This window comes from Melitaea cinxia, chromosome 18, assembly GCF_905220565.1.
Source record: "Melitaea cinxia chromosome 18, ilMelCinx1.1, whole genome shotgun sequence".
Taxonomy (NCBI): Eukaryota; Metazoa; Arthropoda; class Insecta; order Lepidoptera; family Nymphalidae; genus Melitaea; species Melitaea cinxia.
In genome coordinates, this window is record NC_059411.1 from 15808400 (window position 1) to 15936228 (window position 127829).

At 35.4% G+C, this 127829-nt stretch overlaps 1 protein-coding gene and 1 long non-coding RNA gene across 2 annotated transcripts; both read left to right on the forward strand.

Annotated features, from left to right (window-relative positions):
• The first annotated feature begins 1078 nt into the window (after nucleotides 1–1078).
• Nucleotides 1079–64359, forward strand: LOC123661989. Its single transcript, XR_006744421.1, has 2 exons — nucleotides 1079–2089; nucleotides 64181–64359. It is a non-coding gene; the product is annotated as an uncharacterized LOC123661989 (long non-coding RNA).
• Nucleotides 64360–82351: 17992 nt separating this feature from the next.
• Nucleotides 82352–85936, forward strand: LOC123662159. The gene is made up of 2 exons (XM_045597043.1): nucleotides 82352–84671; nucleotides 85539–85936. Exons 1-2 carry the CDS (start codon nucleotides 82352–82354, stop codon nucleotides 85934–85936), a joined length of 2718 nt encoding a protein of 905 aa, XP_045452999.1.
• The last annotated feature ends 41893 nt before the right edge of the window (nucleotides 85937–127829 follow it).

Here is a 127829-nt window from a genome sequence, read left to right on the forward strand (position 1 = left end):
TTTTCATGTTAACCTTTACACCACTGGTAATTACCAAGTAAAATCTCGTTCTCATTGCTATGTACATAATGGAACACGCGTCCTTTACATAAAACACAATATTGTGACAGCTCGAAATACACACGACGTTCGTTATTCTATTGTAGTCACAAAATATAGGTATACATATTTAAGAATGCGAACAATTTCTGCCATTGTCTTCGCCGCCGAGAGAAGATACCGGCGCAGTTTGGAAACTGAGTCGTGCAAACGGCGAGATGCGAATCTATGAGAACTGTCCGATTAGAAGACCGAAGCGAGCCGCGCGGCCGCGTCTTTATTGTGCCGAGATATGCCCCGATAAACACACGCCACTTCCTACGTATCGCAGTCAGCTGTTTGACATTCGCGTCACAATAACCGGCGCACTGAGCCGCGCTCACCCGCGCCCCGCAGCTCGCGCACCGCTCGCCCGAGAGCCGCCATTTTTATCGACCGCTCGCACCCCGCCGGGTGGAGGAGGGGGAGGAGCCGGCGGCGCAGGCGCGCGGCCCGCTGCCACAGTCTCGCGCCTGCCGTCGACTAGCGCGCACGTCCGCGCGCCTCAGTTCGCACAATCAGCTGATCGGCGCGCGCCCCGCGGCGCACATGCCGTGAGGCCGCGCCCGCTACGATGACGGGCTACGCCCGCGGCGAGGCCGACTTCGCCGCCGCCGACCGCTTCGGACGGGACGCGCGGCCCGCCTCGCTCGCCCCCAAGGATTACTCGGTGCCTTTACACGTAGACTGCAGTATCGAATACGAGCTTCCCGACTGTGCCAAGCCACCGCAGGGCGTCAAGATCGAGCCACTGCTCATGATCCACCCGTCGCACTTCCGGAGGCTCGAGAGCCTCCGGCGGGTGCCGTTCGTGAACAACCTGCCGCGCGGCGACGCGGCCAGCGCATCGGCGGCGGCGCCGGACGCGCGCTCGCGCGGGCGCGCGCTGCGGCGCTGCTGCCGCGCGGCGCCCGCCCCGCCGGTGCCGCCGCCGCAGCCGGCCCAGGCGCAGCGCGCGCGGGCGCCCGAGGACGCGCGGCGCTACCGCTGCGAGTACCTGGCCGAGGGCGGCAAGCTGGCGGCGCGCGCGCGCCTCAAGCCGCACCCCTACCTGCCGGCCGAGGCGCTGGACTGTGATATAGCGCGCGCGCTGCCGCCCGCCGCCCACTACGAGCGCTTCGACAAGCGCGCGCTGCAGCAGCTGCCGATCTACATGTAGCCGGGGCCGGTCTCTGTGATGTTTTGTCGTGATTAGTTAGTGATAAGTGCCGCGCGGAGCGACCGCGCCGGGCCCGGGCCCGCCGCCGCCGTGCCGCGCACGAACCGAATACCAAATAATACCTATGTGCGTTGATATTGTTTGAACGTTGATTGTGTTTCCGTGCCGGACGATAGCGCGACCGACGCCGGCGCACGCTCGCCAACGAGAGTATTTATTGCGATCGCCGTAACCGATGCTTCATATAAATTATTGTACCGTCGCTGATTCGTTGCGTATTTCTGTATAAGATATCATATCGATAATAATTATATGTTCAAAAATTGTATTATATAAATATGTACCTATAGAGTAAAGAAAAAAAAAATGAAAGTGAGAAAAATATTACGAATAAAACTAGTAATAGTTATGTTTTCGAATAGGTGATGAGTTCTAGAACAGTCCTGAGTGCTAAACTAGAATCGTACTCTACTCTCATTTTGTAAGCAGTTATGTTTGTTAAAATTATATATAAAGAGTCCTCTGATGAATAGTCTGATTAACGAATATTCGGCATGTAAAAGTCTTTATAAAACGCTTACTTAGCATATCATAGTATTATATTGTGTCATAGTCCAATGCCAAAAATATAACTATCTTTTTACAAAAATCCCTAAAGCATCGTTTTATTTCCCTCCGTACGTACGTTCCAAGTGATCCGGTGGTCCGGTGAGGTGGCGGCTCCGATTCTACCAGTGCGTGCTGTGGAATGTGTTAGATCTGTTAAGAGTTGCGAGGCGCAGCCTCCCAGTGCTTGTTGTGTGCTCGGAAAGTATCTGAACGACTCGGATGTTGGATTACACTAACTGAGAAGTAAGTATGGCTTTCGACCATTGGATCTCAGTCAGGGACGCAATAGAGTTACGTTTGTGCAACTCGTTAACGAAATTCTAAGAAAAATCCTTTACAGAGTGTTGCTAATAGTCATATGTGCAAACTAGTCGCTAGTCAAACTATTGCATATGCAAACTTTTCGCCTTTCAAAGTATTGGTTTTGCATACCTAAGTCATTAACGTTGCTAAACTAATGACAGTGAATCTACTTTCTATAGAAAATGACATAGATACATGATCTGTAAAGAAAATTAGCCGTTAAATATATCCAAAATTACCGTGACAATTAGTGACTAAGCTAGCTAGTTTCCAACGTGACTATCATTTCAAAAATGACGTGGTCACTACCGTCATGTCTTATTCTTTATAGACGTTGGTAGATAATAATATTTAACGGTAACTAAATGAGACATTTCATACAATAAAAAAATACAATGAGCTATTTAAAATGTTGCTAAAGCGATATTCACATATAAGAACTTATTTCGAAAATTTAAAAGTGTAACCCCTAGCAATAGCTAATTAGACAAGTCTAGTATCTCAATCGTCTTATTTACACAAGTAACACATTTAAAACAAACTATTACAGACATTGTATTACCAATAAATATCAAAAGAAGTAATAATGATGAATGACAACATAAAACTCCCCGAGAGATAAATGAGTAAGCAGAATTCTTCTTAAGATAAACCAGTAACGACCGACGGTTTACTATTAAACAGACACGATGGAATAATTAACTTTCATGTCCATTAAAGTCATGATAATTTTAATAGCCAGGAATACTTCAATTAAATGTCTATTGTAATTTTTTTACGATGCCGTCGAAATAAAAATTAAACTCTTTATCTTTTGTCCGATTGCTCTCAAACGTACAATAGAGTAACAAGGCATTCTCTCGACATGAAAAGTACTCAAACACAATGAAACGATAATATTACGTCGAGAAAGAGATCGTTTTGAAAAAAACTTCAATACCTTCATTAAAATAAAACAGATTATAGCACAAGGAGAAGCGTCTACGCAATTAACCGTGGTCATTACTAATTAAGACGCATTCGGATAGCTTAGAGCGGTTTTAGTGGAAACGTGGTCACGAAGCAAGCGGCAAATCGACCATTAGCGAGGCACGCACGCTCCCCGAGACTTGAGACTTCCATTACCCGACGCAGAGATGCTAAATTAGCATCCACGCTATAAACACGAAATAAACATCGAGACTAATGGATAATAGCCCCCTTCTCTTCTGATGCGAGCTGTTTCACTCGCCTTTGTGCGAGAAAGAATTATATTTCGTCCTGCTGGGGGAGAATTAGAGCTATATTCATTTTTATCCGCACTGCTATCATAAAAAGTTTTATTGTAACTTTTTACGGCTCCGTTACTGCTTATCCAGATTCGTATTGTGCTCTTCGTATCTATACGGTTCTAAAGAAATAAAAAATACACGAGGCGATATTGGATTTATATAGATTTATATATTTTACCAATGATTGATACTCTCGCATGCTGTGAATTATACTTTGATTAAACCCAGTCGGGGCTTTCATTATTTGTCATTAACTGTAATGATTTTTATATTTTAGGGCGCGGTAACTCACAATTAATTCTGATGAAATCTTACGGTGAAAATAAATTACGAACCTTTTTAATGATAGCTGCATTCACTTTGTGGGTATGAAAGTAATTACCGGTATTTGCGAAGTAAGAACGACCTGCGATAAGTGAGGGTACTCGAACAAGGCAATGCAAGTATGAATGACGCTCGCAAAAATAAAATGGCCTCGTTGCGGTCTGATAACGTCGCTTAACGATCAAAGTAGCGATTCTGTAATTACCGACTTCCTCGCAGAGAGCCGCTTCAGCTAATTCCCACTGTAAGTAGGCGCATTTCGAATACGCCGCCCAGTTCGATTCCCAAAAGCGGTTATAAATCGTCGGTATTATCTCGTAAAAGGAATATCCAATTTATGTTCGCCCTCGGCCCCGCTCGCCGCCATAAAACATAATATTATCGACATCGCCCCCTCTCTAGGCGATCACGAAACTAAGCAAGCATCGGCCATTTTTAGTGCCAAACTTGACGGGTGGGAGTCCCGGCCGTCCGTCTCTGTCTAGACGCCGCGTCCTCCTGTGAGCGAGGAGGACGCGAATAGGGATCGGAACTCTTTCATGTTTCGTTCGAGGAACGTTTTGCTCGATTTCAGGTGCCTTGTAAATAAATATGTTGGATAAACAACTCTAAAGTAAACGCACACAGCAGCGTTATTTACATTTTCGAGTCTTATCTCTGAGCTATGAATAAGTAAACTGATGGTTTCAACAGTGGGTTGTCTGTAGGATTGAAACTAATAAATTACGTCCCCGTGGGTATTACAGCCTCCAGATTGTGCGGCACAGCTTTACACCGAAATATAGTTAAGAGTTATTGCTTAGCTTATCGGCTGGATAGTTCTATCGAAATCGAAGTCGGCATGTTTACGATGGCCTCTATATTTTAAGTAGGTGAGTTAGTGTAATCGAGTCTAGTTGTAGACCGTCGCAGCACTGCGCGGCGTATCGCACGTTTCCGTAATGTTTTGGCAGCGACGGCGCGCTGCGATCAGCTGATTGGCGTCGCGCCTGTGTGCGTGCGGGGGGCGCGCCTCTCGTACGCGCACCCACACACGCGCGCCGCACAGCTGATCCCGCTGATTGCACGTAATTAAGGCCCGCGCTACACTACTACACTCGTAGCGACGAGTGCGACTCGAGTGAACTTATAAATGCGAATGAAATATACATTCGTCGTAATTACCGCTATCGGAGGTAGCGATCGTAAAAAAAAATTAATCAAATTTCAAATAACTGCGTTATAAATATATATATTCTAAGAGATTTTTTTTTAATCTTTAGTGTTTTATTGTGTTGCACGCTACGTAGAAAGTCGTTGAAACATCTAAACGGTATATTATTAATAAACGACGGGATAATTAGAAAGAAAAATAATGTAATTGTATGTAGTTACTTATTGACAGACAATGGATATTTTAAAAGCGAACATTTAACTTTCGAAGACATATTATTATCTTTAATAACTCTGCCGTTTATTTATTTATAAAAAGTTAATGAGTATGTGGTTTCCTTTTCGTCGTTCTTCGTTTACTTTTAAATACTACTTCGGTGATTACAATCTCAATCAAATCTCAAATGGAGATCTCACGAGATTATGAATGAGATAGAATTTGATATGCTGTTTTGCGAATACGCTTATTTACATAGATAACTTATTAAGTCTTTAATACAAAAAACTGTTGCGGAAGAAATAGTAAATATAAGAACGAAAAATGTGAGGAATGAAATTAGTTTAAAATAAAAGTTACAAATGTATCTGTTTAATGTAAAATAAATAAGGTATAAGGCTACAGTTAATAAATATTTTATTTCTTTGCCAAATGATATTCACAAATAATGGAAATTAGTAACATTTTTATGATCTCATTTGGTTAATAATCTCGTAAGAACTCTGCTAAATCTAAAATCCTACTAATTGCATTTTCTAATTTACAGACGGATGGATTTTTATTTTTTATATTATAATAATTATGCAGCTAATAATTTCTTTATTTCTTATTTTTTTTAAATTAATTATACAAGCAAGAATGTACCGATGCTCTAATAACATAATTACGAAGTACCCACTCTCATTATGTTAGTATAATTACTTATATAAATATGTAATTATAACGAGCTACATATTTTCATAAAACACAGAGTAACTATTTTTATATTATTTAGAGAAAATCTTAATGAACTACATACATACATATTACGAAATATTTATTTTGTACATGATTTAAATGTGTACACTTTATTAAAATTTATTTCTGATTAGTTATGAAAAGTACTGAACCGATTTTAATTATCTCTTTGTCAATAGAAAACTATATTATGCTAAAGTTATGTAATATATAAAAGTCTCGTGTCGCGGTGTTTGCAGTTAAACTCCTCCGAAACGGCTTGACCGATTCTCATGAAATTTTGTGTGCATATCAGCTAGGTCTGAGAATCGAACATCTATTTTTCATACCCCTAAGTTGTGGGGGGGGGGGGGGTTAAGGGGTTAATAAGATATATGGCAAAACAACGTTGGCGGGGTCAGCTAGTTAGACATATAAAAAGTTATAAGACTTACGACTATTGTTGGTATTTTAAACCTTATAAGGCGATATGGTTATTACGTTACAGCCAATGTAGCGGAAATGTAGCTTTTGCTTCAAACTCATTTCTCAGTAAAAAAATATAAAAAAAAAAATACCTTTTTATTTATTAGCATTAATAAAAGATACCTACATAAGTATGATAAAATTGGTATTTTAATTAATAATTATTTAAATTTAATGATTGCACTTCCTCGCTTAAGTGTACATCATTATATATAACGACTACTGTCGGGTTAATTACCTTCATTATTAAATACATAATTATCTTTTATTAACATCTTTAATATTTTAAATAGATTTTTATCGAAATCTCAAAATATGTTACAAGTGTCACTTTGTATTCTGCGAATGTCACATAGTTACGATACTTATCACGAAAGCAAGTCGTTTCAACAACCTTTATGCTACCATGGACATGTTTTATCACTTGCTGATAAAGATATCTGGCGTATAACGATATCTTATAGATAAAAATTTATGAAATTGTTATATTTCACTATCAAATGCCACTATCTGTCATGTATTTATATATTCTATTCGAAATTCAAAAGGTGTAGTTTTTCTGGTTGAAAATAAAGTGTCTATTCCTCCTGATAAAACCTATTAGTAAGTAATAATAAAGCAGTAAGAAGGCTTTTACTGTAACAAAGTAGTTTTGTGTAATGGTACGAATATACACCTATTTATCTTTTATTGAAGTATAACTTTTTTACGCTCGCTTGACTTGGGGAGTAAGCTGGTGAATGTGTGACGAGAGCGTTACGAAAAGTGTGATCGGGCGAGGCGAACGGGGGAGATATAAGTTAGATAGAGCTAAAGAAGTTTTACTTCAGTCGTGTGGTCTAAAGCACACTCTTTTTTCTTTCATTAGATATAACAGACGACACTCGGTTTTGCTTGTTCGTTTAAATAACTTGTAGAGATTTTTTACGATATGTCAGTAAGCTCTGCCCGACTTCGCACTCTAGCAAATTGGGTTTTAAGTGGGAAGTAATGTTGACGTACCTTTTTTGTGTTAATATATAAATCATTGTATATGAAGCGTAATTTTGTAATTTGAATGTATTTACCTTTTTTATGTCACCTGTTTATGGTAAGTTAAAGTTTACAGCTAAAGGACGTACTTGGAAATTACAGCGGTCTGGAAAATGAGGAGTAAGATTGTTGTAGAATTTGCACGTGCGTGATTTGTTGGATCTGGAGGCACGTTGATTGGTCGGGATGTTAAGTATCCACTCCAGTGGGCGAGAGAGAATATCTCTATATTTTTGCACGCCTCATAAGCGAAGCGGGTGAGGTTGTGCTCTACACTTGCCTTACGAAAATCAAGCGATTTCTTGAACTAATGTCTTCTTTTTTTTCTATTGCACTTGTAGAATAATATTTACATATAAATGTAATGGAAAAACACTAGTTTTAACACTTACCTATGCCATTTTTAAAAGACCGTTATTCCGTGGACGTCCGGCTGTCAAATCTATACATATAATAAAATGGTAGGAAAGTCAAAACTGTACATTGAATATTTTTTTTAAAGAATACTTGGGGTGTGATCTAGTATCGATACCGAAGCCAAAAAAATAGTTTTTAGAATTTTTGTCTGTTTGTCTGTATGTATGTCCGGGATAAACTCAAAAAGTACTGCATGGATTTACTTTAAATTTGGCACGAATATTATTAAGAAGTCGGGTCAACATATAGGCTACATATTATCATGCTGTCACCTACCGGGAACGAGCAGTGAACCTTTATTTCTTCAACGCATTCTGTAACAACGTGTAATCTAACGACGTAAATTTGAATGTTGTTATTATGTTAATAACCATGCTATAAGCTAGCCTCATACTATAAATAAAGACATTCTGTAGTGTATTTATTATCAGCATTGCACCCGTGCGAAGCCGGAGCGGGTCACTAGTGTATATATATTATGTATAAAAACTAGCGTGGTCACAAAAACTGCTGAAAAACTTAACTGATCAAGTCCATTTATTTTTTATACGCTTAGTATTATTCAAAAGTCTTTTTGAAGATCACGGTCTAATTCAATCTAGTTTATTTATAATTAGCAATAAAATAAAATAAAAAATGAGATTATGAGGTGTGCACTTTTGGATTTTCCAATCTATGAATTATCTTTACTGCTAAAACAATCATTCACAGAATGTGTGGGCCTTTTTGAATATGGTTTAAACATCAAGCAATGATTTGAATCATAGCTAGTCATTGTGGAATGCTCGATTAACTAGGTGATATATTGAAAAGTGCCAACACAAAATCAATTTAAGAATACGTAGGTATTCTTAATTGGTTTATTTTAGGTACTGGTCTGGAGAAGTAAAAATCTCATGTGTTCTGGAGACAAGGTTTTCAAAGCCGATTTAAGATTTGCAATTAATTTGAAATTTATCCTTATATATTGAAACAAAATAAAAATAATGCCTGCTTTGATTTAAAAATTCTAACTAAAAACATCGGACTATAAAATATGCGGTAAATGATATAAAAATATTTCCAGGAGGACGAAATAATATTAGTAATAATAACTGGCGTCAGTGTGTCGATGTTTCGCCACGAACATGGTTAATACGGCATTGTTTACCAAACACTCGGCGGAAACGTTGCGATAGCCTCCACGGAAATCAATAACAACGCCGATAACTTTAATTAGTATTTTCAATCACATGCGAAGGTAGTTTATATTAGTAGATAAAGTAAAACTGGAGTATGAGACCAACTCTAAAAGGATAAAGTATAGAGAACTATTTAAGTATTACATTTTGCTGATGGTAGTGTTGAGCAATTCTCACGAAAGTATTTCAAATTAAAATGTTATCATTTAGACTATGAGTTCTGGGTACTTATATTCATTTACCTTGCAAAAGATTGCTTGAAAACCACAAAAGAACAAAAAGGTTGGGTTGATAACCAGATCCTCAGTTTTTTTCAGTTCAAGTTCCAAACCTAGAAGAAACGGCATAAAAATCTTTCCAGATAATCTAATTCTTGTCTTATCCATTTTAGTTTTATGGCAAATTTGTCATTAGTTTATTAGAAAATGTGGCAATAGAGCAAGGTCGGCGTCTCCAATGTCACGTAAGATTGAGACGACATGGATAAAATCGCTGCAGCTGATAACATTCTCGATATAGCATTGAGGACAAATGAAATATTCACAACTTTGTCGCTAAACCTTAAACTAGAACAACACAAACTCGTTCGATTAATGCTTTTGGAATTTTGTTATCTGTTTTATTTTCACATAAACGGTGTTTACGGTTACAAAATAAAAACTACTAAAGTGACAAATAGTTTGGAAAACTCAAAAAAAAAATATATCCGAAATATAAAATTTTTCGATATTGCCACGAGTCTTTAATTTAATCCTAGAGTTAAGCGTGACAATAATTGTAAAATGAATAATTAAATATTTTCAATTTAAGATCTCAAAGCTTTAATTCAAGAACATTTTTGTTAATTATAAATGTGTGAGTCGCTTCTGCACTGTTTTTAATATCCAATGTATTAATAAATAATTAATATCTTAAATAATCTTAAAGATTAGTTTAAAATTAGTTCTGAATACTAAGCCATTTATAAAACGTTTTATAATTCCAGTAACAAATTGTATTAAAACGCAATTATAGAAATCTGATATCCGACGGAAGCCATCTAAGCTGAGCGTCGGAACTAGTTCGCGGATGCACTGCTAGTAGTGACATACATTTTATAATTTCAATTATTCAATAAATTCCTGTAACGAAGTAACTACTTTGATTTAACAGTAAAGACAGACAAATCGACACGTAGAGTTACCCTAATTTATGACATGTATATATTTATAAATTGTACTTTGCACGATTGTCAGAACGACGCGTAAGTCTTGTGTAATTAAAAGATTTTATTTGATATGATTATATTTTTAATATATATTTTTAGAACGTAATATAAAGATTTGATTTTATGTTTAATAATCTAAAATACGTAGTCTGGGTGTTTGTGCAGTCCTTGTAAGTCTCCCCACTGTGCCTTAGAGAGCACGTTAAGCCGTCGGTCCCGGTTGTTATCATGTACACCTGATAGCGATCGTTACTCATAGTAGGGAATATATCCGCCGACCCGCATTGGAGCAGCGTAGTGGATTAAGCTCTGATCCTTCGACTACATGGGGAAAGAGGCCTATGCCCAGTAGTGGGATATTACAGGCTGAAGCGTAATTTAAAATACAATTTGTGTATTCCATAGTGGTATCGAAATGTTAGTCAAAGTAAAAAAAAGTATAGAGGGTAGATACCTGTATAATAAATTTTACAAACAAGCTGAAAACGTGAGCAAAAACAACTCTGGTCTTTATAAAAAGTATGATTTCAAATGTTTCTCAGGTCCTCGCAATAAGTTTCCATTAGCACCCTGTGGTCGCAGAACCCTAAAAAAAATTGATAAGTAAAAAAACGGTCAAGTGCGAGTCGGACTCGCGCACTAAGGGTTCCGTACCACTACTAGACTAGGTAAAATATTTAGACAAATTTTTTTGTCTAATATTTTTTATTTTAAATTTATTGTTAAAGTAAAAATACAACTGAGTATTTTGTGAATATTTCAAGTGCTTACCTATTTCCTTTATTGATGTCGTGTAAAACAGGGCAAAAAGATCGCGATTTTTGCATGGGAGCCCCCCTTAAATATTATTTTATTTTGTTTTTTGTATTTATTGTTATAGCGGCAACAGAAATACATAATTGGTGAAAATTTTAACTGTCTAGCTATCGCGGTTCGTGAGATACAGCCTGGTGACAGACGGACGGACGGACAGACAGTGAAGTCTTAGTAATAGGGTCCCGTTTTTACCCTTTGGGTTCGGAACCCTAAAAAACAATGATCACTACGTGACGTAGTTAATGGAACAGCCCCGAATCCTACAATGACGATCATTTATCTTTTTGTAATCATGGTTGAGAGGAAGCGAGGTGTAAAAACGTCAGTTTGTTTGCCGAAGATAGGTAATTGATTCGATTTGAAAGTATTCTTTGGACCCGAATCATTTTTCTACTCCACTGGTTCAAGAAATGAGCGCAGCGGACGGACGGTGATTACTTTTTTTCTCTATATTATCTAGTGTCGCCTGACTCATTGTTACAATGTAAAAGAATGTATTGTAAAATGTAACAATAGTACTGAACCCAATTACTTATGTAAGTATATTTATTTATTTATCAGTATACTTTTCTACTGTGCTAATTCAACAAAAGCAGTTCGTATAATTTCTACGAACCCCAGTACAATTATTCAATTATGAGCATATTTTCTGCTGTTGCCTACTTCAAAAGAAACTAATTTGTATTTTTTTCTTTCTACTTATTTAAGAAACTAAAAAAATTCGGATCTACGCCCCAGTAAAATATTAGTCAAAATATATATCAACTAAAACAATCTTGATTGTAATTATATTATGTGTTTACTTAATCTATACTAATATTATAAAACTGGAAAGTTTGTTTGTTTGAATGCGCTAATCTCAGCAACTACTGGTCCGATTTGAAAAATTCTTATGGTGTTAGATAGCACATTTATCGAGAAAGGCTATAGGCTAAATATCATAACGCTAAGACGCATAGGAGCGGAGCACCAATGAAGAATGTTTGAAAACCGGGATTTATTTTCCCTTTTGAGAGCTTCCGCTGCGTGTTCTGCGTAAACAGTAAAAGTTTTGCAAAAATCATGTATATCAGTATTGATCTATTTCACGCGGACGAAGTCGCCGGCAGAGGCTAGTTAAAATATAAAGAGGAAATGGTAACGTCCATCATTGACACTTTCAAATTAAAAATCAAAATGTACTTTATTGAAATAGGTTTTAAACACACATCATTTTCACTTAATTTCAGTCATCAGAATTATATTTTTTATTTCATTGACTTCAAACAAAGACTTCCATTATGTAGACAACTAATTAAAAAGATTCAATTAACTTTAACAGCATTAATACTAAAATGCAGGATATCCTTGTACTCATAAGAAAGAAAGTTGGTAAAGCGATTGCAAAATGTTTGGTCCAAATAGAGAATTAATTATTTATTCATCGTGGCGATGTAGCTACAAATATCTTGAGCTCCTATAACTACATATCCGTGTGAAGAGGCCAGTTTCATTGCTTGTGGTTAAGTTTATCCTGCATATAAGTTACGAATAGACAGTAGGTGGTAAAATAAGTCAATAAGACCTCTTTTACCTTGATTAAAAAATTACTAAATGTTGTTGTATTTCCTGCTAGACATGACGTCGTCGGAATTGTTCAGAGGTGAGCCGGACAATCCCCATGGAGGAGAAGTCTGGTCTTTTCGCCGAGGCCCGCCTGTCGCTTGAGGGATCCTGTTGCCTGCAGATCCGGGACCAATTAAAGCGGCTGAAGGCTCCCGCAGGGGTTTGGTCGGTATTGCACCCCCAAGTGCTGAAGCCGACATACGGTCTAGGAATGCCTACCCGGGCACCCTGGATATCACCCGTAAATGGGTTCCCCTGCGATAGCAAAAAATAAAAAATGTTGTTGTATTTAGATATTCACAATCGCGAATAAAAATACCATTCGATTGTGATGAAGAATAAGTACGTATGCTTTTATCTTTTGGTTACCGTTTTGTGTCAAATAGTGTAAACGGAAACCGGTGAGATTGGCCCTAAGTAAACGTAGGTAACTGTTCTGTGTTGTTTCGTATTTCTTAATCACGGACGTAAAATTAAAAGTAGATTAAAAGTAAAAGTAAGCAAACTTTTACTTTATAATTGAGATTATTTAAAGATCAATGTTACCCAATTTATTTTCATTTCACGCATATTAACTACCCAAGTTACAATTATTAAAAAAATATATAAAAAAACTATAAAAAAGTAAATACATAATTACCTTTATAAAAACTTGTTCAATTTTAAATCTACAAATATTTCTCATTCAACATATTTTAACCGTAAGTTAAAAACTGAGGCATTAGGTATTTAATTTTAATTTACAATATGTTACTTATAAAAAAAAAAACCTATTTCTTACAAAGTCTGTTAAATATTCTACCAAAACACTTCATGAAAGAGTAAATATCATGATGGAGTTTACATGTCATAATAATGTCTATTTTTTATATACTTGTAAAAAATGAAACATTTTATTTAAATGTATCCATTAAAGTGATATACAGTTCATCACAATTACAATTAGTTATTGTAAATAAAATACACAATTCATATGTAATAAGCTTCATTATAAGTTGACAGAAAGAAATTATGATACTCGTAATACTCGCTTCGCCTACCATTTAGTCATAGAAGTGACTAAGTTAGAAGTGAGATGGATGTTATACAACTAAATCTATATAAAGAAATTAATTTAAGTCTGTGGTAGCGTACGTTTCGGAAAATCACAGTTGTTTTTCCGTGACGCTACAGTAAATTACCCAGGTTTAACTGCAATATCTTTATGCTATATAAAGTTTATAAAGTTTTTAATAAATATTGATATTTATAAGAAGTAGGTACATATTTATACACAAGCGTTTTATGACGTGTTCTTGTGGGGAATCATAAAGATAGTCGTATTTTTCTCTGAAAATTAAAGATGTGGTAAATTTTGTTCCATGTTTATTGTGTGCAATTTATATTATTATTAATACTTTTATTCAATATGTTTTCTTATAATTATTTTTTTAAATTATATAATAATAATATAATATAATATTATAATAATATTACAATAAATATGAAAAAGACAAATAAAATATTTATATATATAAAAATAGTAGTTCTCCGGCGGCATTATTATTATTATTTATCATTACATGATACAGCATCGACGAAGTCGTTTGTAAGTCACAGTGAACTGTTAGCTTCACTCAATTGACAGTGTATGTAATAATACGCGTGATTGGCAAAATTAAACAAACGCTCGTAATAATAACATAATAAATAAAAGATTCATGACAAACGGAAAAGAGAAAATGATGATTTGCAATTGTTGTATAGAATCATCCCGACCGCAGTCACGTTCAGACTATTTGCTTTATTAGTGGTTTGTAACAATTTCGCAACAATCTCAAACCATATTTTTGCATTACACGGTTCAACCGCTTGTAATTCATAAGGTAATGACTGCAACTTTGATTACCTTCATTTTAGACGACTGGAAACCAGTATTTTTGTTATATATTTTGTTTATTTCCTTCGCCCAGAATACACGTCATAAAGTTAAAAGGGTATTTCAAGGGACGCCAAAATTATAATACAATAAGGTTGAAATAGAAATATTTCACAAAGCGCACAGCAAACGTTGCAGCACGCTGTTCTAAGTTATATTAATTATTCATTTGATTTCGAACCGCCCACTAGGTTTTAATACAAAAACTGTCACCCACTTGACATTTGTGAGTCCTATTTAACATTTTATCTTAAACTATGGAGGGGGCGCCACTGTCAATTTTAATTTCTGCCTTGTTTCAACTAGCTTAAATAACGGGATGTATTTTTTCATAAGTCTATTATATTTTATCTTTACAATTACCACTCTATTCTTACATGCCCTTTACCCAAAGGTTATCAAAGGTTAAAGATCATTTTTAGTACACTTATTTTTTAACTGAGGTAGGGCACAGCAGGAATTTCCTGCTCAAAATATGGAGCAGCCCGACTGGGGTAGTACCTCGACCTTACAGAAGATCACAGCAAAATAATACTGTTTTCAAGCAGTATTGTGTTCCAGTTGGTGAGTAAGGTGACAGAGCTCCTGGGGGATTGGGGATTGGGTCGGCAACGCGCTTGCGATGTTTCTGGTGTTGCAGGCGTCTATAAGCTACGGTAATCGCTTACCATCAGGTGAGCCGTACGCTTGTTTGCCGACCCAGTGACATAAAAAAAAACTTATTTTTTAAATATGTGTTTTTAGGTGTACAATAACTAATATTTTTATAAATATTAATATTTTAAAACATTTGATGGTGAGTTGTGGCTCTTTTATGACGCTATAATTTGATTGTTCTGTGTTATAGTGATGGTTTCGAAGGTATTTGTCAATTTAACATACCCACACTTCTTCACAGTCGTTACAAGTCATACATTATTTAGAGACTGTCACTGAGAGATTCTTGATGTCATTGTTTTTTGTTAACAGTCCTAAATGTCGGTCAATAGCCGATCGTTAAACTTAACTGTATGTGTGTGTGGTTAATACACATGTGTGTTTCCTTTTATTCAATGATTACGACGTTTTCTATGTACGAATATCTATGTGCTAGTGGTTTATGTGTGTGTGTAAGTTTTTAGCAGTAGTTCTTGATGTATGGTATGTAGGTATATATGTGTGTTGTGTGCTAACATGTACTGAGTGATTAACACGATTTTAAGTATGTGTGAATAGCGTGAGCCAGACATTAATAGATTATTCAATTTGTTTTAAAGTAAGGTATTTTGATAATGTTAGTTCAATTTAATGACCATTGTGTGGTATGTAATTGTATCTATGTATTGATTACAGTATAGTGAAGGTAATTATCGTAACTATAGAATAGTTACAATAATAGGGCTGCGACTGTTCTCATAATATCGGTACAGAATTTACTAGGTATATGAATAACACGCATTATTACTATTACCAATTCCATATAAAATTATATGCGTATGTGTGTATTTAACATTGATTGACACAAATCTTCTATAAGCGATATTATTAAAATACCAGCTTCATTTAAATCTTAATAAACACTTTAAAATTCAAGCCATAATCTTCCAATAAATAATTTAGGTGAATCCGATCAAAGGCCGAGATAAAAACGGGCATGCGCGCGCGCAGCCAGTTCGGGCGACGGCGATAGGGGTGCCAACAAACCGCTTCAAACGACTTCAAAAAAGGAGAAGGTTATTCAGTTCGACCTTATGTACATATATATTTTTTATGTATGTTCGGGGGTAACTTCGTCGTTTATGAACCGATTTCGATCATTCTTTTTTTGTTGAAAAGGGGATATCCCAAATGTGGTACCGTGATAAGGATACCAGGATCTGATGATGTAATTCCAGAGAAATCAAAGGAAACACTCGAAAATCGTAGTGACGACTTATTTTCGTCTACTTACGTTGTATTACTTATCGATGTAATTGAAGTCGTTTTTTTTTTGTTTGCGAGCAAATAAAATTATATAATTATGCAAGGAGTCAACGGTGTATTCATTTTGATTTTTATATTGATTTCACAATATTTAATTTTATATTCTAAACACAATCTTAAAAGTCTAAACTTTTAAAGTGGAGAGGACCTGGATATATTGACGCCTTATAACTTTAGTTATACTTAAAAACAGAATATTTTGTATTTCGCATCGTCACAGTTTGTTTTCGTAATTTATTCCACAGTATTAAACGTGTAGCTATTGCATATATCAGGCAATATATCATGTAAATAATGTAATATTAGTTGTATTGCGTGCCAGCCCTCACCGCCCAATTAACTATCCGGCCGATAAAAGCGACGTTTGACATGGGCCCAAACTACGACTATAAAACTTATATTATCACTTTTATTACGTTATTATAATCATTTTACACTTATTATATTTATAAAGTTGAATTTATTTTAAAATTTAAACTACTTTTTGTCAATTTTTTTTTCTTACGAATTACCTGCCATTAGATATGCTGAGGTAGGGCACAGCAGGAATTTCCTGCTCAAAATATGGAGCAGCCCGACTGGGGTAGCACCTCGACCTTACAGAAGATCACAGCAAAATAATACTGTTTTCAAGCAGTATTGTGTTCCTGTTGGTGAATAAGGTGACCAGAGCTCATGGGGGGATTGGGGATTGGGTCGGCAACGCGCTTGCGATGCTTCTGGTGTTGCAGGTGTCTATAAGCTACGATAATCGCTTACCATCAGGTGAGCCGTACGCTTGTTTGCCGACCTAGTGACATAAAAAAAAGGTTTTAAAAGGTATAATTCCAAAAACTTGTGAATGTATTTAAAGTAAGTTTACTTGTATTTTCAAATATTAATATTATACATAAGTAAATAAACAGTTAGTCTGTTATTTCATACAAATTATAAGTCTAATACTAAATCGCAGTGATCGAACACTTGACGTCTAATCACCAACAATGATAAGATCTTTGCACTCTGTTAAGCTTGTATGTTATATTATTCTTTCACGTACTTTTGTAGTAGTAAATAAACAAATTTATTTTCAACCGAATTCCAAAATGGAGGGGGCTCTCAATTCGATTGTAACTTTGGTCCCATTATCCCTGTCTAAATTTAATTTAGATCTAACAACTAGGTACTCTTCGAGCTATAACTAATATTGCGTATTTACTGGACTTTTTTTATTGTTGTCCAAACGTAATTATACCGCATAACTTTTCACTGATTACAGCGATTTTGTTCATTCTTCTAATCGAAAGCTGATAATTGTATCGTGGTCCCTTGTGATGACTAGTTTTCGAGTAATCCTTGATAATGCGTATTTACTTGACTATTTTTTTGTCTACTAACTGAAGTCGGTTTTATTTCGTTTGCGAGCAAAAACAATTATAAGTTCTCATGCCAATTAAATTTTAAGTTTAACTGCATCTACATAGTTTTTCCTCGAGATTCTGAAAAGGAAACAGGTCCATGATAGTGGCTTTAAAGTATTAATATATAGTTAATTAATGCGTAAATAAGGATGTACTCATCGACCGTGCAGTGCAAGCATAATATCTATTACCTCATTTAAGCAACCGCAAATCAGCTTCCAATTAACTGGACAAACACACAGAATAATAAATATTTGTTATACATAATAATATTGAAATATTTACGTCCCATTTAAATTAATTTTTCTTAACAAGTATTTGCTTAAATTGAGTACCTATTTATATTGGTAGACTACGACTTTACAGGAAATGGATGAGCAATCACAAGTGTTGTGCGATTATCGCTGTCAAGTAGCAATTCGATTTTATTTTCCTTGTTTGTATTCAAATTTATTTCTTTAAGTTCAAATTTACTTATTAAGTTGCACCAACAAGATAAACATCAATACAATAACAAAAAAAGAGCTTGAATATAAAATGTTGATTGTTGCGTGTCATCTCAATTACAGGTGCAAACTACAATACGAATTGGAGAATTCTTACTTCAATTGAAAATAACGAGAAAATACTAAGTAACTAACATTGAACTACAATTATTAGAATTACACTAATATTTGTATTTAATTCTAAACTTTAGCGGATATTGTTTTTGTGTATGTGTAAATTATTATGATCCTTATTGTAATTATTGTCACAGCCTTATAATAAATGCAGCGTTCGTTACAATTTTATTATTAGAACAGCAATTAGTCCCAAAACGATCCTACTAAGAAAAAAATGCGAAAGTTGGTGTAGATGGATGTGTTTGTACGTTTGTTACTCTTTTACACGAAAACTACTAGACCTATTTTAATGAAACTTGGTACGTAGATAGCTGGAGAACCAGAATGATACATAGGCTATCGGCAAAAACGCAGGTGAAACCGCGTGGCGCAGCTAGTCTACAGTAAAGTGTAACTGTTAGTCAGCTTTATATTTCAAACTAGCTGTACCCTGCGCGCGTTGCTACGCTTTTTTTTTTAAATGATCAAATGCATAGTTCACGATTCGATAAAGAACATACATTCATTTTTATATAAAAAAATAATAAAAACAACAGCTACGCGATAACTCCGCATTTAAAATGCAATCAATAAATTACCATATTAGTACTTGATATTTGTAATTATGTCTGTTGTACTAGTTTAAATAAACAAAGAAGCAATTCGCAAACGATAAGCAATTAGTACCTAGCGTTGGATACCCAATATGCTTACAATTAAAATACTGGGTATAATACTGGCTGAGGTAGGGCACAGCAGGAAATTTCCTGCTCAAAATATGGATCAGCCCGACTGGGATAGTACCTCGACCTTACCTTAGATCACAGCTAAATAGCACTGTTTTCAAGCAGGAACAACTGAAAACTGGAGATGGAAACTGGGGAACTGGGGATAGGGTCAATAACGCGGTTGCTATGCTTCCGGTATTGCAGAAGTCTATAAGCTAAGCGGTGAGCCGTACGCTTGTTCGCCAATCTAGTTACATAAAAAAAAATTGTTTTTTGTTTTAAATTAAAATCATATCAACCTTTACGTATTACTATTAAAATTTCCTTAAGGAAAAATAAATATTAATTTGATAGATCATAATTAATAATTCATATTTCTAAATAAGAGATCACGACCTTGTACTGTCAATTTTAATTAAATAATTATTAAAAAACTCACCTAGTCATATATATGCTAAGAAAGCTTGACCAGCCCGTTGGCACAGTTTGTAGTGACCTTGCTTTCTGAGGGTTGTGGGTTCGATTCCCGCCTCTAGCGTGGATGTGGTAAATATATTTATTTATATATAAGTATTATCTATATGTATTTATCGAAAAAAATGAAGTTACATCGGTCAGCTGTGGTGATGTGCAAAATTGGTCTTGATCTTGCAGTCTTGGTCTTGGTTTTGCTTTGCTCATCACTAGTTGGCTGTTACCTGTAACAATGCATAAGTTGCTTAACTTAGGAACAGACAACCGTGAGTGTATGTTATATGATGTTTATTTACAGGCCGCCACAGCAATTTGTCGTAAGTATTAAATCTAAATAGCTTATCAATATATATGTTTAAATATATTATTATTTGACTAGCCCGTTGGCGCAGTTTGTGGTGACCCTGCTATCTGCTCCGAGGGTTGTGGGTTCGATTTCCAGCCCGAGTCAGGGTGTAACATAAATATTTTTTTATATATTTATATATGTATTATTTATAAGTATGTTTATTGAAAAAAAAATGCAGGTATATACCAGTCGGCTGTTACCTATAACACAAGCATTGAGTTGCTTACTTTAGGAACAGACGACCGTGTGTGTATTGTTATATATTTATTTATAAGCTGGTAAGCTTACGAGGCATTGTTTTAAAATAGATATTCAATCTCATATGGTAATGAGACGTACTGACTTCATTCCTTATTCTCGAAGCACCCGTCAAACTACGCAGAGTAAAGTTGTGCCTATCTATAATTTGTCGTCGATCGAGATGTTCATGAATAAGCATTATAAAAAAAATCTATTTCTATTACGTTTGCCTTTTTTATTAAATTATTGAATGATTATTTGATTAAATTAAAAAAAAAACTATTAAAATAAAATGTCATTGACTGCAACTTTGAGAAATGCATTTGTATTTAGGTGGAAGAGATATAAAATTATTTTATTAATTATTATTGAAAGTTTGTACAGTATATACAAGTACAGGAGTATCTGTTGTTAGAGTTTGAACTGACAGTATAAATTGAACAACAAGGTATCCTCTTTTTAACATAAATTGTTATTTAAGTTTTCTTATGTTTATGCTAATTTCACTATGCGAATTTTTAGATGCGCGACGTGTGTTCTCCCATGACTCATGGTTACTGTAAAGTAGGTACCTATCCGAAACGTCGGGCGTCTAAAAAACTTAATAAACAAAAAAGTTGCTTAATTATAGCAATGTTTAAGCTTATCTTTCAGTGGATGAACCTACATACAACGAGATCTTTAGATAAGCGACGCTAATCAGTCTTAGATAACGCAAGTATAAAGTATCAGTTGACAGCCACTGCTGGTAATATTGAGATAAGATCTAAGATAAATGTTACTCGTAGGTCTAATCTGTGTCATGCTGTGTATGGGGTTAGAAACATACAAACACAGACAGCAACAAATACTTTTACGGTCTATACAAATTTATGTCCTAAGCTTGAGGTAACCCCCCAATAGTCCCTACACCAAATTAGTACCTATTCCAGCAAACTCAATTACGCGGGATTCCTTACCTACGGAATTCTTATACCTGCGTTCAAAAATGAACAGAAACTTTTTGGACTATAGTCCTACATTTGCATGGAGAGAACCCACTAGCAGATTGTTACTAAGTTCATTTAGTACAACTACTAGGTCGCTGACACGCCCGTGACCTAGAATGACGTCACATGTTTTGCAATTTTACACCTTTAAATTATTATTTATTAAATTAAAACATCAATTTCAACATTATTTCTATTTCATTTTAAATTACTATAAGATAAATTATATTTGAAATGTCATGTCACAGAATTTCGACGACGGAGGTAGTGGGACGTACGTGTAACGTAATTTATGGATGACCCCTACGGTAGCTCGAGGATTTTGCAAAATATTTATTTATTATAGTTAATTTATTATTTAATTATATTTAAAATGATTGTCAATGTGAAGCTACCGCCGATTTGGAATATTGATTCTGCTGAAAGGAATCGACAACTCAACGCTTACTCTTCAAAAATATCAACACATATGTATTTTCACAAATGTCATCGTCGTATCGTGTCTAGCGATCTCTTCCAGCCCTCTATCTTCTATATTCTATAATATTAATACGTGAAGAAAAACTTTCTAACCTTTTTTACGAAAATTGCGTGGATGGAGCAGTATGAAATGTCGCTCACTATTTTATTAATATTATCAATAAAAAAAATACATACATTACTATGTATTTGACACACGCACGCATATATAATTATATACTCTTTTATTTAACGTTGAAACTTATAATTTAAATAAATTATGGTCGAATTTCAACCACTAGGTGACCACTGGTTAACCATAAATAGGAAAGTTACTTTTTAAATAATTTAACAAATTATAGAGTAATAATTTTTATAAATGATTAAAGAAAATGTAAAAACGTATTTCTTTTTTTAAATTTATTTACCGATTTCGGAAATATATTTAAAAAATTACTGAGTTAATGTTTGAAGTAATTGTTAATATTTCACATTGAATTTATTTCTTGCGCAGAATTGTTGATAACAACGAGATATTACGTGAATAATTAAGGCGTTAGTGTAATTTATGTATCTGTTTAATGATATGAAAAAAATAATGTATTTAGTTCTGCAAAAGAAGTTCGTTAAAAATCTTTAAGTCATTTTTTACTGTTTTAATGAATGCGCATAACTTAAATTTATATGACTATCTATCAATGATTACGTTTTAGATTATTGATATTCGAATTCATTATATATTTAATAGCGTGATTGTAATAAAAAATGACAATCTTTTAATGAACATTCATATTGGTGGGGACATCGTTAAGTATATGCAAAGTGTTGGTTGACTGGTCTATCAATTAAGTTGAAAAACTGACAGTAGACATTTTTAATACCACAGAGTCTTAACCAAGCAAAACTGGATGGAAAAGCCAGTTCAACACTTACCGTATGCTGACGACAAGAAAGTATACATGAGCGTACGCATAGTTGATGGTAAGTGGTTACAATTAAGCAACTTATTTGATTACTATACTAAGACCAATATAAATGTTAGTATTCAGAAATGTTAATGAATTATTTTTGCTCATAAAAAAAATCCTATTGTGTCTAAATATAGTTTTAATGGCGTTGAAATTGGCGGAGCAAATATGGTCCGTGATGATTAGGTGTATACTTTGACGGCAAAATGTTGATGTCTTCTCATATTGACATAATTAGATCTAAAGCACAGATAATCTTGATTTTGTCATACAAACATGTAGTTTTTTAAAATATCCTCTAACCTTCAAAATAGTTTATTACGCATACGTCAGAAGCATCTTAGAATACGCTGCTCCTGGGGACCATTCCCCGCGGTACGATGTCTATATAAAACGGATCGAAAGTGTACAGAAAAAAATGTGTTCATCACCCTTAATTTAAGTGTAAAAAAGCTGACATAGGCGAAGAATACATAGACTGACGGAACGCAGTGAGGTGTTAGACACGGGGCTATTGTGTGATATAATTCGTGGCCGCCCTCGACTGTCCGGAGCTAGCTGAACGTATTTTGCTGAACAACCCTTCGCGGCGCCCAAGACACACTCCCTTATTGTATGTTCCGAACTGCTCCACCAACTGTACATAGTTTGAGGAATCTGTACTTACAAGATTACCTAACATCTACAATTTGAAATTTTAAGACGTAGATTAATAAATAAATAATTAAATAAATATCTTATAACATACACACACGGTCGTCTGTTCCTACAGTAAGCAACTTAATGCTTGTGTTTATAGGTAACAGCCGACTGATTTAGATGAATATTTTTTTTTGATAAATATACATAGAAATATTACACATATAAATATATAAATACAAATATTACACCCAGATAGGCGGGAATCGAACCCGCAACTCGCGGAGCAGAAGGCAGGGTCACTACAAACTGCGCCAACGAGCTAGTTATTTAAAATATATATTTGTATATATATTTATTTAATTTTCACTATTATTATTATCATTATTATATAATTAAATTATATTACCTTCCAAATATAAAGTAAGTTGTTTGTAATTTAAACTTCCCAAGGGTATTCATTAGTTTAATTTGAAAATAAGTTTGTTTTTTATTGTTGGGTTTTATCGTCTTGTTTGTTTTGTTGTTTTTCCTTTCCTTATTTGCACGTTTGTTAATTAAATTTTATTTAATTTAAAAGGATGGATGGTCGGAATTGGCCTTAATAATTATATTACATTCCTGTTTCTGTTATAACTTTTTCTGTGCGATGTACCGTCTCTATCATCATTACAGCCTATACAGTCCACTGCTGGACATAGGCCTCCACAAGTTTACGCCAAAAATAACGTGAACTCATGTGTGCCGCCCATAGTCACCACGCTGGGCAGGCGGGTTAGTGACCGCAGTACTGGCTTTGTCGCACCGAAGACGCTGCTGCCCGTCTTCGGCCTGTGTATTTCAAAGCCAGCAGTTGGATGGTTATCCCGCCATCGCTCGGCTTCTTAAGTTCCAAGGTGGTTGTGGAACCTTGTTATCCCTTAGTCGCCTCTTACGACACCCACGGGAAGAGAGGGGGTGGCTAAATTCTTTAGTGCCGTAGCCACACAGCACACCGTCTCTATATATAATATAAATATAAATGAAATTTCGTTTGTTTCGCCTTTATAGAATCGTAAACTATGCATTTGATTATGTCATGATCTTCAGCAGTGTTTTGCATGAGCCCATAAAAGTTTTTGAGTTGGTCCGACCGAAAAAAAAGCGTAAATAAATAAATAAATAAACGAATGGATAAACTATTAAGACAACACGCTCTTTCACTGTGTTGACGTCAAGTAAACGTAACCAGTATAATGTTATAAGATTACCAAAAATTAACATTATACCTATAAATTATACTACATAAAACAAGATTATTGTTTGCCATAATATTGGTGATACGTAATAATTCCGAGCGGCATTCGGAGAAACGGCACTTAAATGTTGTTGGAAAATTTTATTAAGTGTTAATTTTTTTTAACCATCATTATTTCCTCTTATAGACGAGTCATTATATTTTTATATTCTTGGTAGCCGTAAATACATTAAATAAATGTTAAATATTTTAATAGCTTTTAATTTTTTTGAGAATCACTTTTTTCTTTTAATAACTTAAGGTTCACTTTACTTCTAAAAACTTAAAATATTTCCACTGCTAACCTCTACGGAAGTTTCTCAGTTATATTCATTATTTTAATAATAACGTTAGTAATCACATAATAAAACGTTATTATGTTACTAGTTAATTATATATACTAGCGGTCGCCCTGCAGTCGAAATTCAACCATAATTAAAAATTTTAATAACAGAAAACCAAAAAATAATGAAAAATAAAAAACCTTTTTAAAAAAAAAATTCTATTTGACTACAGAGTGACAATCCAACGTGACAAATATACGTGTATCACAAAGACACGGTAGATGTGTGTAATGTTTTATATATTTGAATGCATATTGTTTTCTAATGTTTACGCGAATTTTACTCATTTAATGAAACAACTTTTTTCGGATTTTATCGCGGTTTATTATTAACTTTTAATTCCCGACGTTTGGATACTTTACAGCAACCATGGTCACGGGAGGACTGAGGTGTCAGATGTCCCAACGTTACAAAGTTATTCGAAACTACCCGACATACATCAATATCTTATATAGTCCTATCTACGCAGAATGTGCTAATTGAGTCTTTAATCTGTGGTAACCGTAAGTATCCGAAACGTCGGGAATCAAAAGTTAATAATAAACCGCGATAAAATCCGAAAAAAGTTGTTTCATTATTTGAATGCATAATTTAAAAAAAATATATTAGCATTCCTCTACTTATATAAACTTATAATTATATTTGTTCAAACTTATAATTTAAATTAGTTACGATCGAATTTCAACTAGTGAGTGACTACTAGTTATTTGTAAATATAAGATTATTTATATCAGTAAATCTATCTAAGAAATAGCGAAAGATTATTTCTATTTATGAGTCGAAATAAAAAAAAAATGACTCCACATTACACTCACATTTTTCTAGAAATAAGATGAAAAGTTATTCTATAAATTTCGCGGTATTGTATATTTTACTATATTCCCGGAACTGTGTTTAACGTAATTAGCATCACAATAACAACTATTTACTTAAATAATTCAAAGAAAACCAAAAACAAACTATTTATTCTGTTACAATAATTTAACGCAGGTTAATTTTAAGTATATAGCGTTCACGATGAAGTGAGTTTTCAGAACCAACGTATCTAACTATGCCATTCGTATATTAAGGTCGACTTTTTATTAAATTTATCTACTCCCATGCTTTAAATCCTCTATAAAATATTCTAAAACAGTTAGCTTATTGCCAACATTAAAACGCCCAACGTCCTAATAACCATTATTTTTATATTTATATAGGTAGTAAGCACCCCTTTCACCAACCCGCCTGCCCAGCGTGGTGACTATGGGCAAAACACATGAGTTCACGTTATTTTTGACGTAAACTTGTGGAGGCCTATGTCCAGCAGTGGACTGTATAGGCTGTAATGATGAGGTAGTAAGCAAAGAAGGGAGAGTCTCTAATTCAGTTCATTTAAACAAATAATAAAAATATCAAAATATAGTAACCAAATAGTAAATTAAATATATACTTGCATTTACCACAACTTTTAAAATATTGTATTTTTTACAGTATTATTATTACATTACTAGCGACCCGCCCCGGCTTCGTACGGGTGCAACGCTGATACTAAATATACTACAGAATGTCTTTATTTATAGTGTGACGCTAGCTTATAGCATGGTTAGTAACATAATAACAACAACATTCAAATATGCGTCGTTAGATTACACATTGTTACAGAATGCGTTGAAGAAATAAAGGTTCACTGCTCGTTTCCCGTAGGTGATAGCGTAATAATTTGTAGCCTATATGTTGACCCGACTTCTTAATAATATTTGTGCCAAATTTCAGTAAATCCATGCAGCACTTTTTGAGTTCATCCCGGACATACATACAGACAAACAGAAAAACAGACAAAAATTCTAAAAACTATATTTTTGGCTTCGGTATCGATTGTAGATCACACCCCAAGTATTCTTTTAAAAAAATATTCAATGTACAGTTTTGACTTTCCTACCATTTTATTATATGTATATAGATAATACCTACATTATTTATCATCACATCAACAGTTTTATAAACACATGACACACAATATGTATCGTGGGATTAGTGAATGACTCCATACATTTTAATCTACAGTAAAAGGTCTCCCATGAAATCGATAAATACATTTTGCACATACCGATGTTTTTATAAGTAAATACCACATACGGTATTATAATCATTATTTTGTATACAATAGCGTTCAAAGTTCCAAATAAGGTTTTGTAACACATACATAACACTCCTGAACCAAATAAGTTCTAACATTACATATATTTCACATATCTATATTAAGTTGTTGTTACATGTGTGTGTGTGTGTGTGCGTAAGACGCTTGCACGTGTTTTTACAAAGTATTTTTCCACTTTTCTGTTGTAATAAACGTGGGTATAATTTAATTACGAGACTCAATCAGACGTGACGATGGGGAAACGACGATAGTTATCTATACACATAATAATACTATGACTGATCTGTCTGTACATGTGAGAGAAATGTGCAAAAAAATTGATGAATGGTTTTCGTAGGGCTACAAGAAGTCAAAAATTTCATTTTTATATATTTTTTTGTGTGAATTGTCTGTTTGTAAATAAAATTAGTTGCCGTTTTCGCAGTTCTATTGCTGGAGTAGTAGACACTAGTACAAGTAGACACTTGTATGTATGTTCAATCTAAATACGCCGCTTATAGGATCCGAGCTAATTACAATAAAAAAATGTTCCATTGAAGTTGCGAGCACGACCAGCTGTTCATATCATGAATTTATGTTCCATATTGCCGTTGGTTAGCACTTTGTGTGTCAAAATGTTATCTATATTATAAGTAAAGACGCCATAAATTGAACGATTTGATAAAAGTTTTAGGGCATACTTTACCAGTTACTGATAAAACCGTCTGACGTATATCTAACATTATCTACAAGATAAATCTTTATAACACATTTTTCTTGTTTACCAATTAATTAACTATTGTATTCTTACCTAGTTAGCTGCAAGATATCTCTATCTAAAAGTTATGAGGCGAAATAGACCCCATAAGCCTGTTTTCCCTCCTGCTAGTAAAGTATGAGTAATTTATGTGCTAGATATACTTAACGAAACACTCTTACAAACAAAAACTCCACACGCACATTACTCAAAGAGGATGTTTGAATCACGACGTGTTTTAAACGTTTTGTCGATTTCAGATAAAAATTATCGACACTATTTTGGTTCCACAAAGTTATTTCTTCGAATGTATTAATGTCTTGCTTCAAGAGAATGTTTATGTTTTGTTAAGCATTTTAAGATTCATATCATCGCACTGCTGAATAACTACGTTAGTCACACAATTCATAAGATATTCAGCGTTGCGTCACATCTTGAATGGCGACACTCATTGTAATACTGTCGATTCACGAATTTACTTAAAAGAATAATACTAGGAAAAAAACATAACTAACAAAAATATGGACATATTATGTCTGAATTAAATTATTATTATTATTATATTATTATTAATGAAATGTGGACATTGTTTGGACGTCTTTGTATAATAACGTTGAACTCAATTGTACTCATATAATTTTTTTTAATCAAAAATAATTTTAACCACAATTTCAAGACATTAAAATGTAATGTACCGTGTACTGTGTAAAATAAAAAAATATATCTTTAAAATTTATTAAAAAAAGCAAATTTAAGAAACTCGACGTCTAGTAATTATCAATTAAATTAAAATGAACTACTTATAAATAACAAGAATGATATCCATCTCATGTGCATTTATAAGCACTGCGCTCTGCTGAATAACTTTTTAATTACAATTCTTTTGCTGTAATTATTAATTAATTAATATAAAAATTATACAATTTAATACGCTTTTGATATTATTAAAGTAATATAAATTTAAATTAGGTAATGAAAATACCCAAAAAATACTTAATTCTTGGTACTTAATAAGTAAATAATATATGTTTTTTTTTTTACTTCAATGTTATTTCCACATGGTAAAGTTTTTAAATATAATTTTTACCTTTTAGGAGCTGAAATTTAAATTCAATAATAATAAAAAATACTAATTAAAATTAATACCAAAAATGCCTTTTATAATATGCAATTTGTAATTATAATATTCTAAGAAAAAAGTTAAGTTTATTTTTTTATTCCAATTCCTCTCCGTTATAATTAAAATTAATTCTTCATAAAACTGATAACGCGTGCGTTATGCTTTTTAATCTTTACCGATGTACGCATTAGCAGATGGTGCAGACCATAAATATGTATGTTTATAACAAAATCAGGATATTTAAAAGTCACCGTTTCTTCATTTTGATAAATTCCAATTTGGGTTTTTATTTTATATTTTATTGACAAAGATAAGGAACTATATGTAGGTTATTTCGGTAATTAATTAATACAAATAAATATTCAACGATTTGTACATATTGTATTGGCAATATCTCCGATTTTTATAGTTTAAGTACTTATTTAATAATGACAAGCTGTGTCCCGCGATTTCGACCACCTTAATTTTAGGTTTTTTTTTTTTAAAATAAATGACGCCGCGTTTGCGCAACGGTCACAGCCATGGATTGTAACTGTTACGCTGGCGGTTGCGGGTTCGATCCCCGCACATGAGAAACATTTGTATTGGCCATACAGATGTATGCCGTGGTCTGGATGTTTGTGCAGTCCATGTGGGTCTCCCCACCGTGCCTCGGAGAGCACGTTAAGCCGTCGGTCCCGGTTGTTATCATGTACACCTGATAGCAATCGTTACTCATAGTAGGGAATATATCCGCCAACCCGCATTTAAGCAGCGTGGTGGATTAAGCTCTGATCCTTCTCCTACACGGAGAAAGCGGCCTATACCCCGCTGTGGGATATTACAGGCTAAAGCGAATAATTGAAGTTTTTTTTTTTCGTTTGCGAGCACACATGATTTGCTCTACCTCTATATGGATTATATATACATTTAACAAAGATGTACCTATTGGTATAGGTCGGCTGTTACCTAAAACACAGACTTTATATTGCCTACTTTAGAAACATACGACCGTGTATGCTAAACGCGGTAATCTCAGTGTTTCATTATTAGTAACGTTATAACTAAAATATATTTTGTTTAAATTATATAAAAGTATTATATATATCCTTCCTATCCTATGGAGAAAGATGCCCAGTAGTGGGATGTTACATTCTTTATCGTGAAGCGTATTCATAAATTAACATAAACAGCTAAATGTTATAAATACATTGCTTAAATTAAAGCGAGAAAGTGACGCTAATTATAATTGAGGCCAAACGACATATTCACGGTCACACAAACTGTTACATTGTACTGCTTACTTCCTCCTACATAATAATTACTAAAATTATAAATAAAAATTATAAAATAAGTGTTTATTTTTTTTTAATTACGAGTAAAGATACATCTAAACAATGATAGACTTACATACCATGTTTTGGCTAGATTTAAAGAAAAAATTTAGATTTTTGATAATTAATACGTACGATGAAAGGAAATATTAAATTCTAAAACGAACGAATTCTGGCTAAAGATAAACTGAACATGAATTGGTTTACAAAATTGAGTCCATTTAATAACAATTAAGGCATCTGCGTCAATTATTTATTCATTACAAAGGACATAGAACTGTTTCATTTTGAACTTAGGACTATGACAGTTATGTTCTGCTATATATTTATATTTAACAAAATAAATCATCAGTCTAATAATTCTTTTATCTTTTACATAATTTATAATACAATAAATATGTACTAATTGTGAGTGACTTGACTTTAACTGAGGTAGGGCACAGCAGGAATTTCCTGCTCAAAATCTGGAGCAGCCCGACTGGGGTAGTACCTCGACCTTACAGAAGATCACAGCTAAATAATACTGTTTTCAAGCAGTATTGTGTTCCTGTTGGTGAGTAAGGTGACCAGAGCTCCTGGGGGGATTGGGGATTGGGTCGGCAACGCGCTTGCGATGCTTCTGGTGTTGCAGGCGTCATAAGCTACGGTAATCTCTTACCATGAAGGTGAAGGTGAGCCGTACGCTTGTTTGTCGACCTAGTGGTATTAAAAAAAACCTTGATCATTCACCTTTTCATTCTACCTTCGATGGCACGTTAAAATTACAATAAATTGATCATCTTACCGTATCAACCTTAAAGCGCTAGGTTATTATAGCTTATGATCTTCTCCTATATTACTAGGATGGCAAACAAACGTAAGGATGCCAGCAACACCGCAAGGAAGAGCACCAGAAGTGCTTAGCGGACCGTACCATCGTTATCAGTAGACACAACTCACATAACAGTATTTGAGGGCAATGTTATTCAGCTGTAACCTTCTGTAAGGTTGAGGTACTCACTCAGGCGGGCTGCTTCAGATTTTGAGTAGGTAATAAGTATATGTTCTGATGTGCCCTAACTTTGTAAGTATACCTAGGTATAGCGAATTTAGTGTCACATTACTTAAATTAATAGATAGCAATTAAACAAATGATAGATATACATGAAAACTCTATAAATTTGCGTTTTTAACTTATATAAACCAAAATATACAAAAATATTCTCTACTACTATTTATTAATAAGAGCAATAATAATAATATTCCTGAATGTAGGTAAAATCGAGTTTACCAAACATGCACAAGCTCTTGTTATACTCATAGAAATACATTTAGCTCAGTTTTTAACCGACTTCCAAAAAAGGAGGAGGTTCTCAATTCGACTGTATTTTTTTTTTTTTTTTTTTTTTTTTTTTTTTTTTATGTATGTTACATCAGAACTTTTGACCGGGTAGACCGATTTCGACAAATTTTGTTTTAATCGAAAGGTTTTGTGTGCCAATTGGTCCCATTTAAATTTATTTGAGATCTAACAACTACTTTTTGAGCTATATCTAATAATGCGTTTTTACTTGACGCTTTTTTCGTCGACCTACGTTGTATTATACCACATAACTTTCTACTGGGTGTACCGATTTTGATAATTCTTTTTTTGTTGGAAAGGGGATATCCTTAGTTTGGTACCATGATAAGGAAACCAGGATCTGATGATGGGATCCTAGACAAATCGAGGGAAACTCTCGAAAATCCGCAATAACTTTTTACTGGGTGTACCGATTTTAATAATTTTTAATTTAATCGAAAGCTGATGTTTGTCATGTGGTTACATATAAATTTCATTGAGATCTGATAACTACTTTTTGAGTAATCTTTGATAACGCGCAGTTACTTGAGTATTTTTTGTCGATCTACGTTGTATAACTCGTCGATGTAATTGAAGTCGGTTTTTTTTTTCGTTTGCGAGCAAACACAATTATTAATTATCCCCAAACATGTTTGTAAAACCAACCATATGAGTGTATAATTAATACATGATTGTACCGAGTTAGTACTCGGTAATTATTTACGAAATACATACACTTGAACAACAGTCATACTGTAATTAAGTATATTTGTATCAGCAAGTTTCTGTTTCCTCTACCGACAGAAATAACATATGGTAGGCTACCTAGCATACATTATTTACTTAGGTGTATTTATGTATATTTCATATAGCACATCACATCAACACATTCTACATTCATAAAATATTTATTTATACAAGCATATCATTTAACACGAATTATCTAGAACACAGTTACCGCGCTTGATCAGTAATTTTTAACCGACTTCCAAAAAAGGAGGAGGTTCTCAATTCGACTGTATTTTTTTAACCGACTTCCAAAAAAGGAAGAGGTTCTCAATTCGACTGTATTTTTTTTTTTTTTTTTTTTTTTTTTTTTATGTATGTTACATCAGAACTTTTGACCGTGTGGACCGATTTCGACAAATTTTGTTTTAATCGAAAGGTGGTGTGTGCCAATTGGTCCCATTTAAATTTATTTGAGATCTAACAACTACTTTTCGAGTTATATCTAATAATGCGTTTTTACTTGACGCTTTTTTCGTCGACCTACGTTGTATTATACCGTATAACTTTCTACTGGATGTACCGATTTTGATAATTCTTTTTTTGTTGGAAAGAAGATATCCCTAGTTTAGTACCATGATAAGGAAACCAGGATCTGATGATGGGATCCCAGAGAAATCGAGGGAAACTCTTGAAAATCCGCAATAACTTTTTACTGGGTGTACCGATTTTGATAATTCTTTTTTTGTTGGAAAGAAGATATTTCTAGTTTAGTACCATGATAAGGAAACCAGAATCTGATGATGGGATCCCAGAGAAATCGAGGGAAACTCTTGGAAATCCGCAATAACTTTTTACTGGGTGTACCGATATTAATAATTTTTAATTTAATCGAAAGCTGATGTTTGTAATGTGGTCACATATAAATTTTATTGAGATCTGATAACTACTTTTTGAGTAATCTTTGATAACGCTTAGTTACTTGACTATTTTTTCGTCGATCTACGTTGTATTACTCGTCGATGTAATTGAAGTCGGTTTTTTTTTTCGTTTGCGAGCAAACACAATTATTTTTGTGTATGTTACATCAGAACTTTTGACCGCGTAGACCGATTTCGACAAATTTTGTTTTAATCGAAAGGTGGTGTGTGCCAATTGGTCCCATTTAAATTTATTTGAGATCTAACAACTACTTTTCGAGTTATATCTAATAATGCGTTTTTACTTGACGCTTTTTTCGCCGACCTACGTTGTATTATACCGCATAACTTTCTACTGGATGTACCGATTTTGATAATTCTTTTTTTGTTGGAAACCAGGATTTGATGATGGGATCCCAGATAAATCGAGGGAAACTCTCGAAAATCCGCAATAACTTTTTACTGGGTGTACCGATTTTGATAATTTTTAATTTAATCGAAAGCTGATGTTTATCATGTGGTCACATATAAATTTTATTGAGATCTGATAACTACTTTTTGAGTAATCTTTGATAACGCGTAGTTGCTTGACTATTTTTTCGTCGATCTACGTTGTATTACTTGTCGATGTAATTGAAGTCGGTTTTTTTTCGTTTGCGAGCAAACACAATTATGACAAGACACAGTGAATAGAAAGAAATAAACAAGTTTATTCAGGACATCACGCGAATCGCAGACAGTTTTTACACAAAAAGATTAAAAGTAAATACAATTAATTAGAAGAAAAAAAACTAGATAAGAAAATGACGTCAACAAACAGTAATTCAGACTCAAAAAAAAATCAACATCATCAAAAACATACATCAAAAAATAAATAAAATGTGAAATTTCTAAATATTCATTATAAAAAAAAATTAACAATAAATGTGAGAGTAATTAATTATTAGACGTAATTTGAGATGCAAAAGATTTTATTAAAAATTGTAAAATAAATGTTTAATAGCTAAATTTGTGACCCCGACGTGATATGAACGCGCAACTTTCTGTATTATATTATTATTACATCTCCACCACAATGTTGAAAACAACGATTATTAAAAATTATCGTGTTAATACATTACATGTTAAATCTTTGTAAATATAGCCTTGACGAAATATGCATCTCGTAAAGATTTAAGTGCCTAAATAAATTATTATTTCCTTGTAACACGTTATTCGTAAAACCGACCGACCTACATACTCGTATTATGTTAGTATAGGATGTTCATTTGTGATGATTCAGAAATTAGTACATTTAAACAAACAAAGAAACTTTTCGACTTTATTGTACCATATTTAGCGTATTAGACATTCTTCCTTTTGTAATCATATTGTTAAGTATTAAACTATAATCTTTTAAAATGATAATTAAGTGTGCGACTACCTCAAGAATGTTTACAAGTAATACAGAAGGTTGTTGAGAAACTTTATTGCCTTTTACTGAATCTGAAATTTTATTTAAATGACGGCGCGTTGGCAAAGCGGTCACAATACTGGCTGTTGAACTGGCGGTCGCGAGTTCGATCCCCGCTCATGACAGACATTTGTACTGGCCAAATAGATGTTTTCTCGTGATCTGGGCGTTTGTGCTTGTGTATTGTGTGTTACCCCTGATACAGGAGAAAATCGTACTGGGGTCCGTTGAGTGTGAAGCGTTATATTTATTGTTTTTTTCATTTTTGTCAGGGTTTCTGTCTATCACTGTGTTAATTCTTGTCGGTATTTTGACCACGCATTACGCCAAAACTACTGAATAGAAAAAAATTGCATGATGGGAGTCGACTACAATGGACATAGTTTATTATAGAATTCTCTATAGTTCTAAACAGAACGGTGTCTCTCCTTCCGCGCACATTTTTAAGCGATTCAAATGATTGGTGTAAATCGAATAATGTAAATGAATAGAATATTACTGAAATCCAAAATGATCTTGGAAAAAAAATGGAGTCAAAATGCGTAAATACAAAAGTACTCAGTAACCAGACACAGCTTGTTAGTTATTATACTTATATTATACAAGGTGTACACGACCATACGACAATAAATGAAAACACAGGTCGTATTGGTATATAGAAATATCATAAAACTATCAGAAAATATTTTGAACCGTTTTTGAAAAAATGAAATTTTCGAACAAACTTAATATCGTAAATTAATAAAATACATAGTACGCCATTTGTAATTTAGATTCACTGACCTCTGACTAAAGGCGGGCGGGCAGGTAGCCTCTCGCCGCTGTAACACAATACATCGCAATACTTTGACACTATTATTATTCAATTATTTGTTTTTGATTGTCAGAATAATTAACACATACAAAATACATTAAAAGATATTAAATTTTAAAATTCTCAATATGTCCACCATGAACTCGAACACACGAAATGTATCTACGTAAAATATTATTTCTCACTTTTGATAACAGGTCACCATTAACTGCCATACTTTTTAATTTATCAAAAGATCGTATTATACGATTTTTCAAGTCCTCCACATCAGTTACATCCGTGGCGTAAACATCATTTTTAACGTAACCCCATAAAAAAAAATCGAGTGGTGTGAGGTCTGGTGACCTCGGTGGCCACCTCGTGGGGCCATAACGGCCGATCCATCGCTCTCCAAACATCTCGGTTAAACGTGCTCTCGCAGAAGTCACCGAGTGTGCAGGTGCACCATCCAATTGGTACCACGTCTGTCGATATACATCGAGAGAAAGCTCTTCCATGTACTCTGAAACTGTTTCATTGAGTAATAATAAAAATTTCTCCGCATTTAAATTACCATCAATAAAAATGGGCCCAATTATTGTATTTCCGTGTATACCAGCCCACACATTGATGGCAAATCTGTACTGATGCGAGCTGTCTCTTGTCAGTTGCGGATTTTCAGTGCTCCAGTGCCTTAAGTTGTGACGGTTCCATAAACCGTTCTTGGTAAAAGTACTTTCATCCGTCCACATTACGTTGAAGAGGAAGTCGGGGATTTCTTCATTTTTTCGTAACATTGAGTTACAGAATTCTTCTCTGGTAGACATATCTCTTGTTAACAATGCCTGTACTTTTTTGTATTTAAAAGGCTTACGTTTGTCGAGTTTCAAAATTTTGTGCACACTTGAGTGGGGCACACGAAAATGGCGAGCTACTCTACGTAAGCTCGTAGTTGGATTTAAAGTAAAATGATTTAGAATCCGTTCATCCAAGTTCACTCTGACTTGCGGAGGAGCACAATCTGAGTGTGGGATTAAGGGTTGATTCTCCCGAAGCCTCTGGATAGCTTTGACAATAGTTCGACCATTTGTTGGACAAACACGGGTATGCCCATACCTCTCTTGATATGTACGAATCGCTAAAGCAGCGTTTGTGTCACATTCTCCATAAATTAATATCATATCGGTGTACTCTGAAGCCGTATAATTATAGCGAGGCATTTTTATTAAAAATATTACTATTTGCACACAAAATAAGCGTCTAATTTCGCACAGTTTACCTAATAAATATCCTAAATAATGTGTCTTCACTTAATCTCACTTAATTCAAGCGTCTAATATCTCACAGTAACAAAAAAATATACTTGAGTACTTATAAACAATGGCGTCACTAGATCGAATGTTGCGCGAGCGCTGAGGTATCAAATAGCTTAACACGTCACAGGCTAACGGCAGTCGGCGACACACTGACCTACTTACGATTACGAATTACGATGTGCGAAATATGAAAGAAATCGGTCGAAATATTTCAGAAAGAAAGCGCAAATCAATTATTACCTCTCCACATATTAATTCTAGTGTCTTATGAACAACGGTATAAGGTTTATTTTGCGTTAAATTGTAGCACGATTAGTGAAATTACATTATTTACAACTTTTATTTAAATTGTTTTAAATACGTAACTTGTGTCGGCCATGATGACAGCTTAATAACAGATATGGGGTGATGTTTTAGTTATAAAAAAAGAAAAGTGTTTTGTGACTAAACTATGAGATATTAGTTAATTTAATTTTTGCAGGCTAATTGAGAATGTTACTAGCTATACTCAGTATTAATTATTGTCGTATTGTCACGACCACCTTGTATACTTACTATACTATATTACTATTATAGTTAGTTTATATAGTTATATCAATCTAAAATAAAACAAAACTTGAAATACTATTTAAATGTATGCGAAAATTAATTAAATGTTATTGTGATAATGTCACCATCAATAACACACATACGGATAATTTACTTCCTCTCTGTGACGTCGGATAAACAATAACGTCTCTGTCCCTAGCAACCAAATATTTGTTCTTATCGAAGTGTCAGAGGTATTTGTTGGAAGTGTCGTTTGGAGATAAACGTGAGTACTTTACATAGGACAAGTAATTTTTAAGAAGACTAAAAATAAATTTATAAAGGTTTCTTACAAACGTTACGCTACTATACGCCACTATAAGTTTTTAGGGGTCAAATAAAACAGGATTTACCTAAAACCAATATTATTCACATTGAAAAAAATGGGTTATTATTATAGATTAATAACCTATGTTTTGATATGCACTTTGAATAAAAAATAATACGTACTTATCTTGATTAACAGAGCGTCTTTGAAAAGTGGCGCAGCTATTCCGGCTTTTACCCTACGTCACATTTGACGGGCAGGGATCGAATTCTCGTCTCCTTGAACAAAGCGCAGCTCACTGTCAACTGTTCTGACGGGTGTGTCAAATACATATACCTAATAAAATAATACTGTTTTCAAGCAGTATTGTGTTCCTGTTGGTGAGTAAGGTGACCAGAGCTCCTGGGAGGATTGGGGATTGGGTCGGCAACGCGCTTGCGATGCTTCTGGTGTTGCAGGTGTCTATAAGCTACGGTAATCGCTTACCATCAGGTGAGCCGTACGCTTGTTAGCCGACCTAGTGACATAAAAAAAACCTAAATTTAATCTAACTGGTTAAGCTAATTTTTAGACCCACTCTTGTAGTCACGTGTTATCTCCTATGAATCACATAACTTAACTTTATACAGCCTGTAACATGTGTGTAGCATTTCTTAAAGGTGTTGGGAATATAGAAGAAGTAAATTTATCACCAGTAGATCCTGAGATTATTACTAACAAACAAACACTTCCTATTTATTACACTAGTGATGAACGAAATCACAGTTACATTGACCGTTTCCAGGATGTAAGCACGGCGGACGCTGGCGCAGGAAGTGAACCTACTTTTTGTAATGTCGGATGCGCCTGCCTCTATATGACCGCACATGGACTATAGCAGCGCTTCTTTCACATTTTTTTGCCATAATTATTATGAGAGCATTACTTTTTTATAGTCAAAAGCTAAATCAGTATTGTAGCTCTTTCATGGATTTAACTATGGTACTAGAAGTTGGTATTAGTTACGTAACTATCCCCATTATTTGTAACTAAGAACAAAAAAAAAATCTAAGAAATTATGGTATTTATGAATGTCTATCCCATTCCTACAGTTGAGGTAAATCTAACTTTAAAACATTTAAAAACGTAAAATATAACTTCTTGAAACGATGATGAAGTTGTATTGTAAACCAATAATCAAAACTAGTGTCTTTTTGTACAACTAGGTCGGCAAGCAAGTGTACGGCTCACCTGATGGTAAAGCGATTACCGTAGCTTATAGACGCCTGCAACACCAGAAGTATCGCGTGGTTGACCCTTTTTTTACGAGGGGAAAATCCATCATGGATACCCTCCAGCGTGAGGGCGCCAGAGGGTTATGTCATACTCCTAATAATTAAAAAACCACCACGTGTGAGCAGTCGTCCGCCTGGGTGGGGCGAGATGGGATTGCGCTAGCATTCGCCACCTCACCCCGGGATTTGCTGACCCCAATCCACCCCAGGCGCTGTGGTCACTTTACTCACCACAGGAACACGACACTGCTTGAAAGCAGTATTATTTAGCTGTGATCTTCTGTAAGGTCGAGCTTCTTCCTCAGTTGGGATGCTTCAGATTTTGAGCAGGATAATTTCTACTGTGCCTTATCTCAGTTAATGTACGTACAAATATAAAAAATCTTATCTCGTTTTTAGCAATAATTAATTTTTAAGTCTAAATTTATTAATTTGTAGGTTTTAAATTAAATTACCATTTTGTTTTTTTCCCATGTATTGAAATAATATGTCTAACAGAGCATAAAATTCAAACTGTTGTGATAACAACATGAAAACTTCTTTTTATCAGACTGCCACTTGTTTTTCGCAAAATAGACAATTGTATCTGTGGTATAATATGTTATCCGAAATGTCATAATGTCATTAGTATCCACTGATTATTGCGTGTTGATCCGACAGGAAGTGGTCTTTATAATTCCACAGGAACTTGTCACCTTGTACCTGTACTTCTTACAGGTTTTTGGACCCAAGTTGAACTAGCTATATTAATTATTAAACATTATACATATTTACAATTCACAACTTAAGAACCAAATATTTACAGATAGTTTTGATATAAATCATGTCCGCGTGGAATTGTGCCAAGAATGCTGGCAGCATTTCCCCGTTGAATCGCTATGCCAATTCTCTGGGCAAAAAATGCACCAGCCCTCTTGTCGCCAGTGGAGGCAATAAGGCGAGGAGTTATCTCATTTAAAACATTTAAGCACTGCTACTCCAAGGTCCAAGTGTTTCGACTGCAGACGGCACAAAGATGTTATTTGGAATTAGTGACGAATATTTGTGCCGTTTAGTCGTTTCAGCTTTTTCCGCTGCGGCTCCCGCTATGTTATTTAATTTTAAATACAAAATTCGAACGCGAACGTATCAATCTCTTTCGCTTTGTGTCCATAATATCTACTGAACAACAAACAACTATATATCTATGTAAATTCTATTAATACCAGTAACCTTACCGAATCGTGGTAAATAAGAATTACAATCAGTGAGAGAGAGGTCAAAGACTCGCATTAAAATACAATGTCCAATACTATATCTCATTAATATAAATGATATTAGTTTTAAAGACAATTGTTATGATACGGACACAAAGTACGATCAAATTACTACATATAAAACTGTAAATACGTTCTGACACACATATGTCGTCTGCCCTTAATGTTGGGAACCTAATGCCTATCTTTCAGGTTATTAGGTTTCATTAGCTTGCTGATATAGAGATATCTATTTTTGTTCATAAATATAAATATTAATACATATACACATGGAAGATCGAGGTCAAAATAGATCCCATAACTTCCGGAGCAGGTTACTGTAAACTCTGCCAAATGGAACAATCACGTACCATGAGATGAATTGTGTAATTATTACTTTAATTAATATACCTAAAGAATTAAGTAAGAGAAATCTTAAGCTAATATAAAACGCTTAAAATTAAACATAATTATAGTATATGTGATGTCAGATGATACATATAATTTATAATCCACATTTAATCCCATTTGCGCAGAGCATAGCAGAATACAACTGCCCTACAAGTAAATCTAATTGATACTTCTATTACGTAAGTATTAATTTTTATTACCTACCTTCATGCTTTTTATGAAGTATTAGCTTTTACCCGCGACTTTGCTTGCATTGATTTTTTTAATAAAAATTATCCTATGTTACTTCTAATACCTCCAAATATATGTGTACAAAGTTTCATGATGATCGGTTAAGTAGTTTTCGCGTGAAAGCGTAACAAACAAACTTACATTCACATTTATAATATTAATATTAGGGATTAGAGAATAGAGATAAGCTTTAGTTTAATATTGTTTAAATGTAAGAAGAAAGCGTAAAAGTATTTTTAAGATAATTTTATTTCATTTATATATATTTTATGTGTGTTCGGGGATAACTTCGTCGTTTATGAGCCGATTTTGATAATTCTTTATTGTTGGAAAGGGAGATGTCCCAGGGGTGGTACCATGATAAGAAAATCCAGATAAATCGAGGGAAACCCTGGAAAATCGTAATGACGACTAGTGCGTTTGTTAATTTTTTTCGTCTACTTTGTGTTAATTAGCGATGTAATTGAAGTCGGTTTTTTTGCGAGCAAACACAATTATTGAAATAAATAAAATGAGTGTTGTGCTTTAGCCATGTTATCAGATACGCACAATTAGATTTAGAATTGTAGTATAAACATATCCCGTTGAAAAGTACCAAATAATTGTAGAAGGAAGTAACTAAGGAAGATCCATTGTTATAGCAACGTAGCTTATTTTGAATTCCTGTAGTTGAACTGTTCGAGGTGCTTGATCGATGTTGAACCCATGTGCCGGTACAATGGGCCAGTTCTTTGTACTTACCAACCGATATCCGCGCCCCTAATGGCACAAGACAAATTGCTCTTATCACTCCCACTTAAGGGTCTAAAATTGGGCGCGGCGAGCTCACGTAGCTACAAAGCTACAGAGAAATAACGCCTCAATGAGAAAGCAATAAAGTTTATTATCGTTTGGTGTCCTTAGTTGGGAATTCTCCATCGCGCTGTCCGATCAAGTCTATTTCAAATTGCTAAAGCGCAGTACCCTATATGAGTGGAAATTGCTTTGCGCTCCGCACGTCTCCACGGAGTTCCCGAGTCTCAAAGAAAATGGAAACATAATTAAGTTGCTGCGATAGGTCGGACTCGAGCTCGATCAGAAAATGTCTTTGTAACGTAACGCAACTGAGCTATGAGAGGAAATATGATCACCGGAATGTTGAAAGATTTCTTTGAAGTCGCTTATTACGGAACTGCAATATCTATTTTGTGCAGGATATTAATTATCGGTTCGGCTTAGGAATCTCATCGACTAAATAAATGTTCGTCATGTAATAACTATTTTACAAAAGAAAGTATTCGAAATTCAACGATTCTAATTTGAATTTTGTGTCGAAATAGCATAGTTACACGTAGCGTTTTCGTACGGGGCGATGGTTTCACGGCAACATTGTGAGCGCCTTATCTTACTTTATTTGGACCCCAACTCTGACAGCATTCTCGCACGATAACACCACGCCTCTGCCTCGTATCGTATTATCATTCGGCCGTAGGCGGCGCCCACGAGCCAGAGAGGGACGGCCGAGCAGTACTTCAAATAAATTACAGTGGCGAGCATAAGCGAAGCACGTAGCCCCTCTGTATTCCGAACTATTAGGTACGCAACTCATTCCCATATGCGCGCCGGAGCAAAAACCGACGAACAAAAACCACATTAGAGCGGCGTGCGTGCGACGACATAATGAGACGATCTACCAAATGGAGTTTTAACGGACCGCAGCTGACAGATGCGAGCCGAGGGAAATATGAAAATGGAGCTAAATTATCGTCGAGTGTCATCGAGTGAACGATAAGATAATCCGACGCCGCGTCGACGAAGTCCTCGTCGTCTGCGGCGAACGCGCTCCTACATTTTGTTTGTTCTGTTTAACGGCTGGTATCGGGTGCGTTATTACCATATCTGGAAGGCTCTCGAGAATGTCAATAGTGGCCGCTTTGTCGAAATAAGATTCTCGAAACGAATTTTATTGACGTTTTATGAGAGAGGTTTTTTTTTGCATTATTCATCTTGTAATCGGAGACCGAGTCACGGGGTAGTGTTTGAACGTGTGCGTGTGCTATTGTATGTCAGCGGTCGACGACCAGTTCGAGTGAAACCGCGTGATCAATGAAGTGTCAAAAGCCGTCTCAATCGAGTGCCAGCGCTGAGAGAATTTCGTTGCTGTATAATTATATCTAGTTGGAAGGACGTGTAGAAATTAATGGCGTGAATCAATATAAAAATATGACGATATTCCGAAAGCGCCGAGCATTTGTTAATTAAATCTTTATTGACATTGCTCTTTCAAGTCGAAGGAGAGGTATCCGGTGACTGCGTTCATTTCTTTTAATGTTAAGCGCGACAGCTCGACCTTCTCGGAACGCATTCATTTCGATTTCTATTTCATTTATTTAGGAGAACTATTTGAACGTTGTATTGTGTGTCCCTAATGCATTTCTTTCAAGAATATTACAAAATTCTTAAAAAAAAAGGTTTTTAAAGTGACCATTTTGCTGTTGTTGTTTTGTCCTATACAAACTTATTCTTATTTTCGTCAGACGTTTTATCTTCTGCTGAGTATTGGGTACATAAAGTAACACATTATGTTCTTGATGGAAGTTTCATACATATCCTGCTATGTACTTATACCTACGTGAACTCGACGATATAGAGACTTTGTTTACACGTGCATAGTATGCAACATATTATGTACATGACGACGCGTGGGCGCAGCGGTCATGGCTGTTACGCTGGCGGTCGTGGATTCAATTCCCGCTCACGACAGACAATTGTATCGGCCATATAGTATATTGGTCTTTGTGTTTTGGGCTTTGTGTTTGTGTATTGTGTGTGTTTCCGGACCCCCAACACAGGAGAAAATCTTATTGGGGGATTCGTTGAGTGTGAAGCGTTTATTATTGAACCATTATCCTGAAAGATGCAGATCGAAATGATTAAGTACCGCTTAAAAGCTATGAACGTGTTATCAACGAATCAATCTTGAATGCATAATCTCTTTAAGACAAATATTACAAATGTTAGTTATATACGCTATTCAGAACTTTTAAGTCGGTATAATTGTCTCTAACTTAATATACATATAACAAGGTTTCACTGTTCGCAACCACATCGCCCACAAATTATAGGTTGGTCAATGTTGGCTTTCATCAAAACGTGGCGGGAATTTTAATAACACAACTGTCAATGTTAACTTGTGAATTTTATCTCTTATTCGATTCTGCAAAAACGTAATGATTACTTCCCGGGAATCCATGTTTAATTAAGTTTTAACCCAATCCATGCAAAATATTCACAGCCATTCCCTCACAGCTGCATGTTTTCACCATGCCGCCATATTGCGAGCACACAGCTGACTCATGACACTTGACACTGTCAAGTTGACAGCACCCAAATATGCGTTCCATTTATGAAATTCGCCCACAACACCCACGGCGGTTTTTACGTTAGTGGGAAATTTCAGCAGTCGTGATCGATGGCGTTGTGAGCCTTAGGTGGAACGCGCTCAATTTGTCAGTTTCATATTAGAGTTTTGCTCACACAGTAGTTCACACACAGTATGCCCAGAAAAGGGAATGATCGAGGTCGAGTGTTACTAGTTGGTTTGACACTATTAAACTTGTAATTGCGTAAAAGGTTTAAAAGATAACAAAACATATTAAGAAAAATTTAAACGCAGATAATGATTATCCAATAATTTGTAGCAGCAAAACTCGTTGTTTTGTCTTTATAAGATTTATTTAGTTAAAATAACACGAGTTTCAATTGAAAAAAAAAAATTGACTTTGTGTTTGTTATGATTACTTGAACTGAATACGTGTTTAGTAAAATTACGAAAAAGATCGTGGATCTAATTAAAGACTGGTACATATAAAATTTCTTAAATTTCGTTATAAAATGAACTTCCAATAATAGTCGAAGTACGCGTCTAACTTTGCTCAACTTGAAGTAAACGAATGAAAGAAATCTCGTATGCACGGAGAAACTCTCGTTCGACGTAATTGGTTGAAATTATTGGACCTTTGAATGTTAACATTAATTTAATTAACTTCTTTAAGTTTAACTTTACAGTACGTACTTATCTGCTTGGAATTATTACCAGTTGCTATTGGAGAATATTATTAATTTAATCGAGTAAAATATAAAAGGCTAAATAAGAAATAGTCTAATTAAAAATAATATATTAGATTTGCAGTTCACTTACTTTATTTTACCTGCCTTAATACGTAACTTTCTAGAAAACAAAGAATAATTTAAAATTATCTAATAGATTCTGGGACAGCCGTTTTATGACATTACTATAAGAGTTGTCATTTGTATCTGTAAAACTTACTTAAACAACGACACAAAAGAAACACCAGACAATGACGTAAGCAGTGTTTACAAGCATCAGTAATGAGATGTGACCCGGTGACTGTTGTATAAAAACTAGCAGCTGTGATCACTGCACCAATCCATCGCCCACCACACACGCATTATAATTGGGGGTAAAATTAAAAGTATACATACTTAATGATTTTCACTAATTACTAGTAAAGCTATCTGTCACATAACAGTATCCAAAAGAGTAAGCTTTATGCTAATTTATTTATTTATTTTATTTTTCTTTTATTTTGTAAACAAACGGTATTACGGCAATATACATAAAGACAAACACAATAGGTATCAATCAGCCAAAATAGTTTCCAACATTAAAAAAGAACATATAACAAACTTAAGAAATAGTTCCTCATCAAATACTTATTATGGAAAAAAAAAGCTACAAAAAAAACGATTAAAAGTAAAACGAATTAAAAATCAAAATTACAATTAAAATCAAAATTAAAATTAAAATCAAAATTAATATAAAAAAAAATCAATTCTTATTCTCACATTTAAACTATCTTGAAACTATTAAAAAAAATTGGTTCTTAATTCGGTTGTATTTTTTAAGTGTTTTTTTAACTGATAACATTTTACTGACCGAACCGACTTTTATGGTTCCTTTTTTAATCGACAGGTAGTGCTCGTAGTGTGGTCCCCATTGAAAGTTGATCGACATCTGAGATGTGATTTTTGAACCTTTAATAATGCATTAAAAATTTATTGTTTTTTCGACTACTTACGTTGTAGTACATGACAGTGTAAGTTGAAGTCCGTTTTTATTTCTTGCAAGCTAAAATAGTTATCTTCCAGGTAAATTTTATCATCGACCGATGAACCAGACTCTTTGTATCCCGGAAACGAGCAAAGGGTAAGAACAGTCAGTAGCCATCGTTATCTTATCGATGTGCTCGGCTTGTCAACACGGTTAAGTTTAGGATGTATTATGAAAGTTGTTTAATCTTTATTCGGCGCGAACAGGAAACGAACGAGTTTCCAAGGAATATCCGTGAGAAGAGCGCGCGAACCGGACGTCGTATACCGGTTAAGTTGGCAATCATTTTTATTATGTTTGGCTACCGTCACGGGTTTGATTGCTCTCATTTTTGTCACTTGTCAAATTAATTGGCGTTTAAGGTTGACTGCGTATCTCTTACATGTCGTACACAATCTGTTTATTACACGAAGTAGTATTTTTTAATATCTTTAAATAAGCAAATAATGCTTGTGTTATATGTATATGCCAGACGAAATATACATATAAAAATATGTACCTACGTTAATCGAATCCACAAACCCCCGTGCAGAAAGAAGGGTCACTGCACACTACGCCAATGGGCTAGTAAACAATTTATAAAATAATAACAATACATTTTTACAAAAAATTACACGTACATGTAGTGTTCTTGAGTATATTATGAACATTTTAATTTCATATTTACTCCGTAGGTAACGCGCCCGCACTGGTTCGAGCTGTATCTCAGACGGTAGTTAAATCCGATGACACAGGTACAGCCTTAATAATGGCTTGCCAAAACACGTAATAGCACAACTTAATACTAGAAGACACCATTAGTTTAATTAGTAATTAGGTTTATTTGCTGTCTGTCGTGCCAGTAGCGCGCGGTCGATTTCGCCAATGTCACGTAGAACGGACACACGAAGGAGAATCGGTGCGATTGAGATAGCAAACTCGATTAAATATAACAGACGAAAGGGTAAATAGCTAGGCTTTTCGTTGTTAAACCACATCCTAGAACAACAGAAAAAACATTAAAATATTAAAATTATAAAGAGATTATTATTTTTAAAAGTGAAGCTACCACCGATTCGGAATGTAGATTCTGCAGAAATGAATTGGCAAGTAACTCCGTTATTTTTTTGAAAATAAACTGTAGTGACAAAAATTGAGAAAGGTATGCTCAGGTGGTTTAGCCATGTCGAGAGAATGAGTGAAGAACGATTGACGAAAAAAGTGTATAAGGCGAGTGTGAATGAAAGGGTTGGAAGGAGTAGACCTAGGCGGAAGTTTCCAGACCAAATAAGGGACGTCTTGAAAAAAGGCCAAGAGTACCCTAAACCGAAGAGCATGTATGAAGGGAATAATGAAAGTGGACGAAGCGAAAGAAGTATGTAAGGATCGTAGCAAGTGGAAAGAAGTGGGAAAGAGGCGTGATTATATGTATGTATCATCATTACAGCCTATACAGTCCACTGCTGGACATAGGCCTCCACAAATTTACGTCAAAAATAACGTGAACTCATGTGTTTTGCCCATAGTCACCACGCTGGGCAGGCGGGTTGGTGACCGCAGTACTGGCTTTGTCGCACCAAAGACGCTGCTGCCCGTCTTCGGCCTGTGTATTTCAAAGCCAGCAGTTGGATGGTTATCCCGCCATCGGTCGGCTTCTTAAGTTCCAAGATGGTTGTTGAACCTTGTTATCCCTTAGTCGCCTCTTACGACACCCACGGGAAGAGAGGGGGTGGCTAAATTCTTTAGTGCCGTAGCCACACAGTATGTATGTATGTATGTATGTAATTACAGTAGTAAGAAACACTTCCTGTGGTGGTTTGACTCACACTGGCAGCTTTTTGTTAGCAATGAGATAAAACGAGATAGTGTTGATTGATTGTTACATATTCAGGTTAATATTGTAGATTAGTTTTATAAAAATGTAATTTTATCAATTAAGAAATCTCTCTTATCAAATTTATTGATGTTTTAACACTCTCTAATCTAACAATCTCAACTTACTATCTAAACTGATGATGAAGATGTTTACTCTGGTTGAATTTTACTTAAATTTTTTTTTTCTCATTAAAGCTTTTATTTGTTTAAAAATAAAAAAAATACAATTATTGTATTATTGCATTTTTTTTTGGTTGGGCGTGTAGTATAGTAAGTTGTATACGTTCTAAGTATGTATTATAGGTATGTTGTATACCTTATAAGACTTATATTTAAATGTCAGTAATAAACATGCAGTTTTGCTATGAACACGTCTTTTTAAAGTAACACTCCTCAGTCCCATCCGTACAATTTATTTTATTTAGTTAATCGACTACTAAGTCATTGTGATTCCTTTAAAACAAACTGACTTCAATTACATTATTTCGCTCGCTTCTCATTTTTCATTCTCTCAGTCCACGTTGCTCTACTGCAGGTTGGCGGATATATTCCCTACTATGACTAACGATCGGTATCAGGTGTACACGATAACAACCGAGTCCGATAACTTAACGTGTTCTCTGAGGCACGGTTGGGACACCCACAAGGACTAACAACCAGACCGGAAATAAATACTTATACAAACAAAAATATCCACTCCGAGTTGGAATCGAACCTGCGATCGTCGGTATTTAGGCGCTTACGACATGACACACGTACTAATTCACCAGAACGGTCGTTGCGAATTTTATGATTTAATTACGTTACAAAGTAACAAAGTAGATAAAAAAATAGTCATGGAAATACGCATTATCAAAGGTTACGCTAAAAGTAGTCATCAGATCTTGATCAAATTAAATGGCACCACAAGACAAGCTTTCGATTAAAATAAGGATCATCGAAATCGGGGAATCTAATCCATCCAGTAAAAAGTTAATACACACATGAAAAAAATACGGTCGAAGAACATGCTCCATGCTCCATCCAACATTTGCGCATGCGTCGATAATTTAAAAGCGAGTATTGTTGTTACGTCTGAACAATAGTTCGTTTCTGTAACTACTTTAACCGACGCCGACGGCTGGTCGTTGGTCGGGCGCGGATGATTTCAAACAACATACCTACTAAGGAACTGAAAAAGGTGATATTTAGGTGAATATATTTTAATATATATTGAACTTCAAGATACTAATGTCTTTTATTCTTTAATACTTTAGTTACTTAGATAGAAGATACTTTCTAAGAAATTGATTAGGTGTACACGTTTCATTTAAGCGCTTCTCCTTAATTGTATCGAGCCAAAGAACTTCGAGCACGTGCTCAAAAGATAGTTTGATAAATAAAAACGTAATACATCCATTAGCGCTTCTCACGAATTTCTCAAAGCCCCGGGGTCCGCTGGCCAGGATGAATGACACGCAGATCGTGAGCCGTGTTCACATCAAAAGCACGAGCCTTCTACAGTGTGTATACAGCGCTATCGATTGCGGCGCGCTCGCTTCCTGCCCTCGTCTGCCGGATGCTGCCTTCCACTAACTATCATATCTCATACTACATATCCGTTTGGTACGTCATACAACGCTGCTCCACTTCGAAGCATACCATCCGTTTTGATCCAAAAACGTCAACGTATATGCATGTATGCGAAATGTCCGAAACGAACGCGTTGGTTCCGCATCTCCCCATCCTCTCGTCGCTGGGTCAGTCACCTCTAGCGATGTGTGATAGTGTGTCAGCTTACAACGCTGGCTGGGTACGGGAGGTCGGAGAGGGGCGGTGATGAACGAGCATTGTAAGCGGAGCAATGCGATATCGTGCGGTATCGTGCCGCGTCGTGTGAACACGGCGCCCCCCACGGAGCGCCTGATGTGGACTAATGGAACTCCAATGTGCCGTACTCGTGTGTGTGACGCGCAGACTTCAGATAAGACTCTTAATTAAACTTTGTACTAGTACTTTTTCTTGTTGTGTACTAGTTGTAGTTACAGCATCCCTTATCGATGGAGAGATAGCACGAGACATGTTCGTGTTTATTTCGATCGAATGCGACTTGTTGGTCTACACACCCGCACCATGGTGGTATTTTAATCTGTTAAACTGTATTTCGTGAATTCGTAAATTGTATTTGTATCTGTGTATTTTGACAAGTTATTTTTGAGGATAATTTAATGGGAAATAAACTATTATTTGTATGTTTGTTAGAAGTTTGACATATTTTTTAATTTAAATAATTGAAAATTCCAATTCATTTATCTAGCATCTAGATAAGATGACAATCAGTTACAAAAATCAATAATCTAAACATATCAAAAACACCCATTAGCAGAGACAAAATCATATCATTCTAGCGTCTGCGCCACCTCAGACATAGCAACAAATTCCAAGACCTAGGCTGTAGCTAAACCGCGCGCAGGCGGGACTCGACTCACCTACCACGCAGTTCTACGTACCGAGTGTTCGGACGAATGTTAGGAGTTCAACACTCTAAGTAATATACACACTAGCCCGTTGTCGCAGTTTGTGGTGGCCCTGCTTTCTGCTCCGGGGTTTCTGAGTTCTATTCCCGCCTGAGTCTGGGTATACAATTTGTATTTATATATATGTATATGTATTCTCTCTTTGTATATTAATTAAAATATATTTAACTATACCAATCGGCTGTTAACTATGAAACTAGCATTAAGTTGCATTCTTTAGGAACAGACGACCGCGTGTGTTATAATATCGATGGCTCCTAAGTATACTGAGTCAACTAACAACTTTTGACTATTTCATTTTTTTAAGATATTAATAACATTTACTTCATTTCCTATCTATCCATGTAACAAAAAAATAAAGTCATTAGAAGTAGAGTTGACTCAGTATACCCATCGATATGATATTATTATATTATTTATTATTACTTAGTTACCAGGTGTACCCTGCGCTCGTTGCCACACTTTTTTTAAATTTCTTAACAACTCAAAAACCTTTGTGGGCTCATGCACAACACTTTGCTGAAGATCATGACATGATCAAATGCATAGTTTACGATTCTATAAAGGACATACAGACACACATTCATTTTTTATACATACAGATAAAAAATAGGGTTGAAAATGATAAGTGCGATATTTTTTCACGGCTAACGGCTGGTTTTCAATAATCTATATATCCCTGGCTGTACTTACTAACGTCAAGTTTTCTACACAATTTGTATGGAGTATACGTCAAAATTCTATTTCTATTAAGTAAAATCAGAGAAAGATAGAATATTGAATCTGGCCGTGAATAGATTTCAATTACTGATTACTGAAGGTTGTACAAATAGCATTAATATGAAAGTTGCTGACTTAAATCTTACACGGATATAAAGAAATGTCTCGAGACTTGTCTCTATCGATCACGACATTAAAGATTATTTAGTAAATATATCAGCAAGTTTTCGGCGCGATAACTATGATATCTTTTGACCGAGTTCGAAAAAAAGTAGGTTTCAAAATCAAAAACTTTTTTATATACATATATATTTTAATAAATCATTTAAAAAAATTAAGTTGCTAAGATAATTTTGCAAAATAGTTTTATTTTTATTGATAAAAAAATTATGATAAAATATCCGAATAATTATTTTCTTTGTACCTCGAATAGAACTTGAAGTTAATAGTTTACAATAAGGAACTTCGTTCCTATCTGGAGTCCCACGACAGCACATAGTTTTTACTGGGTGTACCTTTTTTAACCTATTTCATTAAAAGAAGGAGATTCTTAATTCGACTGTATTTTTTTTAATGCATGTTACCTCAGAACTTTTTACTGGATGGACTGGTTTCGATGACTTTTTTTTCGGCGAAAGTTGATATGTGTCATGTGGTCCCATTTAAATTTAATTGAGATCTGACGAGAACTTTTTGAGTTGTCTTAAATAATACGTATTTAATTGACTATTTTTTGGACTACCCGTATGTAATTGAAATCTTTTTTTATTATTTTTTTTTGCCAGCAATTACGCAACGCAATTATTTATCATTTTGCTGTCCGTATCAATTACGAGTATCTATCTCTTTTTTTTTTTGCTTTTATTATCTTTCACTTCTGATAAAAAGTTAATATCTAAACCCCATCATTAATAAGCAAAATCAGAGAGACAGAGATTTTTAAAGGCCTTTATCTGACAACGCTAGAGACGTCGTAATGAATTCGTTGGTAATTTCATTAGCTACGTTTTGATCTGATTTGTACCGTTCGCCTGATCGCTCCAGTCGCATCGCGGCTAATGAAGTCTCTGACACTAAACGACGCCATTCATACCAATACTAGCTGATGCCCGCGGTCTTGGTTGCAGTAAACTAAGTTTTTTTTATACAACTACGTCGGCAAACAAGACTACGGTTCATCTGATGGTACGCGATTACCGTAGCTTATAGTCGCCTGCAACGCCTAAAGCATCACTAACGTATTGCCGAACCCCGATCCTACCCAGGTGCTCTGATAATCTTACTCACCAACAGGAGTACAACACTGTTTGTAAGTATTATTAAGCTGTGATCTTCTGTAAGGTCGAGGCACTTCCACGTCCGGGCTGCTCCAGGTTCTGAGCAGTATATTACCTGCTGTGCTCTACCTCAGTAGAAAGTATTATCTAACACTTCACTCTCACACTCAACGGCTCTCACAAGGATATTTTAAGAGTAACGGCGGAGTTTCTTGCCGATTATTCCGTGCAGAAACACATTACAACAACTACAATTAATTAATTAAAACAAATATATTTTTAATTTGTAGCATAACGATTCAAATGTGCTTTGTGCGTCTTGGCACTGTGGCAGTTACACCGCTGTCTGTTCCAGAGTTTTTTTATTTTGTTTTTATACATTATCTTACGAACAGACAAGCGTTTCTGTATGTTACACATAAAAAATATCCATACACAGGTCCTATGAATATAAATGCTGTCCGCTCTCTACACGTGTACGTCAAGATACGTAATCTCCGTCCGTGACGACTTAATTATTGAATTTTTAATACTCTTTAAAGCTATCATTTATAATCGATCTAATTAATTAGCATTTAAAGAGACGTGAGGGAACTTGTGTAATGTGTTCTTATATTGATAAGACAATTAATTTATATGTTTAATGTGATAACCAAGGAGGACGTATTTAATTATTTGTTTTTATATGATAAACTTTTAATATACAGGTTACTTTTTCTTTTTAATATCAGGTAGTACACATTTAACAAAAAATACAAAATAATAATAAAACATTTAATTTAGAGGACCTTACACGAATTTGAAATACCTATCTCTCGATGAAATCTACATATATTATTTTACTATAAAAGACATTTATGACGGTACAAAAAATACATATTTAAATACGAAAATTATTAGTACCTTACTAAATTTGAATCGCTTTTTTACATAACTTGGTCTGCAAACAAGCGTACGGCTCACCTGATGGTAAGCGATTACCGTAGCTTATTATACGTCTGCAACACCAGAAGCATCGCAAGCGCGTTGCCGACGGTATCCCGAATAACGCGCAGGACTTCTGGTCACCTTACTCACCAACAGGAACACAACACTGCTTGAAAACAGTATTATTTAGCTATGATGTTCTGTAAGATCGAGGTACTACCCCAGTCGGCTGCTCCAGGGGCAGGAAATTCCCTGGTGTATCCTAACTCAGTTACTTAATTAATAATGTCTACGTAACTTAATATACTATGCTACTAAGGATATCATGTATGATTTTAAAAAGAAAATACCCATATATACATATCCATTATACATACCTATATAATCCCATAAAAAAACAAAAGCAGGTGAATCCGTAATGACACGTAATGAAACACGAAACGACACTTGTGTCATTCATGATTCACGGAGTTTACAAAGCACAGGATACGGGTTCGAAGTCGGACCGGACACGGCCTCTGTTAATTACTGCTTGTTTGTGCGATGAGTCGGTTTTGATAGGTATTTAGAGAATTTAATGATATTTTATTATTATTAATTTGTTATGTTTCTGTAAATTGAGAAATGTGGAAAGCAGTTTTGTTGTTGTGTGTTGTTATTCTTTTTTTTATATATTGATGAATCCATTTTTTATGCGTACCGACTTCTACGACCTGTGAAACTGTTATACAGGGACGATGACATTTGATTCAATGTACCTAATTCTTAAACTTTATTTGATATTAATAGATTACTTCTATTTTATTGTATTATCTGATGCAATCATAATTTGTGTAAGTATCTATAAGCTTACCAAGGTTTTTTCACATTTATGATATACGACGAGTGATCTTGGAAAAAGTCATCTTCAAAGTAGGCCATATTAAAGCATGTGAAAGCAAATAAAGTATATCTGATATTCAATATCTCAAACAACAGTTCTTCCTGTCAGATTTAACAGAAGTGGAGCTATAAATTAGAAATAATAAATTATTAAAAAATAATCTCAAAAAATTAATAATAAGAAATTACAAAATACATAGTAATTTACATTTGCTAATAGTATGTTTATAATTCAAACTCTAACTTCGAAATTAAGTAAATACAAAAATGAAATAACATTTATACAACATCCATGCATATAAACATTACTTCACCCGACCCTCATTCTTTTGAAAAAAGTCGATCAAAATACACAGAATTGTCAAACGCAAGTAAAACCACGTTACAAGACTAGTGTATACGTAGTAATTAAGCTCGGATGTTCGTTTTCATCAAATATTGTAATTCGTTGTAATTTAGCAGCGCAGGACCACCCGCAGCCAACACAAAACTTTATGCAATTATAGTTCTTCCTGCATGAAGATACAACTCAAAATCGTATACTTAATATGAAAACAACTGTACATAATTTGAATGAACAACTTAAAAAGTTTAATAATTATCGACGTGCATTATAAAATGTTATGACGTAGTCCTTAAAGGTTTTTATACAGAAATATTTTTAATGCGAATGTAATAAGTAAGGGGGCATGCAATAATTACGTGAACTATTTTTCGATTAGTTTAGACCCCGCCAGGTGAGTCTTAGTGAGATTTGCCTAGCCCCCCCCCCCCCGCCATTTACGTGCGATTGATGCTGAATATGATAGAGCCATGAGATTTATTTTAGCGGCAAAATGAACACTCAAAATAATTTTTGTTAATATCTGTAGTATTTTATATGTTTTGAAGTTGACGTGAGATTTTCGATTATCCCCCCTCGGCTTAAATGAGATTCGGTGAGATTTCATTGGACCCCTCCCCCCCATTCTTAGCTCACGTAATTTTTGGATGTCCCCTAACAATCATATTTTTAAACAAATACTGCGCTATAGCTAAATGCCTTAACATAATGCTACGAAATTGCTCAAGTAATCTAGCAATTATACACATTTTTAACCGACTTCCAAAAAAGGAGGAGGTTCTCAATTCGACTGTATTTTTTTTTTTTATTTTTATTTTTTTTTTTTTTATGTATGTTACATCAGAACTTTTGACCGGGTAGAGCGATTTCGACAAATTTTGTTTTAATCGAAAGGTGGTGTGTGCCAATTGGTCCCATTTAAATTTATTTGAGATCTAACAACTACTTTTCGAGCTATATCTAATAATGCGTTTTTACTTGACGTTTTTTTCGTCGACCTACGTTGTATTATACCGCATAGCTTTCTACTGGATGTACCGATTTTGATAATTCTTTTTTTGTTGGAAAGAGGATATCCCTAGTTTAGTACCATGATAAGGTAAACCAGGATCTGATGATGGGATCCCAGAGAAATCTACTGGGTTTACCGATTTGATGATTTTTAATTTATACGAAAGCTGATGTTTGTCATGTGGTCACATATAGATTTTATTAAGATCTGATAACTACTTTTTGAGTAATCTTTGATAACGCGTAGTTACTTGAATATTTTTTCGTCGATCTAAGTTGTATTACTTGTCGATGTAATTGAAGTCGGTTTTTTTTTCGTTTGCGAGCAAACACAATTATTTTAATTCATTTGCATACCTGACTTAGAGCACAGCAGATTAACTGAGGTAGGGCACAGCAGGAAATATCCTGCTCGAAATCTGGAGAACCTGGGACTTCGACCTTACAGAAGATCACAGGTAAATAATACTGCTATCAAGCAGTGTTGTGTTCCTGTTGGTGAGTAAGGTGACCAGAGCTCCTGGTAGGGGGGGGGGATTGGGGGTAGGGTTAGCAACACGCTCGCGATGCTTCTGGTGTTACAGGCGTTTATAAGCTATGGTAATCGGTTACCAACTGGTGCCAAAAGCAACTACTACTTTAGTCGATTTCCTATAATATTTCTTGGAGGTCGATATATATAATTCTACAGTATGTTTGTTCATGATACTTACCTACCTACCAAACCTACCAAAAAACTTCTACAAATTATGTAGGTATATAATAAAAATATACATAATGCAACAACTTCAATCAACACGAACTATTTACACGAATATAAATAAACACAACGAATTCTACTTATGTATTACTATCGTGCCACGAACGCGTAAACATACAAAACGTAATAATACAACTTTTTACGAGGGGATCATGTGCTTGTTACACGGCTTCAAGTCGAATAAATTCATATTATTGCCTTCAGCGAACTTTATTATTAGTATTCTATATGTATTATTATTATGGAGTAAATACTCGTATGTATTATATTATATCTATGTGCGTTATACTTATATTAGTTACACAAGGACTTTTATTGTTGGTATTGGTACATTGCAATACCAATAATAGTTTTGGATTCAAAGTAATCAAAGGCTGATAACATTCTTAAGAATTAAGGACGTCGACGCACATTGACTCATTGGTTATAGCAAATAGTTTTTACGATAGCAGTCAGTGTACAATAAAGATAATTAACATTTTTGAAGCGAAACTTTTTTAGGCGTATTAGGGTAAAATTTTTACGGATGAAACGGCAACGTTTTTGTCGATGGCACTGGAATGGAAATCTAAATCTTTAGAGTTGTATAAGCGAGACTTAAAAAATAGTATGCCAAAGAAGTTTGACTTCTGACATGTGTACTTTGTACGCACGCACTTTTCTTTGGTAAAAATTACACAAAATGTCATATTAAGGAAGACCGTTGAAGGTAAATGATTTATCGACGAGTTCATCTTAGTATTCGAGTCCCTAGATAGTGACCGAGTCCCTAGATAGTCGCCAAGAGTTCAAGACCCCATAGACAAGTTGTATCGTTAATTCCCTGGAAACAAGACCAACGTATCCCAAGCTCACGTTACAAGCCGACGCGGCGCCGCTTCCTGTTTACAAGCACTTAAGTCTTAAAACTCCGGACCTAAACAAACACTTCAAACTCGTCCCATCACCTGTCTTTGCTATATACTTAAATATTACATTAAAAAAAAATTTAAAGCACAAGTTCCCATTTCCGATATTTTTTGAGTTCTCCATGTTACGGTAAAATGTACTTTATAAAGTCAGTCATAGTGCAAACGTCTGTATCAGAATTTAAATTATGGTTGTGAGCCACCACTCAAAACTAAATTAAAAATTGTAAAAGACACTTGCCATTTCCAAAAGACTCTATTGATGTGTGGTTCTTATTCTATGAAATTAATTCCATCTTAATGATAAATACAATAAAAAAGAGCACAAATGGTTTCATTTATTTACACACCCAACGCTAATAATTTGAGACTACGTAAGTTTTAAAAGTATATAATGTAGCGACCAAAATAGTTAACGAAAAGTCTAATTAGGTCTTGAGATATTAAACATATCATATTGTGTACGAATAACGTTAAGTTTATTCAAATAAATAATATATGATAACGAACAGAAATGACTTGTGTAAAACACGACTGTAGAAACACTTATTTGTCACTCTAAATCTATATTTTGTTCATTCATAATACACATATTTAATTACATTGAGAAAGCTGTCACACTAATTACTTATACACCACTTATCGAGTAGCAACGTTAGCCGCACAATAATCAAATAATAGCTCCTCCTTCACTCACAAATTACCATATTTATAGGGCAACAATCCCGCCAATAGATTACAAAGATGATGACTAACTAATTAGAAAATTAGTAGTAATTATTCGAAAGACGGTGTGGCCATCTTTGTGCACTTCCTGTAATTACACAAATAATAATTACAGTAAGAATAATACAATCTTATATAATTATAGGAGCATAAATTTAAACAATAACAGTATTTATTGTGTAACTACCCTGCAAAACAGATAACAAAAATGGCGACTGACTAATCGGAAATGAATATTAACCATTCGGGAGACGGTGTCGCCATTTTTGTTCTGTTCCGGTATTAAACGAATAAACAATAAGAGTAGTATCGATACAAAATCCAATATTTTAATAATTGTTTGAATTAAAAATTTAAATGCTAACACTTCCCACGCTTATTAATAAACCGAAATAAGTAAAAAAAACGCTTTTGTGCGAAATCCCTGACAAAGTCTTGAGCCTCTATCTTGTTGGAAAGATTCTGTTGTCTTTCACGTGTTTACGATACTATTTTTAGGCTCTTGATCTTTTTGTATCTAATTGTATTTTTGATCTAATTGTAGGGCAATGTATAGCAGATTTAGAGAAGTTAACAGTACAATATAATTATTTATATTTAATGAAGAAAATATGTTTTGTTTTTAAGTTCCAACTTCTGTCCGTTTTAAGAATTGGTACAAATTGTTTGATCCATTAAATCGGCCACTATGCTCTGTTTCGCATGGCGGCCAATTTGTACATGTTCTTTGATCGATGTTAGTTCTTCTTCTTCTTTTATTTTTGGCATACGATTGCCATTAGCGACATTCTGCCTAGGAGTTAGTTCATTTTATTAGAAAAAGTAGGAATCAACAAATTTTGACTTTCGGTTTATTAACAAGCGTGGTCTTGTCATTATTGTAACTTTAGTATGAACGAGGAAAGACTTATATAAGTTATACATTGAGAATATTAAAATAGAATATACTCGTGGTAGGCTGTAACACCATATCTGTCACACACAGTTCTCAAAAGGGCCCGTGCAACTGTCACACCGGAAATGAGAATGACACCGTGAATGGTGTCATTATTATGTTCACATCGAAGCCACGGTACATTTTCGATATGAACCAGTGAAGTGTGTAACAAAACATCTGTGAACAGTGTTTTTGTTAGTTTTAAGTTAAATCATAGTAACGGTGACTTTATCTCGAAGTAAATTATTTACCAGACAGCGCAAATGTTACCTGATAATTGTGTTTGCTCGCAAGCGAGAAAAACCGACTTCAATTACATCGCCAACTAATACAACGTAAGTAGACGAAACAAATTAACAAACGCACTAGTTGTCATTACGATTTTCGAGGGTTTTCCTCGATTTCTCCGGGATTCCATCATGATTTCCTGGTTTCCTTATCATGGCACCACACTTAGGATATCTCCTTTCCGAAAAAAAAAGAATTATCAAAACTGGTTCATAAACGACGAATATACATTAATATATATATATATATATATATATATATATATATATATATATATATATATATATATATATATATATACTGTCGAATTAAGTAACCTCCTCCTTTTTTGAAGCCGATTAAAAATATTTTTTGTTTGACGAAAAATCAACCTCCCAAGTGAAGAACATAATATTGATTTAATTTGATGCTTATAATAACTATCCTAGTAATATTATAAATGCGAAAGTTGGTAAGGATGTATGTAATATGTATTTATGTAAATATGTATGTATATAAGTATGTATGTATGTAAGTATTTATGTATGTAAGTATGTGTGTATGTAAGTATGTATGATATGGTGATTTTGTTGAAACTTGGTACGTAGATAGTTGGATATCTATAACAACACATAGGCTACTTTTTACCCCGACACTCCTCCGGTATTGGGTGAAACCGCGTGACGCAACTATTATACATGTAAACCATCCATAAGTTCTGATAAAAATTAAATAATTATTTCAGTCCAGTCGTTGATTGGAAAAAAACTGTAGCAACGACTTATTAAGAAGTATTCCAAATGATTTAATTTTCAGTTTTATTCACTTGGATATTCCTTTTGCGATACAGAATAGTACTTTGCATAAACTAACCATAAATATGGATAATTAAACAGAAACTTCTATCAAAGTGTCTTTTTACAGTGAACATACATACATTAGTGATAAATTTATAAGAAATATAAACTGTATTTCTTTAATGAAATAAAAGTATAAATAAATAATTTTAAGCGTATAAATAGTAATTTATATAAACTATATAATATTTATTAAATCTTCGATAATATTTTCAATCGTAACAAATATTCAGAATTCGCTCGCGTGTAATTCTCATAAATCCATTTCAGTAAGCGCGTTTATTATAAGCAAATGAGTAAATAAGTAGCTATTAAAGTGGGTCGCTAATTATAGCGGAGTAAACGTCGGCCTAACGACCGGGAGCGAATTGAGAAAACTTCGATAATAATCAAGTCATTACGCGCTTCAGTGGTCCAAAAGTAGGCTAATGTGTAGTGTCAGTCGAGTGTGAGAGCGATTGACTTAAAATTATTAATAATATAATTTGACGATAGGTCACGATCGATTTTGCGTCGAACGGTTTGGCTGTTCCAAGAATTTGCAACTCACAAGAGACTCAGAAAAAAATTATAAACGAATATATCAGAATACAACGTTTGCGTTCACATCCTTGCTTTTCTTGGTAGTCTTAGGACTTAAGCATCCTCTCTATACAGGTAAAGTGGAATTCCTTAATCAACTTTAATTAAATCGGGCGGTAAACTTTGGATTTAAAATTTAATTGAATAATCTTATATCGTAGTATACCGCGGATTTGAAATGAGCTCTTCCTCGTGCGATTTTCATATTGATATTTATTTTGTCATTATAAAGGAACGATCTAGAAAGACTTCACCGCGTATGATCAAGAAACAAGAGGTCATTTTAAATTATTCTTGAACAGATAAAAAATATTACAGCGCTAGTAACATATTACAACATAAATCATAGTTACGATTCGGCTCTGAGTTGCCAATAACACTTCACAATCCTGTTTCGTGATGAACTGTATTGTAATGTATAAATGCTAACAAGATTATTGTGGTGAATATATTCTAATACTGTCACTGCGCAATAACTACACAGCGTATAGTTATTACGATATACACGGCGTCTCTTCCTTGTCGAATATAATTTATATACCTAACTTTTCTATTCTTGCAAAACGTTGTTTTTTTTTTTTTTTGATTCGATTTGTTTCGTTTGGGTTTGGTAATTTGTTTGTTGAATATGAGTCGCGTATATGTTTGTGATATAGACATACGAGGTATGGTGGAGTGGTGAGGCTGCGATTTGCGATTTGATACAGATGTCCCCCTCTCCGCGTTGGTTTACGTTTTTTTTTATTACAAAGCGGATCCCATAGGTTATGGATGCCAGAAGTACCAGGATTAGTGATAGCGTAGTGCCGACCTTATTCCCGATTTTCCCTAGGAGCTCTGGCTACATGTTACATGATTATATAGAGTTTTATTGTGGCGTAAGTTACGTAGCACTAGTTTTAGGATGTCTAATTTAATTCATAAATTAATATCGATTAACGACGATTTAAGAGCGCTTCCAAAGACTACTTAAATATACAAAAAATCATTGATATGTGTGATAAAATGTTTAATTGACAAATAAAAAAATTGTACCGATCGAATTTCGTATCTTGTATTAGATGAATCAGTTGTCCAAATCAACGATAGTTTCTGAATAACTAAAATATTTTGAAATACCAATTTAAAATATTTTTAAATATTCTACTTGAATGTAACACATTTCAATTTATTAACCGACTTCAAAAAAAGGAGGAGGAATATATATATATATATATATATTTATGTATATATATATATATATATATTTATGTATATATATGTATGTTATATATATGTATGTTCGGGGACAATTCCGTCGTTTATGAACCGATTTTGATAATTTTTTTTTTGTTGGAAAGGGGATATCTTTAGTTTGGTACCATAATAAGGAAACTAGGATTTGATGATGGGATCCCAGAGAAATCGAGGGAAACTCTCGAAAATCCGCATAACTTTTTACTGGGTGTACCGATTTTGATGATTTTTAATTTAATCGAAAGCCGATGCTTATCATGTGGTCACATTTAAATTTCATCGAGATCTGATCACAACTTTTGGAATAATCTTTGATAATGCGTATTTACTTGACTATTTTTTCGTCTACCTACGTTGTATTACTTGTCGATATAATTGAAGTCGGTTTTTCTTCGTTTGCCTGCAAACACAACTATTATATAAATGGCTAAAAAACGTTGTTCAATACAAAACAGTTGAACCCTAACATAACATACGTTATTAACATACAACTATGCTACGTTATTACGTCGTGCTTTGAAAAGTCTACCTTCTTAAATTACATTTTAATTTTTCAATCCTAAAATACAACGTCTAAACTGTGGTAATACCTCGTTATAGATAAAAGGGTCGGCAGTTCGCCTGTGACCAGCAGATGCACTCTAAGATCTTATCTCTCTCTCTTGGGAATCGTGTTTATATATCTTGTATTGAAGCTACTCTAATCACTTACTTTCAAGACCATATTGGAAGGTATGTTGTGTGTTTACAATTGTAAACTCTTATATGGCCTCTTTGGTGTTTGAAGTTATTTTATTAGCTATTTATAAGGAATACGTTTATTTACGTTTGTGTGTAAGTGTATTGGAATGTATTTGTGTTTGTGTGGCGTGTATTGTGAAGGAATAATGATCGTACATTGTATTACATACTTGCGATCGATCGACGGAGTAATTGATGTTTGACGTTTCAAATTGAAGTTATACAAGTCTCGTTCATGTCACATAAAAATAAAAGTAGGAAATTGCAGTTTGTGTAGCTCCTAGTTTGTGTATTTATCTAGTACTTGTATATATTTATGATTTTATTAAATGTATGTCATGATTGTGTGCCCTGTGTGGTCTGCACATTTTTTTTTTCTTTTTAATGTACACGTAACTGTGATATAAAGTATAAATAAATAAAAAATAACATGAACTCATGTATATTGCCCATAGTCACCACGCTAGGCGGGCGGGTTGGTGACCGCAGGCCTGGCTTTGTCGCACCTAAGACGCTGCGGCCCGTCTTCGGCTTGTGTATTTCAAAGCCAGAAGTTGGATGGTTATCCTGCCACCGGTCGGCTTTTTAAGTTACAAGGCGGTAGTGGAACTGTGTTATCCCTTAGTCGCCTCTTACGACATCCACACATGAGTTCACGTTATTTTTGGCGTAAACTTGTGGAGGCCTATGTCAAGCAGTGGACTCTATAGGCTTTAATGATGATGATAATGATGAAATAAAAAATAAATAAATAAATATACAAAGTCGGTATAGTAAGGAATAAAACTTTCGTGTACTAGGGTAACAGCTAGTTGTTGTCACTACTAAATCAATACGTTACCAAAATGTTATTAAAGAAGACCCAGAACTATAAAACAAAACGACAAAATGTGTTTTTCTTTTGACGTACCATTCCTATAAATCCGACAACGCGGGGTTAAATATTACAAAATCGCTTCTCATAAAGAGGAATCATCAAAATGGCATTGTAGTACATAATAAATGAAAAAGAAGTTTAATTACAAGCTACCATCAATCATTATCATTAATATCCATGATGACATGAACTAATGAAGACCTATATACTAAGCCGAAATGCCAACACCACTCTATTACGTCATATTGCGTTGGTAACTGCATTTTTGTCGAACAGTGCCTAGTGTAGGTAACCAATCACGCACATTAATGAAATTTTGCACGGTTTATTTTTCGTGACTTTTTAACATTAAAAACGCCAAGCTATTATTCTCAAACTACATTTACTTGAACGAATTCTTCCGCGTTTTTTCATGTAAGAGAAATAATGGATCTACAAACTGTTACAGACATGCAAAATACTTTAGAAGTAGAAGTGGTATTGCGGGACTTTATACCGTTTAAGTAAATGTACCTACTTATTTCAACGGCCCCTACTAGGCATTACTTCTCTGTCGGTGCCCGGAAACTCATACAGTACACAAGAACAAACGCCCAAACTGCGGCAAATATCTGCACGGTTGACTTAAATGTACTCGTATGTCGTGCGATGATCGAACCTATAACCACCAGCTCAGCATAAACTAGCGCTACGAACGTTGCACTATCGCTTCGTCAAATTTATCACTTATATCACGTCGTCCAATTTATCACTCAATCATGCAGTGCAACATGGTGACAGATGCAGTTCTCACTTCAGTGCGCGAGTGTCGCGCTCATGTCCTGTAACTTGCGGAGTTTCGACGCGCGTACGAATAATTATACGCTATTTTTATTTCAGTGCGAGGCGACCCCCACGTCACGATCGACAGCATTCTTCGCTGAACAATACATTGTCAACGAGTAACAATAGATGGAACAATCGCGAGCTGCGTCGTCGCGACGATTGTTCGGGTGTGCTTCAATGAGATTCGCTAAAAGTACACATTCATTGTATTTTATCAATAAAAAATTAAATCGGCTTGGTAACTGAATTTCCTCACTCACAGTTTATTATAAAGAACTACTATTTATTGCGTTCAAGGCGGAATAATCAAATTCTACTAAATGTGTTTTCACACTTGAAAATAAGTAAAAAACGAGTAAGTCAGGTTAGCAGATGACTGAAGACTTTCCATGTAATCTTAAATAAATACGGTACAACATGTAATAACGGTTACAGCCATGGATTGTACCTGTTGCGCTGGCGGTTGCGGGTTCGATCCCCGCACATGACAAACATTTGTATTGGCTATACAGATGTTTGCCGTGGTCTGGGTGTTTGTGTAGTCCTTATGGTTCTCCCCACCGCGCTTCGGAGAGCACGTTAAGCCGTCGGTCCCGGTTGTTATCATGTACACCTGATAGCGATCGTTACTCATAGTAAGGAATATATCCGCCAACCCGCATTGGAGCAGCGTGGTGGATTAAGCTCTGATCCTTCTCCTACATGGGGAAAGAGGCCTATGGCCAGTAGTGGGATATTACAGGCTGAAGCGACTTAAATAAATAAACGCTTCACACTCAACAGCCCCCAGTACAATTTTCTCCTGTGTCGGGGGTCCGGAAACACACAATACACAAGCACAAACGCACAGACCACAGCAAACATTTATTTATTTTATACTTTATTGTACACCACAAATATATTACAAACAAAGCTTAAAGATAGTTACAGACAGTGAAGTACAACGGGTTGGCTTATGGCTAATTAGCCATTTCGTCCAGACAACCCAGTCTATATGGCTAATAGAAATGTCTGTCAAGAAACATCGAATCCGCGAGCGCCAGCGCAACAGACTTACTTAGATTAGAATATCCTAGATTCATCATTACAGCCTATAAAGTCCACGGTTGGACATAGGCCTCCACAAGTTTACGCCAAAAATAACGTGAACTCATGTGTTTTGCCCATAGTCACCGCGCTGGGCAGGCGGGTTGGTGACCGCAGTACTTGACTTTGTCGCACCGAATACGCTGCTGCTATCCTAGATTGATTAGTAAAAAATACTGTCACAGTCATGACATCTCAACTCGTTGATATCGATACAAATATAAGTATTGACGTTTTCAAGATGAAGTGATAAAACTACCACGCGATACAAATTGATCCTAGTGTCACAGGCATATAATATTTATCACATAAGGCTTACTTAAAGAAAATATGTATGATACGGACAGTATACAGTTATTTAGCAAATTTATACTGATATTATGAAGTTGAAGAGTTTGTTTGTTTGCTTGAACGTGCTTATCTCACAAACCGGTCCGATTTGAAAAATTATTTCAGTGTTAGATAGCCCATATATCGAGGAAGGCTATAGGCTATATATCATCCCGCTAAGACCAATAGAAGCGGAGTACCAATGAAGAATGTTTCAAAATAACTATTCCACGTGGACGAAGTCGCGGACAGGAGCTAGAATATGTATATAAAACCACTTTGAAATATTTTGAATATTGATATCTGCAAATACATTTAACGAAAAGCTTCCTGGTTACCAGATTTTTTTTATCAATATGTATTATGTAAAAATTTGTCTTTATGAAGTGAAATTTCTTTGGAATCCCTGTGATTTGAAACTCAATGAAACGAAAATGTATCACGATAAAGAAACAAACACATAAATGTATCGGAGAGAATGAAATAGAATGATAACTATATATAGATAATAGATAACTTAGTATTTAATATTCTCGGTGGAAAAAATCTCTCATAGGCTACTTTTTAGAAGTTTCACTTCTGCCGCGTGTGAATTGCACACACACTTTTTTTTGGAATACTTGAAATTATAACACAAGTCCTTAAGATGCACTCATTTTATTTTAAGCTGAGAGTCAAACAGGCGATATGGATTAAGTATGTCACGTTGGTTTCTTCAAGATAAGGTTATCCACTCCGAAAATAAGCAGTGTCTCATAACAGCACTACGGTGCTCAAGGACAGCCGATATTTAATTTTATTATTTACTATTATTTATTTATATGTGCTTGACGTTGAGTTGGCTTTGATTTGAGTTAAACGACACTGAAAAATCTTACACGTGGATTAATAATAATAAAAAAAATAATCATCATTAGCTTTATTTCGATTTAGAAAGTGTCAGACAGACACTGTGTCGCCTAGGACACTCTTCAGGAAGACGCAGAGTTGCCTAAGCTCTGCGCCACCCTCTCGACTTCGCTGGATAGGCCCACAGGAACGACGAGTCGATACGTGTGGAGCCAGTTCGGCTGCAGGAGTCTTTCGCATTTTAGAGCTATGCCACGAATGCTTGACGGAGACCCCATCCTGGGTTTGAAATGAAGTTTTTCTTCTTCAGGACCGCGATAATTTTGAGGCAGGTTGATCCCTCGGTCGCCTTTTAACAACCCCTACGGGAAGAAAGGGGGTGGTGCTATTCTACTCGGCCCACACCACACACAAATAAGAATAATAATAATTAATTTCAGATTTTAAACCATAAAAATTGTTAGTAACATTTTAAAACTTAGAAACTAATGTTAGTACGTATATATTAAGACTGTCTTGAGTTCTTGGTCAACTATACGAAAAGTTCTGGTTCGTATTTTAAATTTACAGACCCTAATAAATGTTCAAAAACATAGTTTCATAGACTTTCATATACTTATAATCTGTAAAATGACGATTGAGTGCTTTTGAGTTTTGACGTACTTGGAGAAAAGAATAATAACCTTCTCGAATCAAGATTCTTTTGTTTAGATTTTTCATAATTGCTTGAAATGTGCGTGTCGTTTCAACATGAAATGAGAACTCGCCAGCGCCGACACAAACTGTGGTACATTATGCTAATAATATAGAAAGTATGACTTGTGCGTATTGAAATATTGAAGGAAATATTTTTTTGAATACATTATTTTACTATATGGGTGTTGCATGACAACGTTTTTTTTTAACAAAATAGCCAGTAAAGCAGATACAAATTCGTCATTTTTACTTATTTACCGATTCATTAATTCTGAAGTGGAGACCTCATCTTGGCAAACGCAGTGTGGGACGTCCTCCGGCCCTTTGGACCGACGATCTACGTAAGATTGCCGGTGTAGGCTGGATGAGGATCGCTAAAAACCGGGATGCCTGGTGCAAACTTGGGAAGGCCTATGCCTAGCTGTGGACTGTTATAGGCTGAACTGACTAAATAATTAGCAGTTGCTAGACTAAAACATTTTAATAACAAAAATTTACACCTGTATTTTCAGAATAGACAAACTACCAATACTTAATAACTGAGGATCCGGAGATCACTCAACTAAAACGATATGACGCAGCTGTTTTGCAATAAACATGGTAAACCTATCTCGAGTAGGCGTAATAACATCCAATAATACCACATCGGGGGAAGTTCAAATATATCAGGTAAAGTTTTCGAAGCTATTAATTACAGCTCATATATCCGTGAAGCGTCTGTTACTATAAATCAATAGCATTCGTCTAACGAGATAAGATTGGAATCGTGAACACCGCGCTACAGTCTAGCAGTTTGTGTTTAACATTTAATATTTAACTTACATATACTCGTTACTAAATTTACGACTTTATTTATAACTAACTGTGCCCGCGACATCGTCCGCGTGGAATTTAACAAAATTTTTTTTAGTTCAGTTCGCAGTTATAAAATAAATACATTTCTTAAATAAAAATAGCCTAAATTACTCCTTATTACATCAACTATCTGCCAGTGAAAGTCCCGTCAAAATCGGTCCAGCCGTTAATTAGCCGGAACAAACAGACAGACAGACAAAAATTGTAAAAAATGTTATTTTGGTATATGTACCGTGTACCGTGTACCGGACATCCATAGGTATTTAGTAAAAAGTGGTAATTTTAATATTACAAACAGACCCTTCAATTTTATTTATTTTTGTAGGTGTATAAATAGATTTGAAACTTATTTATTGGAGTGAACTCCCTAAGAGATGCTGATGTATAGTGACGTTTTACAGCGCTTCTAGCGCTTTTAGCTGTTTTTGTAAGATTTATATAACAGTATACGTACATTAACTGTACCAAAATTTTATTAACTTAATAGAACATTTTAATACATAAATATCAAGCAATATTTCTTAAAGATCAAAACTCCAGTTGCGATTCGGAGTAGACATACTTTTTTAGTATTTATTGGTAAATAAATGAAGATTAACACATGAAGTGAATTCAACAACGAAATTGTATAACAACCGCTCTGGTGTGGTGCGTGTAGTCGCCTAAAACACGAACGGTTTGCGGGTTCGACTCCCGCTTGGGAAGGATGTTTGTATTTGAACAAATATTTCTTACCAGCTTGGATGTCTGTCCTTGTTGGTCTCCCCACTGTGCCTCGGAGAGCACGTTAAGCCGTCGGTCCCGGTTTTTATTATAAATATAAGATAGCAATCGTTACTCATAGTTGGAACATATACGCCCACCCTCAGTGGAGCAGTATTACGCTCCAATCCTTCTCCTACGTGGAGAGCGTGTCAGATATGAGTTGCTATTTTCGAAATTTTGAGATACAACTTTTTTAAACATTATAACCACAAAAAAATAGATAAAAACATTATTTGAAACTTGAGCAACTTAACCAAAACTATTAAAATTTGAATAGTAATATGTAAAGTGTATATTTTAAAATTTTAATAGTCAATAATTTTTTAAGCGTACCTGATAAAAGGCTGTTGTTGACTTTTTTATATCACTAGGTCGGCAAACAAGCGTACGGCTCACCTGATGGTAAGCGATTACCGTAGCTTATAGACGCCTGCAACACCAGAAGCATCGCAAGCGCGTTGCCGACCCAATCCCCAATCCCCCCCAGGAGCTCTGGTCACCTTACTCACCAACAGGAACATAATACTGCTTGAAAACAGTATTATTTAGCTGTGATCTTCTGTAAGGTCGAGGTACTACCCCAGTCGGGCAGCTCCAGATTTTGAGCAGGAAATTCCTGCTGTGCCCTACCTCAGTTAAAACTTTATATAATATAATCTGACCATATATAGATATGTTTTTGCATATAAAGCATATATGTTAAACGAAAGAAAGATTGATACTAATAAAAATAAATAAATATTTTTTTACTACTTTTATTGACTTGTTTTATTTTAACAAATTACTCCTCTAAGATTTTTACAATGTTGTCGGCGTTTCGCAGCTAATATTGTTAATGGCTATCACCGCTAACGAGTCGTTGTCTGTTAATTAAATTCTGTTTCTATAACAGCGTGAAGTCATTCACAAAGTTATAAAATACTTCGAGTGGGATGCGGAAATATTTTAATTGATTAATTGATACATTTCTTTTTAAGTTATGTTATATTGTTATTAATAGTGTTTCTGTTTTGAAGTATTTAAATATTATTGTTAGATATCTCTAAGGTATATCGAATCTGAAATTGTATGTTAGTAATTAAACAAAATTTAGGAGTTTTCTTTTATTTTGGCTTAATACTACCTACACGATCGATCGATTCAGGATCGATACGAGAAGGATTGGAACTTCACCACGCTGTTCCAATACGAGATGGCGGATACACTGGTACACATTAGTAGCATTTGTCCCTTGAATCACAAGTTCGATTCTGGAAAAATAAACGAAACGTAATGACAAGTCATGACAAAAATAAATAATTTTAATTTGTGGAAAAAATAGCCCACAGCCTCCCTCGGTAAATGGATTCTCCAACACAAAGTGAATACGAACAAGTAGTTCTTGAGATTAGCGCTTTTTACCAATAAACAAACTTTTCAGCTTTATAATATAGATTAATTTATATATTTTTTTTTATTATATTAGATTTAATAAACCACAGATCCTCGCAAAAGAACACCGATTTCAACCAAGGATGATCCGTGAGGCTATTAAAATTAAAAAAGATCCAAATTTCAATAGAGAAGATGGCTGGCTATTACCACCTGCTTAGGATCCCGTTATTAATATAATTAAATCAAAAACCAAGCATAATATACCTACTAAGACCCAATTAGCACATTCTGCGTAGATAGGACTAAATAAAATATCGATGTACGTCGGGTAGTTTCGAATAACTTTGTAACGTTAGGACCTCTGACTCAGTCCTCCCGTGACCAGGTTTGCTGTAAAGTATTCGAAACGTCGGGAATCTCAAAAGTTAATAAACCGCGATAAAATCCGAAAAAGTCGTTTCATTTAAATAAAATTCGCATAAAAATTAGAAGACAATATAGATTAATTTATTAGAGGTTAGAAGGCGAAACGAAAAATCACTTCCATCTTAATATAATTACAACAGCTACAGCACTCATTCTTAGCACTAAATACATAACAGTGTTGTTACACGATCATTCACGAGAACAAACGAACAATACATTCACGATTCCATTCATCCGACTTCGCAAAAAGCGCTATAATGAACAATTAGTCAATCGATTAAGTTTTTTGATACCGTGCGCCGTTCAAAGCCTATTTCAAGCTGTAACTAATAATATTCCTTATGTTTTGTTAATAAGGGTTATTTCCGCGTTCTTGTTTCTGCGTTTGTGTTAGTTTGCCGTGTTGTACGCTGTGTATTGTGTAAAGTGGAACGAGCTTCGATTTGATTCTTATCATTACTTACTGCGTTCATCTCACTGTTCTCTCTTTGTTTGTGGTCTTCTTTGATTAAGTTTTCTTTTGTTTCTATCGTTTTTATGTTTTTCTTTCAATCCTTTTTATACGAGATTATAATGAATCCATGCAAAAGATACCGATTGAAAGACAGGGCACAGTTTTAAAAGATTTTTTATTTGTATAATTAACACCGAACGAGCCTGTTTCCACCGCTGAGTAACAACCTCCAAATTCTCATCATTATCATTATTATTACAGCCTATACAGTCCACTGTTGGACATAGGCCTCCACAAGTTTACGCCAAAAATAACGTGAACTCATGTGTGTTGCCCATAGTCACCACGCTGGGCAGGCGGGTTGGTGACCGCAGTTCTGGCTTTGTCGCACCGAAGACGCTGCTGCCCGTCTTCAGCTTGTGTATTTCAAAGCCAGCAGTTGGACGGCTATCCCGCCACCGGTCGGCTTTTTAAATTCCAAGGTGGTAGCGGTACTGTGTTATCCCTTAGTCGCCTCTTACGACACCCACCGGAAGAGAGGGGGTGGCTATATTTTTTAGTACCGTAGCCACACAGTACAAACTCTATTAAAACTATAAAGATTGGTAGATATTTCGCTACGCTGCTCCACTGAGAGTGGACGAGAGTCTCCAACAAAGCAAATGTAATGTTACCGATTAGAATTCCCTTTGGACGAAATATTCTTGCTATATTTTCATGACTATTCTTTAATTTTTCAAAGATTTTTGTCTTTAAATTACCAATGATTTGTATTGTCTACACAGATGTTTGTGTTTCTCATTAATCTGAAGTATATTAAGTGTTGGTGTTATTATTATTTATTTGTAATATTAGTAAAAAGAATCACATTTCTCAACACAAAAATTTCAAAATCACACCATCTGTAACTATCTTAAGATTGTTTTTATTGACATATTTGTGGTGTCCAGTAAAGAATCAAAAAATAAAATAAACAAAAGTTTAACACTATCTGTAACTAAACTAATTAAAATAATATTCGAATATTTAGACACCCATTAATATTTAATAACATCAAATTGGTCACTCCCATATAAGCTATAAAAAGTTTACTACAGTAGGTGGCAGGTGTGAACCTCGATGGAATATTTAAATAAAATAGTTTTAGACAGGCAATTCAAGTAATCTAGTCAAACAACCGCAGTTAAATATTTTAGTTTACTCGCCAACGAAGAAATATAGCTTCAATCAACATTACAGCTTACATACATATCATACACTAGTAAAAAGTTATGAGGTAACACACATAAAAAATAAAGTCAAACTGAGAACCTCTTTTTTTTTGAAGTGTGTTAAAATAATTTTAAGAACATTTGTGTTGTGAATTAAGGCTAATCGAATAAATAAAATGGAAGTACGCTAAAGATTTTAACGAATCCATTTTAGCCCGTTTTCATTTGACCCTCCGCGATGCAATTAAATAATAAATAATACACATAAAGAGGTGCTACAGACTGACGATTGTTACACGAACTCTTCATCTTGAGCAATAGGAGCAGCGCAGACTATAGACACTGACATTGATTTATTTTAAAGCTCCGACCCTTCTCTTATATAGAAAGGGACCTATGCCCAGCAGTGGGATGTTACAAGGCTGAATCAATCATTTATTTATTAGAAACAGATTTTATTTAATATTACGTATTCATTGATAGTTATTCGTACTACAATCGTACTCATTCCTACTACAATATTAAAGAATATAATACAACAACAATATTTACTATAATATTATTGTGAATTTCGTTAATGTATTTTTATAATATTATAAACATTATTTAAATCGCTTGAATGATTTCATGTTTAACGATTACAAACAAACAACAAAGAAAAAATCTTTTTACTAAGTTCATACCTGCTACTTCATTATAATTTTGTATGTGCTCAAAATTCTGGTTTTAATTTCAATTTTAAATATATTTAACACAAAAAATAATAATAATAATGCCAAGCATTTACCAACTTCAAAAAAGTACAAAAACATATTTAAATTAGTAAAGTAGGTAGCGACATTTTTGCGCCAGTCGCGCGTCTGTGTCGCCCCTCATCCGAGTATCACAAGTCGTAATAACGTAATGACCGGCCTCAGCGATCGAGCCATTACTGTAATTGAATCAGCGGTGTAACTATCGTTATTAAATACGTGTGAAATTTTAAATGGCTTTACGATAGACGTATGCTGGAGCACGATAGCGCAGACACGTAACAGTCTAACACAGCAGATAAGGTAACAGATAAACTGCTACTGACGTCTCACAAATGCTGGTTATATTAGCTGCAGCGTCCAGCAACTTCTGTACTTATTTAGTATTTCGGCATAGCTTAGTTTTAGTTGCTCGATATTCTTACAGAGTTACATTAAGTAGTTAACTAGTTAATTAATTGATTTCATTAATATCGTCGCCAAAAAAGTTAAAGCAACAATAAATCAACAAAACTATACAAAAAATAAAAAATATAGCACAAAGCCGTCATCACAATTACAAAAAAAAATAATAATAATAGTAAAGGTGTGGGGTCTATGGACCCCCGTTCGGGACGAAGTTCCTTTCGCTTTTTGATAGATATTTGCTGTACAGTCGCAATTTATATTGTAAAATATCAAGTAAACAAAGTTAAATTGAAATTTTTTTTATAAAATATATTAACTTCTGTATAATGATTTAATGTAAGGAGTAAAGGGTATATGTCAAAAGTACAAAGTTGTACATGGAATAAATAAACTAAAAAAGACAATTATAAAATATTTTAGTTACTAACAAATAAAAATTTAGAAACTGTATAAATTTTATTTTATTAATTATAATTTTTAATTTTAGAAATAAACACTGATTATTATTATAAAAATAAATTTTTGGCTACAACTTGTGGAGGCCTATGTCCAGTAGTGGAGTGCAATAGGCTGATGTGATGATGATGTGTGATGATAAAAATAAACAGAAGTTAAGATATATTTAATCATCATTGTCAATCACAGTAATAATTGGTTTGTGGTAACGAAAATATGTCAGGTATGTTTGATACCTATATTTGTATACTACAGCGAGAAGTGTCGAAAAAAGTTTCGTTACGCTTTTTTCGATATCGCTGCCAGCCGCTCAGCGCGTGCACCGTGCGATAAGGAACTTCGTTCCAAAAACAATTTTCAAATGCCTTACATTTTAATGTCAATTGGAATCGTTAAACTTTTTGCTTAGCAATTAAGTCTAGATGAACATTAATATTTGAATGATAAATGAAGCTAATTTAAAATCATATGTTACGAACATTTTAAAGTAATTGTATTGAATGGTAGTATTAAGAAGTTACAGTGTAAGCGTCTAGAACGGATGTGGTAATAGCATACCGTTTGTGGCAAAAGTCTGTTCAATCTACAATGTATGTAAAATTATGCTTCTTTGAGACATATTACCCTATATATAGCTATAAATTGATGTTGCAAGGAGTTATAAGTTGCTATTATGAGTAAGGTTCTAGGACGGTTAGGGACAAGGTAAGCATCACGCTTGAGTTGCTCCTGATGTCACTGGTATCCATAAGCCACGGTGATTGCTGACAATCAGGCTCGTTTGCTTTTGTTCTACCTTAAAAAAGAAATCGTGGTTTCTAACTAAATAAACAACATCAGACTGTAAATGAGGCGGTGGGATAGTATTTTAATGTGATAGACAAATTCTCTTCTGCTTATTTATTTATTTATTTATTTATTAATACTTTATTGCACAATACATTAAAGAACCGTACTTTATTGATTTTTGACTTGGTATAATTTGTTTGGTCACAATTGTTGGAACTAACATAGTTTAGGAAAAAATGTAACTAACAAAAATATGGACATGTCTGAAATAAATTATTATTATTATTATTTATTATTACAAAAGGCGGGCTTAATGCTAAAAGCATTCTCTACCAGCCAACTTTAGGACGTACAAGAGCAGACGTTTGCAGGTGTGCAAAATCGGGTATTAGTAAAAATTCAGATAAAGCTTACATAAGGACACTCGCATATATACACAAATTAAAGAAATAATACAAATTTTCATGCTTTTTTCTTTTCTTGCCACTCTTCAAAAACTACTGCACTGATTTTAATGAAAATTGGTACTTAAACAGCTGGAGATCTAGACTGACACATAGCCTACATTTTATCCCGAAGTTCTCACGGGATCGGAAATTACGCGGGTAAAACCACGTGGCGCAGCCAGTCCTCTTATAAATTCTAAATATAAACTACGCTATAGCATTCCAAGATGAGATTGATGGTATTCACGATCACATCCCATAACGAAAACCCGTTAAAGATAAAGATAATTTTAAAAACGATAAATAATAATTTATTATATTAATATATAATTCATCTAGGTCCGTCGGTGTGCGTGTCCGCAGCCATCGAACGATTTACGAGCGTATCCATTGACACATCTTGATTAATTGTGACGTCAGCAAATTCGTGTTGTCAGCTGTCCACGATAAATCTCATATCAATAACCTTCAACTGAAAATCGACTCTATCTTAATGATATAAAGTCTCAATCAGTTTGTGATGAAATTTTAAATGCATAATCTAGTATACATAGGGTCTCTTGTTCTGATTCTCATGGCGTGTGTAGCCAATGTGCCGTGATAAATTTTAATAATGGTACAGCATAACAGTCTTCCATAATTATTTTATGAAGCGGTAACAGGAAAACGTGATTTCATGCCTTTTAAGATGTACGTGCGAAAATATATTTAACGTTATAAAAATTATTTAATTGTTTTGAACGGAAATATCGCGTTTCGTGTTAAAAATATAAATTCGAGATAAAATCTTTAGCTTTAAATAGTTTAAAAATAAAATCCTATGCTGTATTGAAATGACTTTGTATAGATGGGTAATCGAAATGACCCAACGAACAGACACGTGAATCTCAAGAGAAGGTCACACGTACTAATCCGGGCTGGTATCATTGAGAAACTCAATTTATCAAGTTGTTTTGGGTTTATATTCTATCTCCATTCTCGGTAAAGTAAACTAGCTCGAGTATCGCCATTGGACGTAACAGCGTCTTGGCGCATCATTTTAGAAAATTTGTAGTCTTACGTGCGGTTATTACGTGTATCTTTTGATGACCTGCGAAACCTTGATCTGGAAACTTTGAAAAATATATACCCTGTTATTTTTCCTTCAAAGAGGTTTTGCTCATGTCCGATTCCTTTATTAAATTAATTTTGTTTGTTTTCCAACGAAAAAAATCGACTTCGAGTAGACATTGATACTTATTAGGGATGGCTCGAAAAATCAACAAGCACAAGCTTTCGCATATAAGGAATAATCAGAATTGGTACATCTAGTAAAAAGTTATGGGAATGTACACATAAAAAAGTGTGTGCTTTAGACCACACGACTGAAGTAAAACTTACAAAACGTAACTCTCTGTCTTTCTATCTTCACTAACTTATATCTCCCTCTCATCTTCCGTTCCCATCACTCGATCAACTTTTCGTAACGCTCTTGCATTCGCCAACTTAGGTACTCTTCAAGTCAAGCGTGCGTAAAGAGGTGTTACTTCAAAAATAGAATCGAATTGTGAACATCTTTTTTGAGGTCTATTAAAACAAGTTTCATTTTTCTCACGAATGGTTCAAATTCGAAATTGAACGGTTCGAACATCAAAACGAATGATTCTTTGAATATAGAAATCAATCTAGATTTCACAGATAACATTAATGGAAATAGATAAAATACAGAACCTACACGTATATCTTTTCAATATTCCCAGGTATAAGAAAATATATCTTTAGCATGTAGAGACGTCTACCATAATTATAGTCCCAAGTTCATTTCGTAACCTCCCATAAATCGAAGGATTGCACTGCCTTCACAATATTATGCGCTCAGCCGTGCGGGCCAATAGCGAATAATGAATTAACATAAGTTCAAGTGTCTATTATGATAATACAATACAAATCAATAGTTTATTGTATTTTTATTTTGTTTTTACTAAGAAATGATAAATGTAGTCATAATTATTGTGATGAGGTTGTGATTATAGGTGTCATGGAAATTAAGGAAATGTCTTCGCTAATCAATGACTATTTGTTTTTTTTAACCGACGTCAAAAAAAGAAGAGGTTCTCAATTCGAATGTTTTTTTTTGTGTGTTATCTTATAACTTTTAAATGGATGTAGCGATTTGGATGATGCTTTTTTTAATCGAAAGCTGGTGCTTTTCATGTGGTGTTTAAATTAGATTGAAATCTGACGATTATTTTCATTTGGTAATGAGTATTTAATTGATTGTTTTATCGACAATTTACATCGTATTATTTATCGATGTGATAGAAGTTGGTTTTTTTTTTCGTTTATGAGCTAAAATAAATTATATAAAAAATATCATCCTTCGATCTTATAAGTACTGTGTCACTGACGAGATATAAATGACTTAGAAAGGTTAATATTTGGAAATACCCGACACTAGAAATTTGAGTGTTTGCGTTATAATGTTTCTGGCATTTGGAAAAGCCAACACTTATTAGAAAAGGCTATAGGTATAAGATGCAAATAACAAATACTTAAAAGGAAAACTTTTAAAGAATTAAAAGTTTTGAGAGGGTTACGTCATTACGGAAGTAAGATTTAAGATTCATTTTAAGCAAATCGATGAGGAAACGCCGCAAGGTAAATCTCATGCCATTTGTATGTAATGATTGCTCTGCGGCTTGCAGAGTTATACGCGGTTCCTTGACAGTCATCAATACCATTTACCTTTTAGATATTCTTTGTTTAGGAACATATAAAGTTGATGCTAATAATTTGTTTACATTCTCTACGAGGTTCAAGACATTAATGGTAAAGATGTGTGGATTTAGTGGCGCTGTACATCAAGATATTACAAAATTTATAATAAAACATAGTTTTGGAAGTGAAACTTTTTTAAAATCGTTGTGATTTGAAGCTCGATGAAACGAAAACACGTCACGATATTGAAACAGATACATTAATGTATAGGATTAAGCCGGTGAGAGAAAGAGATAGTATACATTACACAGTATTTTATATTCTCGGTGAAAAAATTATCTCGTAGGCTACGTTTTAGAAGTTTTATTTCTGCTGTGTGTGAAACGTGCACACACACACACACACACACACACACACACACACACACACACACACACTTGTTTTTAAAAAGTGACTTTCTGGCCGATTCTTCTCTTCAAAATCTACATTCCGAATCGGTTGTAGCTCCACTTCTAAACATACAATGAACACATTAAAACGAATTTAATTTTAATTTATAAAACAACAATTCAAAAGTGCTTTTGTAGTCAACTTAAATAAAATAAATTTTTCTTTTGATTTACGAGCATCGAACTATTGAAACGTTTCTTTATACGTATTACAATTGTTACTTGAACACCTGTTCATACATTACAATAGGTAAAGGTAAAGTTACTTCACTTTTACTACGTATGAAGGAAATAATGTTTGAACACGCACACTGAAAAATTATTTTTAAATTCAAATAACTTTTTTTAGTAACTTTTATAGTTCATCGGTTACATCGGATCTGAGGACTATCAGTACACAGTGAAACTGGCCTCAAATCTGGCACACATTAAAAGTAGCAGTCAAATGTGAACTTGGTAGTTAGCTTCAGGATAAAAGTACCTTTAAATTTTGAGAACAAATGTGATATTTATAAAAATTTATTGAAATAATTTTTCTTACATATTTTATATTACTTTTAAATACTATATACACGATGTATCCACATTACAAGTTTCTCATCTTACATTTCGCTCGCTGTATCAAATGTAGACTGCGGGCGTAACATTTCAATAAAAGCATTGCTTTGCGATCTACCTTTTAAACTAAACTACACTATATTTACTTCGTACTAAAGTAGTTTTTCCCCTGTATTAAATTTGCATTGCCGGATATCCCGCAGGTGTTCTTCGTATTGAGAAAACATGAATTACTATTTCAATGGTTGCTCTGGTCTACTGACAGGCATTTATGTTATCCTGGTAGTAATAACTCTTTATACTTATAAATGATAAAGCAATTCTGATCAGATAGACGGTATCCGCTGTTCGGAGTATAATACATATTATCAGGTCTTGTATAAGCTAATGTTATCATGTTTATTTTTTATATGTACCAAATAACATTTTGTTAAAAATAACAGGAAATGAAAGAAAACAAAATAAATACTTTTAAATTTCATACCAACGGAATGATAATATTATGAAAATAACTAATTCTGAAATATGTCAAACAAACAATAAAAGATACTCTAAGATACAATATATCATGTTATGAACCAAATGTAGCAACACTAAACTATTATATTATCTATGACAGTTAGTATAGTTTACGAAATGGTTTTATCTATGAGCTGTCATTCGTCACCTTTGAATTTAAAAATTTGCATCGTTTTTCCGGTCTCCGTATAAAAGTTACGCTTTTGTTTGTACTTGTTCGTTCTCGCGAAAAATTATCGCCTTTTGTTGATCGAACCATCCTTTGTTGTTTGAAGTAATTTAATTGTTAATAGCAAAGTGTATTCCTTGTATTCCTTGTTGAATTATTGTGAAAAACGTGAGGGAACCACGCCGAACAACGGCCATTTTGATTGCTGGTTCCTGCTTCAGCCCGCCACTTCAGTTAAGTATAATTGATTAGCATTAGACGTAATGATTGGCCAATTATAGTTTGATGTTAATTAAGTTATACCTGGCGAGGCTTCACCGAACAGTATTCAGTGAAACTAAGGTAGGATTTTTATTTAAGACATTGAGTGTTAGCTCTGCGTACTGCAGACAATTGTTCGTCCCGTTCGTACCTGAGATCACGCTTCCACTCGTTTCAATATACTCCAGGTCGGACGTAACAAGTTTTGGTAGCAGAGCGTGGTTAACTTATTGTTGCTCAGTTTATTATATTGTATGAATAAGTTAGGTCACAATTTGTTTAATTCTTTCTTTATTAAAATATTATATTTAGATACTTAAGGTCTAATATTTGGATTTGAGTTAATAACAGCTGTTGTCTTATGCTTTATTGAAGGTTAATTTCTTATAAATACTCTTGTTTGTTAGTATAAGATTAGAAATAGCTGTTTAAATGGGTATTTATCAGTAAATTCATTAATTTGTTGAGTAAATTGTGTTATTGCTTTGAATCTAGTTTGTTGAAATATTAGATTAAAAAACTTAGTTTTAATTTTTTCTTGTATTATTACTGAAGTTATTTAAGATTTGATACTTGATTTCAATTCAGTGATAGCAGTTGTTTCATTGGAATTAATTTGATTATTGTTTGTTGTTACTGTTGTTATATCTGTGCCTTTGAAGATGACTTCGACCGCGGTCACCATGGTCCGTGAATCTTGTTCAGGAATCACAGCTCAACTGAGATGGTTCTGTTCAGCGGTCGCCTTGGTGAATAGGGAAGACCGCACGGAGGCCTTAATAGACAGGTACGAGAAATGCCCGGCTCGACTTGAACAGGTCGAGACTCTGTACCAGCGCCTCCTTCTGCACCTTGACGATGTGCCAATGGAGTCGCTTCCGAAGGAGCGACGGGAGCAAGTCCACGAGGACTACGTCCAAATTTTGGGCCTCGCCGATGAAATCTCCCAACGCGCCCGGGAGATCTTAGCCTCGCGCGCCGGAGTACCGCCTACAAGGGCCTCTTTGAAGACTCCCGTGGGCCTTTTGACCCGACTGCCTAACCTGGATCTCCCCCATTTCGATGGTCGACTCGACGCGTGGATGGGTTTCATCGGCCTGTTCGAAAGCCTTGTGGACTCTAGGGAGGATTTGAGCCTGTCCCAAAAGCTGGCCTACCTGCTCTCAGTGCTGGATGGAGAGGCAAGAGAATTGGTGCAGCACCTCCCGATTTGTGAAGGGAGCTATGCGGTCGCGCGGTCATTACTCACCAAGCGCTACCAAAACCAGCGCTGTCTGGCCGATGCTCATATCGACCAGATAATGGACATTCCTGTCGTGAGTAATACCGCCCAGTTGAGGACCAAGATGCTTAACCCCCTCGTTGCAGCTACCAATGCTCTTAGCCGCTTGGGCCTGCCGGTTGACCAGTCGTCATACTGGTTGGTGCGTATTATGCTCAAGCGGTTGCCGGTGTCCCTGAGAGCACGTTTTGAACAGGCGCACACTAGGGATGAGGCATCTCCTCTCCCTAGTTATGAGCAATTGTTGGCGTTCCTGGAGAATGAGTGTCGCATGGGCGACGTTATGGATGCGCCGGTGGGACTATCAAGCTCCGGACCCACCAACAAACGGCGCACTGCTCAAATGGCGCCAAAGGGAAGGGCGTCCCCCCGCTTTGCAGTCGCGCAGGCTGCGCGACCGGTCTGCCGGTTCTGTAAGTCCCGGGGGCACCGAACGATGCAGTGCCCGGACTTTGTAGCGTTGCATGTGGCCTCTCGTAGGCGGATTGCTAAGGCCCGAGGCTGGTGTTTCTCCTGCCTGGGGGACCACTTTCAGCGCGCTTGCCCCGACATGCACCCGTGTCCTGTTTGTGGAGGGCAACATTTAAAGGTGCTGTGCGCCAACGCAAATGGCCGCCGCGACCACCCGGGGTCGCCTTCGGGCGGGTATGAGAGCGGACACCGGGCTCAGTCCCGCAATTTGGAGTCCGGCTCACCTCCCCCCCGCCACGCAGATTGTGCTGCTGTGGATCGCCGACATGATTCGGCGCGCAGCCCCACGGGCGGGTATGGAAGGGGGCCTCGGGTTCAATCCCGCACCTTTGTGCCCCGTTCGCCCTCACCGCACCCTCGTGACCAATCACGGTCACCTCCAGTCATTTACCACGATTACCGTGACGCACGTCCGGTACGATTGCCGTCCCCCCCTCTGGCGGAGCGTCCCCGTTTGGAGCCGCGCAACCCTCAGTACGGACGCTCCCGGCGCTACGAACCGCCGACTATGACTCGTGGCAGTCGCCATCGAGAGGAGGGCGAGTTTAAACCACTCCCTCGTTTTGACGTGCCGTCCCGGGACAGCGGCGATAGATCGCCGCCACGCCAACATTAGGATGTTGGCGTCTGCCCCCGCTATGCACCACCCCCTTTTGAGACCGTCCTCTTGCCCACGGCCTATGTCCGGGTCTGGGGACGGACGGGCGCCTCGGTTGTAGTCCGAGCAATATTGGACACAGGCTCACAAGGGTGCATAGCCTCGTCTTGGTTGGTGGGGCAGACTGGCCTGAATATTAAAAAGTATTCAGATGTAATAAGAGGTGTCGGGAACGCCCCTGTAACCACGGTTGAGGGCCACGTTTCGTTTGAGTTCTCGCCCTCAAATTCTCCACGCCCGACGCTGAGATCGTCGGCCATTGTGATGGAGAACATCTTGGGCAGTCACCCGCAAGTTCGGTTGTCTGCGGATGCGGTAAAATTGACCGCCGATTTGGACTTGGCTGACCCTAAATTCGACCTACCTGGCACGGTCGATTTGTTGCTTGGCGCCGATGTACTGGGCAAAATATTACTCGGTAAGGATCGTGTTTTGCAGCCAGGTGGCTTAGTAGCCCTCCGGACCATATTTGGGTTCGCATTGATGGGGCCTGTATTGAGGGCTCCCCCTCCTGCTGAACCTGGAACGGCTTTGATGGTGGGCTCCGCCCTCTCTGACGCCGTGCAGAGATTTTGGGAAGTGGAAGAGCCACCACAAGCACCCCGCTCTGATCCGGAACACGAGGAGTGTGAACGGTTCTACAAGAGCAACACCAGTTATCTTCGTTCTGGCCGGATCATGACAAGATTGCCATTTCTTGCCGTACGACCGCCCCTTGGCGACTCGCGGCCTACTGCAGAGAAGCGTTTATTGGCAATGGAACGCCGCATGAGCAGGGACCCGCTACTTAAACAGAAGTACATTGACTTCATGCGGGAGTATGAGAATTTGGGACACATGTCTGTGTCAAAACTTGACTGGCGCTCGACGGAGCATTTTTTCCTCCCGCATCATGCTGTGATAAAGCCGTCAAGTGGCAAGCTGCGCACAGTATTTGATGGTTCTGCGCAGACCACATCGGGAGTGTCCTTGAACCAGTGTCTTCATTCTGGTCCCAAATTGCTTAAGGACCTTTGTGACGTCATCACGCGGTTTCGGCGTCACCAATTCGTTTTCGTAGCTGACATCAAGATGATGTTCAGGCAAACGGTAATCCACCCTGATGATCGTCGATACCAGCTGATATTGTGGCGGGAAAACCCGCAAGATCCCATACTTGTCTACGAACTCAACACGAACACATACGGGCTGCGGTCTAGCCCCTTTTTGGCCATACGTTCGCTTTGGGAGCTCGCAGATCGAGAGCGTATGTCGTTTCCTCGCGCAGCCGCTATTTTGAAGGAGGACCTATATGTTGATGACATATGCACTGGTGCGTCCACGGAGAGAGAGGCTCTCCTTTTGCGTGACGAATTGATTGGCATCCTAGCCTCCGCAGGATATGAATTGCGTAAATGGATCTCCAACTTACCTGCGCTCTTGGATGGGCTACCTCATGACCACCAGCAGGATCCTCACCTATTTGAGAACCGTGACAATCCTACCATGATGACAGTCCTTGGAATACAGTACAGACCAGTCCAGGACATCTTCACGTTCAACGTCGATTTGGATTCGCCTCGCACTTGGACGAAACGGCTGGTTCTGTCGACTGTCGCGAGAACGTTTGATCCTAATGGTTGGATATGCCCAGTCATATTCTGGGCCAAATGCTTCCTGCAGAGACTTTGGACTGCAGGTCTTGGATGGGACGAGCCACTCCGCGAAGCTATTTTGAAGGACTGGCTCCTGTTTGCTTCCTCATTGCCTGCTATCAATATGATATCGTTGCCCCGTGCTATGCTTCCACCAGGGAAGCATACAGCGTCCCTTCATGGGTTCTCGGACGCTTCGGAACGTGGGTACGCAGCAGCCGTATATTTGCGCACCGTGACCATGGATGGTCAAGTGAAGGTGTCATTGGTCATGGCGAAGAGCAAGGTCGCGCCTCTTCGAACTACCTTGACAATTCCCAAGCTAGAGTTGTCAGGGGCGGCCCTTCTTGCTCGCCTCTTGAATCACGTCATGTCAACGTTATGCCCGTCAGTTAACATTGCCACGGTCTATGCATGGACTGACAGTCAAATTGTTCTGTGTTGGCTGAAGACGTCAGTCCACACCTTAGAGGTGTTTGTTGCAAATCGGGTCTCTCAGATCCAAAAAACGGAAACCCCGTTAATCTGGAGGCATGTGCCTGGCGAAGTCAACCCTACTGATTGCGCATCACGGGGATGTATGGCCCCCTTTTTGGTTGAGCACTCCCTGTGGTGGGGACCTGAGTGGTTGACCAGGTCAGAATCTAATTGGCCGCGAACACCGGCCTTGGATACTGTCACATTGCCTGGGTTGCGAACCCTTGCGATTGAACGGCGGGACCATCCGTTCGACCCAGATTTCCTAATGAATCGCTACAGCTCATTAGACAAATTACTGGGGGTCACCGCTTGGATCAAGCGCTTCACCAGAAATTGTAGACACCCACAGAACAAATGCTTGGAGGCGTTCTTATCGCCACAAGAGCTCCAGGATGCTCTTCTTCATTGGGTTCGTTCTGTGCAAGAAGAGAACTTTGAAAATGAGATTGATATTTTGAGAAAAGGCAAATGTAAGCTGTCTGGAGCCATTTGCAAACTGAACCCCTTTTTGGACAGTGCGGGTCTTTTGCGAGTCGGAGGGCGTCTAAGGAACGCAAACCTCCCGTATGGAGCTCGTCATCCCCTCCTGTTGCCCAAAAGTGGCCACTTAGTGAGTTTGTTGGTGACTGATCGTCACATCAAGAACTCCCACGCCGGCTGTAATGCCTTATTGGCCATTTTACAACGAGAATTTTGGATTTTATCGGCCCGAAGGACGATCCGTAGTGTGGTCTTTCGCTGCATGTCTTGTTATAGACTCAAGGCCTCTACCATGCAGCCTATCATGGGTGACCTGCCGTCGGATCGGGTCACAGAGACAAGGCCCTTTGCTGGAGTTGGGACGGACTTTGCAGGTCCCTTTTCGGTTAAGACCTCGACCCTCAGGAACAGTAAAACGGTCAAGTCCTACCTGTGCGTCTTTGTTTGCCTGTCCACCAAGGCGGTACACTTAGAACTAGTCTCAGCCCTCTCGACAGAGGCCTTTGTTGCGACGTTAGATAGATTCGTGTCACGACGAGGACTACCGTCCTTGATTCGGTCGGATTGCGGCACCAACTTCAAAGGCACAAATAACTATTTAAAAGAGATATATGAATTTTTGGCGTCTAATGAGACTGAGATTGCGTCTAGACTAGCTAGTCGCAGAATAACTTGGAAGTTCAGTCCCGCGTCATGCCCCCACTGGGGAGGAATTTTTAAAAGTGTTGTAAAGGTTGCCAAAACACATTTGCGACGAGTAATTGGCGAGTCCGTATTAACATTTGAGGAGCTCGCAACTGTGTTTTGCAAAATTGAAGCCATGTTGAATTCACGCCCGTTGTGCCCGATCTCTTCAGACCCTAACGATTTGGAAGCCCTCACACCGGGCCATTTTTTGATTGGACGGCCGCTGAACGCCCTGCCGGAATACCCCTATGTTGATGTGAAACTCAATCGTCTCTCGCGGTTTGAATTGATCCAACAACTCACTCAGAGCTTTTGGAAACGTTGGAATTTGGAATATTTGCATATTCTCCAGCAGCGCGTTAAGTGGACTGACAAGACTGATCCACCGCATGTTGGTGACCTCGTTCTGGTTAAGGACGCTAACTCACCGCCACTGTGTTGGCGCAGAGGGCGCATTCTTAACCTCGTCTTTGGAGCAGATGGAGTGCCCCGTTTTGCTGAGGTTCGGGTGGACGGTTCTGTTCTGAAGAGAGCGGTATCAACCTTGTCACGACTGCCAATTGATTAGCGGCCAGGTAGTCCTGGCCGAGGCGGGTAGATGTTATGAACCAAATGTAGCAACACTAAACTATTATATTATCTATGACAGTTAGTATAGTTTACGAAATGGTTTTATCTATGAGCTGTCATTCGTCACCTTTGAATTTAAAAATTTGCATCGTTTTTCCGGTCTCCGTATAAAAGTTACGCTTTTGTTTGTACTTGTTCGTTCTCGCGAAAAATTATCGCCTTTTGTTGATCGAACCATCCTTTGTTGTTTGAAGTAATTTAATTGTTAATAGCAAAGTGTATTCCTTGTATTCCTTGTTGAATTATTGTGAAAAACGTGAGGGAACCACGCCGAACAACGGCCATTTTGATTGCTGGTTCCTGCTTCAGCCCGCCACTTCAGTTAAGTATAATTGATTAGCATTAGACGTAATGATTGGCCAATTATAGTTTGATGTTAATTAAGTTATACCTGGCGAGGCTTCACCGAACAGTATTCAGTGAAACTAAGGTAGGATTTTTATTTAAGACATTGAGTGTTAGCTCTGCGTACTGCAGACAATTGTTCGTCCCGTTCGTACCTGAGATCACGCTTCCACTCGTTTCAATATACTCCAGGTCGGACGTAACATATCATATAAGTACATTATAACATTTGACTGGTACGATGCGGCAAAAAATAACAAGAAAATAAAATGAAAAATTTAAAATGTCATACTATGGAAGTAACTAATTTTTAAACACGTCAAACAGACAAACAGACTTTAAACTGTAAAGCATAATAACATAAACCCAATTATGTAACCGTGGGTGTCGTAAGAGGCGACTAAGGGATAACACAGTTCCACTACCACCTTGGAACTTAAAAAGCCGACCGATGGCGGGATAAACATCCAACTGCTGGCTTTAGCAACACAGGCCGAAGACGGGCAGCAGCGTCTTCGGTGCGACAATGCCAGGCCTGCGGTCACCAACCCGTCTGCCCAGCGTGGTGACTATGGGCAACTCATATGAGTTCACGCCATTTTTGGCGCGAACTTGGGGAGGCCTATGTCCAGCAGTGCACTGCGATAGGCTGAAATGATAATGATGATGATGAATTATGTAATTGTTACATTTACTATTATGTAAATATACTTATGCACAAAAAACAATTACGAGAAATGAGGGAAAATAAAATTAATCCTTTTAAATTTATTACCTGTAGTCTGTATATAACTAATTTTGAAACATATTAAACAAAAAGACAGACTTCACAGCATAATATTATGTAAGAGTATTATTATAGTAACAGGGAACAGGTAGCGATGAGTTCTTTACCTGGATTTCAAACTGCATTTTTTATAATTTGTTGTATACTTCTTTTAATTTTGGCGTTGCTTTAAATTTGTTATTTTAATTACTACAGGATTTTAAGTACGAAGTTTTTAAAATATTAACATTATATATTCTGCTTTTAATTTTTACGTTGAATAAATTTGTCGTTATAAAGATCTGAGATCTTTTGTAAGATGTACTTATAATGATTTTTTATCTGCATTATTAATAAGAAGAATGAAGAATAAGAAAAATAATTTAATTTTTCGCCCTTTTCGGCAAAAAAAAAGTAAAGTAAAAAAGTTTTAATATAACATACCGTCTAACCCGACAAACTTTGTATCGCTATAGGGTTTAACTGAGGTGGAGCACAGCAGCAAATTTTGGAGCAAATTTTCTGCCCAAAATATGGAGCAGCCCGACTGGGGCAGTACCTCGACCTTACTGCACTGATCACTGCTAAATAATACAGCTTTCAAGCAGTGTCGCGTTCCTATGGTGAGTAAGGTGACCAGAGCTCCTAGGGGGATAGGGTCGGCAATGCGCTTGCGATGCTTCTGGTGTTGCAGATGTCTATAAGCTACGGTAATCGCTTACCATCAAGTGAGCCATACGCTTGTTTGCCGACATCGTTATATATATATATAAGGTATTTAATTTTTGAAAATAAATTGACATTTTTTTATTAATTTTCTTTTACTCAAACCTTATTTTTCAATAATATACACAACAAAAAAGAATTATAGAATTTGGCGCAGTCTTCAGGAAGTTATGTGATTCGTTTTTATTTATATTACAGATAATCTATCTATAATATATATAAAAGCGAAAGGTCACTCACTCATCACGAAATCTCCGAAACTATAACACCTACAAACTTGAAATTTGGCAAGTAGGTTCCTTATAAGACGTAAGCATCCGCTAAGAACGGATTTTACGAAACTCGCCCCCTAAGGGGGTAAAATGGGGGATGGAAGTTTGTATGAAAGTGCTATGTTTTTGAAGTAAGAGACTTGAAATTTGAAATGTAAGCTCTATAGATGGTGAAAAGGTGTCCAAATAACATATCTTTAGAAATCAACCCCCTTTTGGGGTTAAAACGGGGGATGGTACGCTGACTCACTCATCGCGAAATCTCCGAAACTATAATAGCTACAAACTCGAAATTTAGCAGGTAGGCTCCTTATAGGTTGTAAACATTCGCTAAGAACGGATTTTACGAAACTCGACCCCTAAAGGGGTAAAACGGGGGTTGGAAGTTTGTGTGAAAGTCCCATCTTTTTGAAGTAAGAGACTTGAAATTTAAAATGTATGCCTTATAGATGATGAGAAGGTGTCCAAATAATGTGTCTTTAGAAATCAACCCCCTTTTGGGGTTAAAACGGGGGATGGTAGGTTTACTCACTCATCACGAAATCTCCGAAACTATAACACTTACAAACTTGAAATTTGGCAGATAGGCTCCTTTTAGGGCGTAAACATTCGCTAAGAATGGGTTTTACGAAATTCGACCCCTAAGGGGGTAAAACGGGGGTTGGAAGTTTGTATGAAAGTCCTATGTTTTTGAAGTAAGAGACTTGAAATTTAAAATGTACGCTCTATAGATGGTAGAAAGGTGACCAAAATAATGTATCTATAGAAATCGACTCTCTTTTGGAGTTAAAACGAGGGATGGTAGGTTGACTCACTCATCACGAAACCTCCGAAACTATAACAGCTACAAACTTGAAATTTGGCAGGTAGTTTCCTTATGAGGTGTAAACATCTGCTAAGAACTAATTTTACGAAAATCGACCCCTAAGGGGATAGGGGGGGTCGGAAGTTTGAATGAAAGTCTTATGTTTTTGAAGTAAGCGACTTGAAATTTAAAATATATGCTCTATAGATGGTGAGGAGGTGTCCAAATAATGCATCGTAATCTATATATATAAAAGAGAAAGGTCAGTGATTCACACATCACGAGAACTCAAAAACCGCTGGATGGTCTATCCATCAAGGTTGGACAAAGATAAAGTTTGGCAGGGATGTATATATTATATAGTTAGCAGACGTCCGCTAAGAACGGATTTTACGATATTTCATCGCTAAGGGGGTTTAATTGGGGTTGATAGTTTGTATGAAACATATACAGCCTATACAGGTGAGATGTGGTGAGAGGTTTTATAAAAATAACTATTAAATTATACTAAATTGTGCCTTTTAAAAAGTTACTCAGTTTGATAAGCATTTCAAGTGACTGAAATAAAAAAATAATTTGCGTTAAACATCTTAATAGTAATACATATCTTCATAACCACGAGGACGTAATCGCGGGCAACAGTTAGTTATAAGTCCCCAAAAGTGTATGTAATCGATTCGCTCAAAATTTACTGAACGGATTTTCATGCGGTTTCAACATTGTAGAGAGGGCTCCACCATTGGCAAGAGGAAGGTTTACGGAACGGCTAAGCCGATTTTGATGTGATGTGAGAGTTTCACTGGAAGTTTGCCGGCAAAACTTTGTGACACACTAATTTCAACGCGGGCGAAGCCGCGGGCACCGCTAGTCTATAATATATATAAACGCGAAAGGTCATTCATCACGAAATCTCCGAAACTATAACACCTAAAAACTTGAAATTTGGCAGGTAGGCTCCTTATAGGAAGTAGACATCCGCTAAGAACGGATTTTACGAAACTCAACCCCTAAGGGGGTAAAATGGGGGTTGGAAGTTTGTATGAGAGTGCCATGTTTTTGACGTAAGAGACTTGAAATTTAAAATGTATGCTCTATAGATGGTAACAAGGTGTTCAAATAATGTATCTTTAGAAATCAACTCCCTTTTGGGGTTAAAACGGGGGATGTTACGTTGACTCACTAATCACGAAATCTCCGAAACTATAATGCTTACAAACTTGAAATTTAGCAGGTAGGCTCCTTATAAGGCGTAATCTATTGCTAAGAATGGATTTGACGAAACTCGACCCCTAAGGGGGTAAAACGGGGGTTGGAAGTTTGTAAGAAAGTCCCATGTTTTTGAAGTAAGAGATTTGAAATTTAAAATATATGTATAGATAGTAAAAAGGTATCCAAATAATGTATCTTTAGAAATCAACTCCTTTTTGGGGTTAAAACGTGGGATCGTAGGTTGACTCACTGATCACGAAATCTCCGAAACTATAACACTTACAAACTTGAAATTTAGCAGGTAGGCTCCTTATAGGACGTAAATTACTGTTAAGAATGGATTTTACGAAACTCGACCCCTAAGAGGGTAAATTGGGGGTTGGAAATTTGTATAAAAGTCCTATGTCTATGAAATTATGAAGTAAGAGACTTGAAATTTAAAATGTATGCTCTATATATGGTGAGAAGGTGTCAAAATAATGTATCTTTAGAAATCAACTCCTTTTTGGGGTTAAAACGGGGGATGGTAGGTTGACTCACTCATCACGAAATATCCGAAACTATAACAGCTACAAACTTGAAATTTGGTAAGTAGGTTCTTTATAGGGTGTAAACATCCGCTAAGAACAATTTTTACGAAACTCGACCCCTAAGGGAATAAAACGGGGGTTGGAAGTTTGTATAAAAGTGATATGTTTTTGAAGTAAGAGAGTTGAAGTTTAAAATGTGTGCTCTATAGATGGTAAGGAGGTGTCCAAATAATGTACCTTTAGAAACCGACTCCCTTTTGGGGTTAAAACGGGGGATCGTAGGTTGATTCATTCATCACGAAATCTCCGAAACTATAACAGATACAAACTTGACATTTGGCAGGTAGGTTCCTTATAGATCGTAGACATCCGCTAAGAACGAATTTTACGAAACTCGACCCCTAAGGGGTTGAACAGGGGTTGGAAGTTTGTATGAAAGTCCTATGTTTTTGAAGTAAGAGACTTGAAATTTAAAATGTGTGCTCTATAAATGGTGAGGAGGTGTCCAAATAATGCATTGTAACCTATATATATAAAAGAGAAAGGTCACTGACTCACTCATCACGAGAACTCAAAAACCGCTGGACGGTCCATCCATCCAGGATGTACAAAGATGAAATTTGGCAGGGAGGTAGATTATAGTTAGTCGACGTCCGCTAAGAACGGACAGCGATATTCCACCGCTAAGGTGGTTTAATTGGGGTTGATAGTTTGTATGAAACATATACAGCAGCTATAAGTTCGCCTGATAGGTTATTTATACTGCAGCCTGAAAATAAAACTAAAACTGTGGTGTATAGAGAGGTATTATAAAATAACTATTAAATTATACTAAACTGTGTCTTTTAAAAAGTTACTCAGTCTGATAAGCATTTCGAGTGACAGAAATAAAAAAATAATTTGCGTTAAGCATCTTAATAGTAATACATATCTTCATAACCACGCGGACGTAGTCGCGGGCAACAGTTAGTGTATTATAAAACAAAGTTCCCAAAAGCATTTGTGATCTTTCACCAATGAAGAGAGGGCTTCAAGAGAAAGGTTTACGGAACGACTAAGCCGATTTTGATGAGAGTTTACTGGAAGTTTTCCGGAAAAACTGTGACACACTAAAATTCAACGCGGGCGAAGCCGCGGGCACAGCTAGTTAAAATATAAAACTAAGAAATGGCGGTAACAAAGCGATGACACTCGGCTGCCATTTTTTATTTACTATGACGTCACACCGCCAGACGCAGGACACATTAATTATATTATATTTTTAACAAACCAACTTCCGACCAAAGTGGAACATTAATTTATCTCTAAGTGTTGTCTTTTCGCTTTTATTAATGTTTATTTCCTACGCTTTAATAGTACGGTGATATTATTGTAAGCTATTAAATTATATATGTATAATTACCTTTATTTCGATTATCACAAATATTTCACGTTCTATACGTTTATTTATTACAGTTATGACTGTATTTTTTTTATATATTAATGTGATATTTAATGTGTTTAATAATTTTAAATTTATATAATTATGCAATTTGGTAAATTTGGAGTGATGTATATGTCGTGATATACACCGGTACGAGATTCCTTGCTCGTAATCTGAAGACTAGCAAAGTATTCCAACATTACAGAAGACCACAGCCTAATAATACCGCTCTCGAGTTGCGTTGCGTTCCTGTAGTAAGGTTGTCAGATCTCGCCAGGAAGTTCTGTATCGACAGCAGGGGTAAGGTCGTCAACGCGCTTGTGATGCTTCTGGTGTTTCATCTCTCCATAGACTACGGAAACCATTTACCGTCAGACATACCGTACGATTGTTTGTGTCAATATTGAAATAAAAAACCTTATTATCCCAATGCCGCATAAAATGTAAAAATATGTCACATTACAAATACAGATTTGACATTGCTCTGTCACTGAGGTGAATACATACATAGTTATTTTTGCAGGAGTGTTGTTGTAGAATATTTACATACAACTTTGTTTCGACAACAATACTTATTTAAAGCGATATGGGTATCTATTTCGTAGTATACTAACAGAGATTTTTTTCTAAATTAAATATGAAATGTATTGATTTCTATAGCTCGAGTGAAATAGAAAATAAGTTTCCTAGAAAGCGAATAATTAAGAGAATTTGAAATTTAAATACATATGAATATAAATATACTGTGTGGCTACGGTACTCAAGAATATAGCCACCCCCTCTCTTTTCGTGGGTGTCGTAAGAGGCGACTAAGGAATAACACAGTTCCTCTACCAACTTGGAACTTAAAAAGCCGACCGGTGGCGGGATAACCATCCAACTGCTGGCTTTGAAATACACAGGCCGAAGACGGACAGCAGCGTCTTCGATGCGACAAAGCCAGTACTGCGGTCACCAACCCGCCTGCCCAGCGTGGTGACTATGGGCAAAGCACATGAGTTCACGTTATTTTTGGCGTAAGCTTGTGGAGACCTAACACTAATGATGAATATAAATATAAAGGTAAAGCTTTAGATTAAAAACCATCGAATTTTGTGATTTTGGGGGGAAGGGGGGGAGGAGGGAGGGTGCGTATGACGCTACCCCATCACTGGGTACATCAATGGTATCACTGCCACCTTTCGGAACCCCATTGTTTTGGAGATATTATGGAGATATCCATGGTTAATGTTTTGACATTAGAAGCAGAATTCCGCAGCTTCCACACGTTCTTTTTACATTTCACACGTTATTTTCGAACAGGAATGCGTAAACCGACCCTCCACCCTTCACCCCCCAAAACCCCGTAATTCGATGGTTCTTAATCTAAAGCATAGCCAATATAAGTATATATGTACATACATAAATTACACACACTGCAAGCCGAAAGCCGTTTTGGTCTTATTTGAATGATGGATGAACACATTTGGCAGCATAACCAGACAAGGGCAATTATTCATAGGAGTGGTTATACAATGAGCTTAGACGACCTAGAAACTTAATAGATAGAACCCTTAAATGTGCTATAAGACATGCATAATATATATCATAACCGCTGGTTCATATTCAGATAAGCGTTGTATTTTTTAGTCATTAAAATTTTATTTTCGGCGATAAAATCGAATGCCGTAATGAATATGTGCTGTGTCAAAATAAATTGTGAAGATATGATGGCCAATCTCTATTGGTGCATAGTGAACATAGTTAAAACACTTTTGCTAAAAAGGAGACGCCTTTATACTATGTGACGTTTAAGTACACTCGCGACAATATATAGACGCCTAATTTGAGTAGGATAAAAGAACCGATTTCTGAAGATTGACCGATTATCGCGATGTAATTATTGTACATAGTAATTCACTAGCAGAAACAGCCCAAGATCTGAAGATGTCAACGAGTGAGAAGCCTTAGAAGAACAATTTATAATAGTATTAGAGCTATATTTTTATCTGGCTACAATGTATCGGTGATGTTCCGTCCGACTTTCTATAAAACCATTACAAAGAAACCGTACAGTATAATCTGAAACACAGCCGTATGCACTACTTACGATACGTATCTTGAGCCCCTTACATACCTCCTTTGCATGAATTCCTTCATTTCTTCAAATAATATGAACGTATATCACTAAGGTAGGACATAGCAGGAAATATCCTGCTCAAAATCTGGAGCAACCCGTCTTAAATAACACTGCTCATAATTTTTTTTACAATTAGTGTGAGTACATTGGTCAGAGTTTCTGGGGAGTGTCAAGGGTATAATGTATGTTGTCCGATAAACAAATATTAAATCGCATTACTATATGATTTGTAATTAATGTGAGCCATGAGATGAGAGATGGTTTAGTAGATAGAATACGTGAAACACTACCATATGATCCTAAGTTCAAATTTAGACCAGCATCACTATGTTTTTCAATGATAAGTGTGTCTCATACATAGCCTTTAAAGAAGAAACGCCAAGACGGAGCTTCGACATACACATTCAATCATAGTTAATAGGCGTAGCGGGTTTAGATTAAACTATTGTCCTTTCATGGAGAAAATATGCCCAGTCAAAAGTGGGACATTCATTGGCTGTCACTATAATAGTGAGATGAGTGGGCAAAATCCTCGTGGATACTCCTTCGGCACATGGGCACCGGAGAGGTTATGTCAGACTTTTACTGAACAAAAAACCACCACGTGTGAGCAATCATCCGCCTGGGTGGGGCGAGATGGGGTCGCGCAAGCATTCGCCACCTACGTTCATATACTATACCTCTCCCAACTATAGATTAATATAATAATATATTTTTTTTTAATATTTGTATTAATATATGTATCTACAGATGGGATACATGACTGTACATGTAATTAAGGAGTTAATTACGTTTACCACTAAACTCATCGTTATTTATACTTGCAAATACATTTTTATAGCCGTATCCATGTCAAAGTGAGCTCACACGGCGTTCCTTAATCTTCATTATACATCATATTTAAGACACGTGTTACGGCTGGGCATATAAACAACGATGAACTGTTCCGCTGAAGTGGGCCTTATGTCCTTGCGATATGATCTATAATTCCATAGCATTAATTATAGTGATCTATTTAACGCTTATAAACCCGTGTGTATAACGCGTCTTTCATCAGCGAGTCATTGTGCTAAAGTAATGTTGAATGCTCTCATCAGTACCTATTCATTGTTGGATAGTTATTATGACTATGTTTTTCTTGTGTTTCATAAATATCCATCTGTTTGCGTTTGTTTTAGATGTGTTGTTTGAGTTTATGTTAGAGTATATTAATCAGTACATCAGGATCGCTGTCTGTACATTTAATTTATAGGAGAAAAAATATTATTGGGACCTTTATCAACGCTAATAGAACCCAAAACAATGATTGTCAGAATTTTTGACTGTTTGTCTGTGCGTTTGTGCAGCTCATCTCAGAAACGGCTTATACAATTTAGATGTGGTTTTTATTAATATATTGTGATAAGCTTACCTTAAAATTTAGTGTTTGTTACACGTCAATCGGCTTATAAATGAATAACTGTGTTTGCTCGCAAACGAAAAAAACCGACTTCAATTACATCGACGAGTAATACAACGTAGATCGACGAAAAAATATTCAAGTACGCGTTATCAAAGATTACTCAAAAAGTAGTTATCAGATCTCAATAAAATTATATGTGACTACATGACAAACATCAGCTTTCGATTAAATTAAAAATTATTAAAATCGGAACACCCAGTAAAAGTTATTGCGGATTTTCAAGAGTTTCCCTCGATTTCTCTGGGATCCCATCATCAGATCCTGGTTTCCTTATCATGGTACTAAACTAGGGATATCTTCTTTCTAACAAAAAAAGAATTATCCAAATCGGTACATCCAGTAGAAAGTTATGCGGTATAATACAACGTAGGTCGATGAAAAAAGCGTCAAGTAAAAACGCATTTATTTATTTATTTAACAATTTATGTACACTAGGAAAGCAAAAGGAATTAGCTCTTATAAACAATGCTGGTACAAAGGCACTACTTATCCCATGATGGAATCTCTTCCAGTAGTCCTGCTACAGGAAACTTATAAAACAGTCGCAAAATTAGCGTGTACAATCTAAACATATAGATAATAAAAATAGAATATAAATACATAATTATACAATATATAAATAAATACATAATAATTTATACACACGTAGATACAAATAATACGATACTTATACATACACGCATACACATGTACGATACATAATATAATACATACGATAATAAATTCCAATACGCATAAGGACACTTAATTAAATTGATTTTAGACTAGGATTGATTAAGGTAGAATTTTCTCACTCTTTTCTTAAATAGCGATAGTGTTTTGCAATCGCGAATTTCATATGGTAGGGAATTCCAAAGTCTAACGGAATGTACAGTAAAGGAGTAAGAATAAAAATCGGTACGGTGGATGGGCATTTGAAGAAGAGAACGTTTAAGTGATCTGCACGGAGAATCATCATCGTGAGAAAAAGAAAAGCGGTCCCGTAGGTACGAAGGAGAACGAGGATAAAAAGAGTCTTAAAAAGGAAACAAAGTATTCTAAAATTTCTACGATGGCGGATAGGTAGCCATTGAAGCTGTTTACGAAAGTGACTTACATGATCATATTTTTTTAACCCGAAAATGAAACGTAAGCATAAATTTTGTAGTCGCTCAAGTCTGTTAAGCAATTCTTCGGTGGTATCTAAACAAGTGACATCGGCGTAATCAATGATCGGATGTATGAGAGTTTGCATAAGAGAAACTTTAGTCTTGAAGGGTAAAAAATTTTGTAGTGCTTTTAGAGAATGGAGCGAAAAGTATACCTTACGACTGATCTCATTGATATAAGCATTCCAGTTAAGATTGGAGTCAAAAACAACACCTAAGTTCTTAGCCGAGTCGGAAAAAGTAATAGGAACGCCATCGACGGTAATAGGGGGTAGTTCAGCTATATCAAGTCGAGAGTGGATGCGTTTACTACCTATGATTAATGCTTTAGTCTTTCCCGGGTTAACAGTAAGACCGAAACTATTAGCCCATTCAGTAATACGCCTTAGATCATCATTGATGGAGATAATAGCAGACGCGACATCATGTAACTTACAATGGCGATAAATTTGCAGATCGTCAGCATATAAGTGGTATTTGGAAGATATGACCTTAGTGATCGAGTCAATAAAAACTGAAAAAAGAAGAGGGGAAAGTACGCCACCTTGGGGAACTCCCACAGTAAGGTTATACCAGTTGGAATACGATGTATTTACTTGAACACGCTGTGAACGATTCCGAAGATAAGATTCAAACCACGCTAACGCGGATAAAGAAGTATTAATAGATTTTAGTACGCCAAGAAGGATGTCGAAGTCGATAGAATTGAAAGCATTACTAAAATCAATAAGTATAAGGATTGTAAGCGATTTATTCTCCATGGCTATTTAGATTAGCGCATTATTAGATATAACTCGAAAAGCAGTTGTTAGATCTCAAATAAATTTAAATGGGACCAATTGACACACACCTTTCAATTAAAAAAAAAATTGTCGAAATCGGTCCACACGGGCAAAAGTTCTGATGTAACATACATTTAAAAAAAATACTGTCGAATTGAGAACCTCCTCCTTTTTTGGAAGTCGGTTAAAAAGTTATACCCATTAAAGAATCACGTTGAACATGTATAGTCACTATTCGACGCGGACGAAGTCGCGAGCACAGCTAGTGTAAATATATAGTGCTTGAGATGTATATTCTTTGTAAATGAAATTCTAATTTACTCTGTTCTTCATGCAAATAAGCAAGGCTTCATGACTTGTAAGTATTCAATTTAGACAAAATCAAATTTAAAAAAAGTACTTATATTTTTTAATACATACAGAATCCCCAATTAGATGGAACGCCATATTGTAGTCTTAGTTAATGCGCTTAGTTCCTACGAATTTAGTACCATTGTTGTATTTTTTACAGCAATAAAATAAAATAAAAAGTTGTCGCACAATTTTATTCCAACGCGAAAAAAATGTTCCGTTCAAATTGAACAATAAATCTATATGTGCTTATGGCGAGATAAAATATCCGTGCCATCAATGGCCCCCAGGTGAGCGATTCCGTTCGACGCAAAAAAGAGCGATTCGATAGCGAACCACAATTTATTTTTTATTGTCGCCGCGAGAAATGTTTTCGTTGTTAGTTAATGTTCTTTAATTGGCAATTCGAGCGCGTAGTCACGCCTCGACGTGGTTCTGTCTAACTTCGAATAATAAAAAAAATGGCCTTTATTTCCTTCGTAGTTGTCCAAGGTGCTGGTGTTCAATATATCGTAGTGGCTTCCTAAATAAATGACGGCCGTCACGAGCGAGTGACAGCGGACTGCGGTTTAGGTTCGTCACGATGATAAGCGGTACTTGAAGTTGGACTTGAAGGTTGGGTCTCAGGCATAAATGACGAGAATTCTTCCTAACAAACAAACTAAACAAGTATTGCGTTGTCTCCTTGGAACGTGAAACAGATGCCCGTATGTTTATAGATAGTTACAACCTTTAGTAAGAAAATAGGCTATATTATCTACGTAATTATTAAATTTAGTAAATATCGGACCTCAACTTGACAAACTGTAAGGGGTGGCTAATCTTAGTAATTATAAACGTTATTTAAGATTTATTAGTTCTAAGAGTCTGTTATTAATTAACAAATTTTAAAATTACTTTTATTCCAAAAAAAATAACTAATAGTAAAAGAACGAATGCTCTTGTTCTTAAAGATCATTATACAGTTTTAAAATATTACACCCCGTAATAATCGCCATGAAATCTTTGCCTTCGGGTTATTTCCTGGAAAAAAAAACGAAACAAAAATTTGTACTGACGTTTGAACAAAAGAAATCCTATTAAGTTTGGCAGCATACTCCTGGGCCTGGGGCTAATTAATCTTTTAGACGACGTAGTATATCTCTACATGTCAAACTATATAATTTTGATTTTTATTATATTAAGGTTCTACCGCTTCTTATAATGGTGTATTTGAATTTAATTTTCAACTGATAGTAAAACATACTTTTAGATAACCTCTAATATAACATAGACTTCGCTGGCTCGGCCGCGAAGTAAGGATAGGAGACAATCGCGCAGCGAAGGGCATACTTGGGGAAACCTGACGGCTGTAGGCTCGTGGGGCGCGTGAGATAGCTCTGGACCGATGGAGACTTGTGGTGTCGGAGGCCAAGATCCACTACAGGTCGCTGCGCCAGAGTAAGTAAGTAATACAATATAAGCAATGATCTGTCTTGAAAAGGTATACAGAATATGATCACTTTGTGATCAACTCATTTAATTACATAAAGATTAAAGACAAGTCTTGATAATATTGAAAAATGATTTTCGTCTTCGTATGCGTGTTAAATTATACTTTTTTCTTAATCTTATATATTAATAGAAGTGAAGAAGCAGTCGTAAGTGATTCAATGTTGCACAAACACTTTCTGAGAATTTTCGACTACATGGCTCTTTTGCGATTTAGCCTATCAAGAGTGTTTTGTAGTCTGAGTACATACCACGATATAGTTATTTGACGATTTTTGTCGATATTTCGGACCACATGGCCCGTGGTCACGACGAGACTAGGGAGGGCCCTTTACATACTCTCCGAGACGAGGACGGTAGACCCACGAGGACAAGATTAGAAGTAGATATTGTACAAAAATATGTGTACGAAAATTCCCTCCGAGATGAAAAATCAGACTTAATTTTATTTCGATATCGCCTATAGAGTTTCGTCTAAAATTTTTATCAAAATATTATGAAAACATTTGAGTTAGACTTCTTACAGTTTTTATAAGTACGTACCTATTAACGGATTGTATTTCTTCGTGTCTGTATCGTACTTCTGAATCTGCGTCTATATGAGGGGGCATAGTATATAATAGCTAGAGGACACCTTGAACAACAATCCGCACGACCCGACCGCCCGCATGTCGCTGCTATCATTTTTCAATTGACAACTGAATACATTTCTAGAACTCTTAACACTATTATGTTTGATTGATGCTTAAATGCGAAATTGATATTGCAGTGTCGAAGGAAAGGACCGACCTACCTGCTACATGCGGGACCCACTGGCGCGGCTGACTTATGTGTCTGTAGACTGTTATTATCTGTAAATTTGCAGTTAGTACAGTTTTTATCTTTTATTATAACTCCTATCCAGGTTCTTTTATTAAATAAACCAAAGACATTTTATTGAAAATGACAATCTCCGAATAACAATTCTAAAACATTTTTTTTTTTTCGTTTTTCGAAGGTTAGGTTAATAAATTACGACAATGTACAAAATGATGAAAACACATGAGTTCACGCCATTTTTGGCACGAACTTGAGGAGGCCTATGTCCAGCAGTGGACTGTATTAGGCTGAAGTGATGATGATGTGATGAGTGATGAACGTTTTTCGAAGGTTAGATCAATAAATTACGATAATGTACAAAATGATGAAAACACATGAGTTCAAGCCATTTTTGGCACGAACTTGAGGAGGGCTATGTCCAGCAGTGGACTGTATTAAGCTGAAGTGATGATGATGTGATGAGTGATGAATGTACAAAAGCGTTATACTTACAAATAAAAGGTCAAGTATAAAATACTACTTTTAGCTGAAAAAAATGTTAAAATATTCACAATTCAACCATTTTTGAAGGTAAAAATTTAAATTGTCGTCCACATTATCGTAGTAATCTTTCAAGATCATCGAAGTGTCGTTAAGAGTATACTATTTAATAATAATGATCGGTGACACTGTCACAGAACTATGATTTCACAATAATTTAAACAGACAGACATTCTCGTTACTGTTTTTATATGTACGGCCGGAATCGATCAATCTTCTACTTGTCTTGTACATTCTGCATGATGTCACCACTGAGATAATGTTTCGAATGTTTCGTAGGTTAAAAAAAACAACCGTTTTTTTAATATATAACTCTAGCACTTTGGCGACAGTTTCCAGTGAGTTTGCTTTCTGTTCAGAGGTCGTAACTTCCTCCGGAGTCTTGTATATTTATATTATATATAGTATGTTTTGTGTCAGAATGCTGTTAACTAAAACACAGGAATAAAGTAAGGCCGTGTTTGTACTTTAAACGTACGATTAGCTGAGATAAGAAGCAGCAGAAAATATCCTGCTTAGAATGTGGAGCAACCCGACTGGTGAAGTACCCCGACCCTATAGGATCACAGCTAAATAGCACTGCCTTCAAACAGTGTTTTGTTCCTGTTGTGAATAAGGTGACCAGAACTCCTTTCGGGATTGGGGATTGGGTCGGCAACGCGCTTGCGATGCTTCTGGTGTTACAGGCGTCTGTAAGTTAATATTGCTTACCATTACGTGAGCTGTACGCTTACTTGTTGACCTAATTGTATACAAAAAAAATGTAATTGTTTATCATTATCTTCTAATACTATAGATATACAATGCTAAAGAAAGCTGGATAGTATTTTTGATACATTTGTTTGAAGGTTTGTGGCTATAAGATTGAACCTAATTAAGACCCTGATATTAAATGCATCATTTCAGACGCTTCTTCTTGGAAAAGGGCCAGATTCTCTTCGGGCTTCAACAAGAAACTTGGAACAGTATAAACATTACGACTATAATCGAGGTAGTTACAAATGCAAATATTGTGTTCAATTGTTCATGCGTGTGGCCTACAATTTTCCTCAACGTTCATGGCTACAGTTGGCAATTTTTAGATTTATTGGAGTCTATAGTTTTATTATATTATCTCTAGAACATTATGGAATTTTGGGCTCTTAATGTTTCTTCATTTGGTTTCCCATGCAGAACCATAGAAGGGATTTTTTTTAAATTACTATTAATATTATTATTAAAATTTATTACGATTAATATATTACTTTGAAACTATGGGTCAGTTTCAACGCCTTGATTTATTGTGTTCAATACAGTTTTGTATAGTAAGTAAGCTGCAGCTACATGCTTTCTTATAATGCCAATAGTGAACACTGCTACACCGTGTACTTCTCAAATGCTTTGCTACACAGATGATAAGAAACTGAAGGGACGATGTTTCGTAATTCCGACTGCCGAGCAAAGCAGAACTGGATTTTAATAAAAACAAAATATGAGCTGTCTTTAGTAATCAAGGACTGCCATAATTTATCTATGGACGCCGTATTTTGTCACGATACACTATAAAACAAAAGGTAAATGGGGTAGGCCAATTTTCCGCTGAGCGGTTCAACCATAACTGTATAATTAATGTACGTCTAATTAAATAATTGTGTTTAATTAGATGATGGTAAATTACACAGCTAGTGCATGACAAATGGTGACATCGTGACGGTGTCAGGTGTTTCGTCAGACGAGGTCGTGCGCCTCCTGATAGCAGACCGTTGGGAAACCGGCTGTTATCGTTCGTGTTGAGATATGTGTTACTGTTACTGCGTTTTTATTTTCTGTTTACGATCTGTGTAAATAGCTGTTTTCGTAATGTATGAAAACAGGGACATTAGTAGTTTACACTTGCACACATGTTACTTTCTTCTTTTCTTCTTCAGGTTCAGTTTTTGTATGTATAAATAAATATATAGCTCTATCGAAATGGTTTATGGAGATAATCTTCAAAAATTGTTTAGAAATCATAAATGTATCTTAAAATAAATTAGAACAGTTCTTGAAACTCTTTAGATGTATATACACATATGTCTCATAATTATTTCAAACTAGCTGTGCCCGCGACTTCGTCCGCGTGGAAAAGTTATTGTTCAAAGTTCAAGTATAAATACATTTCTGAAATAAAAGTAGCCTAAGCTACTCCTTACTACATCGGCTATCTGCCAGTGAAAATCCCGTCAAAATCGGTTCAACCGTTTTAGAGATTAGCCGGAACAAGCAGACAGACAGACAAACAAACACTGTAAAAAGTGTTATTTTGGTATATGTACCGTGTATACATCCATATGTATTTAGTAAAAAGTGGTTATCTTAATATTACAAACAGACACTCCAATTTTATTTATTCGTATAGATAATTCGTACTCTCACCAACTTTCTGTCGTAATAATATAATTTTTATATTTGATGTAGTATTGGCTAGTCGTAGTTGCTATCTTCACAGTCATTATAATTAGTGCCAATGTTACCCGAACAAGAAGTGTAAGTTAAAAGTTTTCGTCAACCTTGTATCAATGATCGAAATTATTAAAAGGAAATTATACTTTCCCTTCGCTACGATTCCAAGTTCAACGTAACCAAATGCACAGAGATGCCGGTTGTAGAACTACGAGTGACGCGAAGCTCGAATGTGTGTTTGGCAAACAGTTAAACGTTTTAAAGACACTTAACAAAGCAAATAGTTGCTCAACATTTTTATCGCCTAACGTAAATATCACTCGCATATTATATTTGAGTTGACTTTTTGTATATTAAGCGTTTAACGTTATTCTGAAATCTATTTACTCTTGAACAGAACTGTAGCTACACAAAAATCAATTTTTGCAGTAAAAAAAAAAATAATCAATTCACACATTCACATTCCATATTTGAAACTTTTGAAAAGTACATAGCTTTTAATTTCACAATAAATGTTTTTGCACCTCTGTGAACACAAAGATTTTCGCAAACACCTAACCATTAAAAGCACTATAGAAACGTACACACGGTCTTATCCTTTTAAAATCAAAGCGCCTTTCAAAGTGTTATACCGTACACACGGAACAGAAACAAAAAGAAGTAAAGTGCCCTCCGCAGCTGCCGCCCACTCGTCCTGTCACGCGCTCGACGGAACATTCGGCTAAAAGCACACTTCGCTTACCGTTGCGACTCGTATTCCCATATAAGGCGTAGTGTTAGCGAGCTCGTTGTGTGCTGTGATTTCTCCCCGAAATTAAGGAGAAAAAACATAGTAGAATATATATATATATATATATATATATATATATATATATATATATATATATGACTTAAAAAAATAAATAAAAAAGTGACGATTATTTCGCGATAATGCAAGAGAAGGTGGCATTAATAATACAGAAGGTTAGGCTAAGCACCAACGGCATCCTGAAGTTATTTGCAGAAAGACTGGATGGGCCGACCAGAGAAATCGAGGGAAACTCTTGAAAATTCGCAATATTTTTTTACTGAGTGTACCGATTTTAATAATTTTTGATTTAATCGAAAGCTGATGTTTGTCATGTGGTCACATATAAATTTTATTGAGATCTGATAACTACTTTTTGAGTAATCTTTGATAACGCATAGTTACTTGACTATTTTTTCGTCGATCTACGTTGTATTACTCGTCGATGTAATTGAAGTCGGTTTTTTTTTTCGTTTGCGAGCAAACACAATTATTGTTTGTATTTTGGTTTACTAACATCGTTCTTAAATAATTATATTGTACTGATTAACTATGAGCCTATGTTTCTTTACAATTAAAGTTTTTTTTTTTCTAATACTTAGGGTCTTGCAGACTTGTTACAATACAGTTACAGTGTTACAAGTCACGCGTCTCCTAATCGTGCAGAACGTTATCGTTGAGTAATAAAATATTAAGGAAAACAAATTCAATGCTCCAAATGTTTATTCTAACATGGAATATTACTGGTTTAATTAATATTAGGTATGAGAAACATTTACGTGTTTGTAACATACACATACATAATATGTAAAACGTATGAATTTGCATGAGTAAGTTGGACAATTACAAACTGTAACAAATGCATTTATTCTTACTTATAAGTTTAAATTTAATTTAATTTCACAAAAATGAATTATGCAAACAAAAAATCTGACTAGGAAGTCCAGATGATTGCGCATTTATACAATGAATAACTACAGATTAATGTAAGTATACTTTATTGTTCATTAGATAATTAATTATACCCTTGGAGAAGATTTAATAGCTACACATTTTGTACGCTTCAGATTACGTCACCATTTCATCAGATTATGGTCAAGGATTCTTTGTTGAAATAAATATTGATGAGGATTTTTTGCCCTCACCGTTCCATCAGTGTTAGTTTTGCAATCTCGTTCAGCAATTTTCACCAAATCAATAATGTCACAGAATAAGACTACTGCCTCTCACGCTGAATCCTCGCGGAGTTTCGCCAGTATACTCCCAAAATCAAGCATGCGTAAAAAAGTTTTACTTAAAAAAAAAAAAATAATTGACGTACATATATCGAGCGACAACTAGATAAATCGTTAAATGTCGTGTCCCAGACATTCTTTCTAAAAAAATATCGACACATTCCAACGTGTACGTTTAACATACGTTTCGTGGCCGAAGCGTCACCGCGCCATATAATTACCGTGATACCTGACGTGCGTGCGTAACCGGGGATATGATCCGATAACCAAGTGGAACGGCAGCGCAACCTCGGCTGGAAACAAGACACGTAGACGGTGTTCCTATTATGTTTGCTGCGTGAATTAAAATTTGAGGCCATGCAGACCAGATTCGAATGTTTAAGAATATTTGTCCTGGAGTGGTAAGGACGGTAAAACCAGGTCAGTTGTTGTTTAATTTGCTCGTATTATCATGCACTAAAATTGTCTCACAGCTTAACCTGTCATAATTATAGTTGCTACTCAGTAGCCGTGAGTCATAGGTTGATATTGATGGCCTATAATCATTTCTTGATAACTAACTTTCCAAGTGCTATGCAACATTTAATATGTTCTAGTTTAAGTCAAATTAAATTGAAGAAAAATCTGTTAAATTCTTTTAAGGTAAATAAAAAAAAAATGTAAAGAAATCCTTCCAGGTAAGAGGTAAAAGGCGTCATTCTAGGTAAACGTACTTGAATAAATTCAATATGAGAGCTCTTTCGACAGAGACAAGCTTATCATATAAGCACATCTTTATGTTTTCGTTTTATTTTGACTAAATGCGTAAATACATGTGTAAAATCACATTGTAATTTTCGCTTTAGCCTCAATTAGCTTTGGATATCTGTCACTCCTATTTTTATCGCCTGATTATAAATATAACATGTTTAGCCTAGTATGTTAAGGACAAAAGACTCGACAAGAACATTACCTTGCGTCGGAAACTATTTGACATTCAATATATTTACCATGGTTATAATTCACGAACGATTTGCTTCTAGACAATAAACTTAGGAATAACCTACATAAGCACTTTTAAAGTTTTGTGTGAAGTGCCTCGCTGAAGCCCGTGTCTATTGAAGCAATGGTCAATGGTTGTGTCACCTGAAATACATTTCATTTGATGGCATTAATTACATCTCTTACATATTCAATGTTTACGAGTACTTTATATTGAATATGTGTGTGAGATAATATTGATATGTTATCATTATATATACATATAGAAATTTATAATATTACTAGCTGACCCCGCAAACGTTGTTTTGCCATGTATGTTATTAACCCCCTTAATCCCCCGCCCTTATAACTATGGCATTGGTATGAAAAATAGATGTTGGCCAACTCTCAGACGACATAAAATTTCATAAAAATCGATCCAGCCGTTTCGTTTACACAAGAATTTTATATATAGGTATAAGATTGTTGCTATATATCTATACAAATAAATAAAATTGGAGTGTCTGTTTGTAATATTAAAATAAGCACTTTTTACTAAATGCATATAGATGTACACGGTACATATACCAAAATAACATGTTTTAACATCTGTCTGTCTGTCTGTTTGTTTCGGCTAATCTTTGAAACGGCTGGACCGATTTTGACGGTACTTTCACTGGCAGATAGCTGATGTAATAAGGGGTTAGGCTAGTTTTATTTTAGAAATTAATTTTTATAACTCTGCGAACTGAAAAATAACTTTTTTGTTAAATTTCACGCGAACAAAGTCGCGGGCACAGCTAGTATGTACATATATATTTTCAATCCATTTTAGCTTTATGAAAGGCTGCAGTGCGGCAGATATGAGATGGTAAATTGAATAACTACCGGCTTATATTTTATTAATTGTGTATCTTAAGTCACATTAGACTTTCGTTGGTATTGTTATTATTTAAAAGTATTTCTTTACTGAGGAATAAAGGATATTTAAGAAGTTTCTTTTAAGAAAACGTGTCCAATTATTCTGTACGCGTGCCTTCAAATAAAAAACAATCATTTTTAAATAAAAGGAGAAAACAGATCGTTAATTCAAATCTATTGTTCCGATAATGTCGAAACAACAACTTTCTAACTTTAGCAAGCTTAGCCAAGCCGTTATATGGTTTTAGCGGCTATAGAAATGTACATCACGTGGGAGGCGTGTACGAAAATGCGAGTACGCCGACCCGCAGGCGATGTTCGATCAGCGTTCGACCGCGTCACGCGGATGTACTGGTGATCAATTACAATAGTGATACCACCTATCCGCCTTTAATCGGACATGTCTCTGATAATAGTTGACCTGTTAATACCTCAAATCATATTGTAAATAGTTAAAAGCAGCTTAGGAGAGTAAAAAAAATCGTAGTAGACCAACTTTAAATTGTAGCGACATCTATCGCGCGAAATACGAACGACTACAAACTACGTAATTAGAGAAAAACTGACGTATGCTACATCGCGCTATCAGAGTTTTCAAAGTGATTAAGTATATATACAAGATCTCGACATCAACCGTCGGGGCGTTAGCCCGTCAAACACAACACTCGTCTGGTTGGAGGATCCTCCCTTTTCTTCACACTCCCAAAAAATCATAAAGGCACCCAAAACTTGTCCTAATGTTATATATTTATTACTGTTGACTTTCTTGTTAATCCCTTTCAGTCGAAACTACATTCCGAGTCGTTGGTATCTTTATCTTATATATAAAAATGAATCGCAAAATGTGTTGCTAAGCGCAAAACTCGAGAACGGTTGGACCGATTTCGCTAATTCTTTTTTTAAAATATTCCTTGAAGTACGAGGATGGTTCTTACGGAGAGAAAAATTCTAAAAAAAAAAAATTTAAATTTCCTGAAAAAGTCTCAAAACAACACTTTTCTATACTCCCATACAAAAGATTTGTGATAATACTTAAAAGTCAATTTGAACTTTAATACCATACGATAAAGTTTGTGTTAGGCGATACGAAGTTCGCCGGGTCAGCTAGTTTAATATAAACTTACTGAATTATATTTCATTAATACAGACTATTATAATTGTAATTTGTAAAATGACGACTGAAAAGTGATTTCTAAACCTTTTTGAATAAAAAAGTTTCAGATTTATACCAGTATAGTCCTTGTTGACTAAACTACTTCTAGGAATACAAACCGGGTAACTAACAACTTGAAATACAAATAAATATTCAAATAGAGGTATGAGAAAACTAACTTTACACACACCATCTACACTTTTATTATTAAATAACACGAACAACTTAAATTGTATACAATTTGTGACTTTATCGCTAAGTAACGATCTCTATCACGCGTTCTTGTTCTAATGCAGTGTAATGACAGGTGTAAAGGAAGTGAAACTTAAAAATTTTGTCAATCCCTACGCGGATAATTCTAGCAAATCAGCTGCGTCGTAATTCCCAGACCTTATTTACCTCTTAATTTCGTCTTAATTAATTTTTTTTTCAACTATATTTTAAATTATCTTATTTGTATTTATATTTTTAATTCCCTGTATATTTTATGTTTCCATTTTTTGTTTGAATATTTTTTTAATGACAATTTATTAAATTCGTTTTAGTAAAGATTTCGTCAAACCGGAATCAATTCATAAATTAGACTTATTTTTTTTTGCACATAATATTTTGATTTATAAAATCAATAAGTTTATACTCCGATATTCTCAATAATCAGACCTAACGTGACGTGTAGAGTTAATTCTCTGCCCTGCTGCTCCAAGCAAGTGCATCGAAACATCAACTAATAATCTACAGCCTGTGTCACAGTATGGATGGTTGTTGATATTATACGCACGTCATTATTTTTAAATAGTAAAGTATGTATGTTTATTAAATTGTATATCATTTAGGATCACTCTGTAGTTTATCGTCTGAATATCAAGCACAATTCACCAATTACCTATAGTACTTGTCCTGGTTCAGCTGAACATATGGCACTCCTAAATCCATAGCAATGGATGTCCGCGTCGAACTAGTCGCCTGTGACGCGACGCTCGCTGGCCGTAGCCATTCATCACAGGACCAGATACACATACATTTATAACTAACGTAAAGTTCAAAACGCATTAAGTGATCGTCGATAATGTTCTTCGAGTGCGCAATCAAAATGAAATAAATAATAGCTTTGAAAGTGTAATTTATTTTTAATAAAGAGGTGTTCCGTATTATAATTTAAAATAGTTTTATTATAATAAAAAAGCGTACGTATATTTAATTATATGTTAAATAAGGATTATTTTTCTTTATTTATTTTCAGTCGATTTTTTCATGTTAATGTGAAAGTAATACAGCAAGCGATGGAGACAGTTTTATAAAACGAAAAGAACTAAGACCATTTCTTAAGACCGTTACTTTCCATCTACAAACGTAGCTTTAGCCCTTTATATTTATTCCCTTGTCACTACTATGTATGTACTATGTATTTATATCAATGTAAAAATATGTATATTGTTAGTATGCTCAAATAAATAAATGAAAATAAATAATAAATAAATTAGTATGATATTCACATAAAAATAATAATGAAGCCTTGAATGTATTGCTAATCGCTAATTTCGAGAACGGCCGAATTAATCCTAGCCGTTTGTATTTTTTAGTTTTCTGATATTTCGTAGAAAGTTGCTACGGAATGAAATAAAAAGAATTACGCAGAAAATTTTCAAATTTTAGAAAATATAACGTCTGCGTATCAGCTGGTTAGTAATAAAGCGATTTCAGTACGGAACGCTAATTCTTAGCGTTAAAAACGTAAATGCTTAGCGTTCGATATAAATATTGTAAAGACTCGTCGCTCGAATATCTCCATTAGACGAAGCGTATCAGATTTCGCCGTTAAGAGATTTATGGGAATGTCTTTATTTCACTTGAAATGTTCGCTTGAGTTATTTTTATGAGTTTGAATAAATATTTTATGAACGCGCGTTGTATTTAGTTGCTGTTGTTTCAAGTGGTCATTATTGTATGGTACATTTCTGATTGGTGATAATGTTGATGAAAAGTAATAATTGAATAATGTACATACATATAGTTTTAATTCACTTTTGTGAAATATTAACAACAAAATAATTAGAGGTTAAAATATTCTGAATGCTGGTTATCTTTCGGCATTCGACAATATAATTATGATAGGTAAACTATATTAGTAACATTTTGGAACCAAATTCCTTATGCGGCGTTGCGGAGGGGTACCTTAGCCGGCAAAAAACGCATTTAACGTTAAAAAAGCGTAAGATTTTGGTGTGTAGTCTATGTATGATGGCTATACAGTGTCTAATGTATAGTCTATGCGGTGACTGTTATTATTATAGCAGTTTGCTATTATTATTGTATCATTCTATAATTATTATATATTTTTATAAATCATTGTAAAAAAATTAAGGCGTTAAGATAATTTTTATCGATAAAAATATTTTTTTTTATTTTTATCGATAAAAAAATCATAATAAAAAATGTGTACCCGGATAATTGTTTTCTCCATACCTCGAATAGAAATCGAAATTAATATTTTATAATAAGGAACTTCGTTTCTATCTGATGTCCCACCACACCACACGGTTATTATGAGTATTAGTTATAGAGTTAACATCAATTATGTTATGTATATATTCATCAAATAATTCAATTTGACTAGGCGGTGTGTGAGTAATGAGTATGAACTAACCTGCTTTTTTTGTTGGAAAGAATATATCCCAAATCTCAAAGGTCGTAAGAGGTAAAAGGCATCGTTCTAGGTAAATGTATTTGAATAAATTCAATAAAAGAGCTCTTCCGACAGAGACAAGCTAACACGTCTTTATGTTTTTGTTTTTGATATTGTCACTAAGTTAAAGACACACGTAAAATCATTGCAATCAAACCGATTTTGACAATTCTTTTTTATTGGAAAGGATATATCCTAAATGTGGTACCATGATAAGGAAACCAGGATCTGATGACGGAATCCCACAGAAATCGAGGAGAACCCTCGAAAATCGTAGTGACGACTAGTGCGTTTGTTAATTTTTTTTTCTTGTACTTACATTGTATGTCAAAGTAATATTGAAGTCGGTTTTTTTATCATTTGCCAGCAAACACAATTATCGTACCTTTTGAATTCGAAAAAATAAAATTTGATCGTCTTGCATACGTTCTAAATATTTCATCTTATCTATTCTTTTGTCAGTCGTAACATCATCTGTGACAAGGTGTGACATGTGACACTAATTTACACAATAATACATTGACCCAGAAGTTCCCCGCCCTATAAATGTTGAATCTTTATTAATGTTTGTGTTTAGTCCTCTGTGTTCCTTTTTATGTAAATATATTAAATATAATAAAATTAAATTGTAAATATTACAATGTATATATATATATATATATATATATATATATATTTAGTACAATGTTATTACTTATAAATATTTTTATATTTTTGTACATTTTGAGAGTATTGTGAATAAATACATACTATTTTCGTGTATTTTCAAAATTTAACTAAATTGTATTCTCAAATCCACCGAAATAATAACAATCTCCGTCGTGTGTTCTCCATCCCACGTGACATTGGCGAAATGATATGTGTCAAACTGACACAACTAAAAGCCATTGAGCAAAGAACTGAACTACATTGACCTGTGTTTTTTTTAGATAGGTACAATACGGCAAATAAAGTTTGTTCCACACGTAGGTCCCACGGTTATTTGCAGAGTGCGCCGTGTCTAACACCCCTGACATCACTAATGACCGTGCTTTGATGTGACCACGACGACTTCGATCAGTTCTGCTCATCTTCATTATATCCTGGTTGCTGTGGGATGGCTATAATAATAGTTATAATATATCATGATAAGGAAATCAAGATCTGATGATGGGACTTTTTACTGGGTATATCGATTTTGATGATTTTTAATTTAATCGAAAGCCGATGTTTATCATGTGGTCACATTCAAATTTCATCGAGATCTGATTACAACTTTTGGAGTAATCTGTGATAAAGCGTATTTACTTGACTATTTTTTCGTCTACCTACGTTGTGTTACTTGTCGATATACTCATAATTTAAGTCGGTTTTTCTTCGTTTGTCTGGAAATACAATTATCGTTTTATGTCTATCATTTAGTTTTGTCCTTTCGATTACTCAATATTTAATATTTATTAGATGCCCAGAACTACCTACCACCATATTTATATTTCAACCTTATGCATTCCTTATTATAAGGAACACAATACAAAAGAATTATCCGATTTTGTGCATTTGTTCGCAAGTTAGGCGCGTACATACATTTACTTAGATATTGTATAGATGAAGATAATATTTATTAACGAAAACTATTCGAAAGCGGGATAGTCATGTTTTTTATTTTCATTTTGCGGTGCTCGATGTCTCGTGACCAAGACATTCGCAGTTAATGTCGAAATATCGCGCTCGGAAAACGAAAATAAAAAACATGTAAACATCCCGTTTTCGAATTGTTTTAGTAATAGAAGTAACCATGTTAATCTAAAATCTTATATTTATTAACGCTTTTAACAGTTTCTGTTTTATTATTTGTTTTTGCAAAACTAAATGGAGTTTATGTTGTTGTTGAGGATATAATTGATTGAATTAAAATATTTATCTTTAGATCCAGTCCCTGTTGAATGTAAAAGGCCGATTCGTGCAAGACATTCGTTAAATGTTACGTCAGCATCTGTTGAGATGTTCTGTCTATGCGTTTTATTATTTCTTGTTTTGTTAGATCTATATTAAAAATTTATATGGTATATGTGTAAGGTTGGCGCAACATTCATAGCACCGGTTTGTGGCTGTTGTGCTTGGCGGATGCGGGTTCGATCCCCGCACATGACAAACATTTGTATTGGCTATACACTTGATACAGATGTTTGACATGATCTGCGAGAATATATCCGCCAACCCGCATTGGAGCAGCGTGGTGGATTAAGCTCTGATTCTTCTTCTACATTGGGAAAAAGGCCTATGCCCAGTAATGGGATATTACAGGCTGAAGCGTAATAGGATATGTGAATTCAATTATTTAGTTTAATAAGAGTATTACGTAAATGTGTTGATGTCATTTTTAGTTGGTACATTTATCCCGAGAAGTACCTCATACCTTGAGTAATACAGTAATAGTCTATGAACGCAGAGTTGCTTATGACTCGTGAAACAAATTTACGTATGCTATTGGATAATTCTTATTACACTCTCTTTTAGTAACTATTATTCAAATAAATAAATATAGGATTGTAGGTACTATTTTGTTCAAGAAGATTCATTCCTCAAAACTCCCAACCAATATGCTACGACCAAATTTGACGCAGACAAACTCAAGGATGCCTTATAAATTGTCTTTTCAGGTTGTTTCAATCTTCTGTTCACCAGCAGATATGGCGCTGTAATCAGGTTATGTGAATTGTTAATTTGAAAAATTACTTGGTACAATTGACTTTTCATATTTTGCGAATTAAAATATTTTTATGAGATGTTCACATCAAATAAGTTTTAGTAACGCTACGTGGTCGGAGAAGGAAGCATTCAGGAACCCTTCTTCATAAAACAGTTGTCCTATACAACGTAGTAGTAGTAAACGCTTTACACTCAACGAATACCCCCACTAGGGTTTTCTCCTGTGTTGGGGGTCCGGAAACACACACAGTACACAAACACAACGCCCAGACCACGACTAACATCTATATGGCCGATACAAATGTTTGTCGTGAGCGGGAATCGAACCCGCGACCGCCAGCGCAATAGCCAGTGCTATTACCGCTGCGCCAAGGCGTCATCCAATTCAAGTTATGGATATTCTTCCCAGTTATATAACGCATTGTCAGGTGTCCCCCAGGGTTCTATATTGGGGCCACTTCTATTCAACATTTTTATAAATGACGTCACGGATTGTATACTTAATTCTAAGTGTTTAATCTTTGCGGATGATCTAAAACTAGTAAAGCAGATTGTGAAAGATAACGACGCTCTTTCCCTTCAGGAAGACGTAGATAGAATTGCTAGTTGGTGCAAACTAAATGGCATGGATCTAAATCCCTCCAAGTGTTCATATATCAGTTTTAGTCGCAAACGCTCTGTAATAGAAAGAAAGTACACTATTAACAACTGCCCACTGCAGCGGGTTGAATCTGTCCGGGATCTGGGGATAACTATAGATGCAAAATTACGCTTTAATGTGCATATCGAAAACATCTGTAGATTGGCACGTAAAATGCTGGGTTTCGTGATCAGAAATGCTAAGCCTTTCAAAAAACTCAGCACCATTAAAACTCTGTTCGCAACTTTAGTAAGAAGCAAACTTGAGTATGGCACGGTGATATGGAACCCTAGCTATCAGGTACATAAAGATCGTATAGAAAGCATACAGAGGCGATTTACCCAATTCTATTCCACTGGAAAACATAAAAGATCACCTTATTGTACTCGTATCAAAACCTTCAAATTGCTCTCACTGTCAGATAGACGCAAAATTCACGACATGGTCTTCTTGCACAAGCTCGTAAACGGTACATCGAACAACTCAGAGTTGTTGGGCCAAATCTCTTTAAAGGTTCCCATCCGAACACCGCGCTACCCTGTTCCACTCTTCACCCACCGATTCTGTAGAACCAGTCTTGGTCGTCACTCTTTGATACCCAGATTAAGTAATTTATACAAACATTTTGTTGATAAGGATAACTCAATTGATATATTTAAAGACAAACTGCCAAATTTCAAGGATAAAATACTAAAAACTCTTGGCTAGCCAGATTCTAATTATAATTTACTGTACTGCTTTTTTCCATCATTCTTTTTTTTAAGTAATATAAAGTTCTTTATTGTTACTTTTGTTTGATTAGTTTTTATTTGTTTTATGTACTATTAGTTACTTTAAGATGATGTAGTTTTTAATTTCACTCAGCGTCGACTTGAATAATTACTATGCATGCTGTAGCTACCTTTAAGTTGAATCATATGTTTATATAGCACCTAAGGCTACTATATATATTATGTTTGTATTATATATGATTCTGTTGGTGGCGCTTTAAATAAATAAATAAATAAATAAGTAGTAGCTAATAGCTCTTATGAGTGTTGTGTTCTTGTGGTGAGTGGACTCTCACTAAAGTAATCAGAGTTCCTGCAGTAGGTCCTGGATAAGTCCCGGGTCGGAAATTCACTTGTATTGCACCACTAGGTGGACCGTGCGTTTGCATTTTTTTACGTTAAAAAAATGATTTATATACGCTGTACCAGTGCGGTACGCTCCAATCTCACAGCGATTAGAGAGGCTGTCACCACGATACCGACTGTACCTCGAGACATCTATTCTCATGGCTCTGATGATATTTCTGAATGGCCGGCCTCGTTCCATTCAGTGATAAGGATACAATGCTATATCCGCCGTCTTTGTGCGCCTGTGATAACAAAGGATGAACCGCGCCGGCTTCCGCTAACGTGGCCGTTTTATGTTCCTACATTGTGTTTGTTTGAAATCAATTACGGCGTGTACTCGGCAAGGGACTGCGGATGATAAGCAAGTTATTAAATCTATCGCATTGTAAAGACTTTCTATTGAACGAACGTCATAACAAGTTTAATTGTCAATGTGTGAACAATTCAATTAATTTTAGATATTGAGTAACATATACAAAGGAGAAACTTTTCTCATATTAGATCAGTAACGAGTTTGTAAAACAAATTAAAAAAAAAACACCAAAAAAAGCTGCCTTTTATTCTTATTGCACTATAATTGTCCCTGCATGACCATGGTTGCTGTAAAGTATCCGAAACGTCGGGTATCTAATAAACTTAGTAAACTGCGATAAAATCCGAAAAAGTTCTTTCATACAACATTAACATATACAATATTATATAATATTAACACTAAAAATAAAATAAATTTTCCTTTAAAAGTTTTAGTTAAAATTTAACGTCATTACAAAATTTACATGACAAAAAAGCTTGTCGTGAGATTCAAGAACTCGTTGAAAATCTCAATGAGATCAAGTTATTTAATTTACTTGTTAATCTATATTGGTTAAATTCGCATGCATTGTCATCTAAACTCAACGTGTATACTGTATAGGTACACAATTTCAGCTCGCTACGCTACGCTTCAGCCTGTAATATGGTGCTGGGCATAGGCCTCTTTCTCCATGTAGGAGACGGATTGTTAATATAATAAAATAAAAACAAAAACTTTGTGTAGGATATATTTGTCCTTTTTCTTATGAACTCAAATATTTTAATTTTAGAATGTGGAAATAAATGCCGTACCTTTTTCTTGCGTTATCTCGTTGGAAATGTAAAAACAGCCCTCTTTAGGTCAACATGCGGTAGACTGCATCTCGTCTGTAACCACGTTTTTCTATAAAGGATTTCTCATAATTTAAACCTAAATGTATTTTACGAGTTTAGAATAATCAGCTAATAATATTTTATGAATTACTGACTTGCTCTCATGGGATACGAATTTTTGCAGTGGTCACAGCACTTACAGTTCGATAAAGACATACATACTTTTGTCCTAGACAGGGTGTTTCAGTGTTTGTGATTGTATTTTGTATATTTCTAGATCCCCAATACAGCGGTTACGGTAATCTAACTGAATTATCAAGATTCCTTAAAACCACATGAATAATAACAATAAGTCCTTATTTACTAAATAGCTTATTTTCTTCGAACACCTAACATAACATCAAGAGAACGACAAAAACAATCTGGGGGCACGGTAGTGCCCCCGCAAAGACGAGCCAAAAAAAAAAAAAACGAAAAGCACTACCTATCTTTTCTCGAAGCGCTTCGTCGTTTTTTTGAACCCTCATAACTTGGGTTTGGATTATACTAGATAAACAAAATTCTCAGGATATGATGTCAATAGTGAACTTATTAAACATATAAAGTTTCAATTGCATAGCTCTTATACTTTAGATTTTATTAATATCTAAAAAACCCCGATTTCGTCACTCACTGATGATCATCAAAATTCTTAGAGTACTTCCTGAAGTCCCAGAAAGCTGAAATTTGGTATGTAAGCTAGTATTAGTACACAAACAACAAAAAAATTCTAAAACTTAGAACTTTTAGCCCCCAACCCCTTAAACTAGGGGATGAAAGTTTGTATGAGACTTCCGCAAATTTTGATGCTAGAGGTCTGAAAATTGATATAGGGACTCCTTGTTACTCCTTGTTATAAATAATGATAATAAAATACATAAAAAATAAAAATCGGTTATTAGATAAATATTGACTTTAGTAGTATTAAAGCACATATTTTGAAACGGCCAAGCCACATATTTTGACTAAGGTGTAGGGTTTGTGAAGTTAGGGCTTGTAGAGTTAGGGCGCGTAGAGTTAGAAGCTTGGCTCTACATGAGATCTGATAACTTTTTGACAGTGCGAGCCATATGATCTCGTCTTGGCAACATTTTACATGAAAATGTTTTTGTTGGGATTTGAATGATCGACTCTCAGCTGTAAACAAATCATTTATAATTAATTCCAAACATTACGTACTCATTTACGTACATGTATTTGTTTGCGCATATCCTAACTATAAGAAACTCTGTTTGTTTGTTTGAATATTTATTTATGTAACACCAACGAACACGAAAACACACAAGAAATTCTTATCCGACACTAAGAATTTTCTAGTAATAAAATACTACACATGCTTTCCTGTAAATTTCAGAATACATTCCACTATGTACTAGGCACAGGCCTCATCACCTATAAAGACTCCGCCGAAATTTCGGGTACCTTCTCAACATTAAAAATATAATTTATTTTCTATAAACTTAAAGAGACAGAAAAGATAATGTTTAAATGTACACTTCAATATTTACAGAAAAATAACGTTATCTTTTATTGATTAGGGTACAACTCTGTATAAAACCAAATAATTGTGTTTGCAGGCAAACGAAGAAAAACCGACTTCAATTATATCGACAAGTAATACAACGTAGGTAGACGAAAAAATAGTCGGCCGAAGTGAAACTTCTGAAAAATAACCTACATGAGATTTAGAATATAAAATACTGTGTAATGTATTCCATCTCGTTGTCTAGTATACATTTATGTGTTGCTTTCTTTATCGTGACGAATTTTCGTTTCTTCGAGTTACAAATCACGAATCTAAAAAAGTTTCACTTCAATAATTAATACAAACTGCGTGGATGCAGCCGCAGGCCGAAGCTACTCACACATAAATAAACATTTCAATTGTATGTATGATGTGTTTGTTTAACAAATAATCGATGATTATATTTTTATACTACGTCGTCAGCGCTGTCGTAAGGAATTCATTTGGCAGAGTTGAATCATTGTTCTCAATACCCTCTTGTGAGATTGTTTTGTTGTCTACAGCCTTGATACCTTATATGTTAAAAGTCACTTGGTTATCTTGGCCGTATGTTATTAGCAGCGTGCTTAGGGAAATACAATGCCATTGTTTTATGTATATTGTCATGCACTGTGTTGCTTTTGTGTCTAATTAATGACGCGTTTACGATCAAAATTAAAATATACTTTTTCAAATACGTTTCTAAGCAATTTTGGAACACTAGGTTTTTAAAAAATGTATTTAAAAAAGCGGAGCAGTTACTTACTGAGCATTTGTCAATTAACAATTTTATGAATGCGAAATTTCATTAGAGTTCTCTAAAAACCAGTTCTACGAAACCCTATTTAATCACATTCACATGTTCTTCATTCTACATCACATTTTAGCGTTTTTACAAGCCACTAAACCAAATGAATGAATAAATGAATAATAACACTATGCAATAATTATTTTTTATATAAACATATTTTAAACATTTTCTAAAAGCTAGGTCGTGGGGATTATACCAGACGGAGGGAAGGCGCGGTGAGACCCCATAGAGGGAGTCAGGGGGCTCATCTGAGATTGTTAATTAAGTTAACTAATGAAGCGACCGCCGCGATGGCATCGTGATTACTTAGCTCTCGCCTGACATCGACACCAGCTCAAATCAGATATCGATTGCTCCGAGTTGAACGCTCGTGGTTGTGCCAATAATTTAGGTATTGTACTTCAGTGGGGCAAGTATGACTAATGTGATGACGATGATTACGGTTAATTTAAGGAGCTTTAATTAAACATTAGGGCTATTCGCGACATTTACGATCTTGGAGCTCGAGTCTCCCTACGGGATGTTTTTCACAAGGTCATATTAACAATTGCGTCCAAATATATTTATAACAATATTATGTATATCCACCAAAATATTCATCGTTTTAAAATAAATAGTAATAATCGCATTGTAAACACGAGAAGGAATAACAAAATTGTAACTCCAAGTTTCCGACTGCACAAAGTAAACGTCTCCTGTCTGGGTTATGGTATTCGCATGTATAATAAAATCCCACAAACAATTTTGAAATTGTCTCAACAATTTAAAAATTTATTTAAAAAAAAAATTAACTGATATATAATAGAAACAAATGAATTACTGATTATTTTCACTGTTTTATAAATAAACTAGCTGTCTCCTGCGGTTTCACAAGCGTCAATTTGAGGAAAAAGCCTTATAGCCTTTCTAAATCTATAATCTAATGAGCTACCCAACACCAAAAAATATTTCACAAATCGAATATAAGTAGTTCCTGAAATTACCGCGTTTAAATAAACAAACAAATTTTTAAGCTTTATAATGAAGAGTTTGCTGACACAACGTGGTCTCTTGCTTCTGGGTTCTCTAACGACTTTCAGCTGACCGGAACAAACGTCTAGCAATATCGTTGATCATTTGAATGAATGTATGTCAGCAAATTAAGCGCAAAAGAAAATAAATCTTTTATTGAATAGCTTACATTTCGCGTGATATCAACACTCTATTGTTAAGCCTATATGCCTGTTCACTGTGATATGGCTACAGATCAAACCGAATTAGCAATGTTAATAGACATCAGAATGTCAAAAGGAAAGTAAGACGCATATCGGTCGCTAATCACGTGCTTATCGCTAATTAGTCGCGGGCACGCGTGTTGTGTGCGTGAGGGCGCGTCGCACCGTGACGTCGCATATGCACGCTCTGAATGCTGTTTCAGGTAACACTTGAAACTATATGCCATGCACGCGCTAGTGGTTGTCTGCGTACGCCTTTGTCTTTCGTTTATCAAGGATACAGGCGGTATGAATGACTTATCAAACGTAATACATACAAAAGCTAAACTTTATTTTGTTTAATATTATATATGTCTTTTCGCTACACGGCCAAATGACTGAATGAATTTAGACATAGACAATAGGCAAGATTTGAGTCTATTATATATCATCATCATCATCATCATCATCATTTCAGCCTATTGCAGTGCACTGCTGGACACAGGTCTCCACGTTCGCGTCAAATATGGCGCGAAATCATGTGTGTTGCCCATAGTCACCACGCTGGGCAGGCGGGTTGGTGACCGCAGGGCTGGCTTTGTCGCACCGAAGACGCTGCTGCCCGTCTTCGGCCTGTGTATTTCAAAGCCAGCAGTTAGATGGTTATCCCGCCATCGGTCAGCTTTATAAGTTCCAAGGTGGTAGTGAAACTATGCTATCCTTAGTCATCTCTTACGACACCCACGGGAAGAGAGGGGGTAGCCATATTCTTTGATGCCGTAGCCACACAGCATTCTATTATACAAGCAAAGCAAGAAAAGGGTATTCCGTTACAACTCAATAACGCCAAGTCTAATTTTATTTGTTCTTATTTTTTTAGAAAGGTGAAAAAAGCCTGAACTGTACGGACAACTTTTTTACTCTTAAGGCAGTCATCATAAGCCGGCTTATAATAACAAAAGTGTTTAATTCAAAACATTTTTAATGTAACATTTTAAAGTAAATTAGATCATATCTTACAAAGCACTATTTCTCATTTAAGGATATTCAAATTTTTTTTCCGATTGAAGGGATACTACGAAGGGTAAAAAATCCCCTTCATAAAACATAAACTGTTTCGTTTATAATAATGTTGCAATCAAAGAGATAATGACCAGTGATATGCTAACGAGCGAGGAGCGGGGTCGTAACAAACGGTAATTATACGACAGGTGGAAGGTTCGTCACTTTGTCGCTAAGTTATTATACCTATACCAATGAATATGAATCAACCTCTAAGTTTTAAATTAATTAAATTAAATATGAGCCTCAATGAACATTATTAACACGTGTTGTTGATTACAAAAAACGAGTGTGCTTTAGACCACACGACTGAAGTAAGACTTCTTTAGCGTGAGGCCTGCACAATAGGTCTGCACTGTGTCTTACATTGTTTTGAAAATTTTGAAATTGTAACTAAATATAATAAGTTACTAGGTTTTATTTCAAAAGTTCAAAGATAATTGTTTCAAATTCAATTGTAAAGAGTCATAGAAACTGTTACTTTGTCTCACCTTAACTTTTTATACAGAAAGTATAAACTTACGATAGACTTAGCCGAGCGTAAAAATTAATCACTAAGTTTGTTGCGCTTTGCAGCACAACACTACCACTTGACCAATTTTTGTTTTACATTTTAAAGAATGTTCTTAATGGGTTTGTACAAATAAATAAAATGAAATGAAACTATATTTTTTTGAAACATACCCAGGTATTGAAGCCCATGCGGTATTTATTTTTCTCTCTGTCTGTTATCACGTCAAATTAAGAAATATTTTTTTTTTAATTCTTAAATTAAAAAATTAAAAAAAAAAAAATCTGAAAATGACACAACTATTTCAACTTCACGTGTTTGACAGCTCGCTAAACAACGTCAGTCAGGTGAGCTAATATTTAACAAAAACAAAGAAAACGTCGGTTTGGCGACGTTTAATCTTTTCCATGAAGTCTGGTCAAAATAGAAGCCATTCGAACGATGAGTCTAGTTTTTATCGCGACATTTCTTCGTCCGACTCATTCGTTCTCTCTTGTTTTTTATTCCTTTTTCATTCGTTTTTGTGTCGCAGTCCGATTCTTATAGACAAAGAAAAACTGTCGACGTCCGCGTGGCTTCAAAAACTTTCCCGTGTAGCACTCTTCAGCTGTTCCTGTCTTAGCGATCGATGTAAAAACAAGCTATTTTCTTGTTGAAATACATATTTTTACTTCAAAACTTTGTTTTTCTGTTCTGACACACATAAATGACAAGCCCGTTGTCGTAGTTGCCAGTGACTCGACTTACTGCTCCAATGGTTGCGGGTTCAATTCCCACACTAGAGTAATTTTTATTTTATTTATAATAAAAAATTGTATAAATATCAGTTGTTACACACAGGCTGCAAGTATTAGATTGCCTTAGTATCTAGCGGTCGTGTATGTTAATAATATTATTAAATATAGTATATTTGCTTTGTATGCAAGTAAATTTTAATTTAAAGCTTATGCCTTGTAATTCTTTTTATTTATATCCCGGACTTTACTTCGGTAGGAATTCTTAAATATTGTTTTTAAAATCTAATCCATGGATTATAATATTAGTTCGCGTTATATAAAGCTTTTTAACAATTTTATAAAAATTGAAAGTTTACAATTAAAAAAATGTTTTTTGATTCGAAAATAATACGACTATGGTTTCACTTATTTTGTGTTTTGTTACTACACGAAATTATTCAGAGAATATTAGATTATTACATAATATATTGTAGTTAGTAGTGTGTATTGTAGTTATATAATTGCTCACGAAGAATCGATGTATACTGTTTAAGCACTCTAATAGTTTAACAACTAGTAATAAACATAACTATTCACATATTTGGTTCAAAAGTAAATGAAATTTATGTAAAATAATACAACGAAAAAACCAAATTGTTAATAATTCGAAACGTTAAAATTTAAATGAAATGCATAGTTTACCGAAACTGATTCGATGAAAGTCTGGTCGGAGTAATTCTCAAGAATTCAAGTGCCCTTTATTCCGGCGGTCGCGTCGTCCTTATCAATATTCATTACTAGCGGATACTGGGGAATTCGTAGAGAGACGAAAAAAAAAATCCAAACATATGATTCAAATTATTCAATTAGTTCGACTTTAAAGAGATTCGGATCAAAGGAGGAACGCGTCAAGTATTCACATGTTTTATGGAAAACAATGTAGGGATAGTTGTAACGGGAAGTGCTTTTAAAAGTTCTAATTATCAAATATTTTAATTAATTCACCTTTAAACACAAATTTGAGGATATCGTTTTACGAGTAGTTAAAAAAGTATTTGTGTGACACCTGAATATGGAAATATCTATGTTACATGTATGGTCATCACGGGAGCCTGATCACACTGGACTTCTAAGCATAAATGTATAAGGAAATATAAAGAAAAGTCAAGAATGTTGCTTACATTGGGAATGTATACTTTGTATCACATTTCAATTTTACATATACTTTTTATCTTATTCTTAGGATATTCGGTATTTTATTTAAAACATTTTAAGCGTTTCGTGAAGCTTTCCAAGAACCTTTTTTTTATTCGGACATAAAATTTCCCTTCTTTAGTACATAATCCAAATATCTTATTTTATTATATATTTTTATATGTAGAAGCAAATCACGGTTCATACGCTGTAGTCATTATTAACTATAATAAATTATCCTCAAAATACGAAAGCTTAAATACATGGTAACAATACAGCTTTCCTTGTTATTTATTTCCATTATTTAAAATGAGCGTGTATTGAATAGTTCACGATTCCCATAGCGCTGCAGGATACACACACGCACACATACACAAATCTATATACACACACACGAACACGGAGCCACGAACAATGGAACAGGGGTGCTCGTGCGCCGATTACAATCACAAATCCGAACGAAAATAGCCCATATTTTAAATCCAAAAAAGTTCAAGTATTCCAAAAGTCTATATAAAGGCCAGAAAAATTACAATCCGCATTATTCATAGATGCTATCTGCGGTTCTGTATAATTGTAGAACTATTATATAGCGGGACGGAGCGAGGAATTCTGAATAGATTTAGATAATTTCAAAGCTGCAAATGTCTTAAAGGGCTTTGTGTTTCCATTGTTGGTCTCGCACCTGATGTATCCGACGCAAGGGATCCTGTAGTTTATTTCTACTATATTATAAGATACTGCCCGCAGGTCTTCCTGTTATTGTATGAGAAATGCACTTTTTTTACACAACTAAGTCGGTAAACAAACGTACGGTTCATCTGACGGTAAGCGATTGTCGTATCCTACAGACGCCTGCAAAACCAGAAGCATCGCAAGCTCGTTGCTGACTCTATCTCCCATCCAGGAGCTCTGGTCTGCAACACTGCTTGACGTAATTCCGACTTATCGACGGACTTCTCTAGTCAGTCATACTTTACACCATGGATGGTTGAAATTTTATGTTTAAAGTAAGTAAAAAAAATTAACAAGTCGTAATTACAGCGGTGAAGTCGCCTTTGACAAAAGTGTCTGAAACGACGCCGAATTATCGTGAGATTAAAAAAAAAAACAGACGATTTGAGAACATCCTCCTTTTTTGAAGTCGGTTAAAAATGACAAACGCTTTAAGGTGGTTTTGAAGTCGGATTCCCGTAAAATTATATGAAATGTCAACACAAACAAAACCCAGACTGGATTTCATAATGTGACCGTCTCACGTATCTTCATCATCATCTAGATTTTTAACACAGATGAATAAATACTATCCTGTAATATAATAAAAATGTTTCAAACCAGTTTGAGCGATTATCTTCATTGCGTAAAAATGAAAATAAAATGTAAAGCTTTCCTCTCAGTTAAAATAACGATTGTCGCAACAATAATTTACAGTAAAAATAATAGTAAAGTGAACGAGCGTGACGTACATTTGTGCGAGTAATCCGCGACGTTTCATAAAATGAAATTACAATCGAAACCCATTATAACATTTAAACACAAATGTATTGAAAACGTAAATTTTCAGTTTCGCAAACATTTATACGAGCACTAAAAGGTTTTATTGTTTTAAAACGATTTTTAATTATATTTATGTTTTGATACTGCCGATGACTGGTGTAGTGATGGAGACTGTTATAGCTGCCGATCTCAGAATACAATCTCCTTCAAACAGATATTTTGGGTTTGTAAGAGATTTATTTGTCTCTACTACATCTTGACACTAGAAAAATTATCTTAAAGGCTTAAAAATATATTAAATAATAATCACTCGAAAAGTATCAAATTTATCGAAAGATTATTTACTTACTTATTCAATACTTTGAATAACAAGAACAAAAAACTGTATTGTCCAAAGGTAACATAAGCCGTTCAAAATGTATTCTGTTACAAGCAATCCTAAAGTAAACGACTTTAATTATTAAAAGCCTATCTTTATCCGATCGAGAGGAATCTGGATACGACAACAACTTAAAAAAACGTAAGTGTCCCGTTTCAATCGATCAAGACTTACGCAGCGGGGTATACACTGGACGTTTGGAAATATGCGCAGATTGGGTGTGTCGAGCACGCTTGTACATTATAATATTGCATGACATTTTAAACTAGATGTGCGAGCGACTTCGTCCGTTATACGACGCGTATTTTTGACGCGCGTTTCAACCAACCGTTGAACGTTCAGTATCGCTCAGTCTGATGCTTTACGATCGATCAAGACTCATTTGGACCGGTCCAGTGCACGAGGCCAATCTATCTCGACACCTGACACGACAAAACAGCCCCCGGTAATTAACTCCGCCTATTAATTGACTAGAGGGAGGTTTTAATAAACTCACTTTAAAATTTGTTATTGAAAATTCGAAATATACCTAACCCTTTAAAGGTCTTGAAGGTTCTACACAACCGTGTTTAACGAACAAATTACAACACATTAGTTAAGTTAGTAAGATAGTATACGCTTAGGTCATACACAAGTCATACATTAAACATAAGCTAAGATGACTATTGTCTTCTTACAAATATCTTTTCTATAAGTTTTTGCGTGATCTGCGTACACGATGTTGCTAATAGTTTACATACATTGCAAAAATAATTTAATCTATTTATTCATAGTATTTGACATATGCGAGTGTGATTGTTAATACAAGTCTAATGTATACTTATTAGGAAGCTTCACCTAAAAGAACCAATTCAGAACATAAAGATATTTTGAAAAAAAATTAGGTTTTATTCTATAGTGGGTAATGATCCTAAAAAAAATTTCGGAAATTGATACGTTTGGGAGAACGAATGAAAATCAAAATATGTAACTACATAACACAAACGAACTTACGAACATAGCTTGTTAATATTTTGACATGTAAGCATTTTTATAAAAATATAAAGAATAGGACATCTACAATCTAGTGCAGATCCAGTAAAAGCTAGATATTAAAGAAGTATTTGATACAAATCGATCTCCGCGGTACTGGCTTAGTTTTTATCTGATTGAATGCAGCCAACTGGCACAAATGCCGGAGTATCCCGAGCAGCGGTACTGCGGTGCAAAAACTACGTCACGTACTGTACGTATACTGTAAGAAAGGGGCTATAAACCCTCTGATATTCAGGACATGAATTATAAGTCGTCTTAAAACAATGTTAACTTTTTTTGGATCTGATTAGACAATAATTGCGAAAATGCTAATGAAATATTTGATATCAGCAATATTATTCGTTTTACTTTCAAAGGTTTGTATAGATTGATTTTATTGAATTAACGCACAGCAGGAAATGTCCTGCTCGAAGTTTTGGAGCCACCCGACTGGGATCAATCCCAATATTTTTGTCACCATAGGAACTCAATACTCAAGTAGTGTTGTATTTCTGTGATGAGAACGGTATCTAGACAATTGGTCAGCAAGGCGCTATATTCTAGTGTTGCAGACGTCCATAGTCTACGTTACCCGCTTACTATAAGTATATTTTTACCCCCAAGTTGACAACCACTGATTGGGAACACCTTACGTGGAATTCCTGTAAACACTATGGAAATCTAATCAGCTTGGGTGGTCGGGTGTTTTTGTAGTACTTCGGAAATAAATTCATTTACAGATTGTTTGTCAACTGCCTTACCTGTACATTTAAAGGTACGTTTGTTTCATATATTTTAGACGGAGATAATAATGTTAATTATAGATTTGACATCCTTTAAAAGTAGGTTCATAAACCAAAAAATACAATATAAAAATAAAATAAGAACTGAACAGAGCTCAAAGGCAAGTCTTATCAGCTTATCACAGATCATTAGAATATAAATCATGTCCCCTGTAACGGTGGTAGAACTCCTTTTTGACGTATTAGTGTTTTCTCTAACTTTATACCATTTTAGAAAAAATGCTATTCTGTAATACCAGTTCAGGTTACAATTTTGTAACTTTAAATTATCGCTAGTTCGTGACCGGACACACTGTATAAAGGTGTGCACGTATATAATTAAAAAAATAAAAAAAAATTTGCACGTTAGTACTCTTAGTATAGAATAGTCTTGGTCAATGGACTCGCGTCGATTTTTGAGACTATAAGGCTAGTTCTTAAGTTTTCTAAAGCTGTAGTGAAGTACCGATGCATATAAAAAAAAAAAATGCAATAACAAAAGCTCGGGCATTATAAGCCTGTGGACATCACTTACATTTAAAAAAAAACCAGTTCAGGAAAAATATACCAAAAGGTATAAATAACACACCCAACTACTTCACTGCGTACA

Bases quoted from the DNA above. Each gene is read 5' to 3' on its own strand.
- LOC123662159 (XM_045597043.1), top strand. From the start codon at position 82,352: ATGGAGAACATCTTGGGCAGTCACCCGCAAGTTCGGTTGTCTGCGGAT. The intron at 84,672-85,538 runs GTAAGCTGTCTG...CGATCTCTTCAG, and splicing joins TATTTTGAGAAAAGGCAAAT to ACCCTAACGATTTGGAAGCC.